The sequence below is a fragment of the Myotis nattereri genome (assembly GCF_964212035.1).
Source record: "Myotis nattereri genome assembly, chromosome: 15".
Lineage (NCBI taxonomy): Eukaryota > Metazoa > Chordata > Mammalia > Chiroptera > Vespertilionidae > Myotis > Myotis nattereri.
The window spans coordinates 23,089,447-23,233,625 of NC_138090.1; the positions used below are offsets into that span (position 1 = coordinate 23,089,447).

At 42.5% G+C, this 144,179-nt stretch overlaps 1 protein-coding gene across 1 annotated transcript; it reads right to left on the bottom strand.

The window, feature by feature from the left end:
- Nucleotides 1-8,807: 8,807 nt before the first annotated feature.
- Nucleotides 8,808-72,746, bottom strand: CDYL2 (chromodomain Y like 2; the record flags this gene model as incomplete). The annotated part of the gene is made up of 8 exons (XM_081108358.1): nucleotides 8,808-9,815; nucleotides 15,514-15,657; nucleotides 18,066-18,276; nucleotides 24,394-24,566; nucleotides 33,029-33,246; nucleotides 59,166-59,754; nucleotides 62,247-62,374; nucleotides 72,656-72,746. The coding sequence occupies 8 exons, from the start codon at nucleotides 72,744-72,746 to the stop codon at nucleotides 9,657-9,659; spliced, it is 1,713 nt and encodes a 570-aa protein (XP_080964484.1). The 3' UTR covers nucleotides 8,808-9,656.
- Nucleotides 72,747-144,179: the final 71,433 nt, after the last annotated feature.

Here is a 144,179-nt window from a genome sequence, read left to right on the forward strand (position 1 = left end):
ACTTTCAACAATAAAGATAAATTTAAAAAAAAGTAAAAAAAGAAAAGTTTTTACCAAAATACCTCCAAGAAAAAGATTACATATAATATTTATACATAATCTCATTTATAGAAATCTTATATATATATAAAATTATGCATATACATAAAAAAATCTCATTTAATCATTAATAGTGACTATATGTTATCCACTGTTCTAAAAACTATATACAATATTTCATATATATATGTTTTATATGTATATATCTATATCTTGCATATATATTATATCTTGCTGCAAATCCCATTTAATCATTAAAAGGCTACATGTCAAAAATGGTTTGAAATATTATATATATAATTTAATTTAATATATTAAAGTCATTTATATAATTAAATAAATCATATATATATACACACACACACATACATATACACACACACACACACACAGTTATATACAGGGTGTCCCCCCCCCCAAAAAAAATGTATACACACTTTAACAGCTGGTAGTTCAATTAATGTTTCTTTCTTTTCAGATTTAGCCCATTGACATTAATAATTATTCAAAGTGTATATACATTTTTGGGACACTGTATATACAGTGGAACCTCATTTCTCAAATTTAATTTTTCCCATTAGAAATAATGTAAATTGAATTAATCTGTTCCAGACCCCCAAATGATTCCGTTTTACCCTTTCTTATATACAGTACATGTCTATTGTAGTATTTATAAATAGACACTTTACAAACCAAAGGGATATGAAATGTAAATGAAAATTTAACAAAAAGGAAATGTACAGTAACAATGAAAGTTTAACAATAATTATAAGCAGCAGCAAAAGCAAAAACACATGAAAATATTCAGAGCACAATATCCTGAGATTTTAACAGTGGTAAACTGACTCATATTCTCGCATTCTCTCCTTTGTCACCTGAGAGATGTGTGATTCATCATACAGGGATCAGCATGAAAGGGTTGTCAGGTTGAGAATAGAATTGAGATGGGAGACATTTGAGAAACGATGTTTCCCTGTGTGTGTGTGTAAATCTTGTTTCATTATCTAAAAATTCCCTACGAGGCAGACACAGTTGTCACCCCAAAGGCTGAGGGAGGTGATACCATGGATGTGATACCAGGTCTCAGCTGAGCTCCTGTCACCCCGACTCAGACCTGCTCCCCCAGAGCCCAGAGCTGTCCCTGCCTCATAGGGGATAATTCCACTTTCCAGCTGCCCAGGCCCCAAGTCCCATCACCACCCTTGACTTCCTCTGACTCCACAACCAATCCACCAGCAGATCTTGGTCTATCTTCAAAGCACACTCAGGACTTCACTCCTCACCACCTCGCCATCCCCTCCCCGATTCCAGCCTCTGTAGAGGGCAGATGGACAAGTGGGAGAACCTCCTATTAGTCTCCTCACCCTCACCCTGCTCTTACTTTTGGTCATAGAGCAAATCTGTTAAAGCACAAGTCAACGAGGCCACTCCTTTGCACATCCCCTCCAGGGACACCCACCTCACCCACAGGCCCTACAGCATGTGTCTCCCTGTGAAGACTCGCCAACATGTTGAAATCACTGCCTTCAAGAGCCTGAATAGTTTCTAGGTGTAATTTACATATCTAAGATTTATTAAGAAGGGTCGGTAAGAATTTCTTTGAAGAGAACTATGTTACCCACATCACACACACACACACACCTGGAAAGTATGTGAGGAGGCCTCCCTTTCATCTGAAGTCAAAGGAGAAGGGGGCTTCAGTACAGATTTGTGTGTACCCCCTAAAGAGTAGGGGGCATTGTGGATTGGCATCTGACTCATGCCTGAGAAATGCACTGGACAAGACAGGGAGGCAGACTATACTCCACCAGTGAGGCCTTCGCTGCTGTTCAGAAGTCATCTGTTTGGGCTGAGGGTGTGAGTGTTTCCCATGAGCCACATGAGGTCCAGGCATGGCAAAGAGCTGGCTTGGGGATGGACTGTCTTGCCCTAAAGGGACCAAGAGACCTTAATTGGAGAAGTTGGCAGTGGACCACTAGACTCCTAGGGGCTGAAGAGGGAGTAATGGGTTCACAGAGTTCACTTGGCAATTCTGAGACTGGCCACCATCAACTGAGGGAAATCGCCAAGAAACCCATACAAGTTGAAAGACAGAGAGAGACAGAGACAACTATGAGGCCCAGAGAATGAAAATGCCCATCGGCCAACAGCAACATTGGGTCCTTGTAAAATATCTCTTGCTCCCCTCAATCAAACCAGAAAAGGCACCTAGGGTCAGCAAGAATGAGTGCAGCCTTCACCATGAATGCAGGTGGAAGCAGTGGTACTGAAATAGAGCATGACCATTTTTGATTTTTGAACTGAAGCTTTGTTTGTGACTTTAAGGAACTATTATTTACCAAAAAGGTCCTGCAGCCTAGCTGTCTTTTCGTCAAGGGTTAGGAGAGGGCTATTCCATTAAGCACACTTAACGGGATAGTGAGAGAAAAATAAAGTTGCTTTTGGGATTACATTCACCATTATTCGGCATAGTAGTGAATCACTTAGTTGTTAATGTATTTGACTAGATGGGCGTTTCAACCCACTTCACCCTTTATTTTCTTCTCACTGTTGGGCAAGGATCTGTCTAGCATGATCTCACATCAGTTAGCCTTGAGAGACAAAGGAATATGGTTATGTCTTATAGATGTCCTGCTCTGAGACATCACAAAGGCCTCATCCAGTCTCCTGGAAGGACCAGAAGCAGTTAGGAGCAAAGGACTTTCCAGGTGTGACCTTGACTACCCAGGATGGAACCAGGACCCTGGAGAAAGAGCCAAGAGGCACACAAAATGACAACGATGGCAACCACAATGACACCAAGAATAATAGAAAGAAAAAGGAAAGGGAGGCCAGTAAAGGGAAGGTCCTGGGCTCCAGCCAAGGCCAGCCCACAGACTGAAAGGGAAATGAACAATGAATGGTGCACCATATTCTAGACCCTGAGGGTGTTTGTGCCTGTGTATAAGGTGTTCTCTCCAGGACTGCATTGAGGGCAGTTTAAGAATCAGGACAGGATTACCCGCCTTCTCACATTCCTGGACCCCAAGATTCTTCACAACAGGGACTGTCTGAGTAATCCGTGCCTTTCTGCAGCTGTGCAGCACCCAGACAGAGCAGTGGGCTCACTACGTCTGCTGGATGGGTGGCAGCGCAGACAATGACCTTGTGTAAATCCCTCTCCCAGGATTCTCCATTGCCATGAACCCCTGAAAGACTCCTTTTCCTCTTTCCTGCAGCCCCTGCAAAGTCTTGGGAAGCCAGGGGCCCTCAGCAGTGTGCCTCTCATAAGAGCCATGCTGTGATGGTCCAGGCAATGAGATAGTGCAGGTGGAAGGACTTTGCATAATTCCACAGTGACAAATATCACTGTTAGCCACGTGTGGCAGTTCGGGTTGTACGAGATGGAACTCCATGAAGGTTTACTCCTGTGTAAGGAAACTTTCTGGGCATACTAGGAAAGAGGCAAAGGCTCATTTCAACCCCCTAAAAAATAATCCCGTGCCCCCTATTCTAAGATCTTCTGGAATCAAGCTGGTGCTGCCCAGTGACTAGTTGCCTGAATAACTAAAGCCTTGAGCCAGATGTGGGTGGGCAGGCCTGTGCTATCCAGGAACCCAGACACAACCTAGAAGCATCAGAGGCCTCAACCCCCTGGAGGCCCCAGAAACTGCTCTGTTCAGAAACCACAGAACCTGTTTGTGAATTTCATGCCCAGGCTGCAAAGGGGGGAACACAGGTAAACGCAGACAAAGTTTCAACCTTTTTATTCAAAGCAGCTTTTCACAATGTATAAATACTGCATATTAGCACACATGAAAATACAACTTCTAAGGCACCCAGAAATGTGTTCATACACGTTACAGGACCATTCACAAAGAGAGTGTACAATTTGCTCTAGACAGTCAGCATTTGATAAATCAGATTATTATCCTCCAGTACTGCACCCAGTCTCAGGAAATATTTACAACGTGGAGAGAAAGGGTCAGCTGTACCTGCTTGATAATTCTATGAAGTACTCATACTTACAATATTCAGAACTAGTTCAAGACTCTCCCATGACAAAAGAAAACGAGTAGCCTAATTTGCAAAGGTCTCCTTGGATTTTGGTGTGTGTGCTACATCCAGGATCAAACCCAAACACTCCTAGGGTGGGCTGGATAAGTTTTTGGTAGCCTGCTTCATAATCAGAAGTTTGGTAATAAGCCTTACCACTAGAATACCACTTCTTCAGCATCAAGCATTTCTCAACCAGTTAAAGGATCGATGATTTCATCATGAATGAGAATGGAGAGCATCCCCTGGTGTGAGAATAGAAAGAAAATTCTTCTCACATCACCAGGAACTGGAATGGGTCAATGTAGAACACCAGGAAGTGGAGATTTGGCAACTGCCGGATGGCTGTCCAGTGTAGTCACATCTGAAGACTCGCCGTCGGGTTGTTACTCAGAGGGAGCCACCCACACTGGCCAGAGAGCCTGGAAGCATGCCAGGCCTCCACTTTGTATCGTAATGGGTAAAGGCTGGGACTGCACAGCAAAACACCCCCTGAGATAGCGAGTTTTCATCTGAGAAACTCATCCTTCAGAGCCTTCTCCAGGTGACAACACACCCCTCTTTATAGCCAACCCCGGGGGAGCATGCGGTTGGTGAAAGCGAGCAGTTTCTTTGTGCCATGAAGCATGCACACCTCTGTCTAGATGTGCCTACGATCTATGAAACTCATGCTTTGTTGAAATAATGAAATTCTTTGGTCCTTGGTTTTATGAAAGGCAATATTTTCACAATCCTGTCAACATGGGCATCAGCAAATGACTTCAAGCTGGGACTAATGACGCAGGGACAAATTAAATACTAGATGGAAAACTCTACACCCTCCAAACTTCCCAGAATACCCTGAACTCCAGCATCAGGTCAGGTGTGGGGGCTAATGAGGCATGGTCAAGCCAACAGATGCCAGAGCTGAAGCTTAAAACTAGATGTCAATTTTTCATACTGCAAACATTTGAAGCATATCTCCATCCCAGTGGTACATAAGTTGACTTTATGAACACTATTCAAGATGAACCAAATAGTAACTTGATTTTAGCCACGCTGTAGCCTTGGTCTCAAAATCATCTTTAAAGCCTAGGTAAGGAGAATCAGCTGACACTGTGACCAACTGAAAGGAATCATGATTTTAAGAGAATTTAAGTCCAATTTTCAGTTGGTTTTACTAGGTCCCAAGCACAGTGGACACACCACCTGAGCTCCACGACTTGCGCTCCATGAAAACAGCCTGGGTTGGATGGACTCAGCCAATGTGTACGTTCTGCATCTAGTTTGCCTTTGCCCTGCTAAACATGGGTTTCATATGGCTTAACACACACAGTTCATTGATAAGACGCTCAGGACACATGGGAATGCTGATTGTATAACTGAAATGAACTTCAGATTGTCTACACAAGACTCACATGTAAACTTTATTAACATCTCTCAAGGAATGCTGATCTCAGCCAGGTTGGACGTTTCCAAGTCACCCACACGGAACCTGGGGTCAACCACCAAGGTCAGGAGCAGGAAATGCCGTTTGTTCAGAACAAATGATGGACCAGCAGCCCTCCCTGTGACCGTGTCTAAATCATGCGAATAGTACAAAGGTGGCTCCAGAAAACCTGTCCTTGGCTCATGTGTATGGCCAAAGACAATCACCAAGGTGCCCATCTGGCCCCTGCAGCCATCAACGCAACCAAACTCTTCAGATAAGCCATAACTTACAGACTGCATGGAGTCTATCAACATGGCTTACCTTGCTTGGAAGAAACAACCCGTATTACCCTTTTTTTTTTTTTTTTTTTTTGCAACAAGCTTAAGGCTCTGTTTACAAACTCCATCAACTGCCACACAGTGAGAATTTATGGGGAGATCTTAAACTACATATGTAGTTGTAAAGGTTGGAAAATTTACTGATCCTAATGGTAAGGCTTATTCACAAATGCAATACATTTTCAAATTACATTTCAAGAAAAAAAAAAATTAACCTGCTCTCTAACGATATAAGAGCATTAGAGTCTAATGGGAAAAAAAACACAAAAAACATTGGCACCAAACCAGTATGCTATTTTTTGAAAGAACAAGTGATATTAATGAAAAAGATTGCCTAAAACGCATATTCTAACTTACCACAGAAATATAAAAGTTTGTATTCTGAAAATATATACTGTATTAAAGTCTGTAAGCATTTCAACCAAAATTTGCAGATATAACTAAGCGACACTTATCTACAACAAAAATATACATGCAAGACAACCCCCAAATGGTTTCCCTTAAATATCTACAAAGGCAAAGTGTAGATTTTTAAAGATTATACAAAACCATTTACAGAGAACAAAATAAAATACTTAAGAAATCTCATTTAGAGTCTTAAATACTGTGTATATTAGTGAGAGTGTCTAAACTAATATATACAACAGACCTAAGTATCTGAATTTAGAAACACAAAGGAGAAGCAAGTTTGCATTTTAAATATTCACTTAGGAACATTTGAAGATGTTTGTATGTGTTTCTCTTTGTTTAAAAAAACTTCCACAGAAACTAGATTGTAAAACTGCATGAATGTAACTAAATTTCAAATTTTAAAAAGTTTACAAATTTTTAAGCCAACAACAATGGGAAATGCAATTCAGCATTCAGTCAAGGCTATTTTTAAATGTGGATATTCAGAGATACAGTTGCATTGATCAAAGTCTATTGTGATTATTACTTTTCCATCCTCATACTAAACTTTATATGGGAAAAACACATTTCCATGATTCAGAGAGAACATTTCCTAATTTAATCTAAATTGGACAAGAATAACATTTTAAATCATTTCTCTACTACCTTCTCATAGTTATCCAATTTCATACATAGAGGGTAATTTTTTGATGTTTTTTTTGCCCACGGACATTATTCCAAAGCCAGAAGAGACACGTGGCTACATCAGCATTAGTCGGTAGCTTCCAAATGGCGAGGAGCTCTGACCTCCTTCTACAAATAGCCTCTTGGAATTCGGCCGTTAATTCAAGTGTTTCCACTACAAGATGTTGATACCAATCTCCAGGGATCAGAGCAGAGAGGGAGAAGAGTTCTAATGCATGGCTAACAAGATGGCAAGCAGTGGGTTGCCTAGAAGGTTCCTTAACTGAAGAGGTACCCTTAACTTCCCATCCACAGCTGTTTTTCCAACCCCACAGGTAATTCTGGAATGTGGCTGCCAAAACAAGGAACAATTCCTCAAAGACTTGCCCAGGAATTGTAGACACAGCGGGGATGCAGGCAAAGCAGGGTAGAGAGTGAAGAAAAGGATCCTAGGGTAAAGAGAGGGTTCTGGGATAGAAGATAACGAGTGGAAACCTGAGCCCTATTTCAAGACACATCCACAGATCTCGTATTTTCTATCCCAATCCAATGTTACCTGGATTTCACCTACACTTGATCAAAATAACTACCCAGAAAGTGAAAAAATCCAGAGCTTCAGTCTAAACAGATTTAACCAACTTTTGCCCACTTCGTGGAACATCCTTCTTGAATTGACAATATGAAAACAACCCAAACACAGATCATCGTTTGAAACACTTCCTGTTATAACCAGAACCTAGAAATTAAAGGGAATTCCACCTTAGTAATGGTTTCACAGTCCTACCTTATCACCAGAGATCCTTGAAATGTTTATAAGTTTGGATTTGTGATATGTCTGAAGCTAAAATATTTCTGGTGTTTTCAGCAAGGAACAAAGATGGACATTGATCGAAAGAAATTTCCAAACATTCTCTTCCATCTCCAACAAGAATACTGACACTGCTTCTATGGTAAACACGTCTGCCCCTAGAAGGTAAACAGAAAGCAAGGGTCTCTTTCTTTAGAGGATTTAGCAATGCTACACAGATGATCTGCCACCACACACAAGAATGAGGTTTGTCTAGGGGCTTCGGAGAAGCATACATTTGCTTTCTCAAAGGAAGAGAGAAAACCAAGTGGAAAAGTGATAATAGGCATTTAGGCAAAAGCAGGTGTTTCCCTAGAATGATTCCCTATATTCTAGGTCTGCCGTTCCTACAGGATCCCATGTGAACAAAGGGAAGGGCACGCAGGTCTTCAATTTGATCTTCCTCTGGCTAGACTCAGCCAAGGTGACTACCCCCTCCCAGCTCCCCATGGCCCAGACTGCCTAGATGGAGGAAGGTAGAAGAAAAGAAACGTCATGAAGTCATGGAGAAACTCAAAAGTAGAGAGGCTTTCTACAGAGGGAGCCAAGGCCATCTTAAGGATCAAGAGTCTAGATAAACTTCAGATTCACTGTCTAAAGGACCATGTCTCTAGTCATAGACTAGACACTCAACGTGCTCTGAAACACAAAGCTCAGAGCCATAAGCCTCTCTATCTGTCTGGCCCATTGCATCTGGTCACCTTCCAGAAAGAAAAAGGAACAGACAGAGGTACATAACCAACTGGAGCAATGACCCTCCTTTGCTGAGCCCACCTCCCTTCCCCCAGCTGTTCCCAACGCTAGCTGCTTCACTCAACTCTCCAAGGAAGGGTCATGAGAGACTGGGACTAACATAGGGAGAGAGAAGACCAGTGAGAAAGAGCCTCTGAGGACACTCAGGGGTTGCAGAGTGAAGATAAAGCTCATCCCTGGTTTCTCTGAAGAACAAGGATCCCATCATTACACCAAGAACCATTTTACAAGCCAGGGACCTGGCACAGAGCGATTCCTTTCAGCCACAGACATCCTTCCACTTTTCTCTCTTTGAATTTTATTTCTACATGGTTCCTTGCTGCAGTGCACCAAATGGCATAAACTTCGTATGGGATTTGGTCCAGGGCAGTATGAAAATAGTATCTGTGTGAAGACAGATATCATAATATATAAACAAAAATAAATAAATTAAATAAGTCTGATTTTAAAGAAAAAAAAACCATTTTCCTAGGAGTTTATGTTTTTGCAAAACTAGCTTTACATATAATACACATAAATTATCAGAATTTCCACTTACATTGTTTTAAAAATATATATTTAACAAAACATTCCTAGATATACAATATCTGGTTTTGTAAATCACTCGGGTGGGTTTTAAGACCAAGCCCTAAAAGTTATACAGATCTGCATCAGAGAGGAGACTGAGGATGGCTCTACACAATTGTTTTGCTCTTCAGTCTGGAAATTCCCTAAGATGGACCGTCTCCCTTCCCCGGATCTGCACTTAACCAGAACGAGCATGCTGGCCCAGTCTCCAGAAGAGGCACTGTGCAGACACAGTCTGAGTCAGAAAAATGGGGAAACCGGTCTTCCCCTTCCTGGACTTGGATGGTGCATTTCAACAAGTGGGGGCAGAACAGTACCTGGCAGAGGCCTGGGAAGATATAGCCCTCATAGCTCTCAAGCCAGCGGGGTAGGGACACTGGGGAGGCCAAGTATACTGCATTTCCCATCTGTTACACAAAGTCAAACCAATGAAGAACAACCAACGCAAACAAAGAAATGAACACAACCCTAGGTATAGAGACACCTTGACAAACTCCTTGGCCGGGCTTACACTGGGCTCCGATTTCTGAAACACAGGGCCAAGCCGGAAGTCAAGTGCCCTTGATCACTGCGGCAAGTGAGCCGGGGCCCTTCAGACTTCGTAAATCTTGTCCTGCAGGTAGCTGAACAGGGAATCCAGGCCTTTGGAGGAACTCCAGAGCTGCTTCAGCATGAGGCATTCTTTCTCGTTCACATCTTCAAGCACCGATTTCAGGAAGCTGCGGACAAGGCATTTCGACTCCTCCAGCACCTGAAGGGAAAGGCACAGGCCTCGTTAGCCAGGCACCAGGGACTCTGCTCCAGAAGAACGCACGTGGCCTGTGAGGCACCAGTCAACCTCCTGATGTCCAAAGGCAGAGGAGGCTGCCTACTGCAGTCTGGGTTTCCCAGGCCCATGTCCCCAGCAATGCCAGGAGTGGGTTCCAGGTGTGCCATGATATTGAGCCCACACTCCCTGTGATGGCTGAGTGGGGCCCACATCATCCCCAACCCCAAGAGCTTTGTCTTTTAACCAAGGGAAACATAAACTTAGTATCACTTTCTATGGTGTCACAAAAAAGTTTTGAAAACACTACTTTCACCTCCTTCTGCTTCATTTTCATTATCTGTGAGACGGGAGTAATGATACCTAACTCAAGGATGGCTGGGATCACAGAGTAAGGCAATGACATGAACTAAAGGTTGTCCAAGCATCCATCTGAGCCACCTCAACAATGCCTCTCCTTCAAGCTTAGTAGTAAGAGCAGTGGTAATAATGGTAGCAATCACTGTAATAATAGGTATAATTACAATAATTGTGAGAATGAGTGAGAATAGTGAGAATAAAAATAGTAGTAAAACTATAGTATTAAAGAAGTAATAATAGTAGTAATTTGTTAAAGGAGTAATAGTAATGTCAGTAATATAGTAGTGATAATGGTGACGATATTAATAATACTACAGCATTATAGCAGTAATTATAGTAATGATATTAGTAACGCAGTGGTAATAATAGTAACAATAATAATTGTAATGAATAATAACAATTGTGGTCATCATAGTATTAATAATACCAATGGCACTACAATCACCATTAACCAATAAGGTCTATGAGCATTACTTTTCCTTCATTTTGTCATTTCTTGCTCATGAAAGCTCCACGAATAGGTGGTTTCCACAGGATAGATGAAGGACCTACACTCAATAAGTAAAGTTGCCCAGAGTTGCCTGATGGACGTGGCTGCAAACATCTGGCTGATTCTAATAGGCTGCACTGCTGCCTCATCCTGGCAGAGGCTCTGCTAGGAAGTACAGCATCTGGGCATCCCTCCTTTGGCCTCCACCATCCTCCGCTGATGTCAGAGCTTCAGTTCTCACTCTCCCAAAGTGTGTTCACATAGAAAAAAGCAAGACAAGAGCTCCCTTGCTCAAGCAGGCTGGGAAGGGGCTGTGATCTTATTCTTCAGCCTGGGCTAGAGGCGAACAGGCAGTGAGGATGGGCTGGCAAACCAAGACGGCGTCTTTCCTTCCAAGAATTCCTCTGAAGAACACCATCTCCCAAATGCTGTGGGTAGATTCCTTTCTTGGGGAAATCAACCCAAAGCTCCTGAATTCATAAACATGAACAGGAGAGGTTTCCTTGCTGTATTTGACAGCTGGTTTCACCTGAAAACCTCCATTGCCCAAAGACCAAACTCCTCAGTGGGGCTTTGAGGCCTTTCTCCCAACCTTCCTTTTCACACTTTGTCCCTTGACTGCCCTGGGCACCTGCTCACACCACCATGTGTTGCTACCTAACCACTCCATAGGTCTTGAAACTCGTGTGCTCTAACTCACGCTGCTGCTTCTTAGAATTGCTACCTGCCTCTCCAAATTGGAACAGAAGAAGTAAAATTGTCATTATATGTGGATGGCCTGATATTCTATATGAAAAAGCATAAAGACTCCATCAAAAAACTGTTGGATCTAATAAATGAATTCAGTTAGGTTGCAGGATACAAAATTAATATTCAGAAACACGTTGCATTTCTATACATTTAAAAACAATCCCATTTACAATTGCACCAAAATGAATAAAATACCTAGGAATAAATTTAACCAAGGAGAGTAAACACCTTTACTCTGAAAACTCTTAAGACATTGATGCAAGAAATTGAAGATGACACAAATAAATGGAAGGATAGACCATGCTCATGGTTTGGAAGGATTAACATTTTTTAAATGCCCATACTATCCAAGGCAATGTACAGATTTAATGCAATCCCTACAAAAATGCCAATGACATTTTTCATAGAATTAGAACAATAATCCTAAAAGAATTTTTTAAAATATTTTTATTGATTTTTCAGAGAGAGAAAGACAGACAGAGGGAGGGAGAAACACCAATGTAAGAGTGAAACATCAGCCGCCTCCCCTACTGTGTATTGAGCCTGCAATCTGGGCATGTGCCCAGACCAGGATTCAAACAACGCTTCAGTGCACAGGACGATGCCCAACCAATCAAGCCACACTAGCCAGGGCAATAATCCTAACATTTATATAAAACCACAAAGACCCCAAATTTCCAAAACTATCTGGAGGAATAAGAACAAAGTTGGAGGTATCATGCTCCCTGATTTCAAACTATACTATAAAGCTATAGTAATCAAACAGTATAGCACTGGCACAAAAACAAACAGATCAATGGAACAGAACAGAGAGTCAGAAATAGACCCACAATTCTATGGTCAATTAATCTGTAACAAGGGAGGCAAGAATATATAATGAAGAAATGGCAGTTTCTTCAATAAATGGTGCTGGGGAAACTGGATAGATACATGCAAAAAATGAATATGGACCACCTTCTTCCTCCATATACAAAAATAAACTCAATACCATAAAACCCCTAGGAAAAAACTTAGGCAGTAAACTCTCTGACATCAGTCTCAGATATATTATTTTGTATGTCTCCCTGAGCAAAGACAACAAAAGCAAAAGTAAAAAAGTGAAATTACATCAAACTAAAAAGCTTTTGCACAGGAAACCATCAACAAAAAGACTACCCACTGAATGGAAGAAAATATTCACAAAATATAACTCAGTGGTCGCCAACCCATGGTCTGCGAACCACTGAGATCCGAAAGGTTGGTGACCGCCGTTATATCTTATAAGGGATAAATACTCAAAATATATAAGGAATTCACAGTTTAACACACACACACACACAAAAGACCCAACAAACAACCCAATTAAAAATGGACAAATAGGTATTTCTCCATAAAGGACATACAGATGGCCAAAAGACATATGAAAAGATGCTCAACATCACTAATCATCAGGGAAATATAAATCAAAACTACAATGAGATATCACTTCACACCTGTCAGAATTGCTATTTTTTAAAAAGCCAACAAATAAGTGTTAGTGAAGATGTGATGAAACTGGAACCCTCATGTATTGTTGGTGAGGTTATAAATTAGTGTAGCCACTGTGGAAAATGGTATGGAAATTCCTCAAAAAATTTAAATATAGAACTGCCATACAACCCAGCAATTCTGGGTAGCTATTCAAAGAAAAGAAAACACAATTCTAAAAGATATATGCAGCCCTGTGTTCACTGCAGCATTATTTAAATAGCCAAAATAATATTAAACAACCTAGGATTCCATCAGTAGATGAATGGATAATGAAGATTATACACACACACACACACACACACACACACAATGAAATATTATTCAGCAATAAATAGGATGAAATATTACCATTTGCTACAACATAGATGGACTTACAGGGTATCTATGCTAAATGAAATAAATCAGACAGAGAAAGATAAATACCATATGATTTCACTTATATGTGGAATCTAAAGAACAAAATAAACAAAACAAAAACAGACTCATAGATACAGAGAACAAACTGATGGTTGGCAGATGGCAGGAGGGTTGAGGGACTGGGTGAAAAAGGTAAAAGGATTAAGAAGTACAAATTAGTAGTCACGAAATAGTCACAGGGATATAAAGTATAGCATAGGGAATACAGTCAATAATCTATAATAATAAAAGCATGATATGCTAATTAGACCGGACAGCCAGACAACCTCCCAGATGTCCTTCCAGATGACCTTCTGGACAAAGCCAGGACTGCAAGGGCCTGAGGCAAGCCACCGTGGCTGCGAGGGCTGAGCCCCTTGAATGAATTTCGTGCACTGGGCCTTCAGTAGTATAATAATTATGTATGATGCCAAGTGGGTACTAGAATTATCAGGGGAATCTCTACATAAATTACATAAATGTCTAACCACTATGCTGTATACCTAAAACTAATATAAAATAATATTGAATATCAAAACTAATTAAAATATTAAAAACACAAATAAAAAATAAACAAAACACAGTAACAACAGACTCAGATACAGAGAACAAACTGATGGTTGCCCAAAGGGAACAGGGTAGGGAGATGGGTGAAAAAAGTGAGGGGATATGAGATACAAACTTCCAATTATAAAATAAATAAGTCAGGGGGATGTAATTAATGTGCAGTGCAGGGAACAATTAATAATATTGTAATAACTTTGTATGCTGACAGATGGGGTACTAGACTTACCAGGGTGATCACTTTGTAAGGTATATAAATGTAGAATCACTATGTTGCACACCTGAAACTACTATAATATTGTATGTCAACTATACTTTTATAAAAATATTCTTTAAAATGTCCACCTGCCTATGCAGCTGACTCTAGGGTCATCAACCATCTCCGTTTGCCCAGGCCCAGGGGGTTTCCTGGTAACAAGGGATTTTCCGTGTTAAAACCAGGAGAGTCCCAGGCAAATGGGCACAAGTTGGTCACCATAGTCCTCAGGAAGATTAAAAGAGAATCCATATAAAGAGAATCCATAGTAAGTGTTCATCAGTAATGCAGAACCATCATCACCACTGGCACGGTCACGCCTCCAGGGAGCAGAGTTTACATACAGTAGGTGCCCAATAAAGGCTGGTGGGCTGCATCAGGAGCGTACAGCAGCTCAGTGGGGGTTCAGGATAGGCAGGGAGAAGGGAGGGAGGGTCACAGGTCTGGCCCCATAAACCCAGCACAGAAAGCGTCCCCACCGCCTTATTCTACAAAGCTTTCTCATTTCCTGAGCAGGCCCTGTGGTTGCAGGGGTGGCCTTTCCTCCACCTCTCAACAGGATATTTCCACACGGTGCTCAGAGTGACTTTTATGAGATAAAATCAACACTTAATTAAAAATCGGCGCCTCTGAAGAGGCGTCATTTATTTATCTATTTTTCAGTGTGTCTTCAGAGTCAAGCGGCAATGCTTGAATGTGCCAAGTGCTCAGTGGGCAGGAGAAATACAAGGACCGTGTGGGCTGCTTCCTCTCGTCCCTCGGCTGGTTTCACACACGTTGCCCTTATTTGCCTTTGCTTATTGTTTCTTTGAAAACTATAGTAGTTTTGTGTCTGGGCGGGGCGGGGGGGGGGGGGGTGTTGAGGACTTTCTTTTAAGGCAACGCCTTCTTCCCCAGAGTGTAAATCTCTTCTGTGAGGTTTTTCCAATTGGAGATGATGGGGAATATTAATAATGCTGGCTGCCTCCCTCCGGATTTAAGGTCTCAACACTGAGACAAGGCATCTGGTAAATTACACAGGGCCTCTCAAGTATTCCCTGCATGGCCTGTAGCAAGTCCATTAGTCCCTGTCAGCTCATTGCTTTCATCTGCAAAATGGATCTCTCTCTTTGTGTTTTTTTTTAATGACTTCAGAGAGGAAGGGAGAGGCAGAAAGAGAGAGAAGCATCAATGATGAGAGAGAATCACTGACTGGCTGCCTCCTGCACGCCTTCTATTGGGAATCAAGCCCACAACTCGGGCATGTGCCTTGACCAGGAATCAAACCATGATCTCCTGGTTCATAGGTCGATGCTCAACCACTGACCTACACCCGCTGGGCTATTGCACTGACAAGAACACAGAGAAACAGGACTCACCAATGCACTGCAGGACGCCATCTCCTTGACCCGTAGCATGACCTCCTGGCTGAACGTGGTTGGCCAGAAGACCTGGGACACCAGTCCTCTGCTGCAAGCCTCCTGGGCAGTGAGCTTCCGCCCACAGAAGAGCATCTCATTGGCCTGAAAAAGCAAAGGCAGGGGAAGGCTGAGAGCCCGGAGGGCCTCTCGTGTCTGCTAGCGATGCCCGTGCTTGCTGTAAGTGTTCCAGGTCTGGAAAGCAGGAGTCTCAACCGGGTCCAATAAGCTTTGGAAACTATAATCAAACATTGTGTCTATGTGCATCTTTCTGAGCAAAGGGTCCACGGATTTCATTAAATTCCCAAAGAAGCCATGTACCTACTGTTGCTTTGTTTGCCCAATTATCCTTCACCTATGTCTGGCAGCAGACCCACAGAAGTAGGCACACGCCTCCGACTGGGTGCATTTCTGTGCTGTGTGGTGACTGGCCTGGGGTTGACCAGATGATCCACCCTAGTCTCTATGGGGTTTCCAAGCTGAAGGCCCTGGGAAGAATCTTTCTCCTCTGGTTGCTGGCAAAAGTCAATGAGCCCAGGCCACCGAATACTGTGTCCCCGCTCTGTGGAAAGGCAGGTCCACAAAGAAGGAAGGAATGGAGAACAAGAGAACTGACAGTACTTGAATTCCTGGACTCATCACCCACCAGGGACATTCCACTTCTGGACTTGTCAGTTATGGAAATCATTATTCTTCCCCCGGCTCTCCTCAAGGCAAAGTGTTTTCATCAGTGGTAGCCAAAAAGGTGTTGTGTAACTAACACCATAACACAACACAGAGCAGCGTCTCTCCTGGTGGCCCAGGGCTGTGCACAGACACTGCCCAGTCTTGAAAGGTGGAAAGTAACCCCTGCCTTCTGAGGACTCCTCTGCACCCCACTCCCTACAGAATTTCCTTTTGCTTTGAAGTTCACAGTTGTCATAGACTTCTGGGAGGACCTCCGTGGATAAGGTCCTAGGCACAGAGAGAGCATAGTGCTGTTACTGTTGAAATTTACCAACAGGTGACACTAGCACTGAAAATTAGGGCATGATGGTCATGGCCATGTGACAGGGTCCTTATCTCTTTCAGGATGAGTCCCTACCTCCTTCACAGGGCAGACAACCCCTCCCTAATGGGCCATCCACCTGCCTCCCCTTCTTCCTTCCTGCCCCATTTGCTTAGCTGCTCCATGATAGACATGGAAATGCCAAGCTCCCTGAACCTCTGCGTCCATGCCTGGCTTCCCCCTTTGTTCTGGTTGTCACTGATGGGTCATGATTGACCCAATTGACCCAAAGGACAATTTTTCACGCCAGAGTGGAAAACCTGATCAGGTCACCAGTCCATAGAATGCATCAGGTTAGAGGTTGGAAGACAAATATTTATGTCTTCCAACAAATTATACTTATTTAGGAACACCTCGGTCTCAGGAGAAATGAAAGGAACTCAGTAGAAGGAGCCAAACAGGATGCAGTCCACAAGAAGAACAAGTCTCAAACAGCCACATTCTTGGGGTTTCAGAAATGATTGCAATGAAGGAGAAAAAGAGATAAGACTGTACAAAGTTAACATTTCTGTGACCACAGAGGACGGGAGGAACTGGAGTGGCAGTGAGCTGGGGCAGAACACAGTGGCTGAGATCAAAAGGGAAAGTGTTGCTTCCCAGGCTCCCTGCCTGCCTCATTTTTCTGCCACCCGGGAGACTGAGCAGCCTAGAGCAGCCCCCAGGGCACTGCTGAATCCGAATGGCCTTATCTGTCCCCACTGTAGGTCCTGCTGCATAGATGTGGTGCTGGTGGGTTTGAGGGCTGAGGGTAACTTCTGCTGGTCTCTCAGTTGCTATTCCTGCTTCATGCTACCATCAAAAAGAGACAGCCCACACAGAAGCAGTGGGAGGGCGGGCTTCCATCCTTCTAAACTCATTCAAGCAGTGCCCCTGCTGGGAGCCTCCTCACCTGCCCGTAGGATTTGGCCCTGTCATCTGGATCGTGATTCTTTGGTAGTTTTCTGGGGTCTCCCAGGACCACCAGCATCTGCAGGCAGAGTGCTCCCAAGCAGTCCTTGGTGAAGCTTGCACCACATTGAATCCATCTCAAAATGCCACCTCTCAGACTGAGTAGACCAACCACTTACTGAACCCTTCCTATATCCTAGTGGTGCTAGTCTCAGGCTCACTCATCAGAGGTGGGTTCCATTTTATAGCATACTGGTTAAGAGCACAGGCTCTGTGTTCATATTCCACAACTTCCATTGCTACTGTGTGCCCTGAGACAACTCACTTAACCTCTCTGATTCTCAGTCTCCACATCTGTCAAGAGGGGATAACAGTAGTCCTACCTTACAGGTGTGTCTTGAGGATGAACTGAGTTAATGGCTGTCAAGCACTAGCCCCAGTGAGTGCTCTCTGAGCTGTTATGACTCACCCCTGCCCAGACTTGCTTCTGGCTCCTGGTGTAGAGTCTGACCACAGCCTACAGTGGGTGCTATGACCTTGCTCGAACACCACTCTGCCTGCTTATGAGGAGGCTTACCAGCGCGACACCCAGGATCTGGGGGAAGGTGTACGAGGAGCAGCCGGCGGGCGTGAGGCGGATGGTGGCATAGGGAGTCTGAAACCAGGCCTTCTCGCTGGCCCACACGATGTCGCAGAGGGGCAGGATGGAGGCACCCAGGCCCAGGGCGGGCCCATTGATTGCCACCACGATGGGCTTCTTAAACTGGATAAAGGCCTTCACAAAGTCCCTGGGGAAAAGAGAAGACCCTCTTTAACAGGCGGCCAGGCTTGCTGAGACCATGTGATGCCCTGGACTATAGTGAGGCTGAAATAAGCTTCCCCAGGTGCAATGAAGCACGTGTAGGTCCTCAGAGAAGAGTGGGTGCCAGGCCAGCGTCACATTCTCCCAGATGCTGGGCCACTGAGCTGCAGTCCAAGGCCTGCCACCCTCTCAGGTTGGTGCCAGGTTCCCAGAAGGGACCTAATGAGTGACCACATGTCTGGGTCTGCCCAGATGGCCCCAGGTCATGCCCACTGAGCCAACACTGCCCTTCCACTACCTACACACTGACAAAAATTGTACATATCCCAAAAAGGACAACATGAGTGTTAAGATTCAGAACCAGAACTCGAACCAAAAAGAGGGTGTTACAAAGAGGCATATTTGAACTCAAGGAGAGAAGGAACATTCCAATGGCACTGGCTGAAGGTGGGGTGATGGCTCCAGGAGATGTGAATTCCTCATTATTGGAGATAACCTTGGCTTGATGATAACTTTAGGTGAAATTATAGAGAGAATTCAAGCTTCGGATGGTGGGCATGGGTAGGGATTGGTGACATCTAAGATTTCTTTCAATTCCAGGAAAGATTCTGAATTGCTAAAGGGATGCTAGATTCTCAAGGGTAGTTCTAGAATGCTGACGAGGGTCTATGTGTTAGGGTGACCAAAACTGAGGAAAGATGCTGGACTCCCCGGAGGCATTATCTGGAATAATGGCTACAGGATTAGGCAATATATTATCTCCCTGACCTTCTGCATTGAGCAAGGTTACAGCCTGCATCCTTATCTATTATGCAGAGCCACCCGAAATAACCTCTATTTCCTTTACCTTCGACACTTTTTGCCTCCCTGCTACTTGCTATATAAGACCTATAAAATTTTAATATTCAACCTGACATGGAGGAAAGATCCAAGGTGTCTAGAAAATCTACATCCTTCATTATTCTCTGGTGATACACTGGAAACTACCAAGAACTCACAAGAATAAAATCCAAACTCCCAACAGTGACCTTGTTCTACTGCTGCTTAGGTCTCCAGGCTTATATCGTGTCTATGCACCCCTGCTCTCTGTGCATGAGCGGCACAGCCCTTCTGAGAGTTCTTGTAAAATAGCATTATCACAATTTGCAATTATCCTAATTGCTTGCTTGCTTACTGGTTTTTACATTCTCCTCCCCTCCAGCTCCATAGGAAAATCCATAGGTCTGCCTTGTGCACTGCGTGGTTTCATACATATTGAAATTAACACTCAGTAAATAGTTGTTGGATACAGGATTCTCCCAGAATGAGAGCAAAGACTGCAGATGTGTGGCAGTAACATACTATTTCTTCACCAGACTTATCCTGCCCTTTCCCTTCCTTCTTCTTCCTGAGTCTACTGCTAGAACACATTTCCCAGCCTCCCTTGAAATTGGCTGTGGCCAAGTAACCTAGTGCTGGCCAAAGGAATGTGAGTGGAAACCATACACACACTTCTAAGCCTGGTTTGTGGAAACCTCTCACCATGCAGTGCTCCCAGTCCTTTTCATCTTGATGGGCATGACAACTGTATTGAGCCACAGGATAGAAGGAGTCTGGGTTCCTGAGTCATCACTTTAAGGCCAGCCATGGGCTCATCAGTAACATCTATTTTAGGTTCACATAAGCTAGAAGTAAATTTCTATCACAGCTGAGCCATCATATATATTTGGATTTGTTTGTTACAGCAGCTAATACTTAACTAATACAAATGTAAACCTGATTCATCCCTTCTCAATGGTTACCATCCTCCCCAATTCTTATCAAAATATGTGCTTATCATGGTGATATGTTGGGACTTAATTCAATTGTGAAAAGACTTCTTAATATTCTGCTGGGGTTGGGGGTTCCTTATAACCCATATGTTTTCATGAAAGAATACACCCTTGACCCAGGCTTGAGGCATCACATTTCCTGACTCTTGTATGATTCTGTGAGTAGATGATGGATTATCCCAGCCACTTCTGGCCCCACTGCAGCTGACCCTAAAAGGACACTGCCACAAAGAGGAGTGTTGTCACCATGGCCTTCTGATTTCCGGTTTTCCAGGCCCACTTCCTGGCTTGATTTCCCAACCTGATGGTCTCAGTCACTGGTTTTAACAAGTGCTTTTTATCAAATGCAATTTGGAGTCTGCAGGGATATGGGCCTTGTTTGCAGGATCCTTGGACCCACAGGGTTTGGGTGATTTTTGACAGACATTCCATTCCTTAAGACACTCACTCAATTACAGGATCCTGGGTCTCAGAGTGGGAAGGACTTCAAGAGTCATCGAGACAAATCTTCCACTTGGTACGGAATTCTCCCCACAGCATCCTGAGGGTGCATCCTCTGGCCTCTGTTGGACATTTTCAAACAAGAGGGCCCTTCCCTATCAAGACGCCTTCTTATTGTGACTTCATGTGGTCTCTCTCATACTTGCATTCACTCTGCTCCATCATCCACATGACAGTCCTTCAGGAATTCAGCTCCACTCTCACCACCTTCCAGAAGCTTTCCCTTCCAGACCCCAGAGGCTTTTACTCTTTGGTTTCCAACCTGAGCTCTATGCAGGGGGATCAAGGGCCCCAGAGAAGGGCAAAGGAGACTAAATGTGCATGGCTCCCCCCGACCCTTCCTGCAGTCCAAGCAGTTCATTTCCTTGACATAAAAAGATGATGCACAGACCATCTCCCCATCCTTCTCCTCTCACCTCAAGCGGATATCTATCACAAGGGCCCGGAGGGTGTAGAAGCCAGATAGCAAACAGGATATTGCATTACAGACGCTGCTGCTCAGATATCTGATTCTGACTTGGATGGCAGGGCTGAGCTAGGGAGATGACTCCCCGTCTTCCCCAGCAGCCATGTCTGCCTCGCTGACCCTGGCCCTTGAAGCTTCCTCCACTCAACCTGAGCCTGTGGCTTTTGCTTTCCTGAGCAGTTGGGCAGTTCAGAGGCAGCAGAAGGAGCAAAAACTTGGGGGTCTTAAAGACTTGTGGTCAAGTCCTAACTGTGCCCCTAAGTAGGGGTGAGATCTTGGATGAGTTACAGTCTCTGCAGCCTCATTTTCCTACGGGGAAAATGGGAAAGCCACTGGTGCATCCCCACGGGCCATATGAGAATTACATGAGACGTCCACCTAGGGCACCAGCACAGTGCCTGACACAGGGGCACCCTTGATCGCTGCTGCAGAGCACGGATGCAGCTTTCATTCCACATTCAGTGGTCTGTGAGCCACGCTCCTGGTCTAAAGGAGACTCAGAAGCAAAATTCTGCTCACAGGGGTGTCTGGATTTTACCAGGAGCAACTGGCATTTCTTTTGTGAGCCATTTGTTCATTCCTTTTAACCAGAGCCATGGGGTGCAGCCCTCCCACTGCCAAGTCTGCTGGTACAGGGCCTGTGAGCTGCCAATATACGGGCACTCTGGGAGCCCACTCCATCGTCAGACTCAGGCTTAGCTAAAACTGGGAATAACATGAAAAATAATTCTTTACACCTCTTCCAAGTACTTATGATGTGCAGGAACAGGCCAAGTATTTCATGTGGGTCATCTGATTGCTCTTCGTCCTAGCACCCTGCCAGCACCCCACCGCATCACCTGTGAGGAGTTCAGGTGCGGGCAGCCTCTTTCAAGATGGGGCAGACGGCTTTGTTTGGGGCCCAGGGAGAGGCTTCTGCAGAATGAATCATCCCAGCTCTCCCCACATCTGCTAGTTCATTCAGCAAACATCTGCAGAGTGAGCGCAGTGCACAGGGTCACGTGTAGGAGCGCCACTGGGGGAGCGATGGCTGTGGCCGTGTGGCATGCTCAAGACCCTGCAGGTCAGCGCAGCCCAGTGCATGCACGTCCCAAGAGAATTGTGAGGCATCTCAGTAGATGATAGGTTCTATGGCTAAAATATGTGTCAGCCATGCTCGATTTTGAACAACGCTCTTTCCCAGGAAACTACTCAGATCGTAAATATGTTAACATGCCTGGGAAGTCTGTGTGAGCGGGGACAGAACTTCTAGCGTGGCCCAAACTCAGTTACGACAGTGCCCTTTGCTCACGATGCTCCTCTGGAAACCTGAAGATCGTCCTCTGGGAAATGTTTCTCTGCCGCATCGTGTCCCCCAACTCTGGGTGTGGCTGCTGGAGGGAGCACTGCAAAGCCCGTGGAGCTGGGCCTCCCTGGAGGCGTGTGGTGGTGATGAGCAAGCCACGGTCACTTTCTGACCCAGGGACACCCTTCTCTACTAGGTGTCCCTTCTTGAGACTCCTCACCCTCCTATCCCTGCTATTACCTTCCTCTTCACCTTATTCTCTTATAGCCAACTTTCTTCTCTTGCATAAAAATAAGGACCTTTTTGTTTCCACACCTTTCAGTGCTCTCAGTCACTGGTGCTCTCAGATTACCCTCTTGGTTGGGATGGAGCAGGGGTTCTCAGCCCTGGCTGCACATTCGAACCACAGAGGGAACTTGAAAACCAAAGATACGCTGGCCCCACCCCATGCTCATTAAATCAGAATCTCCTGGGGGTGCTGCCAAGCAGTTGGGTTTTGAAAAGCTCCCTGGGGAGAGTCTCTGTGCTGCTGGGGCTGAGAACCAGTGGCCTAGGGGACACCCCATTCCCCATCCCTCCCGCGTCCCTGGCGGCTCATGCATTACGAGCTTCTGCTCCCTTTGACACACTGGGAAGAATTCCCTCGGCCTGCTCTCCCTCCACTCGGCCTAAGAGAAACTCACCTTCCCGATGAGAGGGCAAATGTTTGAATGCCACTGGCCGCCTTTCTCCAGCAGTGAGCTAATGTGCTCAGCATCTCCTCAAAGCTGGGACCTCTAGAAATTAGCTAATGCCTCCACAGAAATTCATAAACCAGACGAAGGCTATGGCCAAGATGCTCCTCAGCTGTAGAGACGGGCGCCCCATCTCCGATGGTCCCATAAATGAGGAAGGAGGCTTACTGGGGACCCTGCTGCTCCCCTGCCACCTGACAGGAGCAGAGAACAAACGACCGTGGCCATGGCCAGGGCTGTCAGCACCCGGAGAGCCTGCGAGCTACAGGAAACCACATGCTTTTTCTAATAACATCATTAGGGATTTTCGTGTCTCTTTTGGGGGAGACATGAGTTCTGCAGCAGGAAGCACACAGGTGTTTGGAGCATAGACTCCAGTGTGTATATCACCCTGACTGGGACTCAGAACCCCACGTGCATGTGAGGCCATCCCCATGCCATTTCTTGGAGACTCTGCATACCCTGAAAGCCTCCCATAGCCTCATGGGAATCAGCCTCCGTGTGACGATGTCACAACACAGTGAGGCTGGAGGGTCCAGAAAATCCCTAACCTGTGGCCCAAGGCTCCCTGACAGCCTGCAGAGTAAGTGTTCCTTCTCAAGGGACCAGGGAGTATTATTGAACTGTGACTCCTGTCCGAGCACTTTGCAAGGTGAGCAGTGAGTGTGGGTGCGCTCCCCGTGGAGAGGACAGGCGGCAGCCCTTGCTGGAAATCACACTTGCTTTCGATAAATCTCTAAAGAAGGGCGACATCTACCCGTTAGTGTCCCAAAAGAGATACCGATGGTTGGGATCAGATATCACCCCAGGATCCCAACTTTTGCCCCAAAGGCAACAAGAGAGGGGGAACTACTCCCCACACTGCCCAGGGAACCCATCCATCCTCCTCCTCAGTGCCGAGCCATGTCAGCTCCAGGAACAGAAATGCCCAGAAAGTCAAAGATTTCACCATCAGAGAGAGGGCAGGAGAAGTGTGGATAATGCATGGGCATTACCAGATGCTGGGCTGGATATAAGAAAATAAAATATTTGGGGGATCAAAAGAATAAAATGCAATCTTACGGAGTAAAGGCACCCCTAATTTGGGCAGGAAAATATGGGACATCCAATCAAATTCCAAATTTCAGATAAACAACGAATATTTTTTAGTATAAGTATATCCCAAATGTTGCATGGGACATACTTATGCTAAAAAACAAACATTATTTGTTGTTTGAAGAGTTTAACTGAGCAGCCTGTATTTTCATGTGCTCAATTTGGCAATCCTCGGCGGGTCCCCTAGTGTCCGAACAGGAGCAGAGCTCACCTGATGGATTCTGCAATGCGGGTGCTCTCCTTTCTCCGGTCGCTGGACAACCGGCCAATTAGGTAGGAGTAATCCAGGCCGCTGCAGAACACGCTGCCCACCGCACTGAGGAGCAGCAGCTTGCTGTCATCTGTGGCCGCATTGCAGAGAGCTCGCCGGACCTCCTTCATGATCTGCGGGCAGATATGGATTTGCGGAGATGTTAGATGTGTATCTGGAAGCCGGGGAAGAGGTGAGAAAATCTGCTCTGTCTGGGCAGGGAGCCTCCCCTGAATGAGCCATGTCCAGACCTAGCAAAGAAACAGCAAAACCAGAGCTCCCCTACACCCTCCCTGAAGCAGGCACGGAAGGCTGAGGAGGTGGCAGAGGGGTTACTGGCTGCAGACTTGGAATCCTGGCTTGGAGTCCTTTAATCCCTGGTAACTCTGCAAATCTTCCAGCATTTGCTTGGTTAGCCCTTTTCAAGGTGAAGGGGAATATTCCTGTGCACAGCAGGTGAGTTATGTAAGCTATCTCTAAAAGGCCAAATTAATTCTATACTCTTGTTCATCCTTAATTCAACAAAGACCCTTACACAGCTTATGGGTGGGAAGTGGGCTTTGCCATCAGAACCATAAAATGTTCAAGGTACCAGGCAAATAACCATCCAACATAAATTCTGTATCTAGCTAAAATATCATTCAAAGGCAAGGGTAAAAAGTAGGCATTTTCAGTAAAAGAATGTTTACCACACTTAGACTCTCACTGAAAGAACTAAAAAAGGATGCACTTCAAGAAGAAAACTACATTCAGAAGAGAAAAAAACACACCTAACATTCAAGGAACAAAGCCACCAAAGAAATGGGTGAATGTGTTGATAAATCAATATATGAACTGATGATAAAAATCATCATACTGATATTGACTAATGGGGGGTGCACAAGGTAGATCTATGGTGCTGGGCACTAATATTGTGTCAGATGAAAGAAGGGGTGACCAGAGTTAGAGCATACCTAGGTTATGTATCAGGTAGAGATGGACAAGTAACGATTACATTTAGGTTTTACTATGTGAACATAACATGGATAACTTCTTAAAAGTTCATAAAGAAAATCATTCATTCCAACAGAAGTTATGGGACAAGAAAAAAATAAGCTCAGAAAGAGTGTGGTAAGAGAAAACAAGGCATGCACTTGACTGGGTAAAGCTGAGAATGCTTTGAGGGAGACAATAAGTGAATAGGCTTTTATTTTATTTTATTTTAAAGATTTTTTATTGACCTTTAGCGAGAGGGGGAGGGAGGGAGGGAGAGAGGGAGAGAGAGAGAGAGGGAGAGAGGGAGAGAGGGAGAGAGAGAGAGAGAGAGAGAGAGAGAGAGAGAGAGAGAGAAACATCTGTGTGAGAGAGGAACATTGCCTCCTATCAGGGATCGAGCTCACAACCCAGGTATGTGCCCTGACCGGGAATGAAACCAGCAACCTTTCAGAACATGGGATGACACCCAACCAACTGAGCCACACCAACCAGGGCGTGAATAGGCTTTTAAAGAATCATTGATTATTCAATCAGCATAATCATAGGATATAGCGTTGAAATGTTCTGAAAGTACTATTTTTTAAATATACTTTTTAGAGAACCCCCATTTATTAAGCACTTAGAGGTACGAGTGTAATTTCCACACAACATGTTATTCCAAAGAGAAATCCTGGAAGGAAGGGAATGGCATCCCGATTTTATAGGTAGAGCAAGGAAAACTCAGAGAAGTGAAGTTGTCCAAAGTCACCAGTAACAGGCAGAACCACGATGCAAATCTCACCCCAACATCCCTTCTCTTGCTCCTACCTTCTCTTTCCACTGCTCCCCACTGTAGGATGACTTACGTAAATGGATGAATTTGAGTGAAAAAACAGACCTAGACGTCCATCTGAATCAGGATCTGCCGGCCCATGCATGCTCTGTGAGAAGGATGGGAGAAGCACTTTCCACTCTCACAGGGTGTAAGCCACAGATACCCATTTTGAACATCTAAAAAGGTAACAGGCCACTATCTTGTGGGTCTTTTCATCTATCTGCCTCCAAAAGCAGAGAGTCTGACCCACACGAGAATCTGTGTAAGGCGTGATTCTACTCACGACTCAGAGCGTAGTCTCTCTCTGAGGTCACACTTGCTTGTCAATGAGTAAAAACACAAATTCAAACGAAGCAGCCACCTCCTTTGTGAATTAAATGGGAAACAAATTTGTGTTTCGTTGATGCAACAAATGTACAAACTACATTTCTTAATTTTTTTAAAAAAAATTGTGTTTAGTGAGTATACTATGCCCTTGCCTGTCTCATGTTGATAATCCAATTTGGACTGATGGCTGGGGACCTTCTTGAAGGACCTGACTTTTATAATGTAACTGGTTTGTTCAAAGTAAAATGTGTTAAAAGCATCACCCTCCTTTACCTTCTTACATAGAATACACTGCCCACGTGTCACTACTCGTTGGCCACTTGCTGGCCTGAAACAGACCGGTCCCCTCAGGGGCTCCTGGGTTTGCCTCTAGAACAAACGCCCCCAGACCTCTCTGCATATTAAAGCCCTAAATCTGTTTGTGAGAATTATTACCTTGTTACACACATGCCAGCTGCCACTTGCTCCTGCTACTTCTAGCTGCTGACCTGCTGTGGGTTGGAACCAGATAACCAAATGCATTCGAAGGGGTGTGAAATGCGAGGAAATCAGGGTCCCCCTCTCCACTTCATCTTTACTTGCTTGAGCTCAGTCACCCAGGGCCCACCTCCACGGCAACCACCTTCCTGAAGGCCTTCCCACATATACCCAAGTAAATGCACACTCTTCCTTCTCCTGACAGCCCAAGTGTTTAAACTCCCTGCTCTGACATTCTCCCTTGTCGAAGGTACATCCTTACCTTATCCTGCCTCCTCCCTAATGTAAATCCCTGTGTGGGCAGCCTCGGTGATGGCCCTCAATAACCCTTTCCTCTGGTATTCACACCCCTGTGTACCCCCCAACCCTGGAGTGCAGACTGGACCCGGTGACTCACTTCTAGCCACGAGAATACAGCAAAGTGATGGGATGTCCCTTTCACGAGGAGATTCGGATGCAAAAAGACTATAGCTTGTCCTGGCTCTCTTCTCTTGCTGACTCCCTTTCTTAGAGCTCTCAGTCTGGGGGAAGCAAGCAGCCAGCTAGTGAGTAGCTCATGGAGCCATTACTCCATAGTCCACGTGGAGTAGCCGCATAACAAGGCACTAATGTCTCTGGCCAGCGAGGACCTGAGACCTGCCGACAGCCACTGGGGAAGCTTGGAAGTGGATCCTCCCCTGTTGAGCCATTGGTTGAGGCGGCAGCCCCAGCCAACTCCTTGACTGCTGGCTTGTGAGAGACACTGAGCCAGAAGCATCAGCTAAGCCATGACTCGATTCCTACCCACAGAAACTGTGAGATAATAAATGTTTGTTGTCTTAAGATGCTAAGTTTAGGGCACTTTGTTATGCAGTAACAGATTAGTACAATTCCTTAATCCTACCAGACCTGAGGCCCTGAACCTAACTGTCCCCTATACCTGGGCTCCTGAGCATTAAAGAGAAAAAACCAACATGATATAGAAAAATGTTAGTTACATGCAAACAAGTGGTTAGAATAAGATGGAACTTGGAGACATTGTAGAAAATAGGTCTACCTTTCATCTACCTTTCATCTAGCGCCAATATTCCACCTTTGTGTGGAAATTACCGAAAAATCGGTACAGCGGTCTGGTAGGGTTAAGAGGTAAAATAGTATTCTACTCATCTGAATAACCCTTGTAACACCTAGTCCAGAAATGTGCACAGACTAGAATTTAATAAATATTTATTAAATTGAGCGAATGGCACAGTATCCAACCTTCAAAAGGTTTAGAGTCTAATGGGGGGAATGAGATATTTAACAAATTATCACACAATTACATATACACTAGCAGCTGCAATAAGTTCTGGTAAGGAGGGGTGCATGGTGCTAGGAAGGCATATGAAAGACCTGATCCGGTCAGGGAGGTGAGGCAAGACTCTATGGTGGAAGTGATGGCTGAGCTGAGATATGAATGAAGAGCAAAGGTCAGCTAAGTAAGAAGGAAAAGAAAAATTTTTTGGTCAGAAAGACAAGTATATACAAAGGTGCTGGGGCAGATGTGAGCATGAAGAAAGGCCAGAATAACTGGAATGCAAGAGGAGAGAAGATGATGTGTGATAAGAGATGGAACTGGAGAGATGGGCAGGGTCAGAATGCATCTGCCCCCAGGCCACATTATGGTTTTTGATTCTTAACAAGAGCGATCAGAAGCCACTGGTGTGTGTGTGTGTGTGTGTGTGTGTGTGTGTGTAGACAGTGTAATTTGATCAGGTTAGCTCTTCCAACTGATCACCCTGCCTACCCTGTGGTGAGTGGATTAAAAGGCAGGACATGTGAAAGGGGGCAGAACTGTTAGCAGTTTATTACAATAGTCCAGAAAAGATAGCCTAGTGGTCTGGACTATCAGGGCTATGAAGGAAATTGAGAGAAAACACATTTGAGAGCTATTCAAGATACTCAAGTTAACAGGCCTTGGGGATGGTGTGGATATGGGGTATGATCAAGAGGGCTGAGGGTTGACTCCCACATGTCGGGTGTGCCCATGGATGCTGGTGTACTGTCTCTGAGCACTGGAGAAAACCAGGAGTTGAGTTTGGGTTTGGGGTCCTCTCCTAATGGGGAAGCAGATGAGCTTTGAATCACCAAGACTTTGGGCAATCTATGTTGCTGGCTCTTTCCCCAAGGAGCATTTCATTATTTCCCTGGTTCTTTGCTTTATTCCAGAGGGGAGAATTACTACAACATACCCACTAGCCTCAGAATCTAGTTAACAAACCTAGTAATGTATGACTTTTTGCCCATGAGGCCATTGTCAATGAGAAAAAGAAATTCAATTATGACCGTGAAGGTGGCCCTCCCAGTTCCTCCAAGAGTGAGTGAGACTGAGTCTGCCATTAAATTGCCTCTGTTTCCTCTTAACAATGATAGGAACACCCATTGAATACCTCCTATGTGCCGGGTACTCTGTGAGCCTCTTTGCAGACAAGCAAGATACTGTATAACTTCTATAAATGAGGGAGCTCAGGGAGGCAAAGTAACTTCCTAAGGTAACAGAAGTGGTGAGTTGGTGCAGGCAGGACTCAACACCCAGGTTGGCTAGACTCCAAAATGTGCATTCCTCCACTAACACCACCTCTTCATTTCAAGAGGATCTTTCTTTCGGGACCACTTTACCCAGTTGCCGGTTTATCCGGAGACAATCCACATTGGTTGTGGAGACCGCTAAAAACACCAGATCAATGTGTTTTCCATTTTTCTACCATTCTGTTACCAACAGACACCAATTAGAAATGGACCTCTAATTAACCAAGCCCACAGGAAGTAAGAACCGATGTACCTTAAATCAGTCAGAGGCAACACATTTTCCATGATGAGTAACAGTTACCACACAAAGCTACTCCAAAGGGACAGGATGAACCTGGAGACTTCACATTTACTCGATTAATCGAAGGGAAATGCTGTGTCTTTTAAAGGATGCTTTTAAAAAGCAGTGAGGTAGGAAAAAAATCCAAGAATTGGTCTCAGTTGGATGCTTTATGATGAGCTTAAAAATAACAAGGTTTGCAGGTGTATAAACATGTACAGAGCAGCCTTCGAGGTAAGCCACGCTCTGGACTTCTCTGAAGCCTGCACAGGGGTCTGCCCAGCACAAAACCCCCAGATGGTGGAAGAGGGAGAGAGCCCAGAATACCATGCTTAAAGGAGGGGCAACAAGCAACCACGAACCCCACAAACTGCACAGACTTTACCCACATCCCTTTTCTTACACTTGGCATCATTCCTGAGGGTCACACCCACAATCCCATAAAACAGCCATAGACTATGAAAAGACATGTGATTGCAAGGTCAAGGACTCAGCAATCCCCATCCCACCTTACTTCCTGGGCCTTCCTAAGTGTACTGGGTACACTGGGCAATGCCAGGCCATCCCACCAATCCCAGTCTGGGTGGTCAACCACTCCTTGACCCTTGACGGTGTCCCCTCAAACACAACCCTATGTTAACCCTCCATGTCCTCATTGCTACTATGGAGATAAGAGCGCAGGATACTGCAGGGACAGGAAGATACCACGCTAAGTGAGAGAAATGAAATGAGGGCAAACCTGGCAACAGTCCTAACATTCTGAAGCTAGGCTGTGTGAGCCTGGGCCTGTGAATTTCTCTAAGCCTGTTTTCTCATCTGTGAAGATGTGGTTACAATAATCCTACATAAGAAGGGTACTGGTGGGATGGAATGGGATAAAAGGAAATACAAGGCCCAAAGAGTGGCAGTGAGCTGGCACTGCCCTGGTTTTTGTCCTTTGCCACTCTGCTGCCTCACCCTCGGTCGGTGGAGCTAGAGAGGACTGCTTGGATGCGTGCTTCCCACATCTGCACCACTAAGAATCTCTCAAAAAATATGCATCTCCATTGTTCCTCCTAAGTACCCCTTATTTTGAGTGATGTTGTCTCCCTAACTGCATTAAGTCGTCATTGTTTCCCTGTTCTATTCACCTAGGACAGTGATGGTGAACCTTTTGAGCTTGGCGTGTAAGCATTTTGAAAAACCCTAACTTAACTCTGGTGCCATGTCACATATAGAAATTTTTTGATATTTGCAACCATAGGAAAACAAAGATTTATATTTTTGATATTTATTTTATATATTTAAATGCCATTTAACAAAGAAAAATCAACCAAAAAAATGAGTTCGCGTGTCACCTCTGACACGCGTGTCATAGGTTCGCCATCACTGACCTAGGATGTCAGAATAAATTAAAAAAAAAAGTTACCTAGAAAAAATAAATTAGACTTCAGCACAATTTCAAAATGTGTATGTCCAAGGACACTATGTAAAGAGTAAAATGACAACCCACAGAATGGGCAGGAGTACTTTCACATCATATACCAGATAAGGGTATAGTATCTTGAATATAGTATAAAGAACAATAAAGACACAATAACAAAAAACACCAATTTTTAAAATAAAGTTTTGGGGTGAAGGCTTGAGAGGGGGTGGGGGCTACATGGAGGGGCTAAAGGGGAGAATGAAGGACATCAGTAATAGTGTCAAGATAAAAAAATTTTAAAAATAAAAAAAAAATAAAAATAGGCAAAGGATTGGAATAGAAATTTCTCCAAAGAAGACAGACAAATGGCCAATAAACACATGGAAAGATTCCCATCAGGAAAACACAAATTAAAACCACGAGACACCACCTCACAACTAGTAAAACCTAATTACCTAGCGTGACTAATAAAAAGGATACAATAGCCCTGGCCAATGTTACTCAGTGGTTTGAGCATCGGCCTGCGCACTGAAGGGTCATGGGTTCAATTCCCGGTCAAGGGCATGTGTCTGGGTGGCAGGCTCGATCCCTGGCCCTGGTTGGGGTGAGTGTCGGAGGCAACCAATCAATGTCTCTCACATCAATGTTTCTCTCTCTCTTTTCCTCCCCCTCTCTCTAAAAATCAATGGAAAAACATCCTCAGGTGAGGATTAACAACAATAAAAAGATACAATAACAAGTGTCAGGGAGCCCGTGGAGAAATTAGAAGTACAATAACAAGTGTCAGGGAGGATGTGGGGAAATTAGAACCCTCACACACTGCTGGTCCAAATTTAAAACGGTGAGTACCTGTGGAAAATAGTTTGGCAGTTCCTCTGAAAGGTAAACTTAGTTACCTAATCACTCAGCAATTCCACAATTAGGAATATACCCAAGAAAACTAAAAACATATGTTCATACAAAAACTTGTACACAAATGTTCATAGCGATATTCGTAATTGTCCAAGTGGAACCAATCCACATCTCCCTCGGCTGAAGAACTAATTCACAAAATGGAAAATATCCATGCCATGAATATTTCCACGCGAGCCCTGGCACACACTCCAGCACGGGTAAACCATGACAACATGATGCTGAGTGAAAGCCTGTCACGGAAGGCCAGCTACTGTATGATCCATTTCTATGAAATGCCCAGAACAGACAAATCTACAGAGACAGGAAGTAGACCAGTAGTTGCCAGGGGCTGGAGAGAGGGAGAATGGGAGTGACTGTTAATGGGTACAGGGTTTCCATTTGGGGTGATGGAAATATTCTGGAATTAGTGGTGATGGTTGTGCAACTTTGTAAATATATCAGAAATATCACTGAATTGTTCATTTTAAAAGGGAGAAATTTATGGTATATGAATTATATCTCAAAAAAGTGTAAGTGAGCTGAGTAAATATCATTCCATCTGCAGCAATGAAATTGGACTTGCTTATTATACTGCAGCCTGAGGCCTCCTCTGACTAAGTCCTGACCAGCTGACTGAATCTCTGCATTTACCAGGGTCTTCATCTGTAACATGGGACAATAACGTTGCCGAGTCAGAAAGATCAAATGGAAAATGCACGGAAGTGATTAGCAAATGGTGCCCTGCCGTCAAGTGTGTGTGCACGCTGGCCACTTCCATCAGAGGCTCCCTGAAGGAACAAAGCGAAGCCAGCACCCCAATCTGATGGATGCGAGGCCCTCCCCAGCCTGACCCGCCCCTCTGGTCCTGCCCCCTCACCTCAGGGGTCAGCGCGTTGTTGTCTGAGGTCTGACTGGACAGCAGGATGTGTGTGAACCCCTCTTCCTTCCGCACGACAATGTCCCGAAACCGACAGTTGCTTTCATTCTGGCGGACGCTGTACCTGAGCCTCTTGTCAAAGACGTAGTCCTTCTCCGTGTCCAGCTTCCTCTTCACCGAGCTGTGCATGTTTAATCCCCCGTTGGTCAGAGCAGAGCCTTCCAAAATCAGATAAACAAAGTGAGACATGAAGACAGGGACCATCGTGCAAGAGCAAGATCAGAGAGCATTCAGATTTTCATTGGAAGGGTCGGATGTGGCTGGGACCCCTGCGCAGCCTCTCTTCTGGGTGCACTTGCTATATCTCCAAATTCAGAAGAGGATAGAGCGGGCTCTCCGGGAAGGACCCCATGTGATCCTTGAGTCCCCTCTCCCACACATAGGCTTGCTTCTTTAGCAAAAAGGAACCACTGCTTTGAAAGCGTATGGCTACAAGACAAAAGACTTGCAGCTCTATTTATAGCCATCAAAGATTGGGAGCAACCAATATGTCCTTTACCAGGTGCATGGATAAACAAACTATGGTCCATTCATACAATGGGATATCATTCTACAATAAAACTAAGATAGCTATCAAATCACAAAAATACAGGAACGAATCTTAAATGCAGACTAAGTTAAAGAAGCTAGTCTGAAAAGGCTGCACATTGCATGAGTCCAATTATATAACATTCCAGGAAAGGAACAGTGTCGAAACAGTGAAAAGGTCAGTGGCTGCCAGGAGCTCAGGTGGAATGAGAAGAGGTGGATAGGTGAAGCTCGGGGTTTTTGGTTTTTGTGGGTTTTTTTAGGGCAGTGAAACTGTTCTGAATGACACTGTAATGGTGAATATGAGACATTACACATTTGTTGAATCCCAAAGAACTTCACAGCACAGTGTACCTTACAGTGTGCAGATTTTTTAAAAAATGAAGAAACTGGGAGATTCCCAGGAAGGAATGCAGCATGTGATCACAAAGAATGTAACTGTATTACAAATGTAGGAAACAACCTCACTGAAGGGGGTGGGGAAAGGTGCTGACCTAGGGAAGCCTAGCAATGAGAGGAGTCTGTAAAACTACAGGCGAAATAACCCGTATAGAGCACTGTACTCTAATTGACAACTTGGTTCCCACGGAAGTAGGTAGGAGTTAAGAATTTTGATGCATGTGTGCTGGAAATGAACAGCTAAGTAGACAGTGAAGCAGATGACAGGAACACGTTTTCTCACTGTGGGAAGGGAAGGGAAGGAGGTTAGAACGATCCACGTGATGACGGATTAGAATTGAAGACATCAACGTGAGCTCAGATTTAGCTTAATACCGTTACAGACGACAACATACAAAAATATTTACAGATAAGTGTATGCACACAGGTTAATATATACACATGTATTTCCTTGTTCTGTCAGCTGAGAGAATCAATGACGTGCCAGTAGCAGCAAGTGCACCCAGGGCCCAGATCTCGATTTCTGATACCATTCTCAATAAAAGGAACCAGGGCTCCCTGGAGAAATGGCTGATTCTAGGACTGGGATAGGAAACACATCAGATAGGCTTGTCGTGCCTGAAAGAAAGGACGCACTGAAATTTTTTAATTACCTTACAATGATGGGGTTTTCTAAAAGGACACAGAGCAACTGAAAGAGCTCAGGATGGCCAAGGATGGAGCAATTTGAGCAACAAAGTCAAGTAATATTGCATTAAAACTGAAAGGGTAAAATCAAGATCCACGCGTCCACACTGATATAAATAAATGATGGAATAAGTGCATAAATGGGCGAGAAGAGACAGTTCTCCCTTGCACAGAGCTCGAGGCAGTTTGTGCAGACACTCTGCCTTCACGGGGGAGGAGCATAGCACCACACTTTCTAAGCGGGGGCCGCACATAGTGACTCCTTCCAAACAGTACAATATGGAAAGTTGGGGTGGGGCGGGGGGGGGGGTTAGTAACGGACAGTGGAGAACCCTGATGGTCAGCTGGAGAAGCCAAAGCCACCTCAGCCAGATGATCAAGGTCAACATCCACAGTGGTAAGTCAAGGTGACAGCATGCACCCTTGATTATGATGGGAGGAGAGTGGCACCTCACCTCTGTGGTCTTCCTCTCAGTAACCCACATCACGAGGTCAATGCCAAACAAATGCAGACTGAGGGGCGTTCTACAAAGTACCTAATCAGTACGCTTCAAAGCTGTGAAGGTCATCGAAAACCAGGGAAGTCTGAGAAGCTGTCACAGCCCAGAGGGACCAAAGGAGATAGGAGGGTGAAAAGTAATGTGGGATCTAAGAAAACCTGACTGACGGATGGACTGTAGTTAGTAATAATACATCAATACTGGTTCGTCAACTGTAACAAATGTACTACACAAATGCAAGATATTAATAATAGGAGAAGCTATATAGAAACTCTTTGTATTATCTTCCAAATTTCTCTGTAAATCTGAACCGGTTTAAAAAGTGAAGTTTATTTGCCCTGGCCAGTGTTGCCCAGTGGCTAGAGTGTTGGCCCACGCACTGAAGAGTCGAGGGTTCGATTCCTGGTCAAGGGCATGTACCGGGGTTACTGGTTCGATCCCCAGCCTGGTTGGGGTATGTGTGGGAGGCAACCAAGTGATGTGTCTCTCTCACACATCTATGTTTCGCTCCCTCTTCCCCACTCTCCTTGCCTTTCCCACTCTCTCTAAAGCAATGGAAAGAAAAAATATCCTTGGGTGAGGATTAACAACAAAAGGTGAAGTATATTTTAATGAACATATTTCAATAGTAAGTTAATAATAATTTTTTTAAAAACACAACACACTTCTTGGGTGATGCTGATATGCAGGCAAGTTTGTCGTTACCCTTGAGCAGGCATCAGCACCCCCTGGAGAAAACCCAGCCTGCTGGGCACACCCCATGGTGCTGCCATCACTCCCAAGACCAGGCTTTGAGAGGCAGGGTCCAGACAAGCCGGGTACCCTCCATCACCAGGCAGTTCCCCACCCCCAGGCGTGAGACGTCTCCCTCAAGCCCTGGACTTGAACAGTGATGAAGGCCTGAAAATCTTGTTGAGCTCAGCATTTCTGCTGGGGGCACGGGATGGAGCCCCATCTCAAAAACAACCTCACTGGGCTGCAGTGATGTGGGCGGAAGGGTACAAGGAAACACGGAGAAGGATTTACTCTGTGCTAAGCATTACTGGACCTTTCATTTTGTTTCTGGCAAGGAAGGGAAAGAAGTCACGATGGAGGCTGCAGGGCTGCATCCCAACCAGAAGCTGGTCCCCTGAGGCCAAACCTGGCCCTCTTAGGAAAATTACTGTGGACAGAGTGGACTCGTCCTGGTTGCTTATCCTCAGAGAGCAGGATCGAATGACATACATATTTAAAGGACCCACGATAAAAGTAAACAAGGAATAAATGGTAGCTTTTGTTTTCTAATCATCATGGCCCGGCTCAACATAAAAGTATTTCAATGATCCTCTCTCTCCAGCAACACTGTAAGCACTTTGAGGGCAGGGCCACTGCCACACACAACGCAGGCCAGCATAACACCTGTGCACCGGAAGTCCACGGGAATTGTTCCTTGGCCTCCGGAGCCCTGGGTCTGCCTCTGGGTGGACTCAGATCCTTAACTAGCATCGGGGGTCCTGGAAGCTCAAGAACCAAGCCAAAGGCAGAGACCGGGAAGTGCTTCACCGGAACCCTCCTCGGGAATGCTGGGTCCCCCCCTAGGAGAGCGCCCAGCCTGGAAGGGGCACCGAGGCAGCGGTGCCTGTGTCCTCCCCGCTGCCCTGAAGCTGCCCAGTGTTATACTTTTCCATCACTCCAAGCAACTGGGCTTTGTCAAACACCACGATGCCGGGAAAGTGATTCAATGAACTCTGGAAAGTAAACTTGAGCATCTAATTAAAAGCCTTCTGTAAAGGGAGCTGTGTCTGCAGGGGTAACCTCAAAACCTTCAGCTCCTTGGAGGGGCTTTCTAATTGGGGCTGGCCAAGGTTTCTGCAGCAGCCCAGGCAGATCCACGGGGCGGTCCTGGGGGCAGAGGTGAGCGCATTACAGCCCGGGGAGAAGTCAGAACCTTAGGGCGCTGGTACATCAATGCTTTCCAGGGCTGGGAACGGTTTGAATAAAATCCTCCACGCCCCAACCAAACTGAGCTTCTAATTAACAGTTATATCAAGGAGGAGGACGGGAGGGTTCCCTGTGTTGAGCTCTCTACTGGTATGTTGCCTCTAAATTTTTCAGCGCTCTGATGAAATCACCATGAGTCCATTTTGCAGATAAGGAAAAGTGAATAATGTGCTGGAAGCCACAGAGGTCTTGAGTGGTAAAGCCAGGATAGGAGATAGCTGTCTCTCATTGGATTCATTCATTCACTCAAAATCTATTATCACCTCCCTATGGACTATCATACTAGATCAGTGATGGCGAACCTTTTGAGCTCGGCATGTAAGCATTTTGAAAAAACCCTAACTTAACTCTGGTGCCGTGTCACATATAGAAATTTTTTGATATTTGCAACCATAGTAAAACAAAGACTTATATTTTTTTATATTTATTTTATATATTTAAATGCCATTTAACAAAGAAAAATCAACCAAGAAAATGAGTTCGCGTGTCACCTCTGACACGCGTGTCATAGGTTCGCCATCACTGTACTAGATGATGGATATCCAAAAAACATTGAAAAAATAAGATGCCTGCCCTCACGGAGCTTGCTTGGTGGGGGCAGTGAAAAATAAAAAAGTAAATCAACACTGCATTAGATCCTGTATCTGGTTGTAAGTGGCTACAACAGGCCCTGTGTTTTAGGAGACCCAGAGGAAAGTCCCAGAGCCCAACAGGCTAACTTCACACAGAGCTGCCCTCAAGCCTCTCCCCTTCTGGGGTATTGAACCTTTGAAAAGACTGCAACAAGCTGGCAGGGAAGGAACCACGGGAAAGAGAACATTCCAGAAGCATGGAAGTCTAGGGCTTTGCAGCCAGACAGTATAAGAAGCCCAGCCCTGTGTTTGCTAATTCGGAGAAGCTAAGAAGTCACATGAGCTTCTGGAGCATTCGTGTCCTTGATTATTAGATAGTCAATAGTACCTGCTTTTCAGGTTGTTGAGATATTTCAATTAAAGAACTGATATGGGCTGTAACAAGTGCCCAGCTCATCCTAGGCATTCTGTAAGTGTTAGCTGAAGGACACTAAGTCATTTCACAAAAGAGGAATTAATTGGTGAGTCCTCAAAGCCTGACATGCCTGCTCCCAGACCACACCCTCCCTCTAAGCCCGAGGCACAGACCCAGGCCATGCGATGGGGCATTCCAGGCACAGGGGACTGACCGCCCTGCTAAGCTGGAAGTGAGGGTGAACCCAGTGACAGGCCAGCGTTCAGGCCCCCCCATTCCCTCTCGTAAGCTGTAAGGCTGGTGGCTCAATATCCACTCTGTGCCCCCCACTTCCCATGTGAGGAATGGGAGAAACCATTCCTGCCTCACAGAATTGTTGTGAAGTAAAAGGAATGGTGTGCGCTACACTTCTGGGACATAGGAAACCCTCCATCTTGCTCCCTCCTTCCGTCTATTCCCTTCGAGCCTTCTCACATGCCTTCCTTCAGAATGCAAAGGACTACCTGCCATTAAGAAGGCTCCGTAACATCAGGCTCTGACACAGACCCTCTGCTCCAAATACACAGGTAAATATTGGGCTCACCAACAAGATCATGGTCTGCGTGTCTGAGAGGGCGGACATCAACACAAAGCAGGAAGTGAGGCTGAGAGCTGGAGTGGTGGCCAGGAGCTGGATTCAGGGGCAGCGGAGAGCAAATTTCCCATGAAAGGTGGTAGAGGGGACCCAGGCCCACGGCCTGACACGAGGGGGTGGCGTGAAGCCCCTCCATGGAAGCACAACCATAATACCAACCCCTGTGCTGCCCAAGGGGAAGGCTTTATCTGGGCCAGGTGGAGGCAAACACAACTATGGGGGAGGGGGAGGGGGAAGAGGGGGAGAGGAAGGGGAAGGGGAAGGGGAAGGGGAAGGGGAAGCAAAGGAAAGCAAAACACTTCCTGCACGAAATGAGCCTGTGCACCAAAATTCCAAACATGAAGCTATCTAAGGCTCAGAAACCTAGCCAACAAAACCAACACTTGTGACATGAATTATTCCAAATAAAATAAAGTGAATATCATAAAACAATCTGACAAGGACTATAAAATAGGAATGTGTAGAATGCACAAAATGATAGATGCAAGGAAAACATTCCTTTAAGATAAATAAGGAATTCTCACACTCATACAGACAGAAAGGAAACAAGAACAGGGTAAGGTAAAGAATTAATTAAAAACCAAACAAATGGGGCCAAAAATATATATATATTTGCATATCACAGATAAAAGACAAAGATCCCCAAACTGTAAATAAACACTGAAGACAAAAGGACCAAAACGTCCTCCAAGAAAAAATGAACAGAAAACATGGACAGACATTCTTATTAAACATAAGAAAAGATTTCAACTTCACTCAATAATGCAAATTAAAAATCATAGGAAAAGAAATGAAGATTAAAACTATACCGAGATACCATTTTACCCACCAGCTTGGCAAAAGTTCAAAATCTTGACACGATACTCATCTAGAGAGGATGCGGGGAGTCAGGCATTCTCTTAATTGTGGGTAGAATGCAAAATGGTACAACTGCTAAGGAAGGAAATTTGGCAATATTTAACAAAACTGCTATGCACTTATCCTCAACCAAGCCATCCCACCTCTAGAAATTTAACATGAAAATATGCTTCAGGCAGTATAAAATATATATGTGCATAATTTACGCTGCAAAATATGGGGAGGGGGAGAAGTGAGGAAGTGGTCAAAAGAATAACCAGTCAAAAAGGCATAAGAGGCAGCTCCAAGGAGCTCCCACTAGCAAACTCTGGGATAATTTGAACATAAAAATAAGTAAGGGCAGTAAATGGATCATAAACTGTTGCATAAAATAAAAATCCTCAAGTCTGCACTGATAATAAATGAGATGACAGACTGACAGACAGACTGACTGACAAATGATGGATGGATAAGAGAGAGTAATATCATATTAAGTATTTCAGTGAAGATGAATAACTTTAATCTTCAGACAATATCAGACAAACCCAAAGTGAGGGACGCTATGTAAAATAACTGACTTGTAGTCTTCAAAAATGTCAGAGTCATTAAAGACAATGGAAGACTGAGAAATTGTGCCAGATTAAAGGAGACTAGAGACATAACAACTAAAGTGATCACAGGATTCTGGACTGAATTCTATATTGGAGGGAAAAATTATCGAAAGCACATTATTGAGATAATGGAAAAAATTGAAATATGGACCACAGATTAAATAAAAGTATTTGTCAATGTTAATTTCTTGAAGTTCATAACTGTACTATGTTGAGTTATGAGAATATTCTTTTTCTTAGAAAATACCCTTACTAAGTATTAAGGGGTAAAGATACATGACATACGCAATCTACACTCAAATGGTTAAGAAAATAATAGCTTATATACTCAAATGGTTCAGAAAGAGAATAATCATTTGTATAATTATTTGTATATAAAATATGAGTATGTATATATGTATATTTACACACACACATGTACATATGCACACACAGAAAGACAGCAAACATGGCATAATGTTAAAAACTGATAGATCGGAAAAGGATTTCTTTACAATGTTTTCTGTAAATTTGAAATTATTTCAAAGCAAAAGGTTAAATAGATTTAAAAACAAATATTCTGCAAATAAGAATCAAATTAAAATTCAATACAAGGGATAATTTTAGGAAAGGAATATTTGAAGAGGTAACAGCTGAATATTTTCCAGAAGTTATAAAAAAAGACAGGATCTTAGCACTTTGAGCATGAAGCAGGACAAAAGACAAATGATAATAAAACTGCACAATGTCATGGGGGGAATAAAAGATCTTAAAATATAGCATGGAGAGAAAAAATTGTCTAAAAGGAATGGCAGGCTAATAGCAAAAGCAATAACAGAGGGCTAAAAAAATGAACTATCATCAAAATGCTGAGAGAAAATAACTATAAAATTCTCCAACCAAAAATTTCATATCCAACTAAAACAGCATTTAAAGGTCCAAGTAAATGGGCATTTTCAGACATCCCACCAGTATGAGAATTTATCTACGGCAGCCTCTAAAAGAATTACAAAGAAAAACTTCAGCAAATCAAAAAATTCACAGAAAGACAAAAGAAAAAAATAATTTTTACAAATTTAGTAAATATAATTACTGGCTGCAAAAAATAATAAAAATAATGTTTGGTGTTTAACAACACTGGGAAGACAAAACAAAATGAATATGTATAGAGAGAAGTTAAAGTGAAAAAGAGTCCTCTTTGCTATACCATATAACAGTGATGGCGAACCTTTTGAGCTCGGCATGTCAGCATTTTGAAAAACCCTAACTTAACTTGGTGCCATGTCACATATAGAAATGTTTTGATATTTGCAACCATAGTGAAACAAAGATTTATATTTTTGATATTTGTTTTATATATTTAAGTGCCATTTAACAAAGAAAAATCAACCAAAAAAATGAGTTCGCATGTCACCTCTGACACAAGTGTCATAGGTTCGCCATCACTGCTATATAATAAAAGCCTAATATGCTAAGTGTCCAGTCGTCCCGTCGGCCATTCAATCAATCAAAGCATAATATGCTAATGATATGCTAAGGCCGCTTAACTGCTTGCTATGACCTGCTTTGACTACCAGGGGGCAGACAGTTGACCAGTTGCTATGACATGCATACACTCACCACCAGGGGGCAGACGCTTCGCCCAGTAGGTTAGCTTTCTGGTGGGTCCAGCCAATCAGCACTGAGCGAGATGGGCTGGACATGCCCTAGAGCCCTCCTGCAGTCCCTCTCCGGCTGGCCAACCTCCTGTGCCCCTCCCTGGCCCTGATCGTGTACTGGTGGGGTCCCTCAGCCTGGCCTGAGCCCTCTCGCAATCTGGGACCCCTCGGGGGATGTCGGAGAGCTGGTTTCGGCCCAATCCCGCAAGCCAGGCCGAGGGACCCCACTGGTGCACGAATTCGTGCACTGGGCCTCTAGTACTCAATAGGAGGACATCATATTTATTAGAAAAAAATTACAGTTAAGTATGTATGCTGAAAGTTAAGAATAAAAATACAATCTATACCCAGCTTTTAAAATAGCCCAGGGAGAGAGAATAAATAAAACATATCAACTCAATAAAAAAGCATAAAAAGTCAGGGGATAGGGACAGGAGAGGGAGCAGGGAAACAGAATGATAAAAATAAAATGCAAAATAGGAGAGAAAAATCAAAATAGTATATTAATAAATCATTCATCTGAATAGATTAAACTCATTTATTAAAAGATAGAGATGATAAGATTAGACAATAATAAAGGATCCAGGTGTGTTGAAGATTCCCTAAGGAGAGACTCTTAAAGACAGAAAAGGGCATCGTAACTCAGGCAGTGGGGGAAAGAAACCTGCCCAATGCACCAAGAAATGACAGAATGACTCCAAAATTGTTAAGAAATGGAATATGGCTGTCAATGTGCAGCAAGAAAAGCTGTGTCAGGAAATACACTGCACTTGGTAGGATACATAAGCACAAAAGCAAACCTGTAATCTAAGAGTCAAGAGGAAGCTGCCCTGGGACTAGGAGGGCAGGAGGTAAAGGGCTGAAGGAGGCCACAGAGGACAGAACAGACAAGGGACAGGTCACAGGACACTTCTGCCACGTAACAGCAGTTTCAGGAGACAGGCCACTCTACACAGGGCTCAGAGTCCGTGCTCATGTACCACCAAGAACATGTCACACCCCCAGGCACAGAAGAGCATCAAGCTTCCTCAGAACAAGGAAGAGAGGAGAAAAAGCTTAGACAGAGGATGCTATCCTCAGTTGAGGGATGTGTTATCCTGCTGGTTCCACATGTACAAATTATTTATTTTATTATCATGGGCAACTGGGCTAGGAGCCATCCGCACATGCCCAGAATAATCCGAAATGGTGACTTGCCGGGCCGGTACAGCATCAACCTCAAAGTCCTTTCTCTCAATTGCTCGCCATAATGCAACAATTCTATTTTGTTGGGTGCTTACTGTGTGATTCACATTGCTTACCTCATTCAACCCTAATAAAAACCCTGTAGGGCACTATTTTATCGCTATTTTACAAAAGAGAAAAGCAAAACTCAAAGTCATGCCACGAGAAAGTGCCAGGGAAGGCTCCACACCAGCATCTCTAAACTTGATGTTAACTTGACTCAAGCATCAAGACTCTGAAACCTAACCTGGTCTCAGGCCATCCCCCTGGTGTTGGCTCTGAGGGATCTTTTGCTTTTCTCCCTAAGATCCCAATCTTTGCTGAAAAAGAATGAAAGAAAATTTAAGTCATTATACCTGGCTCTGGTGTCACGTGATACTGTTACCAAGCCACGCTCATTTCCCGGCATTAGCATCATCTATACACCTGCATGACGCCCCCCACTAGATGGTGGGCTCTTTGGGGACAAGACTGAGAGTTGTTCACTTTTGTATCTGAAGCACTGAGCCCAGTGCCCAGAAGATAGAAACTACTCAACATACTGTTCATCAAGTGAATGAATAGGCGAATAACGAATGGAGGAAACTGCCATGACTGGTGTGACTCAGTTGGCTGAGCATCATCCTGTGCACCAAAAGGTCACCAGTTCAATTCCCAGTCAGAGCACATGCCCAGATTTCGGGTTCTGTCCCTGGTCAGGGTGTATGTGGAAGGCAACTGATCAATGTTTCTCTCTCACATCAATGTTTCTCCCCCTTTCCCTTCCTTTCTCTCTCAAATCAATAAAAATATTTTTTAAATGGAGAAACTGACTCATACTGTGTGCAACCTCATTGTACCATGTACCAACCTCGTAACTAACTCTCCTGAGGTTGGCCATTTTGTATTCATTTCTCAATGTGTTGATGACACTGCCAAACCTTTGTATTGGTTACATGTATGAAAACACTGGTTTCCTAAATCAGGTTGATCTCACACCGAGATGACGCTGTGCTCATATCGCACCTGGCCTTCCTGCCTCACAACAGCTGAGTGAGATCTCACCTCTCAAAGATGCCCCGGGAGCGAACACAGTGTGAGTGCTATGAAGTTTCCTTCCCTTGAGAAGAAAATAGTAACACCTTCGGTGGTTTCAGCTATTAGAACACAAAAGGGAGAAGTCCAGATCCCAGAGACATTCTCTCTCCTAGAACGCTCTTCCTCTCTTGCCCTCATCCTCCTCACTGCAGCTCCGCTGTTGCCTGCTTAGGAATTCTTCCAGAACAGCTCACCCCTCTTCTGGTGGCTGTTTTTAACAGCCTTTACATTACAGGTAATCATTCTGCAGGATAATTATCTTGCAAATCCTGACATACCTTTTCTCACCTGTCTGACTCCCTCCTCAACTTCAGACATTTTCTTAAAAGCAGGGGCTATGTTAGTCATTCCTCTATCTCCATTAACAGTGCAGCCCAGCACACAGAAGGGGCCCCATCGCTGCTGAATAAATAAGTGAGCAGATAAACAAGTAAGTGCTACATGTACAATGGAGGGCCTACAGAGGTTCCTACCTCAGAACCAAAAAAGGCCACGTGAGAGTGAGAAGCTGGAAAGCAGGATAAGGAAAGTGCAGTGAATCAGCTCCTAGTCCCATAAAAAGACCAAGAGCCAGGCGTTTTCCTTCCTGTCCATTCTTCTCAGCCTCCCAGTTCTGGTCACTGTCTTAGGAAGAAGATACAATTCGCAGACAGAAGTGGGGACTGGGACCACCCTGAGGGTTGGGTGAAGACGAGCTTAAAAAAGCAAGACAAGACCCATTGGGTTTAGGGTTTTCCAGCTGCAGTTCTTAGAAGAGAGATAGCTCTTATGCCTGAGAACCGTTCCCTAGTCTGTGGTTGACTCACCAAAGATCCCTAAAGCATGACCAACCGTTCTGGGTGTGTAACAAGAGGGGAAGTGCGAGGGTGCAAAGTTTACATGTCAAGACCATTTTTTCTGGCCTGGCCAGTATGGCTCAGTGATTGAGTGATGACTCATGAACCAGGAGGTTAAGGTTCAATTCCCAGTCAGGGCACATGCCCAGGTTGCGGGCTCAATTCCCAGTGGGGGGCGTGAAGGAGGCAGCTGATCAATGATTCTCTCACACCTTTGATGTTTCTTTCTAGCTCTCTCTCCCTCTCCCTTCCTCTCTCTGAAATCAATTTGAAAAAAAACATATTTTAAAAACAAGGCCCTTTTTCTGTCTCAGCATATCAGATTCAGCAGCTGGGACAGCAGCTTCTTTCAACAGGAGCCAGCTGGGTGGTCAGGATCTTTAGAGGTGGGAGAAGGGAATAGAAGTTGGGGGAAAAAACAAGTCACTCCACCTACTTATGTCATGAGAGTTCATAGTGCCTAACCTGCACCTGAACTCTGTTTCATGGCTGCTCATTGTCCCAGACCTTAACTGTCACCTTATGCAGAATCCCTGATCTCAGGGCTGAATTCAACAGCAAAGCTCAAATTTGCAGGTAGATTTTTAAAATCTTACTTAGCCATGTTAGCCATCATTGAGCATGTTATCATTATGCCGCCTAAGATAATTCACACACTACAAATTTCAAGAAAGTTTAGGTTCGAGGATTATTTAGAATTGCTGAGAGTGACGACCATACATCTTATGATGTTTATTGTCAGGCATCTAAACAGCAGAGCAAAGCATGAATTTAAAATGCAAAAGAGACTGATTAAAAGGACCGTTTTCCACGGGTTAGATGTCTCTTGTGTTATAACCCTCCAAGGCCATGGCAACCCTCAAAACACTCCTAGGCCAGAATCCTTGGCTCAGAGAGAAAGATCCCCTAGGGCAGCAGTTCTCAACCTGTGGGTCGCGACCCCTTTGGCAGTCGAACGACCCTTTCACAGGGGTCGCCTAAGACCATCCTGCATATCAGATATTTATATTACGATTCATAACAGTAGCAACATTACAGTTATGAAGTAGCAACGAAAATGCTTTTATGGTTGGGTCACAACATGAGGAACTGTATTTAAAGAGCCAGAAGATTGAGAACCACTGCCCTAGGGTCTTCAAAGTATAAAGCGACCCCATTGAAAATTCCTTTTCTCATCTCTTCTTGCCTCTTCTCTACTCACAAACTCTACCTTCTGACCTTGTCCTGCTCTCCAAACTGAACTCCCTCTCCTGCCCCTGAAATACCCTAATTTCCAGGGCTGTCCCAGGTTCTCTAAAACACTCTGCACTTTCCTGCTTCTGGACCTTTTGCTTCAGCTGACCCCCGGACCCAGAATGCTATTGCCATCTACCTTCACATAGCAAGTCCTCGGGGCCACCTGCACGGCTTCTCCTCCAGACAGCTGTCTCTTTCTCCCCAAGTGCCCAGGAACGGGGCACCCCTGGGCCCCTGAGGCAGTCTGTCCGGGCCCTTCCCGAGTTCCCAGCACACTCAGCTCTGCAGCTGGTCATTTGGGACCAGCTGATCCCTTAATTAGCTTAATGAGCTACAAGTTCTTTGGAAGCGAGGCTAGTCCTCTCTCTGTCCCCAGTTGCCAGCACACAGTGGGAGCAAAGTAAACGCCTCTTGGACTGTATTGTAAGGGGAGGGAAGGGGGAATGGCAGAAATGATCTCAAAAGGCTAAGGGAAGGGAAGGGGTTCCAACCACGCGGCGGCTCTCCTGGCGCGTCCAGGTAACAGCAGCAGGTAAGAGTATGGGCCTGGAGCTAGACCACTAGATGTGAATCCTGGAATAGTCACCTGCCAACTGACAGACCACAGCACAGGCGGGTTACTTGCCTCCATGTGCCTCAGTTTCCTTATCTGTAAAATAAAGAGAGAAAGAGACCCTACCTCCTAGGACAAGCTGAGTTACTATGCTCAGAACAGGGCATGGCTCATGGCACAGGCTCAATAAATAAATGCTGGCTTTTTTTGACATGGGTATGGAAATTCTTTATTTATTTGTCTTTTCCTTATTTATCTGCTTTCTTCCCTAAATTGTGAGCATCTTGCCTCATTCATGGTTCTATTCCCAGGGCAAGGCACACAGTGGCTCACTTCTAGATGCACAGTGCTGGCTTCTAGCAGTCACTAAATGTTTGATGAAGAAAGCATAAATGGAGCTTATTGGCGATGCCACATATTTTACACAAATATTCTTAATAAAATACACTTCTTACCATCCAGAACATTTCCCCTTCTCTTTGCCTGACCAAACTCTTCTCATCTTTCAGGCCTCGGGTTAGATGTGGGCCTCTACCACCTGGAAGTCCTTACTCTAACCTCCTAATTCTAGTGGGTTCTGCACTCATGCAGGGCACTCGCACGCACATCACAGTGTGCAGTAAAGTTCAGCCATTTTCTCAGGTTTTCCCTATAGAGTGTGAGCTGGGCAAGGACAGCAACCATCTCTTACACACGTCCATGGCCTCAGCACCCAACACCATGCCTGGCACACACGGGTGCTCAGTAAACCTGTGGCCAATTGTTTCTCTTTCACCACCAAGTGCCAGGAGGAGTAACTGGTGGGAAGGCAGACCAGCAATGGGACACTGCGTTTAAACTCCAGGAGATGAGCACAGATCCACTCCTCACCAGCGTGAATAAGTGCAAGAGAATCGAGAAAGAGACCAAAGGTGGGAAAAACCACCTGACTTCTTTTTTACAGAAGAATTAAGAATTATCTTGGAGACGGGAACCTCCAACCCAGTATCACTGTCGCCAAGATGGCAGGTGGGAGACTCAAGACTGACTTCCTTCGAGGATAGAAGTGACAGGGTCAGTCGTCTCGCTGCCCAGACGTGGGGCCTCTTGAATTCACTTTGCTGGTTTACTTAAGCCAGTGGTTCTCAACCTTGGCTGCACATTAGAATCACCTGGGAATCTTTTTTTAAAAAAAATATATTTTATTGATTTTTCACAGAAATGAAGGGAGAGGGACAGAGAGCCAGAAACATCGATGAGAGAGAAGCATCAACCAACTGCCTCCTGCACACCCCCCACTGGGGTTGTGCCCGCAACCAAGGTACATGCCCTTGACCGGAATCGAACCCGGGACCCTCCAGTCCACAGGCCGATGCTCTATCCGCTGAGCCCAACTGGTCAGGGCTGGAAATCTTTTTAAAACCCTGATTTCTGGGCCTCATCCTCCAAAAATTCTGTTTCTTTGTTATGGGGTGGGGCCACAACATTAGTAACAAAGAAACAGAATTTCCGGAGGATGAGGCCCAGAAATCAGGATTTTAAAAAGATTCCCAAGTGATTCTCATGTGCAGCCAAGGTTGAGAACCACTGACTTAAGCAGAATAAGAATTAATATCCTAGTATTGATGACAAAGCAACAGGGCACAGGGTGGTAGGGTAAGAAAGCATGTCTCTGAGGAAAGCAAGGGCCTCCATAAGCAGCACGGTCTAAGAAAGCAGGGGGCGGGGGGGGGGGGTGCAGGGGTGTAGAAATTAACATTCTCTCAGCACTGACATGAGCCGGGACCCATCATTTAACCCCTTGTGGTAAGTACTGTTATTCCCATAGTACGGAGGGGAAGGCTGAGGCTCCAGAGCTGGTGAGACCTGCCCAGTCAGGACTCAGCCAGAGGCAGTTTGCACTTGAATTCAAAGCCCACACTCGCGCCTTCCAGTTTCTTCCTCACCATGCTGCCTCCAAAGTTCATGGAAAGTTTTTGTTTGTTTTTGTTTTCCCAGCAAATTTTAAAGAGAAAATCTCAAAATCCTTTCTGTAGCTGGGACTTCTACTAAGAAATCCATTGCATTTCCTCTTCGTCACGAGGGACTACACTAAGTCCAGAAAATGCCACCCGAATGAATGCACTCTGCTGCACATGATCCTGCACAGCCCTTGATGGAGCGCAGCGTGTGTGCCGGGGCGGGGCTGGGGGTGGTGGCGGAATGAACCCAGGAGCTTAATTAAGAGCTGGCGAGACTGTGTGAATATTAAGGGTGGAGAAGCGTAGCAAGTCGGGGCCTTCGTGGCAGATGGTGAAAACAACTCTCAGATGAGACAAGGGAAAGGGAATCCTTCAGCTGCTGCAAAGAGCGCTGACAAAACACTAGCTCTCCATGACACGCTACAGGAGCAGGGAGCGCAACGTGAGCTGGCAAGACAAGCCCGGGGGGGGGGGGGGGGGGGCGGACACCGAGACAGTGAGGGGAGCATTCAGCAGGTATGAGGAGAATTCACGGGGGGGCCTCAGGACCCACATCTGAAGCAGGGAAGGCTTCTGGATTCCTCTTCTGTCCATTCATTCATTCACTCCTTCATGTGGCGGGTATTTCTTAAGCACCTACTCTGTGCCTGGCACTGTTAGCTGCAGGAGATACAACTGTGATGGAAAACAGAGACCATGCCTGCCCCAGGGGAGCTCATGGCCTAGTGAGGGAGGCAGAGACTATGCAGGTAACCAGGTTGTGACCATTTCAAACGGGGGGTGAGTGCTGTCAGTGAAGTAACACGGTTCTACGTGTGCAAACGAAACTGGAGGCTGACCAAAAGGGGGTCAGGGAAGGTTTCCGCGGGGGAATCACTGCTTGAGGGAGCCATGAAGGATGAGGAGGTGAAGTACTCACAGGTGGGCTGGAGGGGAGGGGGACACAGGGAAACGGTGTGGGGAAGGGTGGGAGGCAGACCTGGAGAGTGCAGGCTGCATGAGGGCTTCCTTACCCCTTTCAGAGAGAATCTAAAACACTGTCCTGGCTCCATCTGTCTGGTTCCTCAGCCATGAGAACCCTGACAGCACAGGGAATTCCCCGCAGCTTCAGCCTCCCCTGGGTGGGTGGTCGGGAACTGGCTGGGCTCCCATAGTATTTGTGACCTGGTGTCACACACCCACATGCTGACCTAGGCGAGTGGCCCTGTGCATGCTGTCATCTGTCATCCCACCGCCCCTGCCTCTTTCCTCATTTATTCTGGCTCATTCTATCAGACTCAGCTTGCATATTACCTCCTCCAAGGAGCCCATTCCTAACTCCCTCCCAAGGTGGCTTAGGACTCTGCCTGCAGCTCCCTCCGTGTCTTCTGCATATCTCCATGATGGCATAAGACATTCCCATGATTTGTCTGAACAGTTTCTGTCCAGCTGCCCGGTGAGTACTGGTTGAGTTAACATATATAACAAGGGATAATATGCACAATATGTAAAGTGCTCTAAAAATCAAATAGGAAACTACAAAGACCCAGGTAGAAAAGTGGGCAAGGGACTGAAATAACAATAACTAATATTTATCCAATGTCTACCATATGCCAAGTAATATGCTAAGGGCTTTTTATGAATGAAACCACTTATACTTTACCCCACCCCCATAAGGTATAAATATATCTGCATCTTATGAATGAACAACTTAGCCCAGAGAAGCTAAGCAATTTGCCTGAAGCAACATGGCCAAATGCCCTTGTCCACCCATCATACTGAATGACACCTTCTCTACACTTGGCCTGACTATGCTTGGGCCACTCCCAGGGAAAGAAACACAGCGGCAGGAACATGAGAAGATGCTCACCCTCGTCTGCAAACTAAAATCAAAACAGCAGAGGCTGGGAGAGCATGACGATGACTGGCAATGCCAGGGCTGGCAAGAGTGTGCGTCCTGGGAGGCAGCCTAAATGCCCATCAGAGGGAGGACCCGTTACCTGCACACTACAAAACCCTGGCCGCTAAAAGGGGGAAGCAGATCCACACGCCTGACACAGACAGGTTTCTGAGTTTAAAGCGAGATGTTCTCACCACCTCCGACCTTTACTCAGATGTCACCTTCTCAGTGGAGGCCTTGGTTTCCTACCTGTGCGCGTGTGTGTGTATGTCTTTTCATCTAAGGCCCAGAGAAAAATCACTCAGGACCGGAGGGTCCACCTCCCTGGAACGCCAAGTCAGCATCTTTGGAACCACGGAAGGTGTTTCAGAGGAAGGCTGCCAGGGCTTCCTCAGGACCCAGGGGAAGGGTGCCGATTTGCACCTACACCCTGGAAGTGCCTTTTTTCCTGTATAACATGGTTCACAGACCCGACGGCGTCAGCATCGCCAGACCTGACACCACATCACAACTCCTCCCTTCGGTGTTCTGTGTCCACTCGGAGCCTCAGTTTCCCCACCTAGAGGCAAGACCATTCGCAGCTAACCCCGTGAGGATGCTACGTAGTTAAGGTGCTAAATCCGAAAACCACTGAGGAGATGACGTAGTATCCGGTCAGCAGACACAAAGAACGAGGCTTCGACTTTGGAAGGAGTTCAGCATCACCATAATCACCGGGGTGGGGGTGGGGGACAAGCTGTGAGTCTGGGGGTTCACCCCAATGGAAAGGAGAAGCTTTTCACTAATGGTGGCAAACTGATTTTCAGCATTGTTTGGCAACCCTCTGCAGACCCTTACTGCTTGCACCTGGGGGTGGACTTCTCCACACCCCACTTGCTTTGGTTTACCACTGATGATGAATGGCAACTTGGAAACAGTTCCTAAGGTGTCTTGTTTTCTTTTCTTTTTGGATGTGTGTGTGTGTGTGTTGTTTGTTTGTTTGTGTTTTACGTACTTGAGAGAACAGTATCTGAGCTGGCAGGGAAAGTAATTAGTCCATTTCCGAATCTTGACAGTGGTTAAGATTCCATCTGCCTCTTCTGGATGCCAAAATCAAACCCCGGATCAGGGAACCAATCGGGAGCATGGATTTTCCCCTTGGACCTGCCATGGGTCAAGTTCGCAGTCAGATTTTCCATCACAGCCTGGCACTTTCCACTCAGAGGTGGTGGCCAAGTTGGACTGGTCTTCACGTTCCCACATAAAAGGGTTTCATTAGCACCAGTCATTTACTTGCCACACATTGAAAGACAAAACATAACAACCCCTTAGGTTTTTGTTGTTATTGGTTTGGAAAATGACCCACTTTTGAAAAAGAAAAAGGTTGGTCAAAATCTGTTGGCTTGGGAGTGGGTGTTTGAACTGTGTTAAAAGAACAGCTGTGCCCAGGGAAACAAATACCTGTGTTAACAAGAGGCCGCAGCGTGGACACCCTCTGTGGACTTCCTGTGATTTATTAGATGTCTTGGGGCCACTGCCCATGACACATGGGCTGCCCTGAGCCAGCTCCCCGAGGCCTCGTCCAGGGACAAGCTGGGCACCTTCAGAAGCCATGGTGATTCTAAAGGTCATGAGCTGGGGTCAAGTTCAGGGCACAGAGTGAGAAGTTTCTGGCACAGTCATGATTTTGAGGAAGTACCAAGGAGATGGTAGTAAGCCCAGGAGGGTTATTCAGGACTTTGACAACTGTATCTTCAAGTGAAACTGACCTATAATTTTCCTTGCTCCTCCTCCCGTCTTGCCGGGAGCCGATCCATGCTTGCTGTTTCAAGAGACCTGGCATATATGGCATACTGTTCTTAATATGTTTGCTCACCTTCTTGGCACTATGTGTTTTAACCAAGGTCTCTGAGAAAGGTTGTTTCCCCAGGTAGGAATTTTCCCCTGAAGTTAGGGAGGGACTAAAACCTCTTAACTAAGTGCCAGGCGGGTAATTAATCACTTTAACTATGAACAATCATGCTTAAGCTACATAATCTTTACTCCCTGGAATGGAGATAAGAAACGCCCTAACCTTTGGAATAGAGATTGATAGGATTGGAATCAACTGGTATAGATACAGATGTAACAACACAGAACTTAGAAGACAGAACCTACACAGAACCTAGAGACAGAAGAACTTCGCTGGAGAGAACATGGCAAAAGACCCTGGACAGAAACTGGCCACAGAACCTAGAGACAGAACCTAGCGAGAGAACCTGGCTGAAGAACCTAGAGACAGAACCTGGCTACAGAACCTGGATAGAACATGGCAAGAGAACCTGACTAGAACCTGGTGACTGAACCTGGCTGGAGAACCTGGACAGAACCTGGCTGGAGAACCTAGTGAGGGAACATGGCTATAGAACCTGGCTGGAGAACCTAACAAGAGAACATGGACACAGAACCTGGCTGGAGATCCTAACCAGAACTTCGCTGGAGATCCAGACCAGAACTTGGCTGGAGATCCTGGCTAGAGATCCTGGCTAGGCTGCTGATCAACTGAACGCTGTCTCCGTGTCATTCCTTCTTCGCTGACTCCATCCACACCTTTGGGGACCCCTGGACCTGCTGGGGTTGGACCCCAGCACCGTCTGGTCGGAAATCCAGGTGATACTGGCCTCATCAAAGGAGTTGTAGTGCTTTCTCTTTCTCTGTTCTCTGCAACCATTTGGATAAGAGAGGGATTATCTGTTCTAGAATATTTGGTAGACTTGCCTGTAAAACCTTTGAGCCTTCTGTGACTTCTCCCCTGCTTTTTATGAGAGCTCTGTAGTGGCTGAGTTAATAACTTCTTCAATAGTTACTGCTCTATTCAGGTTTTCCAGTCCTCCTTGAGTCTGTTTTGTTAGTTGCATTTTTCTAGAATACTGACCATTTTATCCAGGTTTTCAAATTGAATGGCATAGAGTTAGTCATAGTATCTCAGGCTTGGAAGGATTATATGCATCCAGGGAAAAGCAAAAGGGCAAGCCCAAGAAGTGGCTCCTGCCCCACCAGCCCTCCCGGCCCTGTTCAAGGCTCGTGTGCAGAACCGGCTGGGCAGTGATCTGGGGGCCAACTCTGTCTGGGTTTCTCTTCTAATCCCAACCTGAACATTTGTAACCTCAGTCTCCTCGATGGAGCAGGCACATCAACAGCTACCACTTAGGACTGCTCTAAGGATCATGAAAAGTACTTTGTAAACTCCAAGTCCTCATCATTCTCATACTCTCAAACTTTCAATTTAGAATGCAAATTCAAGGTCCAGGCCAAAGGTGCTTCAACTCTCCCCAATGTCACCAACTGGTATTCTCCTTGTTTTTCTTTTTATTGAATTCATTGGGGTGACCTTGGTTAATAAAATTACAGAGGTTTCAGGCGTACAATTCTGTAACACATCATCTGTGTATTGTATTGTGTGTTCACCACCCCAAGTCAAGTCTCCTTCCATCACCATTTATCCCCCGCTTTACCCTTTTCTACCTCCCCTCTCCACCTTCTCCCTCTGATAATCACCATACTGTTGTCTGTTTCTATGAGGTTGTTTGTTTGCTTTTTCTTAATCCCTTTACCTTTCTCACCCAGCTCCCGAAGCCCCGCCCCTCTGACAGCTGTCAGTCTGTTCTCTGTACCTCTGAGTCTGTTACCACCCACTGGTATTCTCAGTCACTGTCTGTCATTTTCGTCTCAACCATCCTGGTGCTTATTTGCCTGGAGCAGTGGTTCTGCAACTGGGTCCCTGGCCCTGCAGCAGCATCTGGGAACTTGCTAGAAATGCAGATCCTCAGCCCCCCTCCATACCTACTAAATCAGAAACTCTGAGGTTGGCACAGCCGTCTGAGTGGGGGTTTTGTTTGTTTTCTCATTTGTTTTTTCAATTGTAGTAATCTGTGCTTTAACACCCTCCTCCCCCAGGATCTGATACTGGTTTGATGTTCCAGAGCCCTAGATTCTTGAAAACCCCAGGGCATGGCCCATGCTCATGCTCAGTTCTGAAGTGCTGTTAAAACATGGGAACTCCTTTATGTTCAACAAAGGAAAAAACCATAATCACATTGAAAGAGTGAGTAGGAAGAGATAAATAAACACTATACAAGTGAAAGCTGAGATAATTTTAAAGATCAATGGAGAAAACATGGCAAATGCTGCACGCTGGTGTGGGATGACTCACTCGATGAGAGGAACAATTCTGAAAACACGAATCAAGCAGTGTCTGGGATGCAGTGCCTGGGCGACAGACAATAGTCTCAGGACACAAGGAACATGATCTCAAATTCGTTGAAATGTTAACACAGGGCCACAGGCTCAGCATCAGGAGTGGAAACTCACTGGCTTCATGGGAGTTCGGAGAATGCTGGGCATCTGTGTGTTGTGCTGGGGTTTAGACTGACAGGTTGGTTCCTAGTTAGGGATGTTTCCACAGGTGAAAGGCTCACCTGAGTCCGTTAAGTATCAATGCTCTAGCGCAGTGATGGCGAACCTATGACACCTCTGACACGCGAACTCATTTTTTTGGTTGATTTTTCTTTGTTAAATGGCATTTAAATATATAAATAAATATCAAAAATATAAGTCTTTGTTTTACTATGGTTGCAAATATCAAAAAATTTCTATATGTGACACGGCACCAGAGTTAAGTCAGGGTTTTCAAAATGCTGACACGCCGAGCTCAAAAGGTTCGCCATCACTGCTCTAGCGCCTATTTAGGCCAGACAGCACAAACTAGTCTTCCTGGACCAGACCACGGGAGTTAGCTAACTGAAAGTTTTTCCATACAGATGAAACTGCTGTTTCAGAATAAAAAGAGATGCCTAGTAGGTAGTGCATCAGCAAGAAGGAATTATGTCAGGTTTTAAACTTTGAAAGACCAAATCACATTCCCATTTACAAAGTGAAAATCCAAGCATTATCTTTGGATCTACCCCAGTGGATCTATAAGCCATTACTTACAACCAAACGCATCCACAGGAACTACATACATACATACATACCCAGGGCCATTAAAATTCAGCGTTTACAATACAGAACCCCCACCCTATCTCCTGAGATCCCGATTCATTCAATTGGGGTGGAGCCCATTTTTAACAAGCTCCCTAAGGGATACTGAGGCAGATGGTCCCTGGACCACAGGGCCGATTGCCATTATGGAAGAAAAATTGGAATCAAGAGCCGTACTGAGTCGCTTCACCAACACTGCTGGGGAGAATGCAGCCTGAAACCAAAACACCACCCTCCGGAGCCCCGATTTAGCACTTGTTCCCACAGCACAGATCAGGGAAGTCAGCAGCAAATGAGTAACGTGTTACATAATTTGCTTTTCTGTATGCAGAACCTTAATCCACCAAAGAGAAGTTAAAATCATATAAAAAGCAACAGCCCACCCCCAAAACAAATGCTGGGGAAGTGTAGCCAGGATCTCCCCAGCCACCTTCCTCCTCATCTGGTAGACAAAGAGGAGCCCTCCTCGGTGCTGAAAACCCCATCAGCTCGCCCCTGTGCCACTGGGAACTGGACCCTTTGGTAAAAGTGGTCAGGAAAGGGGGGGAGGGTAAAAGAGGAGGAGGAAGAGGACATTTGTCCCACATGAGCACTGACTTGCTTCATCAAGGCTTCCCTCTCGTTGAAAACATAAGTGGAAACATGTACTTGACTATACCTCTGACCCGTTGCTGGAAAGTTCTGGAACCACAACACACCTTCTGCCTTGGGTCTTATCCAAGAACCCCAAACCACCCTCTCTCTCTAGAAAGGATTCCCAGTCTTTTCCTCTTCCCAGTTACCTCAAGACCTGAACAATAAGCTAGTTCTCACCGGAGTGTTAAAGGCTGACAGTGGTTGGGGCATTTATCACCCCAGTGACCACAGAAGAGGTCAAGGTGGGAATGGCAAAGGCATACCATGTATATAGCATATGTATTACTCCTAATGAGCCAACCTCAGGAGTTCTCAACACTGAGCTAGAGACATCCACTTTGAACTCACTGGAGCATATATTGTAAGTTTCAGAGGAATTAGTCCTTATCTATCTTTTTATTATGCTACTCCAAGCAGCTAACATAGTGACTAACCCTTAGGAAGTTTTCAAAAAAATAAGTATGGAATTGACTTACATTGACATCTGATGTAAAACTTAATTGCCACCCACATATTGCCACAATGCATTAGAGTCACCCAGGGTACTTGTGAAAAAAAAAAACCCATCTTCTCCCTGGCCACTGTGGATCCGTTGGTTGGGTGTCATCCTGTGCACCACGAGGTTTCCAGTTCGATTCCCAGTCTGGGCACATGCTTGGGATGTGGACTCGACCACCAGTGGGGAGCATGCAGGAGGCAGCTGATCTATGTTTCTCTCCCCCCCCCCCTATCTCTCTAAAAAAAAAAACAATAAAAATATATTTAAATAAACAAATACAAAAAAAAGCCCATCTTCTGGGCTCCACCCCAGACATAGTAAATCAGACTCTCCGGGACCTGCATTCTTATCAAGGTGCGAGACAATCTTACACATGTGCAACCTGAGAACCACTGCCTTCACCTTCTGGGGAATCTCCAGGACACCAATGCTATGGGATGTGATTAAACAACAGGGCCCTTTGGGAGCCCCCAAAGCAGAACACAATAGAGGCAGGCAGCTTCCTCCTCTCTACCCAGGACGGGCCCCAGTGGAGTAAAGAACACAGGAAAAATGGGGCCAACAAGACCCGAGGTGAGAAGGTCTGGAGAAGCATTCTGGAGCTCAGGTTGGACATGAATGAGGCCACCTCTGATCCCAGCAGGCTTGTCCTTGCCTATTTCCCCCAATGTGGGTAGCATACCCACCATCAGGTCATGAACCAGGGGGCACTGTTGAGGTCAAAGGATGGAGAGCAAATGGCTAGCACTCTGCTCAACTTGGGAAAGTTGCAGGGAACAAGAGGTACACCTTTATCTAGACTTCTCCACTGCCTTCTCTCCTTCATGCTGCAGTTTGGCAGCATATGTGAGCAAACCATCCTCCATCATGCTTCTCCCATCTCTCTGCAGCCACATTTTGAGCAGGACAGGGCATTTCTACCAGCCGGGATATGAGGAATCATGCCCAGGTTTCTACTGTCTGCATCCCAGGAGCTTCAGAAGCTCCCCTCGCCAGCCACCCTCCCCAAAACAGGGAATTCCTCTACTGCCAGCAGTTGTCACAGGAGCATCAACACGGATGTTTGTGCCAGGCATCATTTGCAGGAGCCCACTCCTCCTGGAAAGATGAATTTTTTAAGCAAACAGCGTTTACATATGGTAGCAGACAGAGTCATCTCAGCATCAGGAATCCCCAGGCGGAAACGGAAATCAATCTGGGGCAGAGACTGCTAAATAAATGCTGACTGGGTGAGACTCCTCTCTGGAGAAAGAGGAACCTTCAAGTGATTGCTCAGATTCCCCGGCAAGAGTCCCTAAGGACATCACACTCTCCCCAGTGGGGCACGCTTAGCACTCGGAACTCTGGAAGCACCATCACCCATCCCTCCGGGAGCTCTTCCAGCCCATGCCACTGGCGTCCACGCACCCGTTCCCACCCACACCCTGTTCCACCCAGGCCACTGATGGCCCTACTCTGTTGGGCACAGGCACTCCACACTCGTGCAGGCTTTCCTGACATCCCAAGGCTCAGGATTCGGGCAGCTAAGGGAAAAAATGCCACCACACAGACACACAGGTATCCAAGAACTGGGGGAGTGCACGCAGGAGGTACACACAGCTAACCTCAGCCACAAGGACTCAGTCTGGGAGCAATGTGACTATTGGAGAAATGTCAGGCTTGGAAGTTTGAATTACCTGGGTTATTGCCTCCTCTGTCTTTAAGTTTGCCTCTGGGGACTCGGTAAGAGAGAGGAATTCTATCATCTTTGCTGTTATTTCCAGGATGGAGTAAGTAGTTAGGGGCCAACCAAAAGAATGTGCACAGGATGGGGATGGGGCAGCATATGTAGGACGTAACTCAGAAATGGGGAAAGGTCATGCATGTTAGCTATAGATGAGGGGCAAGAGGCTCCCGCTTACAAATGAGTTAGTAGAACTTAAGTCCAAACTGGGTCTGAGGAGGACCAGACCCCAACCCACACTTCACCTCTGTGGGCTACCCTGCCAGGCACCCCAGGAGATTGAAAGCAAGGGCCCTGAGAGGTGTGTGCTGCCCCCAAAAGGCACTGTCCCTCTGGGGACGTGAGTCTCGGATCCTGGTGGGTGAGAACTTTGAGCTGCCTTCACAGGAGAACCTGTGGTTACCATGGCCTCGGGTGTCTTCAAGTGCAATAAGGAATTTTGGACCCGTTCCAGGCCTTGGCTGGAGTACCACTGGCCTGCCCTCCCCTACATGCATGGGTGCCTGTAACCAAAGTGGACACACAGCCAAGTCCACATGGCCCTAGGTGAGAGAGACCAAGGGAGAATTACTGTCTCGCTAAGAGTCAGGAACAGGTGGGGGTCTTGTGTGTGCATGCAAAGCCCCCCCACCCGCCATGACTGGAGCCAAAGGCAGGAGAAAGACAAGCCACATACCGAGCCCGTTCTCTGCCAGTGCCGCATGGTTGATGTCACACTCGCCCAGGTCTTGCTCTCCAATGTCATTCAAATCCAAGCCGGGCTGGTGGGACCCGTTTCCAAAGTGCCTCTCGTCCTTCTCGGATCCAGTGTCCCCGTTCTCCATTCCATTCTGAGCCTTTTTCAGGGGCATTATTTGCAAACCACTGGGGGTAGTCCTGTACGACACGGTCTTGGCGGCCCTGTCACCTGCCGCAGGGGGCTTGGCTGGATACCCTTTCTTCGGCTTGGACAGGGAAGGGTTGATTCGCTTCCGTTTATGAGAAGTCCCCTTGCTCTTCCCAGATTCTGAAGGTCTATTGGAGAGTTTCTCCACTGATGGGCCTCGGCTGTCGCGCAGGAGCTTAGAGGCGCTGGCCTGCTTCCCTGACTTGATCCTCTTGTCCTTGGACACGTGCAGCCCATTGAATTCATCGATAAACTCCTCACAGTGCAGCAGATGGTGCTCTGGTTCCCACGTATCCTCTGTGCTCCCGTAGCCTTTCCATCGGATGAGATACTCCCATTTTCCTTTCTTGTTCTTCCTTTTGTCTACAATCCTTTCGACCTGGGATACAAAACGAGAGCCAGGAAAGAGAGAAAGGAAAAAATCAGTCCCAGACAACAAGAACACACAAAGCCCTCAGGACAGAGGCTACGTCCTGGCCAGGGGGCAGGGGGCAAGCTGTCCAACGCCCGTGACACTTTCAGGAGCATTCAAGGTGGCTGGTTTATTTTAGGACATCACTGAATGGAACCCAAGGTACATGGTCATTTCCCATGATTTACTGACGCTATGCCTAGCTGGTGCCATCTGTCTGTCCATCCATCCAAGGCTTACTCTTGCTTGAAATCACATTGCAAGTTTTCAGTAAAGATCTTTATTCTTTTCATTGCACGAAAGTAGAATCAGACTTTTAAAGGCCAATTTGCTATTGGTTTTTCACCCCTACTACTACTGCTGCTGCTGCTGCTGCTACTAAGAATAATAATAATAATACAGTGGGGCCTCGACTTACGAGTTTAATTGGTTCCGTGACAGAGCTCATAACTCAAATTACTCGTATGTCAAATCAAAAAGTGAACGAGTGAGACACGTGATGCTGGGCTGATGTTGTGGTGTTCACTGTGACGTTCGCTGTGCCAACTAGCGGTGGGGTATCTGAAGTTGGTTCGTAACCCGAATTTTAGCTCACAACTCAAAGCAAAAAATTGGCCGAGAGACGGCTCTCCTATCTCGAAAAACTCGTTAGTCGGGACACTCGTAAGTCAAGGCCCCACTGTATAATAAATACGTAATATTTATTGAGCATTTGTATGGTAGGCACTATGCTGATGTATCCTTATAATAATACTAATGATTAGTAACATTCACTGGGCACATATGAGGCAGATATTACACTAAATGCTGGGCATGGATGTTTTCCTTTTGTCCTGACAACAACCCAATGCGGTAGGTATTCTTTCTAACTCCATTTTACAGTGAGGAAACTTGGGTTCAGAGAGATTAAATCACTCACCAAATTCCAAGCTAGTAAAGGCAGGGCTGGGATTGGAACCACACTCCCCCAAGATTTATTTTCTTAATCATTACACCATATCAACTCTCAGTAACAAAAATCTTCCATATTGATAAAAATGAATCGATTTGTCAAAGCCCAATTCCCCCCATTCAGAGCCACAAGCTGCAACACAGGGGGTGTAACTGAGGCAAGGTGGTAGGTAATATTTGCAAAGACCCTATTATGTGACTTGTATAACTCCATGGGTGTATGTATACTTTTATTACTCCCATTTGATAGATGAAGGGATTGAGGATGGGGCAATTCCCCTACAGTGCAGGACTAAGAGGGGTGAGAGCTGAACCTAAATCCATCTGGCTGTAAAGCCATGTGCTACTGTCTTCGTACCTTCAAATGTAAGACAATCTCCTCAAGTAATGCCAGGGAAAAACACACTTAGGAAAATGCCAGTTCTAATGCTAATAACCAGTGTATTTAGGTGAAGGGTATGTGAGGGTCATTTATTAACCTTTCAACTTTCCTATAGATCTGAATTTTTTAATAAAAAAGTGACAGAAAATTTTAATGCTCTACCCCCAACAAGCAAAATTTCAAGGAAAAATTAAACAAATACATTCAAACATTTATTATATTTCAATGTCAACATAATATACTTTTCAAGAATAGAAATTTGACATTAAGTAATAATCTAGAAACTTATAAGAAGAAAAAATAATATGAGAGGGAAAAAGTGGGTATATACTGTAGTTCAGTGGTTCTCAACCTTCTGGCCCTTTAAATACAGTTCCTCATGTTGTGACCCAACCATAAAATTATTTTCGTTGCTCCTTCATAACTGTAATGCTGCTACTGTTATGAATTGTAATGTAAATATCTGATATGCAGGATGATCTTAGGCAACCCTGTGAAAAGGTCGTTTGACCGCAAAGGGGTCGCGACCCACAGGTTGAGAACTGCTGCTGTAGTTGATAATTGTTGAAGATGGGTAATGAGTATGTGGAGGTTCATTATATGACTGTTAACATGTTTAAATTTTTATGTTTAATTTTTCCCATAATAAAAAGTAAGAAAATTTTGAACACTGAGATTTTCTACCACAACAGAGGCTATGCAAAATAATTAAATGACTTCCATTGCTTTGCACTTAATAAATAAGCAAATAGCTAAGACATACTGCTTCTTCATAATACTGCTTCTTCGTAGACAATTTTAATTGTCTCCTTAATTGATTAATCTCCAATCAAATAGGCTTACTTCTATTAAAACTTCTTTCCTTATAAATGCCCTGTGAACATCATTTTAAGTTTAGTAAATATCTTTTAGCGGTATAACACAAACTCTAACAGTTTTAAAAGGTAAATCATGCAAAACTAATATAACTTCCAATCTTTGGGCCAGGGAATGGGACTCGCTAAATATTCATTTATGACCATATCCAGGAAGTCATGAGTGTTTCTGGAAGAGCCTGTAGCTTTGCACAGGTTGACGGAGGAAAGTGAACAAGCAAAAAGCAACATTACCGAAAACACCAACCTACAAGAGTCAGGAGCAAGCCCAGGTATGACTTGGGAGCTAAGGAATTGGTGTTGACAAGAGGGTCTCCAGCCTCAGAAAGCTGGCCCCCAGATGGAGAAACTTCTTCCCCAGATGAAGCAGAAAACCACGCTAGACAAAGAGCCAACGCAATGAATAGGTTTGTAGGTGGATGGGTAGGTGGATGGGTAGGTGGATGGGTGGATGGGTAGGTGGATGGGTGGATGGAAAAATGGATGGGTGGTGGAAGAATAAACAGATGGGAGGATAGTAGAATCAGAAATGAATAAAAGGATGGATAAATGGACTGATGACTGGATAAACGGGTGATGGGTAAAAGGGTGAGTAGAGAAGTGAATTCTGGAATAAATGGTGGCTGGAGAGCACTCATTCATCCAGTCATCAGTCCATTTATCCATCCTTTTATTCATCCCTGATTCTACTATCCTCTTATATGTATTTAAGAGTACAGGCCCCAGAGCAAGACTATCTGGCTTAAATCTCCTGCGAAACCTTTTATCATGTGTTCTTGAGCAAGTTACTAAACCAGATGACTCATCTAGCAAGGGGGAAATAACAGTACGTCATAGGGTAGTTGTGGAGAGTATACAAATAAGTAGTTTTGCATTCCCAAAGTAAAGGTCACTTAATTTTGCAAATCCTCCTGTGAATACAAACCTTGATGGTAATCTAAAGACAAATTGTTTCCCTACCTGCAGAATATGACCCTCTTAAAATATGCCATGCCTCCCTGGGAAGAAGACAAAGTCCACCCACTTAGATGGCTCTCACTAGAGCTGCTGGAGAAACCTGGGGAGTCAGCAAGGGTGCAGTGTCAACACCCCTAACTGGAACCACAACAAGGGTGGGGGGTGGGGCAGCTTGGTTTTTCCCCCTCCACATTACTGGAGGATTGAGTCACAGAGTCACAGAGTCACAAGTGGCTTTATAGGTGACAGAAAGGCCACTGCTTTCACCTCCGGTCCCTTCCACAAATCCACTGCATGGCTTGACCACTATTTCTACTCAAATTAACCCAATACCAACAATAAACCATATTAATAGGATTGTCCCTAATAGTCTGATATGTGGGGAGGAAAAGCTGTGGGCTCCACCACTTTCTACCCACGTGACCCTGGGCAAATTGCCCAACCTCCCTGGCCCTCGGTGTCTCCATCTGTAAAATAGTAATAGCAATAACAATAACAACAATAATAATAGCAATGGCAGCAGCTACCTGAAAGATAATTGGAAGGACGAAAGGAATACAATGGGGAGAGTAAAGTGCCTTGAACACCACAGAGCACAAGGAGGTGAGTGGAATTGCTCTAATACGTATGAAACTTCAGAGGACAAAAGTGCTGGTATATACATTATTTCCTCCACACTTTAAACATCTTTTTAAAGTTTTTTTTCAGGTTTAGAAAAACAATTGTTTTTCTGAAAGACCAAAATGCCCACAAAGAGTTCACACCCCATCATACTTCGATTGTGCCATCTCCTGGGACTTAATCTCCTCCCTCACATACCGGGTAGGTTTTCTGACCCTCTTCTCGTTTTCTCAGAAGGATCACAAATAGAACCAGAATTCTAATTTGTTCTCTTGCCAACAAAGGCCCATGTTATTCATGACGTGATCTTGGGAAGGACTGCAACCTTCTCTGTCTGAGAAATCCTTTTTTCCTCTTAAGCTCCCCCAATCTCCACCACTATCCCCTGACTCCACACACCTGCTGACAAGAGACCTGGGCCTCCAGGATGCTGGGGGCTGGCTCCTGATGCCCCCATCCCCTACCTGCACAGGACCCCCTCCACCCTCCACGTGGTGACAACCCTGTCAATCCCCTTCCCTTTTCCATGCACTTACTAACCACCACGTGGGTGATATTTTAAAACTTTGTGCTCACACACACCCGCCAGCTTCTTATTTCAAAGACAAGCAATCTGAGACCATGGACTATTCCTTAGAGTTCAATCAAATCATTAATAACATTTACTCTCTGTAATTCCAGCTAATATGACATGCCATTCCACTGCAGGTGGGGGCAAGAGAATTCTGATGCATTATTAGTGGTGCCATGATGATGAGTGGATAGCTATCTCATTAGGAAAAATAATGATGGCAATCACCATTATTAGAACACTAGTGGCCCAGTGCACAGATTCATCACATTGAAAGGAAATTAATTAGAAGAAATATTTTAATATCGCTATTCACCCTTTCTCTATAATAGAAGTGTCAACCAAATTCACAATCGACAATGACAGATCGAAACACATGCATGCGATTGGTGCCAGCAAGAGCTTTATATGCATCGTGCATGGGTGAGTCAACTTAGCCTTTTATATATACAGAATAAACTTGCTTAATTAGACCTGCTTTAACTGAACTTTTTCCAGTCCAGTGAAGCATCCCAACTTCTCTTTCAGGTAATTGTCAGCAACACAGCAGTAAATATCAACACGAAGCAGATTACTACTCATTTGAAAAATGAGCTATGAGGATCTCGTAGTGCCAAAAATAAGAAAGTGTTCAAAAAATAAGTAAATAAGTAAATGATGGGGGAATGCCTAAGGAGCCCACTGAAAAAGTTCCCAATGGCAACAGCTGAAACAATTTGAATAATAAAATAAACAGTGGTAGTACTACATTTATAACCCCAAGAATAAAATAAATCAAAAATGAATGAATTATCAGAAGCTGGCCTGCAAGCCAAATCTGGCCCGATGCCTGTCTTTAAAAAATGAAGATTTATTGCCCTGCCGGTTTGGCTCAGTAGACAGAGTGTCAGCCTGTGCACTGAAGGTTCTCAGGTTCAATTCCAGCCAAGGGCATGTACCTTGGTTGCAGGCTCAATCCCCAGCCCTGGTCAGGGCATGTGCAGAAGGCAACCAATCGATGTATTTCTCTCACATCAATGATTCTCTCTCTCTCTCTCTCTCTCTCTCTCTCTCTCTCTCTCTCTCTCTCTCTGTCTCTCCCCCGCTCTTCCACTCTGGTTAGGATTAACAACAACAAAAAAGATTTTTTGTAACATAACCATGCCCAGCCATTTACGTATCTATGGCTATTTCACACTAAAGAGTATAGTTAGTCATGTGACAGAGACCTATGGCCCACAAAGTCTAAAATATTTGCTATCTAGCCCATTACAGAAAAAGACTGCTTACTCTGGAATAAACAAACAGGGAGAAGGGTTGAACAGTCCTTACAGAAGTATTCCAATAATAAATTTAAAAGAAAAGGGACACAGAAAAATCAGTGTTAGAACCCCACAGTAATAACTGGTACAGGCAAGATTCACACACCAAAAAATGCTAAAATAAGTGGGTAAAACTTCAGAGAGAAATGAATATTTGCATAGCCTCACAGTATCTCCCCTAACATATTAATTAACCATCATAATAGTTTTAACAGATGCCCACTAATTGATACCCCTCCCTTTAGGAGGCAGAACTTAATTCCTCTCACCTGAGTGACTGGACTTAATTGAGTATTTTAACAGAGTGAGCAAAGGAAAAATAATAACTGTACAGCTGAGAAATCTGGCAAACCCCAGTGATCAAGGTAATATCACTAGTGATAAACCATGCTAATGTCATATATACTCTGAAATGATTCACTGAGAAGGCCACTTCCAATTGGTGATATGATCCCCAAACCCATAACGTTATGAAAAAAACATCAGACAAACCCAAACTGCGGACAGTTTACAAAATACTTGACCAGTACTGTTGGAAAGTGTCAAGGTCATACAATGCAATGAAAGACCAAAATACTGCCTTAGATTGGAGGTTACTGAGGAACAGTAGTAACTAAATGCAATATGGATTGGATCCTGAAACAGAAAAGGATATTCAAAGAAATACTGGTGACACCTAATTAGGTCTGTAGTTCAGTTCACGGTGCAGCACCAATGTTAATTTCTTCGTTTTGATAACTGTACATGGTATCAGACGTAAACCATCATGAAACCTGGTTAAGAGGCCTATGGGAACTCTTGTGTACTATGCATCTCTTCTGAAAAATACATAGTCAGTTCAAGTGTTTTAAAAAGTACAACTATGGGTTGTACTACAATTTTTAAAAGTATTCAAAATTGAATAGTAACAACATCTGAATAGTAACAACAATAGTAACAACATCGGAATAGTAACAACAATCATAAAACCTAACAATTGTAAGAATTCATTACATACTTATTCACTTAGTGTTAAGAGTTAAAAGAATGAGGAAAAATGTATCAGGCAGGATCAAATTTTGTAAAGAACATCAAAGTAAAACTGAGGTGCAAAATGCATTCAATTAGAAAGGAAGATTTTTTTAATTAAAAATACTCACTAAATACATACTAGTCATGAACTTTTCTGCACTGAATAAAAAATTAACTTTAAAAAATTCAACAGAAAATGGAAACTATCTGAAGATTTAAACTCAATACTTTCAGACTGAGACAGATCAAGTAGATAGAAAATATAGATATAAAGAATCTGAATTATACAAAGATGATGGTCAGTCTGGTAAATATGACACATTTGCATCAGAAATTAATTGAAAGTGACGAAATAAAATATTCTCAATCAATAACTTGATAGCCTACAAAAACTTTCTTTTTATGAAAAAGAAAGAATTCCTCGGGCAAAAACTAAGGGAATTAATCTCCAGCAGACAGACTCAATACAAAATGTTAAAGGAAATTCTTCAGACAGAAGGAATATAAAACCAGACAGAAACTTGGGTCTACACAAAGAAATAAAGAGCAGTGAAATTGGGATAAATGAAGGTAAAAATAAACTCTTTTTTTCTTACTTTTAAATGCTCTAAAGTTAAATGACTATCTTCAACAAAAAGAGCAGCAATGTATTGTGTGTTCATGGCATATGCAAAGGTAACATGAATGACAACAATAGGACAAAGGCAGGAGGGAAATGAGAATATACTGTTGCAAGGCTGTTAAATTATATGTGAAGCAGTACAAGTTATAAGAAGGTACACTGAGTAAAGATATGTAAAGTGAGCTTTAGGACAATTACTTTTAAAAATAAACAAGAGATAAATAATTATATAGATTTTTTAAATCATGAGAAATGCTGAATTTTTAAAAATATTTCCTGTCAAAAGAAGGCAGGAAAATGAGCAAAATGTTTGTGCTAGGGATCAGTGAGATACATCAGGGACGCTCACTGAATATTCACCAATTCTCTTCTTTCCTTTCCTTACTTACACTTCCCTCAGCCAAGCCAGACATTGCTAGTCAATCACAGCACTTGCCTCAATCAGTCTAGATACCACGTGCAGGCACACATGTACAGTGCGATTGAAAATTCGTAGCTCATGCGCAGAAGTCGGTATTTTGTGGAAGAGCCACACTCAAGGGGTCAAAGAGCCGCATGTGCCTCGCGAGCCGCAGTTTGCCGACCACTGGTCTAGACCAACCCAAGATGCTCAGCACAGGACCCAATACACAGAAGCCCTTGGTAAATTCGTATTTTTTAATATAATACTCTAGACAACCATAGCTACTCTCAGAGCTGATATGAAAGAAGGAACTCATTCATTCATTTATCCATTCAACAAATAGTTACTGAATGCGTATCACACACCACGCACTGTAGTAGACACCAAAGATACAATGGTGAGTAAAAACAAGTGTGGTCCTTACTCTCATGGAACATAAAGTCTGAGTGGGGGGACGGGGACGGGGGGAGGCAGATCCTAATCAATAATGTCACCAATCAATGCATAATGCAAAATGAGATAATTGCCCTACACAACAGGAATGATGTTCAATGGCTGCGGACCTGTTCTTGGAGGTAGGAAAGGCTCCTCTGAAAAAGCAACACTCTAGCTGAGAATGGAAGGAGAGTTGCCTTTAACTAAAAGGGAGTGTGGGGGAGGGGCGCAGAGGGAAGAGAGTTTCAGTCAGAGGGAACAGAATGGGCAAAGGCTCTGAGCCAAGTAGGCGTGTGGTCAATTTGAGGAATAGAGAGGTGGCTGGCTGAAGAAGAGAGGTAGGTTGATAAATGAGACTGAGAGGTTGGCAGGAGCCAAACCCTGTCCCGTCTCCAAGGACATGTTAAGGACTCTGACCTCGTCATTATCTTAAGAGAAAGAGAAGCCACTCCAGGGTGTGACAAATAAGGGAGCTGGAAAAGGCACAGTGACATTTCCCCTGGTCCAGGCCTGATATGCTTATACTCTAGCTGCCACCAGCTTCATGGAAAAGTGCTCATTCTTGTCTACTCTGTGTCTTTCCCTCAGGATCGCACACAACGCTCAGCTACCAAGAGATCAAATACCCACATCAAAAGCTAATAAAAACTTGTTTTACTCATACTAGTTGCCTCTGAGCCACAGGCCTAGCGACCTCCCAAGAACTTCCGAAAGGTTTATGAAAAGCAAATTCCCCTCCACCCTCTCCCCAGAGCATGAGCTCAGAAATCAGACAGCAAAGCTGGACCCATCCTCTCAAAGCTGGGGGTGCAGGGCTCAAGCTCAAAACAAGATCAACCTGAGCCTGGATCCAGGCTCTGATTCATGGGAGCAGAGGTGGGTGTTGGAAGAAGTGGCTCTTTGAGGGAGTTGAATGAATCACACCTTCAGATGCATCTTCTGGCTGACAAAGTGAAGGTCTGAACTACAGCAGTCACGGGTTTTCCACCTGTGTTCTGGAAAGCCCTACAAATGGATGGAGGTGTCCCAGGAATTCAACTCGGAGCAGAGAGGGCTACTAAACTCCCCACATTCAACTCCATTCACCCAGAGCCAGCCACTCTGCTTGGGTATAGATATTGGGAAACTGCCCGGTATTGCATTTGGTGCTAAAAAGAACATTTTTAGACAATAAAAGTAAGTGTGAAAAGCCTTGAACAAAATGATCCTTGTTCAAGGAGCCTTTCAGAAGTTTCCTTCCAATTCTATAATTTTAAATGCCTTGTTAGGGGAAACAACCTCAAAGAGACCAGAACACAGAAATTCTTCAGGTTGGCGTCTCTAAACTCCAGACACTTTAGTGGTATCATTCTGATGTCCAGACCCAAAGCTGAAGTCATAACCCTTTCCTAGGTTTTAACAGAATTAATTTTGTACAAAACAAATCCCTGTGTGTAAGAGAAGGGTCAAATCTAGCACTTCAGAAAGGCACCTGATAAAGTTAGGAGAATACAGCTTATCTGAACCCTGGCACAGATCAAAAGGTTGGTACTCCAAGGGCACTATTATACAAGGCACAACTGTTTCACTGCCATTCACTGGAAACATTCCAATAAGAGACCATTAATACCTCTTAGAGCTGTGGTCGGCCAACTGCGGCTCGCGAGCCACATGCGGCTCTTTGGCCCCTTGAGTGTGGCTCTTCCTAAGCCTTCGGAGTACCCTAATTAAGTTAATAACAATATACCTACCTATATAGTTTAAGTTTAAAAAATTTGGCTCTCAAAAGAAATTTCAATCGTTGTACTGTTGATATTTGGCTCTGCTGACTAATGAGTTTGCGGACCACTGGCCTAGACCATAAGTTTTCTCTCCAGGAGGGTGCTGGGGTACTGAGGAGGGCTAGATGGCCTTACAAATCATTCTTCTCTCAGCAGCCAGGCTGAGAGGACAACCCTCTCACTGCCAGAGCAAAGATGGTGCCCTTCCCTCTCTCATGTCTCCTGAGAAGGTTGTGGAGGATGTTAGTCAACAGAAAAACCAGAATGGAATGGAAGAATAGAAGGAAACTGTCATTTCCCCAACTGGAATTGGAGAAGTTATACCTATTACCTCAGTATACCCTCCATATCCCTTATGAGGATGCCAACGCCATCCCATTTTGAGGATGCGGCTCAGAGAGGACTCCCATCAAGGAGAAAACTCAACTTGTCCCATGAGACTGTAAAGAGCCTCGCGTTACCCAAGAGGTAATCAATAAATATTAGCCAGTAGTCAGACTTCCATTTTTAAATGAATAAATGAATGCGTTGTTATTTAGGAATGGAAAGTACTAGAAACCCATTGTGTAGTTCAAATTGTTCTCAGTCCCCAACTAAGAAAACAGAACAGATGGGAATTTGATACTGATGGAATCTTTATCATACATAAAAACTGATGCAATCTTTATTTATTATAAAGCAGAGTGAGGCAATTATCCGTCTTGGTATTTTTAAATATGAAGAAAAAATGCTCTTCTAGCAACACAGCTCCTGTCTGCAAATTGAACAGGAGCATAAGATGCCAGTCAAACAAAAGGCAATATAAATAGAAAGCATGGTGAGCTCTGCTGTAACTTGTTTTGAAAACACAAATTTATTCTGACGCAACTGATATAAGGGAACCATCTGAGCCTAACACAGATTCTGCACTGGCTTGTGCATGATTTTCGTCCATCAGAAACACTCGGTGAATGCAGAGGCCCTCACCCAGCCGAACTGAGCCACGTAGGGTACACACAATGTGCACACACCTCACATGTCTATCCGCTGCCCCAGTTCACCCCGTGTTCTGAGCCACACCTATCCACATCTTTCCTCAACTCAGACAACCATCCTTCCTCACTACACAATCACTCAGAAGCTGCAATCCTTCTCACACTCACTCGCACAGGCCGACTTCCGGTCACATTAATTGTAGCATGTAGGTGTTCGTTCCTTAACCACTTAGCATGTGCAGAGCGGTGCTACCTACTTTTTTATTACTGTGTCACTGGTGACATTTTTATTTTTGTGCCCTAACCCCACTTTTCCCATAAGCCAAGTGGGTTTTTTAATTGCATGACTCTGGATAGCACAGTGAATTTTAGGAACACCCAAGTCACATGATAGCAGAACTTACTGTTCTCCCACAGTCGGTTAAATTTTGAGAAAGGAAATACATAGCATTATTAATTGGTACACCCTTCTAGCAGTCAGGTGGCAATACAGAGTGGGGCAAAAGCAGGTTTACAGTTGTGAGTATGTGAAACAGTTTATTCCTGTATTATCATTGACTAATCATTGTATTATTTTCATATGAACAACTGTAAACCTACTTTTGCCCCCATTCTGTATTGACCAAGCTATGTCCATATCTTTTGACCAAGTAACCCCATTCTAGGAAACACAAGATATAATTCAACAGGAATTATACACATAATTCAATAGGAAAAAGAAAATGAGATTAATGCATTAAGATGTTCATTGTGACATTGATCTGTGTGTGTGTAAAGCCACCAAACTTAAAATTTATAAATACTATGTAATTAAATAGTAAATGATATGATATATTATACACTAGGTGAAAAGGGGGGGGAGTATTTAAACCGATTAATAATATGAAAACAAAGAGAAAAAATACTTGTTTATACACACATATAGAGAGAGTTGTGTTTTAAAAAAAAAATTTAAAGCTACGTCACCCAGAAGGGTTTTAAACATGCTAATTTTCCATCTTTTTAAAAAGTCAGAAATAGTTCTTCACTGCAGATCACATACCCAGCACACTATTTCTAAATGTGAAGGAAGTAATTTGAAATTTTAGTTTCATGAATACATATTTTTGTAACAGTACAAATCTGAATTCTGAACTACAGCTGGTCATCTTCATTTGTCACTAAAACTAATTTGCAGCCCTGCTGCTTGCTGTAAATATGGAAACAATAGTCCCTTTGCAACATGCAAACACACAGGACAAAGCATACCAACAGAAAGTAAAGGTTCTATTGAACAACAGGTAAGCTGTTGCTTGCACACTGATTGTGTTAATGGGAGAAAAAAGAGGTGGTAGAGTTTGATGCAAGCAAGGCCATTGCCAGGAAAGCTACTTTCTGGACAAACCAGATGGTCAACAGGAAGTGGGGCAATTTCATGTTTAGCACTAAAGGAACCACCCAATGGATTCTGTGAAAATATATAAAGTCCACATCAGAGTCTCCAAATCTGCCCAAACTCTTATGCAGGGAACCAGATGTTGACAGTGCATGTGGGGTCTCGGGTTGGGCAGATACACCTGCCTGCACACCAGGGAGGGGATAAAGATGGGCTTACTTTAATGTTTTTGAGTGTTTTTACTATGTTTTAGTTGATTTCTAATTTCATTCCATTGTGATCTGAGAAGATACTAGATTTGATTTCAATCTTCTTGAACTTGTAGAAACTTGTTTTGTGTCCTAACATGTGGTGTATCTTTGAAAATGACCCATGTGCATTTGAGAAGAATATATATTCTGCAACTTTGGGGTGAAATGTTCTATAAATGTCAATTAAATCCATCTGATCCAGTGTGTCATTTAGAGTCAGTGTTTCCTTGTTAATTTTTTGTCTGAAGGATTCAGTCAGTGAAGTCAGCAGTAGAAGTCCCCTGCTATAACTGTATTGTTGTCAATCACTCCCTTAAAGTCCTCTAGAAGTTTTATGTATAGATTTAGGTACTCCTATATTGGGTGCATATATATTTACCAGGGTTATAGCCCCTTATTGGAGCAATCCCTTTAGTATTATGTAAGTGGCCTTTGTTGTCTATTGTGATGGCCTTCATTTTGATGTCCATTTTGTCAAATATGAGTATTGTCACCCCAGGCTTTTCTTCATTTCCATTTGCATGGGAAAAATTTTTCCAACCCTTCACTCTGATCCTGTGTGTCTTTTGTTCTGAGGTGGATCTCTTGTAGACAGCATATAATTGGGTCATGTTTTCATATCCATTCACCCTATGTCTTTTGATTGGAGCATTTAATCCATTTACATTTAATGTTATTATTGATAGGTACTTATTTATTGCCATTTTTAATTCTGTTTTTTCCAGGTCCGGCCTGCCCACAGAGCCCCCCCATTTTTAATTCTTTATCCCTATGTTTCTCTCTCTATTTCTTCTTCTCATTACAACAGTCCCTTTAACATTTCTTGCAGTGCTTGTTTGTTGGTGATAAACTCCTTTATCTTTTTTTTGTCTGGGAAGCACTTTATTTCACCATCTATTTTGAATGATAGCCTTGCTGGATATAGTAATCTTGGTTTCAGATCCTTGCTTTTCATTACCTTGAATACTTCATGCCATTCCCTCCTGGCCTATAGAGCTTCTGATGGCAAATCATCTAACAGCCTTACTGGAGCTCCTTTGTAGGTAACAATTACTTTTCTCTTGCTTGTCTTTAAATTTTGGCATTTTAATTATGATGTGTCTGGACATGGGCCTGTTTGGGTTCTTCTTGCTTGGGACTCTCTGTGCCTCCTGAGCTTGTGTGACTTTTTCCTTTACCAGGTTAGGGAAGTTTTTGCCATTATTTCTTCAAGCATGTTCTCTATCGCTCGCTAACTTTCTGCCCCTTCTGGCTTCCTATTATGTGAATATTGTTGCATTTTATGTTGTCCTGCAACTCCCTTAAGCTGTCCTCCTGATTTTTGTTTTTTCTTTTTGGTTCTCTGATTGAGTGATTTTTTTTCTACTCTGTCTTCTAATTCACTGATCCAATCCTTGGCTTCTCCTAATCTGCTGTGTTGTCCTTCCACTATGTTCTTTATTAGCACTATGTCATTCCTCATAGTTACTATATCTTTACTCATGCTGTTGAGTAGCTTTGCCATCATTATTCTGAACTCTATGTCTGATAAATTTCTTCTCTCCATTTCATTTAGCTCTTCTTCTGATGGATTCTCTTGTTCTTTCATTTGGGACTTTTTTTTTATCTCCCAATTTTGGCTGCCTGTTTGGGTTTGTGTCTGTGTGTTAAGTAGATCTACTCTGACTCCCAATCTCTAGTTCAGGACAGTGTCAGACACTGTTTGTGACTGGTCCTGAGTACCCTGTTTGGAGATATCCACAATTCACAGCTTGTGGCTCCCTCTACTTGGCTGGGTGCCTTTGGATAGGACCAAGTTGTGCACCAGGGTCTTCTTATCCTAGCCCTGGGCCCAGGATTAGATCAGGCAAGACTCAAAGCCTCCAGAGACCTGCCTCTGCCTGCAATCCCACTGACCTTTAGTTTTGATCAGCCTCAGGCTATCAACCACAGAGTCGAGTCAGGCGAGAGGTCTTCCAATAAGGTGGGGCAACTGCCTCCCCCCTAGGCAAAAACTGCCTGGCAAGCAAAGGTCCACCAGAAAAAGATGTCCTCTGCAGTGTAAGGAAATGACTGCACATAGGAAACCAGAGAAAAAGAGAAAGAATCCGTACCACTGCTCATTATGATTCAACTGAATGCAGCTAAGTTTTTACCTGTTTTAAAGTAATATCCAAAAGCCCCTCAAAAATAATCACTTGATGTTAGAGAGGTTGGAGAGAAAAATGAACCCTTACTCGTTGCTGGTGGGATTGTAAATTGGTACAGCCACGCCCTAACCAGTTTGGCTCAGTGGATAGAGCGTCAGCCTGCGGACTCAAGGTTCCCGGGTTCGATTCCGGTCAAGGGCATGTACCTTGGTTGTGGGCATATCCCCAGTAGGGAGTGTGCAGGAGGCAGCTGATCGATGTTTCTCTCTCATCAATGTTTCTAACTCTCTATCCCTCTCCCTTCCTCTCTATAAAAAATCAATAAAATATATTTTTTAAAAATTGGTACAGCAACTATGGAAAACAGTATGAAGATTCCTAAAAAAATTAAGACCATATGATCCATAGTTGTATTTCCAGTTTGGTCTTGGTAATCCCTGTTCTGGGTATCTACCCCAAATTTTTTTAAAACAAGATATATGCACTCCTACATTCATTGTAGCATTATTCAGAGTGGCCAAGACATGAAAATAATCCAAGTGTCTTTTGTTAAATTATTGGTTAAAGAAGATGAGGTACATATATACTATGAAATATTATTCACCCATAAGAAATGAAATATTGCCATTTGCAACAATATGGATGGATCTTGATAATATCATGCTAAGTAAAATAAGTCAGATGAAAAAAGTCAAGAACTGTATGATTTCACTCATATGTGGGATATAAAACTAAAAGCAACAAATGATCAAATAAGATGAACAAAAACTCATAGACACTATAACAGTATGGTGGCTACCAGAGGGAAAGGGTAAAGCGAGTCAAATATACGGTGACAGAATGATATTTAAGGGTAAAGCGAGTCAAATATACGGTGACAGAATGATATTTGACTTTGGGTGGTGGACACACAATGCAACATATAGATGATATATTATAGAACTGTATACTTGAAACCTATATAATTTTATTAAGCAATGTCACTCCAATGAATTTAATTTTAAAAAAATTTTAAATATACTTTATCATGTGGAATCTGTTCCTATAGCCATTGGCATAAATTATCACTGCCTGGTGTCCTTTGTCTGCCCTTGAAATTCTCTCTGATTCATTTCTCAGCATCATAATGATATTGGTTGCTGGCTCTGCTACATGGCAGCTAGCCCCTCATGTCTCTCTGTTGCCTTGCCCCAGCAGCAAGAAATTGAATACTCACAGATACGATCCCCTCCCAAACAGCAACCCAAAGGCAGCCATATCTCCTCCCTCCACTGTGTAGGTGAGCTACTGCTAAGAGGACTCAGTAGGTCTGAACAGAGTGCTTAGGAAAAAAATCATAATGACGTGCCCCCTACGCGCCCCCCCCCCATCCCGCCGCCCCACACACCTCCTGCACGTGTATATGTAGCTACAAAGCAGAGTTCTGAGATGAAAGGGAAATATAGTGGCTAAAAGAAAATGCAATTGCTAAGAAACAGATTTCCCTTCATCTGATTTATGTAGTATGCATAGCTGGCTCTGTCACTTTGGTATACCCACTGGCTGTCACTAGATAAGTAACACCCAGCCCAAAGGGGCACTGCCCTCCTTAGTAGCAAATGAGTGCTTTCTGCTGAAACCTAACAGAAAAGGACAAGAGGAGGAGGCCACTGGATATTGGAAGCCAAGGGCACCCAGGTCCAGGGGGGTGTGGCTTCATTAATAAAGTGTTTAGATGCAAATAAGAGCCTTTCCATGGCCCCCAGAAATGCTACTTACTTGTACAAGAGTAATTCTTTAAGACATTACATTCCTTGAGCACATGGTCCCTGATCTACTGAGCGCCGTATTCTCCTTCTTCTCATACCACCTCATGCAATGCCTGGCACGCTATAGGCACTTAATAAGGGCTAGGTGGATGGGTGGCTAGGTGCATGTGTAGGCAGAAGCGTGGATGAATACATGGAGGGGTAGCTGGATGGAATTTTTAAACAAGCTAAGAGGAGCTGTGAGTTCAGTGCATTGAAAGGGAAATTCTAATATCATTCAGGTGACAATCAGATTGCCATCTGCTATTTGTAGACAAACATTCAGAAGATTGGCAGCATTTTAATTAAATCAAATGGCCATTGAGATGCACTGTAACAACAGCCTGGGCTACTGTTCAAGAGGTTCTATTGGAATATTGATGCTTAGCCCAGAGCGCAAAAGATCCCTCTAAACCTTTGATTAGCTTCAATCGGAGATTCAATAGACATCTAAGGATGACCAAGACCTTGACATTTATTCTACCATCCTGCCTCTATCAACAGATTGATGAAAGTGACCCCGTATGGCTAGATCAGTCATTCATTTACACCATGCTCTCTTGGGACACTCATTCTTGGAACCCAGCAGCCATGCTGTGAGAAAGCCCAAGAGAGCCCAGATGGGAAGAACACATGTAGGTGTTCCAGCAGACAGCACAGCTCAGGTGCCAGCCAACAGCCAGGACCAACCACCAGACACGCAAGTAAAGATGCTTCCAGATGATTCCAGCCCCAACCATCAAGTCACCCCAGCCTTCAGGCCTTCACAGTGGAGGCCCTAGACACTGTGGAACAGAGACAAACCATCCCCATGTTCCCTGCCTGAATTCCTGACCCACGAGCATTCATGTCGTCCACCAGTAATTTATGAGGTGGCTTGTTTGGCAGCAACATTAATTGGAACACTGAAACTGAAACACTGCCCCCAAATCCACACTACTTAGCTGGAGCCTTGACACTGGGCCTCCATCCTGTTGGCCCCAAAATGGCAGTGGTGGCCCTTTCCTCCTGTACCTTTAGATATCTGTTAAGGTCTTACTATCTAACACCAATAAAATAAGTAAATCAAGAGGCTGCTGCTCACCTGGTTTACTGCCCATTTTTTATACATCTGTTCCTGTGTCTCATGCATTAGGTCGGACTTCCTTGTATTTGCCGTAAGTTCTGGACACCTCAGTAAAGCCAGTTACTCTATCCCTGACCCCAGCTCTCTTTGCTTCTCCAATTGTTCTGGTCCATAAAATCCGGCATACTCCACATGGATGCCAACCTGGGAACCCTCAAAAGGAAATATCACCTCTGCATTCCACTCTCAATCTAACTAATCCAGGGCTCACCTGAGGCTGGCAGTGAGAGGTAAATTACTGCAAAAACAGACTATTGTCATATCTGATCAAAAGCTCCATTTTTTTTAGATATCAAGGGAAAGGTAAGCATTTGTAAAGCTCCTTAGTGGACAGGCAGATTCCACAGAACTGCATCAATATGATGTTTTAATCCATCCTGCCACGTGGGACATAATCAGAGCCTCAAAGCATACTCAGAGCCCTTGACGTCACTCAGGATCAGAGACATAATCTCCAGGCAGAAACATCAGTAGACACAGAGGGGGTGGTTAAGGTTATGCAAATCAGTGGACACATCTTACTCACCGAGAGGAGCAACTGAGAAGAGATCCAAGTAAGTGTAACTGAAGCATGACACACAAACACAACTAGGGCCATGAACCTGACTGTGGCTGCAAGACCCAGAGCAGTAAAGAGAGGAAGAAATGTATGGCTCAAGCCCCAAAGAAGGAGAAGTTGGAGAGCACATATGCACTCCTGTATCTTGGCAATGGCCTGAGGATACAGGAAACCTTGTGGAACCTCAAGTTATAACCCTTCCAAAATCAATAGTGACCGATGGCTTTAGAAGACCATAAGCACCACTGACACCCTGACTAAGCCAGCCATCAAGAGGAGAAGTTATTTTGACAACCAGAGGGTTTTCCTCCTCACCTCCCATATCCAAGACCTACTATTTTACTTCCTCAATTTCCTCCCAAGACACTTCTAGTTCTCCACTGTTACTGCCCTAGGGCAATCCACCAGCAGCTCACAGCAGCCTCCAAGTGGAAAACCCTTCATTCTCCACACTACCTCCAGATTTCTTCATAGTAAAATATAATCATGTCACATACACACACACACACACACACACACACACACACACACACAACCAGCCCTTCTTAAAACTCTTCGATGGAGTCCCACTGCTCAAAGGTGAAAGTGCAAAATCCTTAATATGGTTTTTAAGGATTGCACAGTTTGGCATCTGCCTACCTCTCCTGCTCAGTCATTACCCCGCCCCCCCCCATACACACACACACAGCCTCCACACACTCTCTATCCTCCAACCACTTTCTGGAACCATCTATGCCCCCAACCCTCATCTCAGGGCCTGCCTGATGCCCTGAAAGGTGCTTTCATTTTCCATCCCTCTTCTCTCAATTAACTGCTACCCACTTCTTAGATATAAAAAAAAAGGTGAGGGGGTTTCTGAAGCAGACTTCCTGGGTTCAAATTCCAGCCCTGTCACTGACTTGCACAGAGGGCTAAAACTCTAAGCATCTCAGATGGGATAAATAATCATTCCTACTTCGTGGGGTCCCTCTAAAGCTAAAGAATTAACATATATAAATTAAGTTAAAATGATCATAAGTGGGCCTAGCACATTAAAAGCACTCAGTAACTATAAGCCCCTTATTCTTATTCCAGCTGAAATGCCACTTCCACAGAGAGAAGCTACCTCTGTGGCCCCACACACTAAGGTTTATTCATTAAATGCTTTCCTTCAAAGCATTTAGTGCCTCATAACTTTAGTGGGACTATTTGATTAATGTATGTCCCACCCACTGGTCACAAGAGCAGTGTATGTGTCTGGTTTTGTTTACATTATATGCCAGTACTTAGTATGGCTCCTGGCATACGTAGGTATTAAATTAAAACTACATGAATGGAGTGATCAATGGGTGGGTGGGTGAGTGGATGGATGAGTAAATGAATGGAAGGTTGAATGGATGGATGGATGGACAAAGGGATATATAGATGTAGGGATGGATGAATATAAAGACAGTCCAGATGACACAGAATGCAGAGGCTAGCCACTCTCACTATCCAACATTATGCCCAGCAGCTTCACCTTCATGAGCTACCTACTGCCCTGGACTGTGTGTCTTCTATGATGACCTTGAGTATCATCAATTCTCTTTCCCACCTCACTGTTTTTGGTGGGCTCCATATTATAAAAAGACAGCAATCGGGCCAGAGGGAGATGAATTTCCTCATAGCAATAGAGTAAGACACTCCAATGACGATACACTGAACACAGCCACTGCAGCAAAGGAAGGTCAGTGAAGACAGTGGTATCCTGAGACGGGGTGGTCAAGAGCCCCCAGCCCTTGTCCAAGATTCCACCAGGGCAGCTTCAAAGGAGGTTGATTTAACTCCTTAGGAGTGATGGAAAGAAAACCCTGTGGCAAACTGGAGATTGAGCCAGATCCCTTCTCGGGTCTCCTCCACTCTCGGGGGTACAAGAAGTATTCATGAGACCTGGTGGGGATGTGGAGCAGTGAAGAAGAGAGATGAGGCCCCTTGGGGATTACTAGGATACATGGAACACAGAAAATAAATAATTAAAATGAATGATTAGTTAATTGCAAGTTTGCGAAGTACAAAGCAAGCAAGTAAACATGGGGGGCAGAGGAGTCTCTGCCTTATACTAGAAATCCCTGACATGTAGAATGTGGCATGGCTCTTAAAAGAGTTATCCCATGTGGTTTTGTGGAGGCAAACCAGGGGTGCATTGAGCAGGTCTGCTGCTAATAAGTTTCTCACTTGAAAGGCCCAACAGTGCTGTAAGGCCCTCATAGAGGTGCAGAGGTGCCCAGCTCTGCCTGCATGTGCAATGTACGTCAGCTGTCCAGCTCATGTGGGGTGCCTTCCCACGCACTAGCACCCTGACAAACCCAGGAGAGGCAATTGTCCCCCTTAACAGATGTAGCAACTGAGGCTTGGAGGTGTTAAATGAGTTGGTCACATGGCTGAACCAGAATGAAACCCAACACTGTCTCCTAAGCCCATGCTCTTACTGCTATACTGTGCTACACGAGGAGTGAGAAGTGGGTTTTGTTTTGTCTTTGCACAAATGAGGGGCCTAATTTAAAATGAAATGTTAATGTGCAATACTCATTGTCAAGATAATCTGTAAGTAAAACTCACAACTTGTTTAAAGATAGATGGCAAACTGTCACGTAAGTTAAACCAGTGATAAACTCTTGGCCACCTTGACACTGAGGTGGCTCAGAAGCCACTTCTTGCCTCCAAGGAATGGGTAGATGTTATTAGGGGAAGAGAGATGGGAAACAAAAACACCTTATATGCACAATTCCACCTACTCTTCACATCTCCCCACTGAAGGAGAGGTTAGGACCATCATACCTACTTTACAGATGTGGAAACAGAGGCTTTAAGAGTTAGAGTGCTTATTTAAGGGCTAAGAGTTGAACCACTCCTGCACTTAAGGTCACCTAACCATCTTGAACAGCGGTGACTTACCACTCGGAGTCCTGGAAAGGTGGCCAGGCTCAGGTGTAGAATCGGCCACTCTGGAGAAAGGATGCATCTGAAGGAACTGAACATCCAGTCTAGCTGGTATAGCCTGACACCCAAGGCCCCAGCAGCAGATGGTAGGTGGTGCTGCCTGGCAGGATGGGGAACCCAGAATAGTGGACTTGCAGGCATCATCAGCAAAGCCTGCCCAAGTACGAGAGTCCCAGTAGCCTGTGTTGGAGATAGGAGCCCAGTAGGCCTGTGTTGGAGATAGAAGCCCAGTACCTAAGAAAGGAACTGACAAAAGCAAGGGAGGGCCTGGTATCTAGAGATATGGGGACGGTACAAAGGAGGCAAGGATTGGAACCAGGAAACAATGCAGGTTCCAGGAGCAAAACCAGGAAACCAGATGGAATTATTCTTGGCAATGAGACCAAAGTTGTCAGAGCACAAGTTCTGGGCTTGATGACATAAGGAACTCCCAAGGGACTCCTTTGAAGAGAACACTCTTTCACTCCTTCAGTAAGTATTGACTGAGCACCTGTTATGTTCCTGGCCAAGGTGAGACCCCAACGACACAGCTTTGAACATGACAGACACACTCCTGCCCTGTTCCCCCAACCTTGAGTGTCAGGTCCAGGGCAATGTCTCTGAAGCCAGCAACTGAGGGCTCTCTGGGGGTGGGCGGGGGGGGGGGGCGGTTTATAAAAATGCAGATTCCTGGGCCCTGCCCCAGACCTGCTGAAGGAAGTTAGGAACAGGAGCCTGGACTTCTCAGAACCTCAGTTTCCCCATTTGTAAATAGGACTAGGAATAAGACTGGTTCAGGGTAGCTATATTAAATGATTATACCCAGCATGTGGTAGGGATTTGACACAAGCCAAGATCATCATGATCTTCATTTTAATTTTCTGCATCATCACCTAGGAATAGGATCTCTATTGAGTCTTCATTTCTACAATATCAGGAATCACTGGTACGCACTAAATTTTGAGAACCCCGCATTGTTTTAGGCTCTACAGGCAGTTCCTGCTTTTCCAACAGGGGGACCAGCCAACAACTCAGAATTGAGACAAACAAGCATCTGTACCCAGTCTGCCTGGACTAACAGAAAGTTATCTGGGACCCCAATTCTGAACCACCACCACCACCACCACCACCACCCCCGCCTAGACATAACAACAGGAAACAAGGAGGCCATCCAGATGAGCTTCACGCTGTGCAGTCATGGAGGACAGGAAGCACCTTGCTCACAGCTTGTTTCTGTCTGTGCAGAGATTATAACAGCAGAATCAGCCCAAGGGGAAACCAAGAAGTGGCCGAGGTCTGCCTTCGTCACCTTCTTTCCCACCCCAGCCCTCCCCAGGCATCTCTGCCCCTCAGCCCTGTTGAGGGGGGAGTTTCAAAAGCATCGTCCATATTACCTGAGCTGAATCCTTTCGCAAAAATGTCCCTGTCGCCCATGCCTCACACTGTAAAGCTACTGGCCACTAATTATACAGCAAAGGGACATTTAAGTAGAAACGGGCAGGTCACAAATGAAGGTGGGAGGAGAGAAAACATGGGTTTCTCCAGGGCCCTGAAACTGTGCAGACTAAGGGGGTGAAGGCACTCACCTAGTTCAGGGAGCTCCCTCCACTTCCCTTAACTACGCCCCTCCCTGTAGACACCCAGATTCCATGCTGGAACCTGGAATTCACTGAAGGTCACCTGACCTCTAAGTGCCAAGAAACCAATGAAGCAAGGAAACAAAAAGGAGGGACCAGGTTTGCCCATGCAGATGTGATGCTAATTCGTGCCACCTTTGTGGACAGTCACTATTTAGGACCAGGCAGTGCAAACACAACCCATGCATATCAGTGCCTCCAAGGAACGCGGTGGTCGCTTTCATTTGCTCCAACAGGAAATACTCTGGCAGTGAGTGTGCGGTCTTCTACCAGAGAAAGGAACCCGGTGCTCTGCTGATGTCTTCAAATGTTAGGGGCACTTTGCTCTGGACTATCTACCCATCCGCTCAGCATGGCCTCTGAGGGAGTTGTTGCTGGTGGGAACGCACATCCCTTGCCTTTCTACCTGGGATCCGAGATGCATCTTCCTCTTGGACCAACATACAAACAAGGGTAGGCTGCAGCCCATACAGGACTCTGATTAGCACTATTATTCTGCGGCATCAGCGAGTGAAGACCTCAGTGGGCTGGCCTGGGAATACAACTTGGAATACTACTTCTGGTATAAATTTAAATCTTGAGAGCCCAACCACTTCAGAAATTGAGCATGTGTGGTTGCTGAAAGGCTTTCTTTAGAGTCACCAGGTGGGTAACTTTTCTTAAATAAGAGAACAGACTAAAATAACCAACGAGAACCCACATTATATCATTAGAAGGAAGTGGCTGCCGAGAGATGTGCTCATTCTGAAGAGACTCTAAACACAGGGAACACAGTTTCTTCAAGGACCCCTGGGGAAAATGTCACCTCCTCCCAGGCAGTATGGGCTTCCTCCTCAGTGTCCTCAATACCCGTTCCAAACAAGGAGGACAAGAAATCACAATGAGAACAACCCCCACAGCACAAGAGCACTAAGAAAAGCAATCATTGCCATTGGCTGGCTGTGCCCATGTGCCTGACTCCTGTGAACCACTTCACCTGCGGTAACTTGCTGACTCCACACAGCAATCCTCAGGGGTACCTACTGCTATCATTTCCATTCGACAGGTGAGCAAACTGAAGCTCTGAAACACTAAGGGCTCTGCTTCAACTCATACAGCTAACACGTGCTGGAGCCAGGATTCAAAGCCATAACTGACTCAGAAGCCTGGGCCCTTTTCCAAGGCACAAGCAAGTCTGAGCAGAGAAAACACTGCCCCTCAGGAAGCCCTTCCATCAGGAATACTGGATAGCGGTGATGACTGTCCAGGCTGCTCCTAGAGCTGCGAGTTCTCCCTTGTCTGCTGGAGTCAAACACAGCCCTCGCACCTGCTGCTCAGCTGAGACACTGGTGACCACCTCCTTCGAAGCAGATTTAACATTTAGTATATGATCCGCCATATTTCATATTTAGTCCTTTCTAAAAAGGACACCATTCTCCATTTGGTCATCTCTGCAATCAGGCCTGAAGTCAAGGCCGACCCTCTGCCTCCCCAGGACTGAGCTGAGAAGTACCCTCAGGGCAGACTCGGCTGTTATGCCCCTTCCCTACCACTGATCCTGAGTCCAGGAGCCCCCGACTGCACGCTTGGGGACTGTGCACCAGGCAGGGCAAGGCAGAAATGTGACATCTCCCAGCTGTACCAGTGGCCTATAGAGACCCTTCTGATGCAAGAGGTGGGTGGGAAACACCTCGAGAGTTAAGAAAAATGGCTCTATAAACAAACAAACAAACAAAAATGCCAGTGATAAGGATGCACTGAATCATCATATAAAGAATGGAGCAATATTTATTTTAGTGCAGTGGTTCTCAGTTTTACTACACACTGGCTTCATCTGAGAAGTCTGGTTTTTGTTAATACTGATAAAAATAAATAACGTGGGAAATGAATGAATGGGAAAATGAATGTATGAATAAAGCCCATGCTTAAATCCCAAATTACTGATGTAATTGGTCTGGGGTATGGCCTCAGAAATCGAGATGTGTGAAAGCTTTCCTGGAGATTCTAAGGTTTAGAGGTACATAAAAGAAGAGAGAACCTTAGCATTGATGGTGCTTCAGGTTATAGACAACAAATGCAATGCTGAACTTTCAGGATTTGTCCAATGAACTCAACCAGATCCCCCACATATGCCCCAGCTCCTTTTAATGAGATACTTTATCAAGTCAGCAATGGTCAAGCTGCCAATAATAGCATAGCTACACAAGCTTCATGTCTATTTTATCTGTAATTATCAGGATATACCTATGGCTAGTTTTACTAGGCCCATTTTACAGATGAGGATATTGATGCTCAAATCAGTCCAATAACTTACACAAGGTTACAGAGGAAGTCATTGGCAGACCTCCAAACTGTATGTCCTTTGCAAAACATCATGCTGGCTTGCCAATATATTGTGTTCCCTCCAGAAGCTAGAATCTAAGGATGGATAAACCACCATATGTTCCAAGAGTTTATAATGCACTCCAGGAGGCAGACTGGTAGCCTAGTCATTGTCATACAAGCTGCCCTGAGCTCTCCAAGTACAAAGGGCTGAGGAGGTCCACAAGAGGGGGAAATATTCTTGACTGGAAGAGTCAGTCTCGATAGAGAAGAACACTGGGCGTGGTCCTTGGAGAGTCAGGATGATTTCCATTGACAGAGCAGAGGACAGGGCCCAGGCATAGAGGGACCAGGTGCCATGACCCATCCTGCTGCAGGAAAAAGGCCTCTTCCCTGCCAAGGACAGCAGGAGTGCTGTATACCCATCCTCCACGGCGCCTGTGTGTCACAGTACCCATTTCAGGCACATGCTCAGGCCTACCATTTGCCTCCAAGTGCATTTAGGTGTGTGGTGTGGTTCCAGGAATTCCTGGAAAGAGAAAAAGCAACCCCAGGGAGCCATCTCACACCATCTCCTTTTAGGAGCTGTTTCTCTGGGCACAAAGGCTGCATTCCCCGAAGCGTGAACCCAAGAGCAGGGAGCTTTGCCCAGAAGGGTTGTAGTAATTAATCGCTGGCCTGATATCAAGTCCAGCTTCCGCCTCACAGCCCTGAGGAACTGAACATCTTACAGTTTGCATTCTGCCTGTGGCTAAATCTGAGGCTGGAAGATGGGACATCTCTAAGTAAGGACCTTAACTCCAAATGCCTCTGCACCACAGGCTCCCCAGATGCAAAACTTCCAAGTGCCAAGTGCACTTTGGTCCCACTGGGTCTCCCTTGGGAAGGGCCACCACACTCCAGTGCTGTGACCTCATTGGGAGGCCTGGTGGGGCAAACACCACCTCCCAGCACACTGACTTTATCTCTACAAGCCCTCCTCCTTTCTTAATGATCCCACAATGGGTTATTATTTTCCCCTGTTCCTCAGAACAGGGGTTGGCAAACCACAGCCTGCAAATCTGGCCCACCATCTGTTTTTTTAAATAAAGTTTTATCAATAACACAGCCATGCACATTTATTTACATATTGTCTATATTAAGTAATTTTCCCCTCACAAGAAACAATGCCCCTGAAACCGGTGCTGGACAATGCAGAGTGAATGAGAAATTGACCTTTTTTAATCCAGTCCACTGAGAGTTGAAGTTGTTAACCACAGCATAAATTAGCCCATAATAACTGTTACACTCCAGGAATAGTTAAAAAAAAAAAAAAAAGTAAGGTGTAGATATAGGTTAAAAGGTAAAAGAAGACATACTGAAAATTATAAACACAGAAAAATGAGTTGAACTAGGACAACATAAATGACACTTTTAATGCTGAATATAATTGGTTGCCAATCTGTTTTACCAGGAAAGTAAAATTAAATGTGTAAATAACCTTTTTAACAAACACCAAAAATCTGGGATTCAAATTCAATAATTCACTTTAATCTACTTTGAAAATTTTACAAGAAAATTTTATGAGTACTTTTATTGCCCATCTTACTAAACACATATGTGCTGAGGTAAGGATCATTAAAGTTTTCAGCACACTAATAAATTTAGCATCGATCTAGTTGTAAAAAGAATGGCGTGAGAGTTGAAATATTGGGCACTTTTACATTCTTCGTTTCATATTTTTGAAATACATTTATTTTAGTAAGAAATATCTGCTTTACTATATGCAAGGAAAAAATAACAATGAAAACAAACAAAGGATTACATTTTTTAAAGAAGGGTGCCAACCCCTGCCAAAAACAAAGAAGAAAAGGAGGAAAAAGGAGAGACCTGGAGAAATTATTTGTCTTATGTTTCCTGTCAAAGAGCTCTTTTGTTTTTTAATTGATGAGAGAGAGAGAGAGAGAGAGAGAGAGAGAGAGAGAGAGAGAGAGAGAGAGAGAGAGAGAGAGAGAGAGAGAGAGAGAGAGAGAGAGAGAGAGAGAGAAACATTGATTTGTTGTTCCATTTACTGATGCAGGGTTGCTTGTATGTTCCCTGACCAAGGATCAAACCTGCACCTTGGCATTTCCAGACAACACTCTAACCAACTGAGCTACCTGGCCAGGACACACAGATTTTTTTCTATGCTTCCTTTTTCTCTCAAAGAATAAATCTGCTTAAAACTTTGGAGATACCCCACTTTGTACAGGACAAAGATCCTGATTTCTTAGCATGGTTCATAAAATCGCATAACAGTCTCCGCCCACCTCAACCACATGACAAGCACACACAGCATGGCATGACATGGCATGAAATAGATCAGTGTGCCTTGCCGGTAGTAAACGCAGCACTGTGTAAAATTTTTATTTCATATACATATACACACACACATATTTGTGCACTGAGCCCACAATGCAAATTATATTTCTTTCAGTAGGTAATAGTCAAAAAAATTTTGAAAGCCACTAGACTAAAATTCTATGGATTAGATTTCAAATCTACCCACTTCACTGCATCACCAAATCACAAAACCTCTCATCTGAGCCTTCCCTGTAAGCCCCACCTGGTCTTCCTGCTTCAGTCTTGACCTCTACCAATGGGCTTACACACATGGTGAACAACTCTGTTCTGAAGCCTTGTGGGGTTTCCCTCCATGTTAAGGATAAAATCCAGGCTTCTTACTACAGCCTAGAGCTTAACCATGGTCTGGAGCTTGCCTGCCTGCCTCACTCCTATACCATCTTCCAGCCATGCTGCCTCAGACATGCTCGGCTTGTTCCCATCACAGAACATTTGTGGGTAACATCCCCTTGAATACTGGGGTTGAATTGATCTTAAGTTAATATATTAACCAAATATACTGAGGATATACTGGGCTTGGATAGTCCCAGTTCCCACACACCCACCCCCAACACACACACACACACACACACACACACACACACACACACACCCCTTGCTTCACCAACTCCAATTTATCATATAGGTCCTACTTTAATATCACTTCCTCCGCGTATCTTCCCTGACACCCCTAGACAAAATCAGGAATGCCTAAATTTTCAGCACCCTTTTTTATCCCTCACAACATCATCTCAATTGTAATTAGCAATTTGTGTGATTCATAGTGACTATTCCCTTTTACCATTGTATTGCAAGCCCCATGTAGCAGTATCTATGTGCATCCCATCCAACACTGTGTCCATAGCAACCCCCTGGCCCACAGTAGGTGCTTAAGAAACGTTCACTGAATGACTAAGTCCACACATCTCATCCCACAGTCTGCAAATCTCAGTCTACAAATTTCAAAGTTCCATCTTCACGTCTAGAGCTATACTCATTCACTAGGGTCTAAACCAGATGTGAAATTTTGAGAAGTTCACAAGAAATTCTGGCAATAGGTATTTTTGACTGATCTGAAAAACCTGAACCCAGAAAGAATTGGAAAATACTTGATATATTTGGCTCCTGAAAGCCTGCCAGCCCCAGTGTGAGTGGGCATGCTTTTAAGATGAGCACGTGCCTGCTATTCAAGAAGAGTGGGATCTGAGTTCTATAGTCTGGATTAGTGAACCTCCTTTTTTTTTTCAAATTCTCACTTGTCACAAACATTCTTGGTGTCATTCCACCCACAGGCTTTTAATATTCTGGGGCATGTATCTTTCATCTTCTGAAGGAGAATGGCAATTAGTCACTCATTGGCCTTTAAAAGGGCCAACTGTGACATGTTCCTTAGCATTTATTTAAGCTTCCTCCATTATGTGTGGCTGAGTCACAAAAAAAGCAGTGAAATCGACTTCAAGTTCAAAAATGATTTGCTAATCAAGAAAAAAAATGTCAGGTTCAGACGAATTAAGATTGGACATGAGTTCAAACTGTTGAAGTTGGCTAATGGGTCCTTATATATTCTATTTTTGTGTTTGACATTTTCCACGTGAACACTGAAAAATTATTTGATGAGCATTTAGTGACTCAAATCAATATTCATCCATATTTTTGCTCCCAATAATAAGCATTTGTTATTATAATCGGCAAATGAAGGAGTACATAAAATAAAGAGAATGATTTTAGCCCAGCAATAATAATTGTATGACCCTATCTCCAATTTAATTATAACTCTTTACTAAATAACATTAAATTGTGAATGAGTTTCTAATTACTATGCGTAAAAAGTTAAATTCTACTTAGATGAAGTTTTAAATAACTAAAAACATGAACCCAAGTACAGAGCTTAGCATTCAATATGTATTTACTGAATGAAAGACCAGCTGGGGCAGCTTTCTCAATTAAACTACAACTATTTTTAGCTTAAGCAAAGAGAAAAAAAGATGAATAATGCCTAGAGTTCATATCTTGGTTCTGATATCATTCTCTAATAAAAGCAAAAAGAGCTCCTTGGAGAAATAACTGATTCTAGGGTTGGGGCAGGATATACAAAATGAGCCTGGAGCATCTTATAATGGCAATATAAGAAAGTGACATTAAAATAATATTTTTGTAAATGCAGGCATGTCAAAGGCACACAGGAGCCAACCTGAAAAGCTTCCAATGGCTAAAGCTGGAACAATTTGAGCAAACAAAATAAATCATGTTGCACCCAATTTATAAAATAAACTAGAGGCCTGGTGCACAAAATTTGTGCACTGAGGGGAGGAGGGTGTCCCTCAGCCCAGCCTGCACCCTCTCCAATCTGGGAGCCCCTGGGGGATGTCTGACTGCCAATTTAAACTGGCAGTTGGACATCCTTCTCACAATCTGGGACTGCTGGCTCCCAATCACTTGCCTGCCTGCCTGCCTCCCTGCCTGCCTGATTGCCCCTAACGGCTTCTGCCTGCCAGTCTGATCACCCCCTAACCACTCCCCTGCCAGCCTGATCGATGCCTAACTGCTCCCCTGCTGGCCCAATTGCCCCTAACTGCCCTCCCCTTCCAACCCGATCGCCCCCAACTGCCCTCCCCTGCTGGCCTGGTCGCCCCTAACTTCCCTCCCCTGCCAGCCTGGTTCCCCCTAACTGCTCTCCCCTGCTGACCTGATCGACAACAACTGCCCTCCCTTGCCAGCCATCTTGTGTGGCGGCCATCTTATGCGAGGGTGTGATGGTCAATTTGCATACTACCTCTTCATTATATAGGAAGATATCTATTAGTCTGATTATATAAATTTATGATTAAGTAACTAAATAAATTAGGGAGAAGAAACAAAGTTCCCATACAGAATCCCAAATAAAATTTCAAATATAGATTTCCCCAGAAGAAGGTGGAGCTTAACTCTTCATTCTGGAGTATGGGCTGAGCTTGTCACTTGCTTTCAAAGAACAGAGTATGAAAAAGAGGAAGGGGAGTACCTTTACAGTGGAGAAATTGAAGAGACATGACTTCAGTCAGGTGGTCAAGGTCAACATCAATAGTGATAAGTCATGTACCTTTTTAATATGATGAGAATGGCACTTTACCTCTGGGGTATTCTTGTAAAAATCTATAACCCAATCTCATCAAGAAAAAACATTGGACAACCCTAAATTGAGATACATTCTACAAAATACCTGCCTGGTACTTTTCAAAACTATCAACAGCAGTGGCTTGAGAGTCTGAGAAATATTCATAGATGATAGATGGCCAAGAAGACATAACTAAGTGTGATGTGTCATTCTGAATGGAATCCTGTGTTCTAGAAATGAGCCATAGATGCCCCGATAGATTGGCCCCTAAGTTTTTTACTTCTTCATAACAGGCTGTAAAGCTTGCCGACACAAAACTCTAAATTTAACATATCCTATTATTTTAAACATAGCCCAAATGAGCAGATTTTTAGCCATTTAGAACCTGCTTGCTTTGCATACTCCCAAAACTTCACCTAACATCTGCCACTCATAGATTAGATTAACCCCGTAACTATAAGACCCCAAGCCCCTGCTGTCTTTCACAGCTCTCAGAACCAGACCTTCCACTGGCTGCTGAGCAACATCACAACATCACCTAGACACATAAGGCTCCTGTCCAGTCCTCCGTGTCTTCCCGCCTTCTGAGTAGTGGCCCCTTACCATAGCCTCTGGATGACTGTGACCAACATATCATAGTAATCTAAGATGTTAGCAATAGAGAAAACTGGGTGATGAGTATAGAGACACTCTCTGCAGTATTTCTGTAGATTTTCCATGAATCTAAAACTATTCTAAAAGTATATTTAACCGTTAAAGCTTAAGCAAAGAGAAAAAAAAGTATATTTAAAGTTAAAGAATGATAAGAAGAAGAGGCAGAACTTCTGTAATAGCTGTGTGAGCACAGCAAATTCTCTCACCCCAAAAAACGACCACTTAACTGGTAAAAATTATAGAGGAAAAAAATAACATTTCACATCTCTGGAAATTGTCCTAAGTGCATATAGAGAAAATAGAAACATTTATAAAATAACACCTACTAAATCTCAATAACAATAGCAAGAGTCTGTGGCACTTGATCCATGCCCTGCCCAGTTCTAAGTTACAGAAGAAGCTCTACTGCAAGAAGGAGGTCTCCCCAGCTCCCAGCCTGGAGCTACAGTTCTTCCCTAGGTGGGGCAAGCCCCCAGAGTCTGCATCTTCCCTTCCTGCCCCACCTCCTCCCCAGCTCCATGCTGCAGAAACTCCGGCACAAGTGAGGGACTAGGAATTCCTTCCCTAACACAGATCCTACTAATAGGATAAAGGCTCTACAGATGCTTGACAGGGGTCAAGAAAAATGGGGCTTCAATCACCTCCCTCCAGTTCTCATTGCTTGTACAATAGAGGCCACATGCATGCAGAGGAAAACTGAGAAGACCAAGGGCTGCCATTCTTCCCCCAGTGCCCATGCACAGCGTGGAGGTGTAGCTCTGGGAGAGGTGAGCTTCTGTCCCCACCTCCAACCTTGGTGCAGTGGTGGAAAGGTGCCGCACAAGGTTTTTCATTGTTTTGTTTTTGTTTTTGTTCTGTGAAACCCAAATTTATTTCTATTTAAAAATGCTCAAGAAACTTTAAACAGACCCAAAGGCTCAAAAGCCCAAAGGCGTCCAGGTTTAATTTCAGATCATCCTGACTTGGCGTACTTCCGTTTCTCCTTTTGTGAGGCATCTATTTGATCCTTGTTAATGAGACACCTCGGCAATTCTAGTTGGATCGTGGTGACATCTTGTGACTCCCGGTATCTGTCATAAGTGGCCATCAGGTGATGAACGATGAGAAACGTGAAGACCAGAAATAATCACGAGACGTCTGCAGATTTTACTTGAATATCCTTTCTGAATTATTCTTTGCAACCAGGCCCAGTGATCAATTTGAGTAGGGGAGATCATGATGAGTGTCACCTGCAAAGACTGGTATTAAATGCAGCTCTTTCAGAAAGAAACCAGCAAACGCCCTTCAAGATGAAAACGATTTTTTTAAGCCAATTTCAAAGTTATTTGAGTAATTGGTTATTAAGATAACAGTCTCAGAAGCCATCAGAGAACTAATGTTGTCTAGAACAGAGCATGGAGAAAATCATGACTAAGGACATTGTTGAAAACAATGAAGAACCCGGCGGCAAGCAATTAAGAGAGGACTGGTAATGCCATGAAACTAGCAGCAACACGCAAAACGGCACACGAGTCTTAAGTTTAATAGAGAGAATCAGGGAAAAGGACAATGAGGAAGGGCCCTCCTGGAATCACACTCATCGCTGGGAATCCAGAAGCGTGGAGCATGCGTTAGGCAACACCCACTGGGAATAAGCAGAGCTAGATGGGGAGCATTCTTAAATGCATTCCCCCACATGAACCCATCAGCAAAGGGCCTTACTGGTTGTAGGAGTTTAAGCATAACCTCAGACCAAACATTGACTGAATAATAAACGGCAATGGTCCTAGGAAGCTAGGCTTATAATCACATTCCTCTCTGCTGGTCTGGAAGACGGTGCACATGCCCAGGGCTGCATCCTCTCAGGAGTGACCAGAGAGGAAAGATCCCAGATACCAGTCACCAGCATAGGACAAAATTGTAAACCCTCTGAACTGTGAAAATAGTCTCCAAGCCACAGGCAAATTCCAACAGTAAAGAGTGAAAATCTAACTGGTTGAAAGAGCATAAGCACAACTTTTGACCAATAAGTGGCTTATGTTGACCTATGGGGAATCCCTAGGAAGCCAAGCTCGTAGACTAAAACAAGAGGGAAAAACGGAGCAGAGACATAAACTGCATACTGCAAAGACAAGAGATTTTAACAGAATTAGTTCAGCCTCGTCATTAAACACATATAAATGACTATATATAAACAAAAACAGGCCCTGGTTGGGGGTGGAGAAGGAGAATCAGTATCCATATTTGCTACAGTGTTATCTAAAATGATCAGTTTTCAACCGAAAATTATGAGACATGCAAAGAAACATGAGTGCACTGGGGGAGGGGGTAAAAGCAGACAATAGAAACTGTCTTTGAGGGGGCACAGATGTTAGACATAGTAGACTGAGACTTTAAAACTGCTGTTCTAAAGATGTCCAAAGAACTAAAAGAAACCATATTTGAAGAATTAAATGAAAGTATTATGACCATAACACATCAAATAGAAAATATCAATAAGATGGATTTAAAAAAAAAAAAGAGCCAAATGGAAATCCTGAAATTGAAAAATACAATAACCAAATTAAATATATCATTAACAAGGCTCATCTGAGTTGATAAAAAAAAAAAAATCAGTGAACTTGAAGGTAAATAAGTAGAGATTATGTAATCTGAGAAACAGAAAAAAAGAATAAAGAAAATGAACAAAGCCTTAGAAAAATGTGAGACACCATTAAACATACCAACATATACATAATGGAAGTACCAGAAGGAGAGAAAGAGAAAATATATTAAAAGAAGTAATAGCTGAATATGTCTCAAATTTGATGAGAAAAACTAATCTACACTTCCAAGGAGCTCAATGAACTCTAAGTAGAATTAACACAAAGATATCACATTTAGACATGTCATAGTCAAATACTGAAAGCCAAAGATAAGGAGAAAATCTTTAAAGCAGTAAGAGAAAAATGACTCCATCACATACATAGGAACTACCAAGATTAACAGATGACTTCTCATCAGAAACAATGGAGACCAGAGAACAGTGGGGGCAACATATTCCAAGTACCAAAAGAAAAATGAATGTCAACCATGAATCCAATATCTAGCAGAGATAACTCTCAAAAATTAAGACAAATAAAGACATCCCAAGATAAACAAAAACAAAGCATTTGTTGTAAAGCTAAATAAAATAGCAAAACAACAATGTATAGCTAATACTCCAATAATGGAGATTTACATTTCTTTTAATTATTCAATTAATACAAAAGAAGGTAGAAAAGAGAGTGAAAGAAACAATGTACATATAGGACAAATAGAAAACAAACATTATGATGAAAGAATTAAGCCTAACCACACCAAAAATAACATTAAATGTAAATGGTCTAAAGACCCTAATCAAATTGGAAAAAAAGCAAGAACCAACTATATTCTGGCTACATTGAACACAATTTAAAAACAGATATATAAATTGGTTAAATGTAAAAAGGTGTGAAAAGATATGTCATGTTAATACTCAAAGCCAGAGGCCATATTAATATCAAAGTTGATTTCACAGCAAAGTATATCACCAAAGAAAAGACATTGCATAATGAAAAAAGGGTCAATTTCATCAAGAGGAAATAAACTTAACATTTATGCACCTAATAATAGAGCCTCCAAATATAAAAAGCAAAAACTAATAGAAGTTGAAGGAGACAGGCCCACAATTATTGTCAAAAGCTTAAACATACCTCTCAAAAAATAGTGAAATAAGAAAACAGAAAGTCAGTACATATATAAAATCAGAATATAAAAAAAATATGAACACTACTATCAACCAATTTGACCTAGTTGGTACTCCATCATTACTAGCAATTCCTAATTGATGTGTACACACTAACCAGTAATAGTAAAATGAACATTATTTCCAAATGCATGTAGCATTTAACTCAAAGACAGAGTTATAAAACAAGTCTCAATAAGGTTAAGAAGTCATACAAAGTATGTTCTCTGACCAAAGTGGAATTAAATTAGAAATTAATAATGAAAAGATACCAGAAAAAATCCCTAAATATTTGGAAATTAAACAATGTACTTCTAAATAATCTATAGGTCAAAGAAGAAATCAAAAGAAAATTAGAAAATATTTTAAACTGAATAAAAATGAAAAGAAAGCATTTCAAATTTGTGGTATGCTGTTAAACCTACATTAGCAAAGAAGTAAGGTCTCAAATCAATTACTTAAGATTCTACCTTCAGAAACTAAAAAATAAATTTAAAAAATTTAGCCCAAAGCAAAATAAAGGAAATAATAAAGAGGAGGAAATAATAAAATGGAAAACAGAAAAATGATAGCAAAAAATCAATGAAACCTAAAGCTGGTTCAATGAGAAAAATCAGTAACACTGATAAACCTCTATCCAGATGGATCAGGAAAAGAGAGAAATTACAAATTAATAACATTAATTATGAGGGAAGCAACATCACCACAGATTCTATAAATATTAAAAGGATAACCAGAGAATGTTATCCTTTTAACTTTTTTCCCAATAAACATGGCAACTTTATGAAATGAAAAAATTCTTGGAGAGAGCCAAAGACAAGACACTTGAATTCGAGAAGAAATAGATAACAGAGATGAATTTATTTTGTAGTTTAAAATATTTTCACAGTGGAAACTCCATGTTTACCAAATATACACTACCACTAATAATAACAATAGTTCTAATTCAACACAAACTCTTCCAGAAAACTGAAGGAACTCATTTGATCAGGGAAACATTATCCTGCCATCAATATCATGTATTACAAGAAAAGATATCAAACTATAAACCAATATCTACCATGCACATAAATGCAAAATTTCTACAATTTTAGCAAACAAAATCCAAAAATATATAAAAAGGATTATATATCATAGCCAAGTGGAATTTTCCTCCCAGAATGTAAAGTTGATTTAACATTCAAAAAGAAAATCAATTGAATTCACCATACTGACAAACAAAACAATAAAAATCATACAAATAACTAAGATACAGGGAAAAAAAAAAACAGCACTTGAAAAAATCTAATATCCATTCTTGATTTTAAAATTTCAGCAAATTAGGGACAGAGGAGATTTCCTCTACTTGATGAAATGCATCTACAAAAACAAAACAAAAAAACACCTACAGTGAGCTATCACCACATCTAATGAAGAAAGACTGAATGCTTTCCCCCTTACACCATGAACAAGTCAAGGATGTCTCTCACCACTTCTAGTCAATATTTATTAGAGGTTCTATACAGAGCAATCAAGCAAGAAAAAGAAATAAATGGCATCCAGGTTGAAACAAAGAAGCAGCACCGGTTTTATTCCCAGAAAACAGTATAGTCTAGGTAGGTAATCGAATTAAATCTTTAAAAAATCTACTAGAGCTAATAAGTTTCATCACTCTGTATAATACAAGATGAATATATAAATATCAAACATATTTCTACATGCTAGCAATGAACAACCAGAAGCTGAAAAATGTTTTTAAATACCATTCACAATAGCATCAAAATACATGAAATACTTAAAGATAAATCGGCTAAAAGATGTCAAAACTTGCACTGAAAACTACAAAACACTGTTGAGAAAAATTAGAGAACCAAGAAATCCAGCATCTAAAAAACAGAAGTTCATGCCCTGGCTGATTTGGCTCATTGGAGAGAGTGCTGGCCTGAGGACTGAAGGGTCCGGGTTCGATTCCAGTCAAGGGCACATGCCTGAGTCTCAGGCTCAATCCCCAGTGAATTGACATCATTGATGTTTCCATCTCTCCCTCTCCCTGCCTCTCTGAAATCAATAAAAATATATTAATAAATAAATAAATAAACAGGAGTTCAAGAAAGTAAAAACAGCCCTGGTTGGCATTGCTCAGGGGTTAGAGCATCAACTGCGCACTAAAGGGTCACAGGTCCAATTCCTGGTCAAGAGCACGTACCTGGATTGCGGGTTCAATCCCCAGCTCTGGAGCTCTGGTTGGGGCAAGTGCAGAAGGCAACTAATTGGTCTCTCTCTCTCTCTCTCTCTCTCTCTCTCTCTCTCTCTCTCCCTTCTGACCTCTCTAACATTCAATGGGAAAATATATCTTTGAGTGAGGATTAACAATAACAAAAAGAAAGTAAAAGCAGAAAAATTAAAAGGGAAGAAAGCAGTAAGATAATTCTGAAAAATTCCACAACAAATAATATAAAGTTTCCAGACTCACAGAGCCCACTAGGTATTGCATACAATGACCAAAAACAGGCTAACCAAGAACTGAATTTCACAGATAAATTCTGGAATCTTTCAAAAAGGAAAATAAAGTTTTGCATCCAAAGGACCAGGAACCAGAATAGCTTCAGATTTCTCTAGAGCAACCCTGAACACCAGAAGCAAGAGAGCAATACTTTTAAAATATTAAGGAAAATGATTCCCAACCTAGAAGTCTATACTAAGCCAAATCAACCATCCAGTGGTAGAACAGAACAAAAGCATTTTTATAAGTGGACAATCTCAAAAAATTAACTTCTCATCCATCTTTCTCAAGAATCCTTTTGAGAATATGCTCCACCATAATAAGGGTGTAAATTAAGAAAGAGAACACATACAAGATGCAGCTCCGTTAAAAAGGCAGAGACTTCCTAAACTGATAGTGAAGGGGCTCAGGATGACAGCTGTGCACTAGACCTTGAGGGAAATCAATCCAGACTGGAGCAGGTGTGGCATTATTTTTGGCCAACAACAGCACAAGGCTCTAGGGCCGTTTTCTCTCCGGAATAAACAGACATAATGAAAGTCACTAGAACCATCACTTTTAAAATTTTATTTTCAACTATAGTTTACACTCGATTTTATTTTGTATTAGTTTCAGGTGTACAGCGTAGTGGTCAGAAAGTCATATACTTTATAAAGTATTCCCCCCAATATTCCCTGTACCCACCTCACACCATACATATCCATCACTTATTATTGATGAGATCCATAATGATGACAAGCGTACGGATGGCACTGAATGATGAGAAAATAAAGTACCATATTTCACTGATGCTGACACCACTTTTTTTTCCACACTTCAACACCTCTGAAGTTAATATATATCTTACAATTGAGGGAATGTCATAGTTTAACTGGCTGCATATTTTCTGTCTTAGTGGTCAATCATTATCATTGATAGCATTTTACATTCAGTGAAATACAGGATGTTCCCTACAAGACTGGCTACACTCATCTGGAGGCCCCTTCCAATCAAAATCACGGCAAGAGCCTTCTTGGTCTCCATAGGCTGCAATACCAAGAAAAACACAAATCCGTTTCATCAAGAAAAAGTCTCCTCCATAAACATACAAGCTTGAATATGCACAGAATTTCTTACACAAAGCTAGTCACTCATGTGGTCATGTCTGGGAGATATTTAAGCGGCACTACTTTCCCTATGCACCCTTTTGACCCTTTTGAATTTTGTACCATGAGCATGCTTTGCCTATAAAAAGTAAAAGTTCAAAATAATTTAGTAAACGAATGCATAAAAAATATTTAGAAGGAAGTCTAAGATTCTGGGCATTAGCTGTGATGAAGAGGAAAGTGAACTGCCAAACAGTGGTATAAGGACTTCTTTTTGATCCATTTGTTATAAAAAAACAGACAAACTAAAGTAATCTCTCTTTTACTTATTTTTTATTTAAGTATAGTTGGTATACAATCCTACATTGGTTATATTAGTCTCAGGTGTACAATAAATATAGTGATTCAACATTTTTATACCTTACCATGTGATCACCCCACTCATTCTAGTAGTCATTTATCAATAATATCATAGTATTAGAGGCCCAGTGCACAAAATCATGCACGGGTGTGTGCTGGCCAGCACAGCCAAGGGTTTGGTGAGCCTGAGTATGGGTGGTGAAGGATTAAAGAAAAGACAGACAAAGAGAATATAGCTGGGGCTCGGTGGATCTCCTGTGCCTGGATGAGGCCACAGAGAAAGATTCAGCCAGCAAGCTGAGGCTTTATTTTATAGTCAGAGAAAAACAAGGTAGTGGTCAACATAGTTACAATGTTCTTGTGAGTTTCACTTGTTTTGGCAGCACTTGCTGCATCTCCACAGCCCATTAGCTACCTAGGAAGGATCTAGGGGGTGGCCATAAGGTCAAGCTTAATTATGCTAAGAGGGTTCTGCCCTCTAAGCTGGGACTTGTTTGTGGCTCTGCCACAGGTCAATCTGAGGCTTAACTCTAGAGCCGCTCACTACATGGGTGGGATCTGGCCAGCCTGCTCCAATCGGGGCGATCGGTTGGGCTGGCTGGGGGGAGGGACCATGGGCAGTTAGCCGGCTGGCCCTGTCCCTGATCAGGATGGGGGGAAGCTGAGGGGAGGGGCTGTGGGTTGTTGGCCAGCCCCACCCCCTGGTCAAACTCCAGGTCAAACTCCTTCTCGAGGGGACAATTTGCATATTAGCCATTTATTATATAGGATTATTTGCTATATTCCCCTTCCTTTTTTCACCCATCCCTCCACCTCCTTCCTTCTAGTAACCATCCATTTGGTCTCTGTTTCTATTAAACTGGTCTCTTTTACAGTCCATCTTTGGATTAAACAACCCTCCTTAAATAAGAGTCAAGTTGACAATGCTGAGGAATGAAAAACCACACACATTTTAATTTTGTTGCCTGTCTCAAGATGTGATGATCCATTCAGTCTATCAAAAGACATGAAAAGGCCCTTGAACAAAACAGACTCGGAGACATCTGTAGAAAAGAGTGAAGACTATAGCAACAAGCCAATGCATCCCATGTCTCCAGATAACGTTCTTCCCACAACCACTTCCACCCACCCCCACAGCACTGGCATCTCTTATAGGAAGGGTTAAGGTAGTTTACTGGGAGGGTATGGAGTTAGGAGGAAACTGAGGAAGCTTAATTCATAATATCAGTTGTCAAAAATATATACTAGTAAAGCTTTTGACATTATTCCAGAATCACTGCTGCATATATTTTAAGTTACCCTGAGAATATCAACGGGGCCATAGCTGCAGCCTGGTTGGCAAGTGGGATGGAATGAGTAGAAAGCCAATTTCTTTATGTGCTGGAAGCACTCCGAATAGTTTCATAATGCCATTTTGGCTAAGGAGTGGCCTCACCCTATTCCAACATTCTGAAAATTCTGGACATTCTCCAAGGCTCCCTGGACAGGTTTATGGCAGCTTCCTGGAAGGCATCTGTGACCTCTCTTCATGATCAGTAGGATGTGGCAGTTTCTAAACTCCCTCCGGGGACATCACCACTGTGCCAAGACAGAGAAATGCCTGTCTGAACAAGAGGAAATGGAGTATCTTGGATGTGCCTCTTCCCCAGTGCTGTCAACAAACTCAAGTAAAGCAGTTGTCACCACAAAAAAAATGAGAAAGAAAAAAACCCCACTACCCTGAGGATAAAGTATACAGTAGTGAAACTGGGATTTTAGATGCTCCCATAACAGATCACAAACACAATGATTACCTGTGACCAGAACTACGAACTGATCTTCTACCTACAGTCCCCTTCCTCCAAGCTCATTGCCACGTAGACACCAGGCTGGGCTTTCTAAAACATAAAACTCTTCAATGGCTCCCCAATAGGATTGAGTCCATTCCTGATGGCCAAACAGACAAGGTCTCCCATTATTCTGAATGGGAGACTGGCTTTACTAAGTAATTATGGCCAGGAATAAAGACAACAGATAAATTAGCATATATATAAAAAAAGTTATATTCAGTAAAGTTAATACCAAACCATCATAATTTATTTAGCTACCTGGGTGGGCATTTCACAACAGTTACCTTCTCACAGACTATATTAGGAAATGCCATCGTGCAAGATGTGGTATTTCAAGAGTGTTGCTTTGATACTTTATTTAGCCAGTGTGTATGTCTTGTTGAATCTAATGATAGGGCTGGGGGGAACTTTCACGGTAGCCAGGCTACACAGAGTAGAACTTTGGGTCAAAACCACTTATGTGTTTGTATCATGTAGTTTTTGAGGGACATTTTACCTGGGCACGAGGTTGTGATGGTTGGAATGTAGGCCAAGAAGACTAGAGAATGCCAGAGGCACAGGGGGTGAAGTCGCAGTTGGAAACCAGACATGCTGTGAACAGACAGGACATCTAGGTAGAAAGCAACTGGACAGAAACTCGGAAAGGGAAGTCGGCTTGGGAAATGGGATAAGAGGAAGTCAATCTGTTGGTCAATTAGAGGTATGGGGATTGGACCCATTCATTCAACAAGATTTATGACATTAGTACCTACTATATGAAAGACTGTGCTGGGCCTTAGGGGTATGGACATAAATTCCAGGAAACAAGTACTGAATGACTCATTGGCACATGCACACGCCCTCCAGAGCTGGTCCCCAGTTTTGTAACCCAGCACTGGTTTCTTCAATTTAAGGTGCAGGAAGTCATGCTAGATCTTCCACCATAGTATGTTCCAGCTACTGATAGTCACTGGACATCGAAAGCTGTGATGCTGCTGATGTCCTTCCATTCAGAGGCTTTCCGGCAATCCCCAGGGGCTGAGCTCATCCTGTCTCCTTCACCCATCCTGCCAGAGTGCACCTGCCGCCCATGACTTGCATTTATCTCCAAGCAAGAGCCTCTTTCTTGGTACTTGGTTGGTTCCTCTAGGCATGTCACTTGTTTGCCCTCTCTCTGCCCTCAAGGGCAAGAACTCTTCAAAAGAGCATGAAATGATATCAGGAAAAAAAGTGAGGAATATGCTAGAACCCAGCAGCCAAAGAGATAATGGTGCCTAAGCTACTGAGCTTGCCAAAAAGCCATGAAGATAACATATTAATTGTACTCTTCTTCTGCATCATAATGGATGTGTACATAAATCATTAAAATATCTGAGATGAAATGGTGTTGCATAGGGCAGTTCTAAACAACATGCAGTCCTTACAGACCTCAGCAAGTTTCTCCCGACTCTATGTACCAGTTTCCTCATCTGTACAATGGGGTTAAGAATGACCTCTTTGCTGTCAGAACTAAACCGCCTAATTCATATAACCACTTAGCTCTGTGCCTGGCACAGTATATACACTCACTGAATGGGGTGATTACCATTATCCCCATGGCTAACATCATAAGATTCCACAGGCCCAGCAGGGGTGGGGAGGGGCTGACAGGAATTCTCAGAGGCAGCACAGACCCCACTGCCTCAGATTCCAACTAAAGCTCTAGTGACTTGGTCTACAGGAGCACCCCAGAATTTCTGCTCATAGACATCATAGAAATGATCTTTCTCAGGGGCCTCATAGAAATGATCATGGGACTCTCTACAGAGCGCTCTGCAAGTGCACTGCTTTCCGTCCACTCCTTCCATCTGAACAGTCTCCAAGAAAAACCTAAGCCAGTCAGGGAGCTTTGATCAGCTCCTACTTTTGGACAAGATATTTGTCTCTCACTGCCTCCAACACTGCCTGTCCTCCACAGAGTCTAGAGAGCGTAGTGAAAAAGCAGGCACTTTGGAATCAACGAGCCGGGGCCTGTATATCCCAGCTCAGGGTCCTTGGCAGGTCAATAACCACTCCCAACCTCAGCCAGCTATGGCCTCTGGACTAAAGGTCACCTTCCCAGCTTGCTCTCAGTGGCCGGCCCTTTATGGCACAGGACAGTGACCTTGAGACTGTGGAACACCCAGCTGTGACTGCTGGCCACAGGCCCAGGGGCAATGTGTGTGTAAACTTCCGTCTTTTGGGCCATTCGTTGGCTCCTAAATCTGATTGCAAATGGTGACACATCCCCATCATCAATACGCTTATAACTCACATTGTTTCCAGGCCCTTAATGAACATTTTCTCATTTGTCTGTTCTTGTTTCTAATGGCAAAATATGACACTTAACAGTCACGCACAGAATACAAATACGAATAACCCCTTGAGATTAGTTTGCAAAACTGTCCAAAACACAGCATTTAACAAATTAAGCACACATTGGTACTTTATTAAATGCTTACTATGTGCCACAACATCAGTGGGAAACAGAAGTACAAACTGAATCCCCATCTAGGGCTGTGAGGAGGAGCTGGGAAGACACAGCTGGACAACACAGCCAGCGTGAACTTGCATGTGTGTTGAGGGAAGGCAGAGTAGCTGTGTGGCTGAAGCTAGGAGTGGGTTCAGATTTCACGCAGTCAAAAAGTAACTTGGGGCCCTAAAAAGGGAGAAGTACTGATACTTGCTACAATTGGATGAACCTTGAAAACATTACGTCAAGTGAAAGAAGCAAGAAACAAAAGGCCATGTATGACATGACTCCATCTATATGAAAAGTCCAGAAAGTAGATTTGTAGTTGCCAGGGGCTGGGGGTAAGAGGGAAAAGGCAAGTGACTACTAATGGGTATGAGTTCCTTTTTGAGGTGATAAAAATGTTCTAAAATTGACGCTGATGACAGTTGTGCAAATCTGTGTATATTTTGTGGTGGGTGAATTATATCTCAATAAAGGTATTTTTTCAATAAAGTGACTTTGGGAAAATATATGAACTTCTGCAAGCCTCAGTTTCTCCCTGTGTAAAATGGAGATAATGGCAGTGGCAAGTTTTCAATTATTGTGAAAAGTCACAGGGATAACTTCATTAAAATTACTCCCTGCATTAACCACCATTATTATCAGCTATGAAAGATCTGGGGATCATTCATAATAGGCAAAGGGTGGGAGCTACCCGGTGTCCATCAAGGGATAAATGGATAAAGTAAGGTCTCTATCTAATAATAGAGGAATATGCAAATTAGCTGGGATACCATAACGTCACGACCGAAAGCAGGGACCTGAGGTTGCATGGTGCCTGGCCAGGGTGAGGGATCTCAGGCCACACCCCCCACCCCAGCGCTGGGCCGGGAGACCTAAGGCCATGCCCCCCACCTGGCAAGGCTTGACAAGAGACTTCAGGCCATGCCCCCTACCCCGGCACTCAGCCAGTAGACCTCAGGCTGTGCCCCCCACCTGGCGGGGCTTGACAGGGGACCTCAGGCCTCACCCCCCCACCTGGGAGGGCTTGACGGGGGACCTCATGCCACCCTCCACCCCAGTGCTGGGCCGGGGGACTTCAGGCCACACCCCCCATCCGGTGGGGCTTGACAGAGGACCTCAGGCCATGCCTCCCGCCTGGCACTGGGCTGGGAGGACCTGTGGCTGCTCCCCCAGCCCGGAGGGGCTTGATGGGGGTGGGGCCGGCCGGGTCTGGGTCTCACCCAATGGGGATGGGGTCAGCCGGGTCTGGGTCTCCTGCGTTTTCGAAGCACGTGTGGGTGATGGACGAGGACTTGACTCTAGGTCCCGTGGCATGCCCCAGACTCTGACAGGAGGGAGATTTTCATATACATTTTACTAATTTTCTTTCATCTCTGACACTTCTATTATAGAGAAAGGGCAAATAGCAATATTAAAATATTTCCTCTAATTAATTCCCTTTTAATGTGCACAAATTTCGTGCACCTGACCACTAGCATACATATAATCAAAAATTATTCAGCCTTAAAAAAGAAGGAAATCTTATCATATGCTACATCATGGATGAAACTTGAGAACATTTTGCTCATTGAAATAAGCCAGTCATAAAAAGACAAATACTGTATGATTCCACTTACATGAGGTGCTTAGAGTAGTCAAATTCATAGGGACAGAAAGTTGAAGGTGGTTACCCAGGGCTGGGGGAGGGGAAATGGGAAGTTAGTGTTTAATGAGAACACAATTCAGTTTTGCAAGATGAAAAGACCTCTGGAGATGGAGAGTGGTGATGGTCATGCAACCATGTGAATGTACTCAATACCACAGAACTGAACACTTAAAAAAGGCTAAGATGGTAAATTTTATGTTATATGTGTTTTATCACAATTTTTTAAAAAATGTAGATAGTGGGGGGATATAAGGGGGATATAAGGGCTGCAGAAAGGGAGCATTGCAGGATGGAGGGAGGAACGTGGAGAAGGCTTCATAGGACACAAAGCAGAGCAGGCTAACGGAGCTCCTCAGTGCCAGCAGTCCCAGGCCAGAGCCAGCACACCAGACGGACCCCGGTGCTGCCTTCCAAGTGCTCTGCCTTCCTCCCACTCTGCCAATCACTCTGCCACCCAGCACCAGGCCACAGAGCATGAAGTACCAGCTGAGAGCTCGGGGGCATGGGAGCAGCAGCGAGTCACTGGAGCTCTGCTGTCAGACAGACAAAAAAAAATTCCTAGAAATAAATTTAACTAAAAAGGTGCAAGATTAAATGAAGAAATCCATAAAACAACTGTGATACATAAAGAAATGATTTCACCAAGTGGAGACACTTCTATATTAGTGGATGGGAAGTTTCATTACTATAAACATGTCAATTTTCTTAAAATTAATTTTAATTTTAAAGCAATTTCCATCAGAATCCCATCTGGGTATTTTAAACCTGACAAATTTATTTTAAGTAAATAAGAAACAGTAACAGCTCAGAAATTTTTGAAACAAATAGAAAAATGAATTCAGAACTTGCATTACTGTTTATTAAAACATAAAGCTACACTAAAGTAGTAACTAGTATAAGCACACAAAAAATAAAAAAGCCCTGAAATGGACTGATGTATACACATATACATGATTAGAATTTTGAATATAATAAAAATGGCATTTCAGATTCTAGATTCAGAAAAGAAAAAAAAAGTGGATCTGGATGACTGGTTAACTATTTAAAGAAAAACTGTGAGATGCCTAAGTCATATTATCAATCAACATAAATACAGTTTAATTCAAGAATTAAATGTAAAAAGTATATACACATATATTGGATGGAGAAAGGTCTTTCTAAGCTTAAAGGGAAATTTAAAAGCATTTATTACATAAAGATTTTTAATTTTCATATATCACTGTCATAATCTAAATTTAAAAAACATTCTAAAGTAAAGACATATCACATAAGTTGTAAATAAACATTTATTTCTAATATTGAAATGAATCTTATGATTCAGTAAGACACAGATGAACACGTTAATGGAAAAGAAAACAGAAATGTGGGAGGGTAAAGAAATGTGAAATGACCAGAAAACAAACAAAAGATATTTAAACTCACCACTAATAAAAGTTTGAAAAACAAAACAGTGATTTGGCTTTTTTTTTTTCTTTTGCTAAATTGGCAAAAGTTAAAATAACTGACCAGCAATGTCAGTATTTGAGTCAATGGGCACCCTTACATATTACTGGGAAGGTTAATTTACAACATTCCTGAAGGGCATTTTTTTTTTTTTTTGCAATACCCATGAAAAACAAACCTTTGGAATAGTCACATCTTCTGATCAGTAATTCCACTTTTAGAAAATAGCCTAAGGAAATAGCAGAACTATGTGCAAAGTTTCAACATCATCATCACATGTTATGGGTACCATGTGCACTCACTTATTAGGCACAGTTCTATGCTTTAAATTGATTGTGTAATTTAATCTTACAAAAATAATATCTACATCCTGATGTCATCTTCATTTTTACAGATGAGGAAGCTGAAGGATAGAAAAATGTGGGAAAACATCCAAGGTCACAAAACTACTATCTGGTACTAGTAAAGCCGATATTCAAATCCCGGCAGTGTGACTGCCTAGCCCCAGACTCTGAAACACTAAGACATCATTGGGGACGCATCAATATCAATCGCAAAACTTTTACATTACCTAATTCAAACAATAGGGGCGTGATTAAATATTTTCTGGCATGTGCACATAATAGGGTGAATGGATGGCCCAAATCACAAAACATTTGTTTGGGAATCTGTCCTTATTTTTATTGCCACTTTTATGTATTGAACATTAACTTCATGGTAGGCAAAGTTTCAGGTTCCATTTTAGCCCTAACCCAAACAGGCAAGAGACAAACAGTAAAACACAAGGCTTCTGCTCCTAGGAGTAAAGGGTGTGTACAGACACTGTGAGGAAGGCCTCGGACCAGAAGGTGTCCTTTCCAAAGTTCTTAGAAACTCTTTGTTTCATAAAATAGGGAGAGTTCAAAGAAAGTCACAAACTGTGAAAGTCTTTATTTAAAGTCTGGGTCTTAAAAAAAAAAAAAAAAAAAAAACAGACTGAGATCCCAACAATTGTCTGCATTGATACAATAGCGCTGACAGAAGGAGGCAGCACCTCGGTGAGGACAGGGTGTGTGGGATACAGAAGATTTCCAAGAAGGCTGTAAAAGTGAGGACAAGATAAGAGGATTCAGATCAAGCCAACAAAGATGTGCCCTACATCCTGCTCTGCTCCGGGTCTCACCTACGCCCTAGTGAGGAGGAGCAGCATTAACCCCCAGAACCGTATGGCATTGTGAGCTCTATGAACATTATTTGTTGTTATCTTGATACAGGGAAGATTATTCTCTATAACAAAAGTTATATTCGTTTGAAACTTTTTAATATTTATTTTTTAAAACATTTAATCCCTTCAAATACAATTAAGTATGAACACAGGCAACGGAAGGCAACATCCTGGTGCCCAGAAGAAACCAAAAGAAATATAAAGTGCCTCAATGCATGAGTGGCCCCTACTAAGTGCTCAATAAATCAGTTAGTGGTTGGAGCGGAGGTGGGACTATGCTTTTCATACTGGCTTTGCTGATACCCCTAAGGGAAGAGGGAATATTCAACTTGTGTGAGTCATGTACATACTTCACACCCACTGACTCACTTAATAACTCATTTGATACTTCAAACCCAGAAGTTAGGTATTATTATTCCCATTTGAAAAATAAAGAAACTGAGGCATAGGGAAATTAAAGCAACTTATCAAAGTCACACACTTAAGGCAACAAGAGATTCAAATCAAACCAGCGTGCTTCTAAGTCCAGAGATGCAGAAAAGGCAGGTGTCCTGAGAAACTCACTCCAGGAAGTGGTTAGCACATGTGGGCAGATGTTACCCTGTTTTCCATGCTTCCCTTTCCTGCCTGATGTCCCCACTTCCCCATTCCCTGAGAACTCTGTAAACCACAGCAGAGCTCCAGACAGTTGTCGAGGACTCTTCCTCCCCTCCACATGCTGAATCCTTCACAGTGGACACCATGAAAATATCTTTCCCACAGGAACCCCAATTCTATAGTCCTGACCTCAAAGGGCAACAAGGTAATGACCAAAAAGGGAAAAAGAAATTACCATGTAGGAGCACCCTACACCAAGTACTTCACATCCATCATTTTATTTAATCCTCCCAGCAGCCTTTCAAGAAAATGCCACAGTCCCCAACGTACAGGTGAAGACACTGAGGCTCTGGGAGGCTGAGCCACTTGCCCAAGTGATAGGTGTCACAGCCGCTTACCAACACCTGCAGTGAAAGGCCACAGGGGGTCTCACCTGAACTAAAGTTTTGACAGCATGTGTCAACACAGCAAGGGACTTTCTAGTGAAGTGAGCTCCACAGGCTCTCTCCCAGTTGACAGAATGGAGAAGCAGTGACTTTGTCCTGTGACCACCAGCAGCACACTCACTCATGATCAGAAAGGTGACAACCTTGGACCACCACCCTCCTGCTATCTATACTAATAATAGAGGAATATGCAAATTGTCCGGGATGCCGTCACAGTAACAGTAACGACCAGCAGGCTGCGTGGGGCAACCAGGCCAGCAGGGGAGTTAGTGAGGGATGACCAAATGACTGAACAGCAGGCTGCGTGGGGCAACCAGGCCGGCAGGGGGCGGCAGTTGGGAGCGACCAGGCCAGCAGGGGGGTAGTAAGGGGCAACCAGGCCAGCAGAGGGGGGCAGTTGGGGGTCACCAGGCCAGCGGGGGCAGGGGGCAGTCAGGGGCGACCAGGTTGGCAGGGGGGCAGTTGGGGGCAACCAGGCAGGCAGGGGGGGCAGTTAGGAGTGATCAGGATGGCAGGCAGGTGAGCAGTTAGGAGCTAGCAGTCCAAGATAGTAAGAGGGATGTCCGACTGCTGGTTTAGGGGATCGGGCCTAAATCAGCAGTTGGAAATCCCCCAAGGGATCCCAGATTGGAGAGGGTGGAGGCTGGACTTGAGGGGACCCACCATTGTGCACAAATTTTGTGCACTGGGCCTCTAGTGAGTTATAAAAGCCCAACAGAAGGAAGCATTTGCACTGAGCCAGCTGCCCCTTTCCCCTCAGGAAAGCTCTGCAGACAGGCACCCCAGAGGCCCTCTGGTGCCATGCACATGCAAAGCCCTACAAGCTGGGCGATGGACATGGAATACTAAAAACACAATTGCTAGAGGCCCTCCAGGTGATGACATGCTTTCCCAGAACCTGTTTCCTTCACCTGCACAAGTATCTCAAGAGCCAGGTGTTGCCAGCAATTCTGCCCATTCAACAAAACAACCGAGGTAAGAAATTCAAGCAACCTGGCCCAGGGCCCGCGGCTTCAATGTGGGGTCTGGGATTTTTACCCAAGACCTTCTGACTCCAAGTCCCATGGTTTGTGCATGACACCAGGGAACCTCTTTCCTATGAACTGAGCATTGAAAGCCAGATGTCCACTCCTTAGGACGTTAGTGACTCTGAAGCCAGGAGTCAGATGAAACCCTGTCACAAATACTCAAAAACCCCAAAGCGAAAGGCAGTCAGCGGTGGAGTCAAGAGTGTCTGGGGTGCATAATCCCAGCCCACTCACTAACTAGCTGTGTGACCCTGGAAACGCCACTTTGCCTCTCCATGCTTGGAGTTTCTCAAGGAGAATAACAGCAACCACCTATTAAGTTGGTCTGAAGATTAAATGAGCTAACACCTACAATACACTTCAAATAATGTCTGTTACCATAAGCACTCATAAATCAATAAATGTTAGCAACTATTATTATTACTATTGTTACAAACAGATGACAGTGCACCAGAGTTACCAGCTTATAACAGGAGGTGATATTGCTATAGATTTGGCTTTCAGGAGCAAAACAACACAATTGTAACATTACTCAGTGACGCCTGGGCGGGGGGGGGGGGGGGGGGGGGGTTGTTGTTGTTAATCCTCACCGGAGGATATTCTTCCACTGATTTTTTAAAGAGAGTAGAATGGAGGGGGAGAGACACAGAGAGAAACATGGATGTAAGAAAGACACATCGATTGGTTGCCCTGCTCCCGCCCTCACCCATCCCCATCCCCACCCCCCCCCACCACCACACACACACACACACACACACACACAACCCAACCAGGGCCTGGGATGGAGCCTGCAACCGAAGTACATGCCCTTGACCAGAATTGAACCCGGGACTCTTTAGTCCACAGGCCGACACTATCCACTGACCCACACCAGCTAGGGCGCCTGTGGGGAATCTGAAATCAACCCCAGCCCTGACTGGTTTGGCTCAGTGGTTAGAGCGTCAGCCCAAGGACTGAAGGGTTGTGGGTTCGATTCCCAGTCAAGGGCATATACCTGGGTTGCAGGCTCGATCCCTGGCCCATCTGGGAGGAAGGCAACCAGTCGATGTGTATCTCTCACGTCCACATTTCTCTGTCTCTCTCTTTCCTTCCCTGTCTTCCATTCTCTCTCTTTAAAAAAAAGAAAAAAGAAAATCAACCCCACACCAAACACTGGTTTTCACACCAAACACTGAGGTGTCCTCATTCGCTTGGAAACGTTCCTGCACTGACCTTTCATTCCTGCTGCCCTCTTGCCTCAGAGGACAGGGGAGGGCAGGGAGGACCCATGACACCACTGGCTCACCCAGAACAGCTAGCCTGCTGCCTCCACCTGCTCACAGAGCCCCTGGGTGTGAGGACACCCTTCCCACTGCTGAGCAGCATGCCTGCCACTGAGCCGAGTCAGCACTACCTCCACCCAGTCCCTTGGAATCTGAAGAGTGGAGGGAAGAGGGAATGAAATACACAAGACGAGGCCTGTTCCCAAGGCCTCCCTTCTATCTTCGGCGCTGGGGACGCGGCACCTCTCCAGCAGGTACCACTCGGGGTGTCAGGCTGCCCCTGGGTGAAAAGGAAGGGCAGTGATAACTCCCACCATCATGAAGACTGCAAATGACGGGAGCCTGAAATTGCGCCCTGTCTGTCTGAGTGGAGGCATGGGCTGAGAGTGTAACAAACTGACACAAAATTATGCTACTCCGCTGACCAGGCAGATCTGACCTGACCCCGAGTTCTCTGAACTCAGCAGTGAACTGTGGCTCCAGGAAGAAAAGGGCTTCTTGAAACGTGCTCAGAATGTTCCACTTGGCACTGACTCCAGCAGTGGCCACTTGTTTTCTTCTCAAAGCCAGATTTTTAAAGTGTGGATTCTCAGCAATTTTCCTTGAATCCTCTCAAGTGTCCTGGAATCTTCTGACTGTTCAGAATTGGTGTTGAAGACAGGAAAAGTAACCCCAAGAATGTAGGGCACAGGAAACGAAGTGGCCAGGACAGACTGAGAGCTAGGCCTGGCTCGGTCCAGACAGGATCTTCCCACGGCACCGGACCTGCCAGGGGAGAAGCACACCTCGTACGTAGGTCAGCAGGTCCTCTCCCCAGGGTGGGAGGGAGACCTGTACGGCTGCGGGAGGGTCTCTGCAGAAGGGCAAGGCTGGGAGACAGGCTTTTCTGCACAGCCATATCACTGTTGACTTGGGGTCATCTTACAACTGAGCTTTTAAAAACTGGTTGACTTCACTTAAAGTCCAGATTCCCAGCTTCTCTTTTGAAATAAAAATAATAAGAGGAGGAAGAAAGAACTGGCAGCCCTGTGTCTACATTCGGACAACCGGCCGGATTTTAACAACCATTACCCTTCCTGGCTGTGCCACAATCCCTACTACTGCCGACTGTGCCCCAACGCTGAGGGCCAGTCACCTTCTACTGTCAAATGTGGACTTGTCAATATATTTATGGCACTGAAATACTTAAGGCATCAAAAAAATAATAATAAGACAAAAGGTAGACAAAAAGGCCACATTTCAAGAAAACTGGGAAATGGTCCACCACAGGGCATTTTCCTCATTTGTACTGCCAGCCGGGACGCCCTGGGGAAGAGCATAGCATCTCCTGTCAGGGGGTCCTGAGACCAAATCCTGGCTAGGCAACTTCTTAGTGGTGGGACTGTGGGTATGTGCTTAACTTGCCAAACCTTGGGTTCCTCAGTATTAAAGTACCTAGGCTCTGCGGGGCTTGGGGAAGGATTTAAAAAGATAATGCATACTAAGTGCTAGACACGGGGTCTGGGACCCAGTATGTGCTCAATAAACGCTGGCTGTCCTTGTAATCGATGTTGTTAGAAGCAGCAGTGGGGTGGCGTGGGAGCTGCTGGGAGCAGGTGGAAGTTTCCCAGTGCAGTCCCTTCTTCCATCCAGCATGGGCTTGCTCCCCTCCCAACTTTGAAGGCTGGAGAAGCATGCGCCACTCAAAAGAATCATGGCCACACCCAGGGCTGCCCACACAGACTCCGCTAGACCACTGAGCATGCCCCCAGTTTCTTTGCCTTGCAGCTTCATCTGTGTTTCCTGCATGTACACCTGTTATCTGGCCTCTCCTGCTCCGTCTGAAAGGAACACCCTTCCCAACTCTGCCCACCTGGCAGGCCCTTACTCTGGTCAAACATCAGCACCTAAAAGCCTTTCCAGAATTCTCAGTCAAGATTCCTGAATCCCAAATCCTATTTTATATCTGTTCATCTCCCCGCCTAGACCATGAGACCTTTAAAAGTAGGGCACAGTCAGCTCTGTGGCCCCAGCCCCAGGCCAGTGCCCAGCACAGAGTATACACAGCACTCAAGCTCAGCCACAGAGCTGTTCACACCACTAGGTGATTCTGGAAAGACAGCAGAGTATATAGGAAAGATGCGGGTTCAGGAGCCAGAGCTGTCTCCTGGCTCTGCCATTTAAACTCAGGGTAACCCTGAGCCAGTCCACTTAATCCTCAAAGTCCTGGTTTGCACAAATGGAAGGCTGGGTTAACATGAAGGATCTTTGTGAAGAACATATAACATTAGCAAAACAACACAGTGCATTATTATCAGCAACCACCAACTACTATCAGATCCAGCACCACAAACACCAAGAACAAATCTCTCCCTTCCCCATCCCCAACTTAACTTGTGGTCCCTCAACTTGAACTGTCCTGTCTCTCACTCTCCCAACCTCCACCTCTGCACTGAGAGCTCTAAGGAACATAATGTGGCCATGGGTTCCATATAAGCCCACCCTGACATAAAGACAGCCATCAAAGAGAAGAATGTCACAGAAGGCAGCTAATTGTATGTTCTCTCTGTACATAAAGAACATTTAAGATATAGGCTTCAGATATAAAGTGCATGTAAAGCTGTATGAACAATGTGGTCCCAATTGTGTAAAATATGTAAAGCAAAACAGATCCAAAGAAACTTGCCCAAATGTTAAAAGTGAGAATGATTATGGGTCCCTAGTATTTATTATTTATACTTTTGTTTTCCAAATTTTCTCTAGTAGTCACGTTTTATTTTATGATTAAAAAGTTAAAACTCTATCAAATTCCTAGCAGTGTTTTATTTAGAGCAAGAAATTGATTAGTCCATTGTTGAAAAAGTAAATTATTAAAAATATATAAAGCAATTGGTGATCTGTCTATAGTAGTCTTAGACCATTCACAATAATAAATGCAAAACATAGTCTTTTTAAATGTCCATGGAACATTTACAAAAAATATTCAGCAAGTATTAGTCCACCAGAAATACTCAATAAATACCAAAACCCAGAAATTAAATTCTGTCCACAAAGCAATAAAAAGCAAAATCAATAGCCAAAAAATAAGCAAACCTCAGAACACTCCGACAATTAAGCTTTGGCTAAGGAAGGTAATCCAAACAAATTATGAGCTACGTATAAAATTATGGTAACAGCTCCAACATACACCCACAAAAATGTACAGGATTTCGACAAAGCTGATCTCAGAGGGGAAAAAATTAGCCTGACATGAAATTTGTTTAATAAATCAAGAATCAATGAAAATTTGGGACATACTTACTTAGTACAAAAAGCTAAAAACAACAACAAAAAAGAGCCTAATCAAAGCAAGAGAAAGGGATTAATTTTTAAGTACAAAATAATTAAGAGAAATAAACAGTAAAAAGGATAAACTGGGTCAAAAAATTTAACTATTAGTGCCTTTTAAAGGGGCTGATAAGAAAATATAAACCTCTAGCAAACCAAACAAGAGAGAGAAACTCAAAACCCAAAACACTATTTATGAGAAATGGGCTATAAACACAGAGAGATCCTAAACTATTATATTTCCTCTGCAACCAATAAAATGGGAAATACAGAAGAAAGTAATGATTATATATATACTTTTAAAACATCAATTTTCAAAAGACCTGACTAAACTAATAACCAAGAAAGACATTAGGAAAAGGTGCCAATGAGCAACTGGAGCTGGGGGAGGATGAGCCATGTCCAAGTGACTATGTTAATAAATTGAAACTTCCCAAGGATAATGTAAAAGCTAGTCAGTAGAATTTAGATTATAGAAAAATACGGGAATCTCCCAATGTATTTTGGGATCATAATTCTGGTTCCAAAATCAACATAGACAATGCAAAAAAACAACAAACCAAACACAAAAAGACTTTAAACGCCTAGCCCAGCCAACACAGAGCAACTTTTAGGAAACCAACGTCTCTGCCAAGAACAACTAGGAAAGCTGCTAAGATTCATCACCTGCGACATTCAAGTGCTGCCGAGGCAGCCAGGATTCGAAGCACCACAACCTCAGAGAAAAAATTCATGGAGGTGTGCCTGACGTTCTGCATTCCTGCCGCCCCCTCGGGTTATTTGCCCGTCTTTAACGGGTGGGGATAGATGCTACAAAGCTTGGCAGAAACACACACACACACACACACACACACACACACACACACAAAATATAGAAAAGCTCGTGGAAGCTAAAGGGAGCTTCCCACAGTCTAAGGGGCTAGAAAGACAAAAAAAAAAAAAAATGTGGTTATTAGCACCTCGCAAGGGCTTGAGAGGCCAACCCAGAATTGCGGGTCCAAAAGATGGGATAGAAGGGAGGCAGAAAGAAGCATGCCTATACTCTGTACCTGCTTTCCTTTCAAAGCAGTTGATGACTCCTGATAAATAAATAAATAAAAATGAGAGACTAAAGTGCTGAGCAAAAAGAGGCCAAATAGCTGAGCTCAACTTTCAGGAGGCTTGTGGTGCTGGGGAAATTCTCTTTCGAGTTCAGGACCTACTAAGGCAGAAATAAACACCAGGCTCTCAGGGAGAGGGGGTTAATCAGAAGTAGCCAAGCCTCACAAAGACTGCAAACCAGCCTCAGCTTCTGATCAAAGTGAGGTTATCTGACGCTTCTCTGCCCGATGGAGGACAGGGTAAATCCTCTCAGAAGACGGGCTGGGTGAATCCTCTTTGCAAGAAGGGCACATCATCCAGGCCCTGAATAGCTGTCCAGCATTCAGGCACACCAAGAAGTAGGACCCAAAGTAGACCCACAGGGGATACAAATACTGGAGTTATCAAACACAGCCTTTAAAATATCTGCCCCAAAAAATAAGCATGTGGAGAATTTAACCAGAGCAGAGTTAATCTCAAACTAAAAAACAATAAATGAAATTAAAAATTCAGCCCAGCTGGAGTGGCTCAGTTTATTGGGTCATCCTATGCACCAAAGAGTTGCCAGTTTGATTCCTGATCAGAACACATGCCTGGGTTGCAGTTCGATCCCTGGTCGGGTGCATGTGGAAGGCAACTGATCAATGTTTCTCTCTCACATCAACATTTCTCTCTCCCCTCCCTTCCTCCCTCTTTCCTTCCCTCTCTGTCTCCCTTCCTCACTCTAAGCATGTCCTCAGGTGACTATTTAAAAAATAATTCAATAAATGAGTTTATCAGCATATAAAACACATATGGAATCAGTAAATATATTAGAAGAAAATATCCAGATGGGAACAGAGAGCAAAGACAGGTAGAAATGGCTCAAAAAAGAAAGTACTGATTTGTAGTTTCCTATTTCTGTGACATAAATACTCCCACCATCGCTAATTTTAAGCTACCAATGTGACATCACTTGAATGTGAGTTGGAAAGAGATGTGCACAATCAACTCTCAGGAGCACACCATTGTTACCAACAGAATTTGAAAAGCAGTTATTTAGAAAGAAGAAAATTTCTGAAATTTGGAAATGTAAGGAAGAATGAAAATCAACAGAAAAAAAATAAATATTGTGAGTAAATATAAATTAGTATTCATTTATAAAACAATAGAATGACATGTGGTCTTTAAAATAAATGTAGAATTAAAAAGCATGACATTAACAAAAGAAGAAAAAAATGGGGTAAATGTAGTCAATGTTTTCTAAGGTCTAGGGCAGTGGTCGGCAAACTGCGGCCCCTTGAGTGTGGCTCTTCCACAAAATACCACGTGCAAGCACACACATACAGTGCGATTGAAACTTCGTGGCCACGCTCAAGGGGCCAAAAAGCCGCATGTGGCTCGCGAGCCGCAGTTTGCCAACCACTGGTCTAGGGAGTGGTAAAATTCTCATTTACATTAGTCTTTAATAAGTCAAACGTCAATCAATTTATTATAAAGGGAACACTGCAATAGGGAAAGAATGGCCTTTTCAAGAAATAGTAAATTCCCAATTTAAAAAAAATTTTGACCCTACCTCACACCATACACAAAAAAATCAATCCAGATCCATCACCTACCTAAATGCAATCAGTAAAATAATAAAACTTCTAGAAGATAACATAGCAGCATATCTTCACAACCTTCAGGTGGAAAAACATCTTAAACTAGGACCCAAAAAGCATAAAGGAACAAAAAGAGCTGATCAACTGAACTTCATTAAAACCAAGAACTTGTACTTACCAAAAGGCACAATTAAGAGAATAAAAAGGTAATCCATAGATCATGAGAAGCTATGCAGAACACATATTTCTGACAAAGGACTTGTTTCTAAAATATATAATCCACTTGGTCAAAGGCCAGGGTTTTGAGAAGAACAGTCATAGGAGAGGGGGTTAAGGTGACATGATGATGATAAAGGCATGTCTTATGCATCATCATAATTAATCTTCACAATAATCCTTTGAAGCAAGCGCAATTTTTTATCCCCGTTTGATAGGCTTGGCACAATCCTAGTCTCCAAAATGCACCCAAGAGCAACCACCACTGAGATGCTTGGCGAGACACAAACTATAAACAATCCTTGCCAATCTGTGATATACTAGGAAGGAGGTGACTCTATCACAGGTCCACCTGGGAAGAGGGACTGCAACCAATATCTGGGTAGACTATATTAAATTTAGACTATCTGGCTTTCTGATGGCTGTGTAGACAAGAGTCTGGGATTCAGGACAAATGGAGATTAAGCCAGGAGCAGAGGCCACCGCAATATCAGATATTAGAAGACACTGCCATTAGAGAAAAGGATGTTCTGCAAAGGAACTTCGTGTAGCTTGGAAAACATGCCAGAATCTGAGAACTGTCACATGCCTCATGATCCATAAGAGGTGGCCTCATGTGGCCACCTGTAATACTGTGGGAAGGGCAGTCCAGTGTCAGCCCAGGTGTCTCCATGGCCTGTCTGTGGTGTGATTCTGGACAAGTCAGTTTGTCACTCTAAGCCTGACTTCCCTCAGCTGTACAATGGAGAAGGTAACAGCCCTCCATCAGAGAGGACTCAGCAGGGGAAGCCACATGGAGCCCTGGCATACAGTAGGAGCTCAATAAATTACTATGTTGGGGTTTTAAAGTTCATTTGGGAGTGTGATGGGATTTAGCCTCTGTCCTTCCAAGTATTAATGACCTCCTGATAAGGGGCGGGGGGAGGGGAGAAAGCAGCCTCAGAACTTCACTCCTGCACTTGGGCAGTGGCCCACCAACACAACCTGCACTTGATGAGCGGGAAGAAGAGAGGTTGGTTGGTAAGGGGCTCAGACTCTTACTGGCTGCCTATCTCACTTCCATTCTCCGAGACTGTCTTCTCATCCACATTCTACTTAATGTGTGTGTGTTTTTTAAGATGGCAAATATGTTAAATGCCTAAGATATCCTGTTTGCTCAGCAAGTGTCAGGACACTTCTGTGTGTCAGCAGGAATGTGTGGAGACTGCTTGCAATTGGAGAGCAAAGATAACTGTGAATTCTTCCCCTTAATCTACCAAGGAGTGTAGGTATCTCAGATCTACGTGAGGATGAATAGGAAGGCTTCCCAACCCCCTCACCCCAGAGCCCTCCTCAGGAAGAGGGGAAGGCTGTGGGGAACCAGAACCCATGCTCAGCACTTCACTGTTCATCCACCAAGAACTGGCATCTGTGGGAAATGACTTCTAATACCTACACCAAGAAAAGACAGAGCTGTCCTTGATGACCAAAAGGGCATAGAAAGCAGAAGCCTGGAAAAGATTCTTACCCTTTGACCTGCTAATCCTGCTTCTGGAAACCTATCCTAAGAGAATAATTTTAGACACAGAAAAATGCAGAATATTCATCACAGAGCTATAAAGAAATTTCAAACATATAAACAAAAGCCTCCACCATGTAGGAAAGACTCTCTTAAATAATTATTGGGCCAATGGATAAAGAAACAAAATTACAAATTAATTAGAAAATAGCAACAGTGATAATATAGCATGTAATAATCTAGGAGAGAGATACGGCCAAAACTATAATCCTAAGAAAATTATTAAGTAATTTATTATTTTAAGAGAAAGCAAAAAAATTAATGCATCAATGATCCAATTCAAGAAGTTAGAAAAAGAACAACAAAATAAAATCTAAAAAACAACATAATCAAGGTATTATTAAGGTTAAAAGTAGGAATGGATTCATTAAAAACTAAAAAGCAGAATTCAAGAGCTGGTTCTCTGCAAAACACTACTATAAACAAAAACTACCACCACCAGGCAAACCTCTATCTAGTCTAATGAAAACCATAATGAAAAACACAAACAGGCACAGTAAAGAATGAAAAAATAGTATTTAACAAAAAATATGGCAGCAACTCACAAATAATGGGAAATTATTATTTAAAATTTAATAAATTTGAAAATGCTCAATAAAATATAAGATTTTCTGAATAAATACAAAATAACACAATTTACTTAATAAGAAATAAGAACATCAAATTAAGCAAAAGCTATAGATGAATTTGAAAAGGTTGCTAAAGAATGCTCTCTGAAGCTTTATAAAATGTTCCCAACAGAGTAAAAAAGGAATGTTTCCCCATTCATTTTATGACATTTAGTGACCTTGACAGAAAAATCTCACACACACACACAATAAAACCACAGCCCAGTATCACTTAGAAATATACATAAAAGAATTCAAAATAAAATATTTTTGAAAGCCACTAGCATAATAAAAGGAAATACACATCTGTTAACAAGAATTTGTCCTAGAAAAATATAATAGATTAATATAATCATCATATCCATTCGTTTAAAAAAATCACATGACTTCAATAATTTTAAAAGGCCTTTGATACCTATTTTTAAAAAATAGCAAACTAGGGCCAGAAGAACATTCTTAGCCGTAAACTAACAGCCAGCATCAAACTTAAGCTGATATAATACAAGCATTTCCATTAAAGTCATGGGTCAGGATCCTATCACAACTAGTATTTAATACTGATAAATAAACCTAAAAGTATTTAACACTGGTAAACAAAGCAAGGGAAAGACATGAGCTCCCACTGTCAGGAAGGGCAGGGAAATTGGCCATTGTTTGCTTCAGATAAAACTAGAGAATTAAGCAGAAGACTATAATAATTAATAAGAGAACCAAAACATTGCAGGTTATAAAATAAGTATTCAATAGCCAGCAATTTGCCCTGTAAAATTAATTTTTAAAAATATAATAGGGAAAGATGTATTCTCAATAATTAAAACTGAAAAGAACAATATGCCTGGGGGAGGGAATATAACAAGAAATATATAAAATCCAAAGAGGAAATAAAAAAATTATTGAAGGATATAAATGAGACCTGGGCAAATTAGAGAGAAAAGCCAATTGGTCTACTATAAATAAGTCAGGTTTTCCCAAGTTTAACAATAAATTAAACACCATTCCAATCTCAGCTACTAAGATTTTATTTAACTTGAAATTGATTCCACAAATCCATATGGAATATAACTTGGCAATAAAATTTTGAAGTACAAGAATAAAATTGTTATATATGTTAAATAGAAAGTTTAGTCCTAAGCAGTGTGATTTATTTAATTTAATTTAATTTAATTTAATTTAATTTTATTTTATTTTATTTTATTTTTTGCAAGCCCTTCTATATGAGCTGGCTTCTCACGTGTTCTCTCAGGTAACTGAATGATTCTAACTACTGATTAGAGTCATGACCTATATACCAATGAATATTATCTCATTTAAAGATAACATGCTAAAAGAATAAATAACTTGCTAAAAGAACAATGAGGCAAAAATAATAAATTATAATCATTTTAAATATTGGAGTACTTTTGTGATGACGGCTATCAAATTATCCTTTTTTAATGATTTAAGAGACAGAAGGGAAAGGGAGAGGAAGAGGGAGAGAGAAAGAGAGAAACATCAATCTGTTGCCTCCCACAGGCACTCTAAGGATCCAACACACACCCCAGGTATGTGCCATGAATGGCAATCAGATTGGCGATCTTTTAGTTCATGGGTCGATGCTCAACCAATTGAGCCACGCCTACCAAGGCCTTTTGGGCTTTTGGATAGTGTTTGCTGCTTATGTGGATAAGAAGAGGGAGTTACAACCTCCCCTCCCCTTGAAGGTAGCAAAACAGACCCCACGTACGAGTGTAAGACGATACCTGGAAGTAAATGCATAATATGCACAGTGCATAGGTAAAACTGCACTGAAAAAAAAAAAAAACCTAATAGTAATAACAAATTCAGGGATTGCACAAACCACTTCATGTCTAACCACACTTGCAAAAGTTTCCCTAAGACCAGGAAACTCCTGGGGGGATTCTAAGATTCCCTGAAACATGTGGAAAGCCTTGAACTATATTTTTTTCCTTTGAGGTCCTGTCCTAAATTCTAAGAAAATTGACTCAGACTGTTTTGAAATTAATAGAGTTATTACAATTACTAGAAATTACTGTCTTAGGGTAAATTAACTGTAGAGGCACAAAGACTCTATTTAGAGATTAGTGCTTTCATTTTAAGGAAAAGGTGAAAATCTACCTTTATAAATTGAGTGTCACTATTCACTCTACAAAGATGGTTTAAAGATAGACTTCCCTCCTGCAATTACAATATTATGCAACTTGGTAATGCATTCATCTATTGTCCAGGCACCTAGGGTAGGCAAGAACTTAATGTCAATAGCAATTGCCCCTAAGAAAGCATCCTGCTATATAACAAAAAAAGTCCATTGCCTCTCGTATGTTAAAAACACTGTCAAAATACTTGAATTCCTTGCAAGCATCTTCTCACCTAGGTTTCTATTATTGGTGAGAAGATAAAAATCTTATAAAAGTAATACATCACTAACTACAACACTGGGTATTTAATGCAGGAAGGATGAAATGAGAAGAAGAAGACTCAGAAGTGATCCAGGGCTGTATTCTCGAAATCACTGAATACGAAACCGTAGAAATCATAATTCCAATCCATCTCCTCAGGCTATGTGACTTTGGAAAAGTTACTTAGCCACTGTGAGCTCCTGTTTCCTCATCTGTAAATTTGGGTTCATCAAAGCATGTATCTATGCCCAGGGATTGTATTAAAACATACAAACAGCTTAATAAGGAGCCTGACACCTGGTAAAGGTACCATAAACGTTGATGGTGGTAGTTTTGATGGTTATCATTTTAACCACTGTCAACTTTACCACAGCTCTCAATACAACTGGCTCGCAAACCCCTCCCCACCCACAGATCAGAATTACCTGTGGAAAGTTTTTAAACACATCTATACATAGACTACACCCCTTTGCAATTGTTGACTCAGTTGGTTTGGGGCAAGGCCAATGCCACTGTGTTTTAAAAACCCCACAGGTGACTTAGATGTGCACCTCCACTTGAAAACCCAAACTTTAGGAAAGCAGACTCAAAACACTTTGAGATTCAAAGGCTATGTCCATTGTCCATGGATGCTAAGAAGAAAGATGGTTCAAATGAACTTCAGAAGAGCCCCCAGAGTGAAATTCTAACGATGCAAGTGCAGATGATCCCAAGAAATAGAGGGGGAAAAAGTTACCTGAGGAAGAATATGACTGTGCAAGGTGAGCTTGGGCTACAAAGGGACATAAACCAAAGGCAGAAGAAGCTGAATAGAACTATGGTCAAAAACAGTAGGCAACGCTAAGTCCCAAAAGGAGCTGACAAGTGTCAGCCTGTTAATATCAAGTCATTGCAGACCACAGGGTAATACAGGGAAGGCCCCTCCACTGCTTGGAAAAGACACTAGCCACACCGAATGAAACTATTATTCGCAGACTCTGTATTTGCAAATTTTACTAGATAAAAATTTATTTCTCACCCTCCAAATCAATACCCAAGGGATTTTGTGGTTGTTCAAGGATGTGCAAAGAGCAGGAAAGTTTTTGAGTCGCCCAACATGCACGTGTTTCCAGCGGAGGTTGAATTAGGCAACATCTGCCTTCACAGTTCAGCTCTCATACTGTCAACAAGTGTCCTTCTTCTGTCTATTTAGTGCCACGTTCTTTGCATTTTTGTGGTTTTTGTTGGTAATTTCACTGTTTAAAACAGCCCCCAGGTGCAGTGTTGAAGTGCTATCTAGTGTCTGCAAGAGCAAAACTGAAAATACATGAGTTAGAAGAGCTTTCTTCAGGCACAAGTTCAATGGCGATGAATTACCTATGTGTATTAAATAAGGTGTCCTTGAACAGAAACACACATAAAATGAGGTTATGTATTGATCAGTTGACAAAAATATGACCAGAGACTCACAAGAACAAAACCATGTATTTCCTCCGGGGAAATGATTCAGTATCAGCTAATTGCATGTTCACAGCAACTTTATAAAGAACCTGACTGTGACCAAGAAGCACTGCAAATACTGAAAACCAAGTGTAGCCACTCAAAACCTCATTTGCTTCCATCGTCTCCAACAAAGACTAGGATCTTCTCACTAGAAAGAGTAAAACGAAGTCAGAGTAAGGGAGCACCAATCCACTTCAAAAGTTTCAGACCTCTGAGCTCAGATTAATTATAATCTCAAGTTCCAAAATAATGCAGATTCTTCCATTCAACAAATATTTACGGAGACATAAAGCCAGGTGCGGTATGAAGGGATACAGTGGTGAAGATGAACAAAAATCACTATCATTGGGGAGCTTACATTACACTATTTAAAAACTTACTTTTTAAGTAAGGTTAAAGAAAATATATGGTATTTCAAAGAGTGTTAAAAACTAGGACAAAGGGCAAAATAGAGGAGGGGGTATCAAGTGAGAAAGGAGTGTTGAGAATGAAACAGGGTACCCAGGAAAAGCAGAGAGAAATAAGAGATGTAAAAGAAATGACTCATAATTATTGAAAAGGACAAGACAACAAGTAGTCTTTAATGCAGTATGATTTAATATGTTAAAAAATTGTGTGAAATATAAGCATCTAATAAAAACAAATATTTATTGTATATAATATAGTAAGTCCTCAACGTCGTCAGTAGGTTCTGCAACTTTAAGCAAAACAATGTATAAAGAAAAAATTTCACCACAGGCTAGTTGACATAAACAAGAGTTAAGTTCCTATGTCACCTCATCAACATTATAAGGAAATGATGTTGAACAAAATGACGTTATTTGAGGACCTACTGTATATAAAAATCACTTACTTTCTCATTTGCCAGCAATCTATATATATAAAAGCCTAATATGCAGTGTACTCTCGGGAGTTTAACCAACCACGAGTTCGATCGCTCACTATGACGTGCACTGACCACCAGGGGGCAGTGCAGAATGAAGGGAGGTCCCAGCCAGCAGCTGGCAGCTGCTAGGGACCCTACCTGTGCATGAATTTCATGCACCAATTTCATGCACTGGGCCTCTAGCAGCCTCTATGAAACACGATTTTAAAACATTCTCTACTCAGTAGCTTCAAAAGCTATATACAATCTAACACTGGCCTTAAGAAATACCCATGACCTATATAAAGACAACTGCAAAACTGTTCTAAAAAGAGATTTAGAACAATGGAGTTAGGTGTCTTATTCCAGAGAGGAAGACTAAAGAGAAAAAAGGATCAAAATCTCCCCAAATTACATTTTAAGAATGATGCAATTCCAATCCTCATTCTAATGGGAGAATAGAAAATAAAATCTTTTCCTATAAGAATAATTAAAAGAGACAAGTATTATCAATACCAAAATATTTATAATGAATAAAAGGGTATGTTGATGAGACAAGAACAAACAGAGCTACAGAAAATAATAGAGATTGAAAGCTTGCTAGTAAGCATCCATGCACTATAGTGAGACACCAGTGAGATAAATGGTCTTTGATATAGTAGTATACTGAAGGAGTCATCTCCATCTGTGGGAAAGGAGTTTCGTAAAAAAATAGATCTGGGACAATTGATTAGTAACATGATGGGCTGAATTTAGCTCCTCATACAATATGCCTGAATTAATTCCATACCAATTATACACCAAGAAAAACTAAATAAATGTTGCATAAATGATTCCTTAATGTTCTCCTGTTTTTATCTTACTCCAGAGGATGAGCAAAACGGCAAAGCATCAGTCTGGTAACAAGGAATTGTCCACATTATTGCTATGATTATTTCCCTTCGGAAATAGAACTTAAAAAAAAAAAAAAGCAGCCCTGGCCGGTGTGGCTCAGATAATTGGAATATCGGCCAGTATACCAAAGAGTGTGGCTTTTATTCCCAGTCAGGACATGCCCAGGTTTGGGGTTTGATCCCCTGTTGGGGTGCATATGGGAAGGTAACCAATTGATCTTTCTCTTTCTCTCTCCCCCCTTTCTCTATCTCTTTCTCCCTTCCCTCCCTCTTATCCCCCTCTTTCTAAAATGAATAAGCATGTCATAAAACCAATAAATAAGAGTTGAAACCAATAAACATATCCTTGGGTGAGGAGATATATATATATATTCTATTTGCACCTCTTCCAAAAATATGTTAAAATAAGGATAAGATGGTGCTCTGACTAAATATAAATTACCAAAAATTACTCAAGGAGAAATATGAAAAACTCAACAGCCATTGAAAATGCTATAAAAAAAACTGTCTCAGAAAAATAATCTAGACACAGAAAATATAACCAACTTATTTGTTTCCAAATACATTAGAAAGAAAGCTTAATTGACATGTTGTATGAATTATTTCTAAAAACAGAGGAAAATAAAAGGTTAATCAATTCCTTTTATGAAACCAGCATTATTCTGACATTAACAATTTGAGTAAATTAGCACACATATTTATCAGTATCAATACTAAAATTCTAAACACACACAGCAGCTAGCTGAACTTAACAATACTAAAATAAAAACTGTGTTATCAGCACATGTAGTTATTTCAAAATAAGGAAAGTTAGCCTTAGGAAGTTGGCTACTAAATTATATGAAGGGATAAGGAGGAAGATTATATGATCTCCCCAGTAAGTGTGAAAAAATATGTAACAGCTATTCCTTGTTAAAAAGAAAAAATAGTAAATGAAGTATAGGAACTTTAACAGAAAATATATCTGCCTTTTATCAGTAGCCACTGCCTTAATTAATGGTGAAACAAAAGGCAGTTTTATTAAATCAGAAACAAGATATAAGACACAATTTCTGGCTATCACACTACTATTTAGCGCTTTCTGAAAATTATGGCTAATAAAATAAGAGTAGAAAAATATACAAGTGTAGAAAGATGGGTGAGATAATATAATTTGAGGATGATGTGACCACATAAAATTCCAAAAGGAACTGAATGAAATATATTAGGCTGATAAGAATTCAGAAGGTGAATAGTTAAACACAAATATCCAAAAAAATTTACTCTTGTAATGTACAGTAGTCTCTCTGTATCCAAGGTTTTGCTTTCTGTGGTTTCAGTTACCCACAGTCAACTGAAGTCTGAAAATATTAAATGGAAAATTCTCCCTCACTTCATCTCATCACATAGGTATTATATTATCTCACATCATCACGAGAAGGGTGAGTACAGTACAATAAGATACTTTAAGAGACACCGCATTCATAAGTTTTATTACGGTATATTGTTAGAGTTGTTCTATTTTATTAGTTATTGTTGTTAATATGTTACTGCGCTAATTTGTAAATTAAACTTCATCATAGGTATGTACAGGTTAGGACAAAAGTAGGTTTAGTTGTTCATATGAAAAATAATACAATAATTAATAAATAATTATACAAGAATTTAACTGTGTTTCACGTACTCACAACTGTAGACCTACTTTTGCCCCACCCTGCATATATAGAAAAAAAAATTATATATAGGGTCTGATATTATCCATGGTTTCAGGCATCCATTGGGGGGTTCTGGAATGTAGACCCTGTGGCTAAGGGGGGACTACCGTATAAACAACAATGAATTATACATAAAACCGTATTCACAGGAGCAACACATTTTTAAACTACCTAGTAATAACCTTAGGATCTGAATCTCGAAAACTTTACTAACACACTTAAAAGAAGTTTTACTAGGGAGAAATGTTTTATTGAATGAGAAGACTCAAATCACAAAGATGTCAACTTTCCCCAAAGTGATCTGTAACTCTAGTGCAATTAAAAGAACAATCTCATTGGAATTTTATTCTGAAACTTTATTAACAGAAATAATCAAAAGTATGTTGAGAAAAGAATTATGAAAGTGAACTTGAATTACCAAATAAAATATTTTTAAAAGAACAATAATTCAAACTGTGAAAGACAGTGGAATGTCCATAAACAAAATCATAGTAATATATGAAATAATCTCATCAATACTAGATATGATATTTTAAATCAGAAGGAAAATAATAATTCAATAAATAGATTGAAACAATAGATTAACAATGGCAGTGACCATATCCCTACTTCACACCACACAGCAAAACAAATTACAGCTAAACATATTAAAACACCACACAGCAAAACATATTAAATGTGCACTTTAACGTATAAAAATTGTGCCATAAAAGAAATAAAAGATTACAGATGAATGGTTAGATACTTTGGTATAAGGAAGACTTTCTCTCTATTTCAAGGAAAGAAATTAGGAAGAGAAGGAAGGGAAGGAAGGGAAGGAAGGGAAGGAGGGAGGGAGAGAGGGAGGGAGGAAGGAAGGAAGGAAGGAAGGAAGGAAGGGGAGAGAAAGGATAAATGAGAAGGAATCATACCTATATATTTAATCTGGTGTAAAATTTAAGTTACTTTCCATATTAAAAAAACACAATAGGCAAAATTCACAACTAGTCAGAAAAAATATTTTTGTTAATGTATGCTATAGACAAGGCTTAAACTCGTTAATAGTTTTTTTGAATCTTTACATATCAATAAGAAATGAAAATACCTCTCAAGTTACTACCAGTAGTGTTGAGAGCCCAGTGAAATAAACATACCAGTCACCACTGGCAACATCTGTTCTGGATGGCAAGCAAATCCCTTCTGGAGAACAATTTGGCATTAGCAAAAGTCTTTATAAGGGGCATACTCATTGATCTTTCACATCTAGAAACTTATCATGAAGAAATAAAAGCAACATATACCAAGATTTATTAAAAAAAAAATTGTTATACTACCATTTAAAAACATAGTGAAAATTTCAAAAACAAAGTAAGTAAATAATCTAATATACTACAACAAGGTGATAAATGATATGGTATAGCACATTGAAATTATGTCATAGGAACTACTAAATAAAGTAAGGAAAACATAAAATATCACTAAAAAGAGTTGCAAGCTATTTTCCATAGTACAGCCATAATTTTGTATTTAATAGCTATTACATATGCATTTAGATATCCCTTATGTAAGTAGAAAAAGAGATTAGATGGATATACATCTGTGTTAACAGATGTATACTGCTAAATAAGTGAACTGGGTTTTTTTTCTTTTCTTTTTTTCTACTTTTAAAAATTTTGACAGGGAATACATATTTGCTTTATAATCTGATTTTTAAAATGTATTTAGAAAACATGAAATAGGGAAAAGGAACTGAGTTAAGATAGTCAAGAAGAAGACATCTGAACACCTATTACTATAACTGATTTCAGCCCTACAGACCCAAATTTACTATAATCTGAGGACCTGACAACAATCTTGTAAAAAAAGTTTTAGAACAATGACTGGCAATTATTTTTTAATCCTGAAAAATGAGAATTGCATGGAGAAGAGATACACACCTGCTTTTCCTATTCTACAAACTGCTAACTCAGTAACTTTCTGTAAATTCTTGGAAAAATCCTAAAATAGATTTTTGAAAAGTCAGTTTATAGGTCTATATGAAAATATGGAATTATTTATCAATAACAACATTGAGCCACTATAACAAGCAAGACCCTCATACCAATCTCATTTCCTCCTTTAACAGGATTCACATAGTTGACACACAAGGAAAATGATGCAGATGGATGATATCTTAAAAGCAACAAAGCACATGACAAAATTTTTAATATCATTCAGATTAAGGCTAAAAAATGTTACTAACACAAGGGTAGTGTCAGTAAAAAATAGTGGACTAAGGACCTCCATAAATTCTCTCCTCCATAAAAGCAATAAGAAAACTTGCAAAAATTATCAGAACCAACTTTTTCAGATCCCTGGAAATTAACCAACGGCTTGCAGTAATCCTAGGAGTATTTATTCAAGAAACATATCTTAATCTCAGTAAGAAAAGCTCTGTGATGTTTTAACTTGCCCTATTTCATGCCTGGTACTCACTTGTCCAAAACACTTCTCTGTGTTAAACCCAGAAATAAATAAAATAAAATAATACAAGCAGGAAATAACGTCCAATCAGATTTTCAAAATAATTTCAAAAAGCAGAAAAGTGGCAGCTTAACAGAAATAACTGTAATATACATATTTAGGTTAGAGAACCAAAACAGAAGAACAGGCTCTAGATCCATTACTGGGAACTGTTTGTGTTAGAAGAAATTTAGAAGGTTTTCAATGACCTCAAGATTCATATCACACAATCAAGTAACAAAATGGCATTTTAAAAATGCCCATACTATTCAATCCATCAATAAGATATAATGATTATATACATATGTGCACCTAACAACACAGCCCCAAAATATGTATATGAAGCAAAATGACAGAACGGAAGGGAGAAATGCACAGTTCTACAATAGCTGAAGACTTCAATACCCCGCACTTAATAAGGAATAGAACACAGAGATCAATAATGGAACAGACGACTTGAAGAACACTATTAATCAATTATACCAAACATACACATAACAGAATTCTCAACAGCTGAATATACATTCTTCTCAAGTGCACATGGTACACTCTCCAAAACAGACCACAAATTAGGCCACAAAACAAGTTTTAATAAATTTTAAAAGATTTAAATGACACAATGTCTCTTTTCTGACCACAACGGAATAAAGTTAGGAATCAATAACAGGGAAATTGGAAAACTCACAAATACATAAAAATTAAACAGCACTCAAACAACTAATCAGTAAAGAAAAAAAAATCAAAGAGAAAATTAGAAAATATTTTAAAGCAAAAACAAAACATATCAAAACTTATGAGATGAAATGAAAACAGGACTCAGAGGGAAATTTATGGCTATAAACACCTACATGAAAAAAGAATAAAGATTATAAATCAATAACCTAACTATTACCTTAAGGAACGAGGGGGGGGGAGCAAATGAAGTCCAAAGCAGAAGGAAGGAAATAATAAAGATGAGAGTGAAAACAAAATAGAGAATGAAAAACGATAAATACCATATGCTCTCACTTATATGTGGAATCTAATCAACAAAATAAATTGACAAATAAAATAGAAACAGAGGCATGGACACGTGGAACAGACTGACAGCTTTCAGAGGGGAGGAGTGTGGAGGGGACTGGATGAAAGAAGGTGAAGGGATTAGCCAAAGAACATATAGGCATAACCCATAAACACAGACAACAGTATTGCAATGGCCAGTGGGAAGGGGGGCAGGAGCTGGATGAAAGTGGGCAAAACGGGGTGGGGGGTTGGGGATATATGTAATAGTGTCAACAACAACAGGAAAGTACAAAAAACAAATATAAATAAATAAAGGCTAAAGATTTGAATAAAAAATAGGAAAAATCAACAAAAGCAAAAGTTGGTTCTTTGAAAATATCAAAAAAAAATTGCCAAACCTTTACTAGACTAAGACAAAAAGAGAGACTTAAATTGCTAAAATCAGAAATTACAGGACATTACTACAGACCTTACAGAAACAAAAGAGAATTATGAGAGAATGCTATAAAGAAAATAGCATTGTTCATGTAGGTTATACAATTTGTTGGCTACCTAATTACATGAAAAAACTGAATAACCTCCATGAAATGGGGAAATTCCTAGAAACTGCCCAGACTGACTCAAGAATAGACATCATGTATTTGAGTGTTTTTTTAGTTTTTTTATTGTAGTTGATTTCTGACTTCATGCCATTGTGATCTGAGAAGATATTTGGTATTATTTCAGTCTTCTTGAAATTTGTAAAGACTTGTTTTGTGTCCTAACATGTAATCTATCTCTGAGAATGTTCCATGTGCACTTGAGAAGAATGTATATTCTGTTGCTTTGGGGTGAAATGTTCTATAAGTATCAGTTAGATCCATCTGATCTAGTGTGTCATTTAAGGCCCCTGTTTCCTTGTTGATTTTTTGTCTGGAAATCGTATCCAGTGATGTTACTGGGGTGTTAAAATCGCCTACTTGGTTGTATTGCTGTCAATCTCTCCCTTAAAGTCCATCAAGGTTTGTTTTTTTATGTACTTAGGGTGTCCTATAGTGGGGGTATATATGTTTATAAGGGTTATATTTTCTTATTGAATCATGCCTTTTAATATTATATAGTGGCCTTCTTTGTCTCTTGTTATGGTCTTTGTTTTGAAGTCTATTTTGTCTGATATCTCACGTAGCAGAATTTTTGCCAATACCTCTCCTAGGGCAAAGGAAACTAAGGAGAAAAATAAACAAATGGGGCTACATCAAAATGAAAAGCTTCTGCACAGCAAAAGAAGCCACCATCAAAATGAAAAGGAAACCCACTGTATGGGAGAACATATTTGCCGATGATACATCTGATAAGGGTTAATATCCATAATATATAAAGTACTCATACAACTCAACAAAAGACAAACTATCCAATTTAAAAATGGACAGAGGCCCAACCAGAGTGGCTCAGAGGTTGTCCACCTATGGACCAGGAGGTCACAGTTCTATTCCCGGTTGGGGTACATGCCCGGGGTTGCGGGCTCAATTCCCAATGTGGGGTGTGCAGGAGGCAGCCGATCATTGACTCTCCCATCATTGATATTTCTATCTCTCCCTTTCCCTACCTCTCTGAAATCAATAAAAATATTTTTTTAAATGGGAAGAAGACCTGAATAGACATTTCTCCAAAGAGGACATATAAATGGCCAAGAGACATATGAAAAAATGCTCAAAGCCACTAATCAACAGAGAAATGCAAATTAAAACCACAATGAGATATCATCTCATACCTGTCAGAATGGCTATCATAAAAAAAAAAATCTGGGTTGCGGGCACATCTCCAGTAGGAGATGTGCAGGAGGCGGCTGATCGATGTTTCTCTCTCATCGATGTTTCTGACTCTCTATCTCTCTCCCTTCCTCTCTGTAAAAAATCAATAAAATATATTTTTTTTAAAAAATCAACAAACAAGTGCTGACGAGGATGTGGATGAAAGGGAACACTAGTTCACTGCTGGTGGGAATGCAGGTTGGTGCAGACACTATGGAAAACAGCATGGAGTTTCCTCAAAATATTAAAAAAGGAACTTCCATTTGACCCAGCAATCCAACTTCTGGGAATATATCCTAAAAACCCTGAAACACCAATCAGAAAGAATATATGCACTCCTGTGTTCATAGCAGTGTTATTTACAATAGCTAAGATTTGGAAACAGCCCAAGAGCCCATCAGTAGATGAATGGATAAAAATGCTTGGGACATTTACGCAATGGAATACTATGCAGCTGTAAACAAAGAGGGATCTCTTACCCTTTGGGACAGCACAGATGGACCTGGAGGATATTATGCTAAGTGAAATAAGCCAATCTGAGAAATACAAATACCACATGATCTCACTTATTTGTGGAATCTAATGAACAAAATGAATTGACCAACAAAATAAGACCCAAAGCATGGAGGCATAGAACAGACTGGCATACCTTAATGTGGCAATGGGGGGACGAGAGGAGCTAAACCAAAGAATGTATATACTTATATGCATAGCACATGGTCATGGGCAATAGGGTGGTGAAGACCTGGAGGGATGGGTAGGGGCTGGGAGTAGGGAGGTAACAGGGGGGAAATGGGAGACATCTGTAATACTATCAACAATAAATATATATTTAATTAATTAATAATAAAAATGGAATATAACAATGTGATTTTTTTAAATATATTTTTTGTTGATTTGAGAGAGGAAGGAGAGGGACAGAGAGACAGAAACATCAATGATGACAGAGAACCATTAATGGCCTGCCTCCTGCACGCCACCACGCTGGGGATCAAGCCCGCAACCCAGGCATGTGCCCTGACTGGGAATCGAACCATGACCTCCTGGTTCATAGGTTGACGCTCAACCCCCCTAAGTCACACCGGCCAGGCACAAGGTAATTTTTTAACATTGATCTTTCTTAGTACCTTTTTCAAAGGTACATAAAATCCTGAACTACCACATTTATATAGTTATCATTTACTCTTTGAAGTTGTTTATATGTATTTTCTTCCAAACTGTCTCATAAGTACATTTTTGTACTAATCTGGAACATAAATAAATTAAAATATTGTTCTTAAAAAAAAAGAATAAATAGAAAATCTGTATAGACCTATAACAAGTAAGGAGATTGAATTAGTAATCAAAACTTCCAAAAGAAAAAAAAAAAAAGGCCAGGTCCAGATGACTTCACTGGTAAATTCTATCAAATATTTAAAGAACAATAAACATTTTTTTTTTATTTCTTAAAGTATTACAAAGGGTATTACGTATGTGTCCATTTTATTCCCCCGCCCTAGACAGTCCCCTAGCCTCCCCTATCCCCCAGTGTCTTATGTCCATTGGTTATGCTTATATGCATGCATACAAGTCCTTTAGTTGATCTCTTACCCCCCTACCTCCTGCCCCCCAACCCTCCCCGGCCTTCCCGCTGCAGTTTGACAATCTGTTTGAGGCAGCTCTGCCTCTGTAAGGAACAATAAACGTTAATCCTTCTCAAAATCTTCCAAAAATTTAAAGAGGAGGAAATATTCCCTAATTCATTTTATGATGCCAACATTACCCTAATATCAAAGCCAAACAAGACATAGCAAAAAAAACTAGGTCAATATCTCTTATGACTACAGGTGCAAAAATTCTCATCAAAATACTAGCAAATCAAATCCAGCAGCATATTAGAAGGATCATAAACCATGACCAAGTGGAATTTATACCAGGAATGCAAGGGTGGTTCAATATATAAGAACCAATAGATGTAATACACTACATTAATAGAATGAAGAAACACATGATCATTTCAAGTAACACAGAAAAAGCATTTGACAATATTCAACATCCTTTCATAATTTAAAAAAAAAGTCCAGAAAACTAGGTACAGAAGGAAACTTTCTCAACATGATAAAGAGCATTTATGGAAAATCTACAGCCAACATCATACTCAATGGTAAAAGGTTGAAAGTTTTTCTCCTAACCTCAAGAACAAGACTGCAATGCCTGCTTTCTCCCCTTCAATTCAAACTGAATTTCTACTCTAAATCTAACACCAAAACCACGGGCAATGAAAGAAAAAATAGATACTGAATTAAAATCACAACTTTTGTACATCAAAGAACATTGTCATGAGAGTGAAAAGACAACCCATAGAATTCGAGGAAATGTTTTCAAATCATTTATCTGATAAGAATTTAATATCCATAATATGTAAAGAACTCCTACAACTCGACAGAAAAACAACCCAATTTAAAAATGGGCAAAGCACATAAACAGACATTTCTTCAAAGACAATACAAATGCCAATAAACACATGAAAACATGTTCAACGTCATTAGTCATTTAAGGAAATATAAATCAAAACCATGAGATACTATTTCTTAACTACCAAGATGGCAACAATTTTTTTTAAAAAATGAAACTACCAAAACTGACTCAAGAATAAATACATAAATAATCGGTATAGACCTACAACAAGGAGATCAAATCAGTAATCAAAACTTCCCAATAAAAACGGCCACGCCCAGCTGGCATGGCTCAGTGGTTGAGTGCCAACCTATGAACCAGGGGTCTCGGTTCGATTCCTTGTCAGGGCACATGCCTGGGTTGCGGATTCAGTCCCCCAGAGTGGGGTACGCAGGAGGCAGCCGATCAATGATTCTCTCTGATCATTGATGTTTTTTTTTTCTCTCCCTCTCCCTTCCTCTCTGAAATCAATAAAAATATACATATTTTTTAAAAGGCTTCACTGGTAAAAGAAAAGTAACAAGTATTAGTGAAGGTGTGCATAAATTGGAACCCTCAGTGCATTGCTGGTGAGAACGTAAGATGGTGCAGATGTTGTGGAAAACAGGCAGTTTCTCAAAAAGTGAAAGACAGAATTACAATATAACCCAGCAATTTCACTCTTAGGTATACCGTATATCCAAAAGAATAGAAAATGGGTACTCAAACAGATACTTGCAAGCCAAATTCATAGCAGCATTGCTCACAATAGCCAAAAGGTAAAAAACAAACCCAAGTGCCCATCAACAGATGAACAGATAAACAAAATGTGGTGTACATATATACTAGGGTATATTATTCAGTCATAAAAAGGAAATTCTGACTGCATGCCAAAACACACATAAACTGCCCTAGCTAGTTTGGCTCAGTGGATAGAGCATGGGCCTGAGGACTGAAAGGTCCCGGGTTTGATTCCAGTCAAGGGCACATGTCAGGGTTGCAGGCTCAATCACCAGTAGGGGGCATGCAGGAAGCAGCCGATCAATGATTCTCTCTCATTATTGATGTTTCTATCTCTCTCTCCCTCTCCTTTCCTCTCAGAAATCAATAAATATATATCACATAAACCTTAAAAACACTATGGTAAGTTAAACAAATCCAGATACAAAAGGCTATATAATGCATGATCCTATTTATATGAAATATCCAAAATAGGTAAATCCACAAAGACAGAGAGCAGATTAGTGGTTGCCATGAGAGGGAGAAATGGGGAATGAGTACTTAATGAGCATGAGGTTTCCTCCTGGTGTGATAAAAAAGTGTTTTGGATAAGATAGTGGTGACGGTTGCACAACATTGTAAAAATATCAAATGCCACTGAACTGTACACTTAAAAATGTTTAACATGGTAAATTTTATATTATATTTTACAACAATAAAAAATAGTATATATGTATGTAAAACTTTGACATAAAAAGCTAATACAACTTTTACTACACTTATTCTACTATTTTTATCTTTTATACTTTATTAACCTGTTTTGCTTTTATTTATATTTATTCCTTCCTTTATTTATTTTGTTATTCTTTTTGTAACTTTTTGAGATGAACAATTAGTTTATTCCGTTTTGTTTTTATTCCAATGTGTTTGTTATAAATGTTCCTCAAACCACTAATTCACCAATCTCACAGAAGTTCCAAGACTATTGTTTTCATTCGTGTTATTTTTTAAAAATATTTATTCTGAAATTCAGGTTCTGGTTTTTCCTGAGACTAAATTAATTTTTAAAAAGCCCAAATTACAAGAAGTGAACTTTGCTGATAAAGCAAGAATTATTCTAGGTAATACATTGAAAGTAGGGCATTAAGAAGATTAGAGATATCTATGAGAGAACAACCAGGAGGGTGAAGGACTAGGAAACACAGCTGATAAAAGCAGGAAGAATAAAAAGATAGGGATACTTACTCCGGAGGAGAAAAGAGTCCTAGTTTCTAGTGGCCCAGAACTTTCTGGAGTACTTGAAAAACTTCCACAAGCACCTCTTAGGCTCTAGGTGCTGTAGATAAATCACTGAAGCAGAGGAGACCCTGCCTTCAAAAAGACAGTCCTTAAATAAGTACAAAAATAATGGACTGATTACAAGCACCAATGCTGTGGAGGATAAGCACAGGGTTCTCAGAGAACATGTAACAGGGAGGTCTACCCTGATCTGGGGTCAGGAAGGCAGCCTCGATGAATCAACTTTAGAGCTGAAAAGTGAGGGACAAGCAGACCAGGCAGAGTCAGGGGCCTTCAGACACAAGAAACAGCATGAGGAAATGTGCTGAGGCAAAGGAGGTTTGAATGACCTGAGAAGAGGCAATGAGTGTGGCACACTGGGAAGCAGGGAGCATGGTGTTCACTGAGCCTGGAAAGGCAGGCAGGTCTTATATCATGTTAAGTATTTGGGACATTTGCCCAAGAGTGATGGAAGGCCAACGAAGACTTTGGAAAGAGTGTGACATGTTCAGAATTACCTTTTCAATCAATCACTTTAGATATGGTATGAGAATAGAGGGTGGCAAAGAGGAAATGTTGGGGAATCCAGTTAAGAAGCCTATTGTTTCTTCCAGAGGGAGAAAGGAATAGCATGGACTTGGATGGCAGCAGGAGAAATGGCGCTACCTAGGAAATGAAACTGATAGTTTTCGGTGACTGAATTTATCGCACTTACCAACAGGTAGAAATTGCTCAGGAAGGCAGACTTTGGTTCACAAAGCATTTTCCAACAGCTAACATCCTATGCCAAAATAAAAGATTCTGCCCTTCAAGATAGAGCACCCTATTTTCTTAGAAAGTTTCCCGGGAGGGTAGGTGATCATATGTGAAGGATGTATGTGCTGGGTGAAGAATTAAGACTAGATGACATCTAAGATATTCCAACCTCTAAGACTCTTTGCTAAAATTAATATAAATGTTAGGCCATCTGGACAACTCAATGTAAAACACCTAGAAAAGAAATAAATCATATCTCTTTATGTATGTATATGGATTATCTTATATCTCTGTTTTCCTCTCTAGTCAAGCTGAGTTTTGTACAGAAAAATTCACTCATAAATTACCATTACTTTACAGCTAATCTTGCAGATGGTGAAAAAATAGTATTGTATAGCTCTTTCTGGTTCCTTGTATTTCTTTACGTATTGGTGTAAATATTTCTACTCATTTGTACATTTTATCTTAATTTTAGTAAATATCAATAATGTGTATGCTCTGCCAATATTTTTTTAAAGCCAAGTAAGCAGACTCATTTGATAGAATCTGAGATTATTTGCTTCACCAATAGGAAACCCAGTTGTTTTGAGCACAAATCCATATGAGGCACTATTGTCCACCAGGCACCAAACTGTAAGTACAGTATATGGTAGTAAAGAAAGAGTTTCAAACACACTACCCTGCCAATTCCAACCACAGAGGGATACAAACACCATGCCAACCAAAAGGGGGGCGAGGGGAAGCACATGGAAAAATGTACCGAGGCTCAGAAATATACTGAAACAACGAGACTAAGAGATGTTACTAACTGCCTTCAAAGCCAGTGTTCTCCTCAATACTAAAGCCTTAGTGAAGGTCAACCAACACAGACCTGACCAGTGCTGCTAAGTGGGTAGAGCATCGGCCCTTGGACCAAATAGGTTTGATCCCCAGCCCCAATGCATGCGGGAGGCAACCAATCAATATGTCTCTCTAACATCAATGTTTCTCTCTCTCTCTCTCCCTCTCCCTCTCCCTCTCTCCCTCTCCCTCCCTCCCTCCCTCTTCTCCCTTCCTCTCTCTCTAAAATCAATAAAAACATATTTTTTTTAAAAAGTCAACCAACACCAAGACCCCCTAAAACTGGTTCCTCCATGGTAATTACTAAATCAATATGGGTTAAAGCATGGTTAACAAATATCTACTCAGACAGACTCAAAGGGAGGCTTTCCCATTCCAATAACTCATTTCACAGGCACTCCTTCACATGCCAACACATAGACTGGCCTACGCAATAATAGGCCAGTCCTGAATAAATGATACGACATACACAACTGTGTTTTCATGCTATAAGCACAGAGAAGCAAGAAGATTTCCTTGTTCCTTTTGTTCTTAGTGCAACCTTCACTGACCTATACCTGGGATTCGGTGTGTTTTACACAAGAGAGTGTGAAGGTAGAAGTATCGCCTAGCAGCAAAAGGAGGAAAGTTAGAAGGGAAAGATGAGTAGTGGTGCCTCGGTTTAAATCTTGGCTCTACCAACAGCTTCTAAATCATAAAATGGGGACTAGTACCCATCCTGCAGGAAGAACTAAATGAGATCATGCACATGAAGAATTTAGACAATGTCTGGCACCCAATAAACACCCATGAAATGCTATTATTACTGTTTTTCCTATTATTGTTAAGATTATGTTATACAAGAATCATAGCAAGTTGCACTTCAATAACCTCTTTATTCAACAACCAGAATCAGAGAGTAGATTTCTTCAAAAGGCATACCAGTTCATTAAGTCAAAAATTAATGGGATTTGCATCAGCTTCCCCCAAAAGGCAATACTATAGACATGGCCATGAAAGACTGGGCAGTGGGGGATAGTAAAACATATGCCTCAACATATCAAACACTTTGCCATCTTTGCCATGTTTGATAACCAAGGTAAGAAAACAATCCATGAATTTCTACATAGTATCAAACCATATATCAATTCAGAGATAAAACTAAGTCTATAGTTGGAAGAAAGTCCTTGCATCCCAAAGGCAGCCATTGTGTAGCTCCCTTCCTCATTCTATTAACTACAAGACCCTTCACAAAGTTGTTTCACAGGGCTCCGTGTGTAGCATATTCTTCAATGTGAACGTGGTTTTAGGTGGCAACACAGACAAGCAAGTCTAGCAATGTAAATACCAAGACACAAAAAGTTTTACCCCTTCGTTTTTTACTGCAGCAGGTGCTTTGGATTTCATTACTTGATCTGACATCCAACGGTTCGTAAATGAGTTTGGATTTCCAAGAAAAGCTAAGATACGGAAAGATCCCCAGAATGTCAAGGCCTGTGATGTCAGTCAGTCGAGGCAGGTCCTGACCCCACTGTCCATCAACAAGAGAATTAAACAAGATTCAAGGCTGTGCTGAGCTTCACTGGCCTCCTTTACTAAGTCTTGCATAAGAAAGCAATAATGACGTCAAGATTTTCAAGGCGACTCTACAGAATGGCCCAGGAAGATATGGTCTCTGTCTCATGCATGATGTTAGTAAAGGCAAATAACCAGCGTTTGTATCCTTGAATGAGTAAAAGAGGCCAACGCTTGCCCTAGTTGGTGTGCCTCAGTTAACTGACCATCACCCATGCACCAAGAAGTCACTGGTTTGATTCCAGGTCAGGGCACATGTCTGGGTTGCAGGCTCAATCCCCAGTAGAGGGCATGCAGGAGGCAGCCAATCAATGTTTCTCTCTAATCGATACTTCTATCTCTCTCTCCCTCTCTCTCCCTTTCTCTTTAAAGTCAATAAAAACATATTTTTAAAAAGATGCCAACACTTTTTTATCTTTATTTTTTTCCTTGTTATTGAATGTATTTGGGGTGACACTGGTTAACAAAAATATACAGGTTTCATGTGCACAATTCCACATGATCTATACACCGTATTGCGTGTTCACCATCCCAAGTTAAGTCTCTGTCCATCACCATTTATCCTCCCTATACCCTCCTCACCTCCCTCATTCACTCCCCACAGAAGTCACCACACTGTTGTCCCTGTTCATGAATTTTTTCTATTTTTTCTCAATCCCTCCAGTCCCACCCAAACCCCCTCACCAACAGCGGCTATCAGCTTGCTCTCTATCCATGAGTCTGTCACTATTTTGCTTGCTAGTTCATTTTGTTCATTGGATTCCACATACAAGTGAGATCATATGGCACTTGTCTTTCTCTGACTGGCTTGTTTCATGTAACACAATGCTCTCCTGCTCCATCCATGCTCTTGTAAAGGATAAGAGATCTTTCTTTTTTACAACTGCATAGTATTCCATTATGTAAATGTACCACAGCTTTTTTATCCAGTCATTTACTGATGGACGGTTGGGCTGCTTCCAAATCTTGGCTATTATAAATAACACTGCAATGAACATAGGGGTGCATATACTCTTGAAATAGTGTTTCAGGTTTCTTTGGATATAGTCCAAGAAGTGGAATTGCTGGATCATAAAGCAGTTCCATTTTTAATTTTTTGAGGTAACTCCATACTGCTTTCCACAGTAGCTGCACCAATTTACATTCCCACCAACAGGGCACGAGGGTTCCCTTTTCTTCACTTCCTCACCAACACTTGTTGGTTGTTGATTTATTGATGATAGCCATTCTGACAGGTGTGAGATGATATCTTATTGTGGTTTTAATTTGCATTTCTCTAATGATTAGTGACATTGAGCATCTTTTCATATATCTATGGGCCATCTGTATGTCATCTTCGGAGAAGTGTCTATTCAGGATTGTTTGCTTTTTGGTGTGGAAAAGAGGCCAACACTTTTTTAAAAAAAATACGTTTTTATTGATTTGAGAGAGAGAGAGAGAGAGAGAGAGAGAGAGAGAGAGAGAGAGAGAGGAAACGAGCCCATAACCTGGGCATATGTTCTGACCAGGAATCAAATCAGCGGCCTTGAGGTGCACAGAACGTCACTCAACCAACTAACACATAGGCCAGGGCGAGGCCAACACTTTTAATCACTCGCTGGAGATGTTAGTGAAGACTGAAAAGATGACTTCAAACTCCCATCCAACTACAAGTTTCAGCAACCCTCTGAATACAAGACTGCATTAGCTTTATTGATAACACAAATCTGAATGCTGTCAGTGAGTTTTGCTTATAAGAAATCAATTCCACTGATTAATTCATCAATAAAAAACATAGAAAGTAGACTCAAGAGTTGTAAGCCCTTAGGAAAACTGAAATGTTGAAAATGCCTTCAAGCTTCATACAAAACAGTTTGTAGTGCTATCGAAGACAATTTCAACCTATGTTAATTCTTTCATTCAACAGACTGTTTCTTGAGTCTTGCACTATGCTAAGCTAAAGATGGAACAAGACACAGAGATTCACTGCCCTCAGAAAACTTACAATCTGGTGGGAGATTCAGAAAATAAGATAATAAACTACAACATATCTGAGTGCTATAATGACAAAGGAACAGGGTTCCAGTAGAGCCCAAAGAAAACCCTTAATGAGTCACAGAATTTTTGCCAAGAACATTAAAGCTGAGACTTGAAGGATAAGTAGAAATTAATCAAGCAAAAATGTGGCAGGGCAGATAATGGAGAGTGCTCCAGTCATTTGGAAGAGGACGAAAGTAGAGCACCTGGCACACAAGGAACTGAGGACAGGTCTCCCCGGATAAACTATATACTAAGTGGAGAACTTAGTAGGAAGTGAGAAGAGGTCAAATCACAAAGCACCTGAATCACTTAAAGGTATTTCATCAAGAGAGAGACATGATAAAATGGCGGGTTTAGCAAGATCCTTGTGATGGAGAAAAATTGGACTACATGCAGAGATATCACCTGAGAGGTGCTGGAGTGACCAAAACAATGGGAGTTGTCTCTTAAATTAAAGTGGTGAGAGTGAACATGAAGAAAAAAAGATGATTAAAGAAATACGCAGGATGCTGATTCAATAGAACATATACTGTTTCTGGGTCAAAAAGGAGGCCATACTTTTAGCTAAGGAACAGATGGAGGAATGACTGATCTAGGAACCCAGAAGGAAAAGCATTTTACATAGGAAGATCCTAGGTCCAACTTTGGATATTTTGAGTCTTATGAGAGACCAAGTGGAGTTGGATAGATAGCTCCGGAGCTCAGGAGAAAAATCCAGACAATTGTCAGAGTCTAGGAAATCATCCATACAGTCACTGTAGCACAAGGAAAGGACAGAAGAGCCCTGGGTCAAAACCGTAAGAAGCTCCAAAGTTTAAGGAACAGGCAACAGAAGATGAAGACACAAGGCAACTGATGAACAGAAGAAACATTTGGGGAAAATGTCTCAAGAATAAGGGGCTGGTCAGGTGGGTGCAAAACTTACCAGGTGATCACTTTGTAAGTTATATAAATGTCAAACCACTATGCTATACACCTGAAACTAATATTGATTGAATGTCAACTGTAACTAAAAAATTAATGAAAGAAAATTTTTTAAAGAATAAGGGGCAGGGACCCAACAGCCTCTGAAATATGCCCCTACAGGTGGTCCTGTGCTACATGATATATATGTAGAAACAAGAGACTCATAAGAGAGACTTAATAAAATGGGGGGGGGGAGGGTAGAAAGATCCTTGTGAGTACCTACCATAGTTCTAGATCTGCTGAAACATAATTTTTGAAACACTGGACAACCACCACCATCACCCTACACATGGTCATCTGTCAGTACTCAAGACCCAAGATGACCCAAGAGGCTGTCAAATGACAATGTGTCTTCAAAGTAGGCACCAATAACCTAAATATAACCAAGGTGACATATGTGTATTCTGGAGGATCCAGAGCAGAGAGACTCACCAATGAGTGAAAGGCAAGAATTGATGGCACAGTGATATTCCACCCAGGTCCCCTTCAGGGTCGAGGTGCCCATCCCCTCAGCTTCTAGAAATATTCTGTTGCTCAAGGCTCACAGATGTGTCCCTCAAAGGGAACTGTCCTCCACCCCAGGACCATCCCTGCTCAAGAACATACTCCCTCCCATAGGCTGCCTACCAGTACTGACAGGCTGATACAGGGATTGGAGGGCCCAGTTCTCTTGCCTTGATCTGGGACATTTCTGAAGGGCCATCCCAGCTTCAGAGCCGCCCATAGGATCAGATGAGACCTTAGCAGTCACCTCACTGCAGGTCAGCTTCACCATCTGTCCAATCCTACCTTCCTCACTTCCTCACAGGTGTATCTCTCGAGAGCATTCTCTGGATAGAATTCTTCATTTCAGAGTCCATTTCCAGGCAACCCACTGAGGATAAAGAAAAGAGGCGGAGTTGCCAATGCAGAGGCAGCTGTAAGCCTCGCAGCAGTCTTTGTGTATGTCAGCATGAAAGGGACTCTGTCACATGCAGGACTTCACAGAGATGGGTTACTCTCTGTCTAGTCATCAACTGTGATGAGGGACAATGGCTTGAATGTTTCCATTCATTTTATGGGGCTGTTATTACCCAATAAATCTATACAAGAACTGCTAGAATCAAAATGGAAACTTGAAGTTCAAGGACAATCTGAAGGAATCTTCTTAGAAAAGGAAGAGAGTAACACCAAACAGGTAGCCTTAAAGTTCACTCAAGAGAAGGCCAAGGTGTCCTGGAAGCATAGGCTTGATCATTTTCAATGAGTCACTCAACAAGTATTTGTTAAAATGCTACGATGTGCCCAGCCACGTGCCATGAGACAGGAATGCCATCATGAATAATGTAGACATGGTCCCTACCCTTACAAAGCTGAGAATCTAGCAGAAAATGTTGGAGCTCAGCAATGCAAGCCTTTCCCCAATCAAAATGTTTCTAGGAAACCTAACATAAAATCAGAAGCACGTGGTAATTTCTTAGTGCAGCTGTCTTTTGTAAATTTAACTTATGACACTTTCTTATCACTGAGTTAAACTCAGGAGCTCAGTAAAACCTATTTTCATTAATAGCACCAAGTGAGGTCCGAGGACGTTAGCTGTCTTCCTAGAACAGCCTGGGAAATGTATATCTGCATTTGGTTAGTTTTCAAATAAGAAAATGATCTTGATTTTCTCTGAAACATGGTTATAAGAGGCAGCAGGTTTCGTTTGGTTTGATCATCCTGTTTTGCAATCGCAGAGCATTCTGCATTCTAACTGATCCTGAAGTCTAAAAGAAGAGATGAAGGAAATGTTTGTTCCATGGTTGAACCTCTAACATAGAGCAACTGTCACATTCCTTCTCTCAAATTTAAAAGTCAGAGCAGAAGGACCTAGAACTCTCAGTAAGCCCAACATTACATTTTTTAAAAATATATATTTTTATTGATTTCAGAGAGGAAGGGAGAGGGAGAGATAGAAACATCAATGATGAGAAAGAGTCATTGATCGGCTGCCTCCTGCATGCCCCCCATGGGGGCGAGCCCGCAACCCAGGCATGTGCCCTTGACTGGAATCGAACCTGGGACCCTTCAGTCCGCAGGCCAACGCTCTATCCACTGAGCCAAACCATCTTGGGCCCAACATTACATTTTGATAGCATTTAAGAATACAAGGTGCTAGACATTTTGTCATTATCACACACTATTACACCACATCTAGAACATTCACCAACCACCACAACCTGAACCTCGAGGCATTTTTAATTAGAAACGACC